The following is a 144,179-nucleotide window of genomic DNA, read 5'->3' as shown; positions in this document are numbered from 1 at the left end:
ATTTTCTGGCAGTGTCTTGTCTTGCTCCCAGGTATGATGAATGGATCCGCAATACCGCCTCTGGTTAGGAGATGGCGCTAGATTCCGGACGAGCCTCCAAGATTTGTTAGGGGTCCCAGGACGGTCAACCGTAGCAAATACTGTGTGCAGATGAAAGAAGACAACACGATATAAACAGGTGTCTTGTATGGAGTCCAAGTAGCGTCTGATGAAACGTGTTCCCAGAGCTCAGTAACACTTCGTGTCCCCCTCGCAACTCCGACCCCAGATAATAGTTCCGCCTCACCGTCTTATATCAGTAATTTAAAAAAACACTCGCAAAACTCCAAGAGAACACTGAATAGCCAAATGATCAACATAAATAACATATTACATTTTTGGCAGATTGTGGTCATCCATTTAGGGATGCCACATTGACGGGAATACATTGTACGACTGAACAATTTATATCCCACTAGTACGCAATATTGTTAATTATGGGGGTATTGTGAGTTGTATTTGTTGGCAATATAGGAATAATGCAGTTGCATAACATTTTGTGAAAAAAGAAATGATCGTGAATACTTTCCAGATCTTTCATTCATCATCATCATAGTTTTTTTGGAATTGCAGTTATGAACGTGTTGGCAGCTGACGTGTGCAGCCACGTCAGCTGTGGTACGAGTAAGGCCTGCCACTGAAAATGAGAAACGAAAAAAACGCCGGAACGTGATCCAGGTCGTCAATAACCACATGCACGTATTTGACCCCAAAGAAGAGTACCAGTCATGCTTTGGCACACAAAGAGTCCGAAACAGGAATATTAACAAGAGGGCTAACAAAGACCTCAAGTTTGTTTTTGACAATGTTTTTGATGAGTACTCGACACAACAAGATCATTTTGAGAATACTGCCAAAGGTGTTCTAGATGGTGTGATGAACGGCTTCAACTGCACAGGTAGTTGAATGACTCTTAGTCAACCGTGGTACTCTGATGGAGTTCGTCTTCCATTGACATATAGCTTTAAGTATATGTTGATACATATTCATTGTGGAAGATTTTTTTAGTAATTTCAAAATAGGTTAAATATCTTCGTTTATCATATGAATCCAGCTGTGCATTAAATGGTTTTTAAACACAAATACACTGTGCTGTTTCCGTGAGAGCTGCTCATCTATACTGAGCCAGATGTGGCTCTTTTGACAACCGCATCCAACTTGTAAATGGGAATAGCACGAGGTGTCATCACTCCAGGGTAGAATATCCTGGAATAAAAGGCCAAGTTGTGTTGTCAAGGAAGGCGGCCCTAGGCAAGGCACTATTTCAGGGTTTCCCGGACATTTAAGTTTTCTAGGCGTGTTTGGGCCGTTTAGGATGAGGAGCGTGACGCCACGTGAAGACATGCTGTTGTCTGGCGTGCTCGGCAGTAAGTCGAGCGGAAGTAACATCACGCCATACCTCTGGGCGACGGAGTGCTGTTGCTACATGACCTTTTCTTTGCTTTGCCATTTGCACCTATGGACAGTGGATTAGCAAAACAAAAACACAACACCAAAATGTCCAAATAAGTGCACAGTCACTGCAGGGCAAATTCTCGTGGTCCATGAGGCGAGAAAAAGATAGGAGCGGTGCCAGATCCATGACACTCCCACCTCCTCCACTGTCATCCAAGTTCCTTGGTCTGTCACATGTCATGTCAGCATCCTGTTCCTCCCACTGGTTGGCGCCAGCCACCTCTGTCATGTGCAGGACCATTTTCTTCAGCTCCTGGTGCTCCAGCTCCTCCACTGCTTTCAGGGACCCGGCATCATGCTCTGATGTGAATCGCTGAGTGTAAGTATGCAGCAAGATGTTGACCATTCTGGTGGGGCAAAGGGCGGTTCGTTGAATCAAAGACACACACACACACACACACACACACACACACACACACACGACCGCACAGCAGAATGTGAAATCCTCAAGGCAACACACTTTTGCTTGCGCTTGTTCTCCTGGTCCTGCAGCGTGGTGGGTCGGATCGTGGATGGGTCGGGAAACTCAAACTCACTGACTGCCCAAAATTAATCCATGGTTCAATTCAAAGGCTCAACATAAAGAATATAAATAGTATCTTATTGTGAGCCAATCAGAGGAAAGTCATGTGTCATTAAAAAGTAGAATTCTGTTCTTTTTGGATAATGGAAAATGTGTTAACTGCCTTTCCAGTATTTTCGTTGGCACACAAATATTGGATGTGCATTCTGTCGTCCTCGCAGTAGCGCTGGCACAGCTCTGTCTCCTTCAGCTGTCTCTCTAGTTGCAGATGCTCTCTCCTGATTTGGGCACGGCATGAGAATATTTCATGCAGAGCCTCTGCAGCGGTAACATCACACGGTTAATATCCAAAAAGGATATGACGGCAAAACTGAGACAAACAAAATGTGTTTAACAACTGACCACTAGAGAACACGAGCCATGTTTCACTTGCTGGTGGTGGTGGTGGTGGGGATGGCGTAGCTTTCAGTCAGATTCTGTGCAACCTGACTCTGTTATAAAATCATTGTTAAATATGCATTCAGAGACAAGACGTTTGCACTTAACATTGCTATTGGTAGCTTGAGAGGACTTGTGATGTCATTTCCTCAAAGCAAATCAAACTGATCCTGCATTTGAGGACTAAAATCAGGACAGCGCAAAGGTGAGCGGAGCCTGAAGCAACACACTTGCGTCATCACAATCCACACCACCACTCATACTGTATTAGGGCTGCAACTGGGGACCATTTGGATAGTTATTTGGCGCAACCGCCAAGATCTAAAAAAAGCAAGCTATTCACACGTCTACTGACTTCTGGTACGTCTCACCGTTTTATCTCTGCTTGTTGCTGAGATGGGAGGGTGTTGGCGGTGCTAGGCACAGTTCCCCTCTCTTCATACTGTTTAAGTTTCTGCTTTAATTGCACAATCTGGAAGACCAAATTCAAAGTTAAAAGAATAGACATGCGAGACATTTGTGACAAATGCATCTGTGAGTTTCACTAGATAAAGAGAGTAATAAAACATTTTTGAACCGTATTAATACGTGAAACTATGAACACTCGTGAAACATTACAGAGAAGTAGCCCAGTAAAAGCTTGGGAAACAACATCAGGAATTAGCACAAGAAATCACTTTCAAAAAATAAAAATAAAATCGAGATTTTGACATCACGCCATTTACCTCTTGCCACTGCTTCTCACATATCACTGCGCACTGGCCGATGTGACTGTCCAGACTCGTAACATTCCTCTTAAGCTGCTGGATGAAAGGGTGACGAGAGAGAGAGAAGAAGGAAACTCCAAAATGTCAAACCTGTATTGATTTATGGCCCCCTGGAGGTAATAAAACCCCCTCCCCTTCCGGAGGTAATAAAACCCCCTTGCGCCCTTTTTTATATCAACAGGAAATTAAAATAATAACCATCCCCCTTGTTTTATGATAGGAAGGGAAATAATTAACCTTATCCTCCCTTGTTTTATAACAGGAAGGAAAATAACGAAGGGAGGGGTTCGGATAGCTGTATAAACATCACCCTGTGTGTATATATATGTACCCTTCAGACTGTTGCAAGGAGCAAGGAACCGTCGAACACAACCAACTTGCAATGTTTGTCCCGACACTGAAGCGTGGATCACCAGTGATCAGCGACACGGCTGTGACTGTTATCAAGGACCCGTGGATGGGTGCTGGGGCTCCCTGTAAATCTATAATGTACCTACGGCGTACGCAGGCACCACCCGGGGAATCATTGCAGAATGAGTGGTCTCTAGAGCCTTACAGACACCGAGGGAGATGGGGGTACACGTTCAAGTATGAAACAGCTGAAGTGTACATTTATCAGTTGGACGATGACGAAACCTTGAATGCCTATACGGAGATGGCTGTTATCGTCTAACGAATGGGGTGTGCTGAGAGAGGTGAAGCCGGAAAATCTTCCAAGGGCTGAAGAAGAACAACAGCAACAACGTCAGAAGGCTGGAGCCGTGATTAACAAACCTGATCGAATGGAGAGCAAGCCGTCCTTCATGGCTATATGGCTGGCTAAAATCTCAGGATCAGGATGATGGTCCTTCAGGGCCATCCATAAAGTATCAACAGGAGTCACGGGTGAGGAAGAAGATTTCGTCCTGGAGTATTGCAATTCTGATTGCGGTGTATTTCGTACTCTGTTAACAATACCGATGGATGCTTGGAGTAATAAAATTCAGGAGATTTCTCCGAAAATTGACGGCCTCTTCGACCATAGCCACTTATGGAATGATGCCCTTGTGCTGAAAAAAGCACTGACCTTTTAGTCCTGCCCCCTTTGGACCGCCTACTCGCTGATGGCTGCTAAAAAGAGGATTTTTTTCCAGAGCGACACCCTGCAGATGTACCCTTTGGAACAAGCACGTCCAAGACAACGGTGAGGACAGAAGGTATTATGAGACGTATCGCCAATATCTTCCTCGGAGCTGCTACAGGCGGCACTGGGTACGGAATGAACAACTCCTCGACGACCCCTCTATTTACTGTGGTAGAACACGTTACGGGTGATGGTCATGAGTACGTCGGTTCTAACAACGACAGGACAGCCAGAGCCTGACCTTTGTTGACCATCAAAGACTACACAGACGACTCTGATGCAACTGAAATGGAAGATGTGGATGATGAGGAGGAACCTGTAGGGAGAGCAACAACCTCCTACCCCAAGAACGAAACTGTCGGCGTGCATCCGCCTGCTTCATCCTCAGTTTCTCAAGACCAAGTACCAGCAGCTCATGATGAAACGGATGGCTGGATAAGCGGTTTCTTCCTGAAAGCTGTAAAGACAGTTGTATCTACTAGGTAAAACCATGCGCAGGTATTGGAGGGAGATCTGCTACGGTTGCCAAGTAGACCATCCCAGCCAACTACAACACAGCTGTCTTGAAGAGGTGGAGGATGATTTCTACAGTCTTAACTTCCACCCGTTGATGAAGAGACTCTGTAACAAGAACTTTCTGCCTGCTATACAACACTACTTGACCCTGAATGACATACAACTGGAGAAAATGAGAACCAAGGCTACGGCTGAGACAGTCTTGCTCGAAATGAGGTCTCCAAAGTCAAGTGTCTGGAATGAATACATCAAACATGAGCCAGAGGATCCTCTAATTGAACGTCTGGAATCAACAAGTAGAATCTGGAATAGAACGCCGGTCCTGGTCCATGTCACAAACACGAGATTCCCTCGTATGTGATAATTTTTTTTTTTTCTCTTTGTATAACATTACGTTTGAATCCTGACATAACCTGTTTAATAAAAAACATTAAGAGGCATATTCGGATCTCACCTCTTTCATTTCTCGTTTAACATGTCGGTGTAACACATCATTAAAGAGTTTCTTACAATCCTCTTCACCCTGGGAGCTATGGAGGTGTGGATCGCCTTCGTGGAGGGGTGCAGGTTGAAATAATAATTTTTCAGCAAGAGTTTCCGGGCTTTGATGGAGAGGATGGGTATTAATCATTTTTCAACAGCGAGTGACGTTACGGCCTCTGTGGTTGAGAGATTTAACCGCACTCTTAAAAATCGGATGTGGAGATATTTTACAGCTAAAAACACCCTACGTTACATCAAGGTTTTACAGGATATAGCAAAGAGTTATAATCACAGCTATCACAGTAGTATAAAAATGACACCGATGGAAGTAACTAAAGAAAATACTCTGTTTGACAATCTTTACAAGCCAAAATTTAAGGAGGGCGATCATGTTAGGATATCAAAACTACGAGGTGTATTTGACAAAAAGTATGAGCAGATTTTTACAGACGAGATATTTACGATAACTGAACATATTCACTGCAACCCGCCTGTGTATAAATTGAAAGATTTCGATGACGAACCATCCAGGGGTCATTTTATGATCAAGAATTACAAAAAGTACAACTCGTAAAGGATAAAGTATTTCACATTGAAAAGATTCTCAAGGAACCCGTCGTTAAGGGAGGGTGACAGAACTGGCCTGAAAAATTCAACAGCTGGGTAAAAGCTTCAGATATAAAAAATATATAAGACGATCCTTCTTTACACCAGGCATCATATCATTATGTACGGCTCAAAGAACGCTGGCTTCTATGTGACTTTACCATCAAACGCCAGTGCAAGAGTTTTTAAAGACAACTCGATTGGTACTTTCCGTGTTGATTTAGCATAACATATCGATTTAAACGGAAAATGGGAGGTTGCTTTGACAGAGATTACATACCCTCACACATGGCATAATATTCCAGAGGATGCGGCGTCATTTTACTGGACACCGAACCCTAGAGGACCTGATTCCAACACAAACACAGTACCCACGAGAGGTTCAGATTTAGATGCTAACACGTCGCGGCGGCATAAAGATGAATTTCATAGAGCCATGGCGAGACTTAGGGCTCCGGATCCTGACGCCAGCGCCTCAGCTCAGAAAAAAAAAGACGAATCGCGAGGGGTTGATTGACATTTCAAAACTGCGGGAACAGATATTTCCAAACTGAAGTTCATGGGTGGATATTACAGCTCGGTCAGAACCTAGTGCTTTTTAACTCTCCTTTGGCTTACATGCTAGGTGTAGAGCCTGGTAACTGGATCCATTTTTGCGAGTTCAGAGCGCCCCATCCAGTTGATTTAAAAGCGGGGTTTTACCATCTCTACTGTTACAGCGACGTTGTAAAGAGACGCCCTCCAGGACGACGTGTAACACAGAGCTCTAATAAACGTACAAACAAAAAAAGAAAGAAGTCAGTTGACAGAAGCAAACGGGCCAAGAGGAAGTCCAGAGGGAGCTCTGATATATTTTAAAAAACCTTATATACAGTAACATGGCGCTCCTACACCAGAAATCTGCTGAATGCACATTGGCAGAACTGGATTTATTCACGCCGCCGGTGACGCAGCTTTCCATCGAGGACAAAGTTTACACTGAAATTGCTCCAGTAGCCGCTATCAGCGAAGGAGGACCGATTTAGTTTTTTTATACTGGGAGACGGCGAAAAGTATCTAGACCTAAACGACACCCTTCTGCACGTGCGTGCAAGAATTACTAACGCCGATGGCACACCGCTGGCTAATGACGCAGCAGTCAGTCTCATCAATTACCCTCTAAACACAATCTTTGAGCAGCGCGATGTGGTTCTGGGGGATCGAATGATTTCGCAGTCCAGTTCCACTCACCCATACAGAGCTATAATCGAAACACTCAACTTTTCAGGCGATACTCTTAAAACACAGTTTAGCGCGGGTCTTTTTTACCAAGACACACTTGGGTCAGTTGACTCGATCATCACTGTAAACGGTCCCAACACTGGCCTTAATAAAGGGCCAGAGTTCACGAGAAGATCCAGAGAAGTACATCTTCTCGGTCCTCTCCACAGCGACATATTTTTCTGTGAGAGACTGTTATTAAACTCGGTCGATTTAAGAATTAAACTCACCAGGGCGAATGATGCCTTCTGCCTGACCGGACCCCGCGATTCCAACTTTCTTCTGAAAATCCTCGGCGCCTCTCTGTTTGTGAAGAAAGTCACTGTTTCGCCAGCTGTGGGAATAGGTCATGCAGCGGGTTTGTTAAAAGGAAATGCTCTCTACCTTCTCTCACGAGTCAATGTAAAAACATACTCCATTCCAGAAAACTCAAGAATATGTACCCAGGAGAATTTATTTCTGGGTTCAATACCTAAATACATGGTTTTAGGGATGGTGCATCATGAGGCATTTAACGGTAGGAAGATCTCTCCCTGTTTTTCATCATTACGATACTGAATATCTAGCACTCTGTCAGGATGGCCGACTGATCCCCGCAAAAGCTTTTCAACCTCAGTTTAATAACGGTATAGCGGTCAGAGAGTTTTATAACATGATTGTAGCTGCAGGAAGAAATTTGAAGGATCTACCCTTAAGCATTGACCGCGAAGGTTTTAACGGTGGTTATTCACTGTTTGCATTTAATCTCAATCCAGCCGACGGCAACGACGCTCTCTCCCCTGTGTCAAATGGGAATTTAATACTGGAGATGAGATTCAGAGTACCCTTACCAAGCACCCTAACACAGAATGTGTACGCTTGTTATGATTCCATCCAAGTGCTGGTGGACTACTATTAAAAAGTTATGGATAGTCTCCAGTTATGGATAGTCTCCAGTTACAGAGGCTGCTGAGAGGTCTCTTGGGCGACACATTTTATGGTGTATGACCGTCGGATAAGTTGCCTCAATTGACACACCCCCTCAGACTGCCTGCATATTTCATTGTCAACACACATCCGGCACATAAACCAGGAGAGCACTGGCTGGCTTTCAGTCTCGAAGAAGACGGTAGAACAACTTTCTTTGACTCATTTGGAATGGGACCCTACTTTGCACATTACCCTGAAAATATTTTAAAGTTTCTCAAGAAACATTCAGGCGACATCAAGTACAACAATGGTCAACTACAGCACCCTCTATCGTTTGTATGTGGTCATCATTGCGTCTTCTACCTCTGTAATCGTGCTTGAGGGCTGTCTATCGAAGAAGTATTATGTCTTTACAGTGACGATACCAAAATGACCTCTTGGTAAACAACTTTGTGAAAGGACATCAACAATGTCTAAAAAGATGTGCACACTGTCCGTGGAAACAACAAAACTGTTCTCTTCTGTATTTTAAAGACTATTGTAACGTGTGACTAATCTTATTTTGTTTGTGCGTGTGTTTAAAAAAAAAATCTGTAATCTCATAGTAATTCAATAAAACATTTTATTGATGAAAAGACAATAACTGTGTACAAGACAATTATTCAGGAAACCCATCGATGTGTTAGAGACAATTTCTTCCCTTTGGTCATTACTCGCATCAAGCGTCGTTGAGGTGTCACATTAGGGTCCTTTGGGTCCGGAGACCAGCTCTCAGCTATACTTTTCTTTCGCGAGATAGACTTCGATTTAAGTCTCTGATATTGAGCCCTCGCTTCAGGATTGGACAGCAGTGTGAGAGGGATGTTTAGCTTTAATAATGAGATGAGAAACTTGGACCATCCCTCAAGTAGTGATGAACTTGTTTTCTTATACGGTAGGGAAAGGTACTTGAATATATCACACGAGAGCCTTTTACAGCATTTCCTTCATACATAAATTGGCCATTCATATTCCAACCATCACCGTTTTTGGATATCCTCTGGATAATGTATTCAGCATTTCTTCGAGCTTTTGCCGGAGGGCTATTTAGAATATCCTTACCCAAGTCATCTGTTACAGACGGTGTTTTTAGAACACTTTCGACACGACTGTCAGAGTCGTGGGGATGATCGCTGACTCCGTCTCGTTTTAAAGTCAGAGTTACTCTCCTTTGGTCTCTCTGATCCTGTTTTGTAAAGGTTAAATATCTCTGCAATAGAGCATCATACTTTTTAATCTTCTCATACGAGTTTAACTGAGAATCATTTAGAATGGTCCTCATCTTCTCATTCAGTTCGTCTTCGGCAGTTTCACGGATGTGGGAGGTTGGACGTGATAACTGGTTAATTTGCTGAGGAGAGACGAGATACATTTTCTGGAGAGTCTTCATCGTGTTTTACTTCTTTACAAGTCCTCCTATTAGATTCCCAATGATTGGAACGGCAGCCGATAGCAACGGCAACAGGGATCCTCCCGATTGCTTTTTAAGAATCCTTCGTTTACGCTTCACGCACGCCTTTTTATTAGCCAAGAGTCTGATGTTTTTCTTCTGTTTTTTTCAGTTTTTTGAACTGAGCCTGCGACAACGGTAAAAAAGAAAAAAAAAAAAAAAAAAAAGTAAAACTCATCACACATCTGTCAAATCTGCTGAGGCCTGCCTCCAATTATCCGCCCACCACGCTGGAATCCCAGGCAGCCTTAGTCCAGCCGAGCATTTGATGTTGCCACTCAACATTTGATGGAGAACAGGGTGGCTTTGAAAACTGAGTGTAAACTTGCCTGCCAAGTTTGACGTGAAGAAGGAGGGGACGGCGCTGGTGGGGAAGAGGAAAAGTGGGGAGACGAGGAAAAAGCCGCTGGATGGAAAGCAGCTGCTGACGTCTGGAAAACATCATTTTAAACGGACCCAAATGTGGCACTGGAAACCGGTGCCAAGTAGTCAGCGTTTCATTTTGCTGATGCATAGTAGAGCTGGAGACGGTGTTTAGAAGAAGGCATAAACCTCCATTATTCTGAGGAAATAACCTGGAGTCTCCCTCAAACGTGACTCAGTTAAGCTTTCTTCATTCACACTGGAGCTGAGGCAGTGGGCAAAATCATGCTATCAGTCCTGTAGCTGTGAGGACCGACAACAGAGAGGATTCTGACAAACATGACTAATGAGTTCCTGCACTCGGCTTCTCCTCGCTCGCGAGAACCATGAAGCAGCCACACTGTACTGCCGCCTTGCATCATTATTCCAAGGCAACATGATGGAATGCGTCAACTTTTTACCCTCATGTTGGCTTCTGACAAGTTCTGACAACTTAAATTAGGGTTTGCTTGTTATTCTACACTTTGAGCCGCTGAAAATCTAAGCAAAAAGCTGAAACATCTGAAGGTACAACAGGAATGTACGCGATTGGTTGTCAGTCTACCTGTGTCCTGCGTGTCATTTTGCAGTAACTAAGGTCAGCTACAGCAAATCCTGCTGCCTTTGATCTTTGGCGTATGTTTCTGTTTAGCCCAGAATTTCATTCAAAAATAAAGAAGTGCAAGAGGGAGCAGCTGAGCTTGAAGCTTGGGAATCTAAACACACTCTGAAGGCATTGTGTCATGTGGAGGAAGATGGAGGTTGAGGCTATGCCATGGGGTGGCACTCCTTTAAGTCTAAATACTCTCATGTCACCAGGACTTTGTGATGTGTTTAAGTCTTGAGGAGATATTTGAGTAAAGAGAGAACCAGGTCTCAAGACTCAATCAAAATAAAGTAATAGATCACTCGTCCATACTCTTCCATTTCAGCATCAGAACCTTGGGATAGTAGTGGGATAAGTCACTCACCACCCCATTATTTAAAACAGCGCAGAAGTTTATGAATCCAAAGTATTTTGAATGAAAGACTGAACAAAGTGAGAAGCCTATTCATCAGCCCCTATTTACCTCTGAGTCATATGCATGAAAAGCGATGACCTCACTCCTTGTTGGCTCAGGCAACAGGTAAGTGAAGAGGCTGAACCGGTCGTGTTCAAACTAATGACTGCTGAGGGCAGACCGATGATGGTAAAGTGAAACTTTTTTTTCAAAACATTCAGGGCGATCTCACCGAGAGCTTGAATAAAGTCTAAAGTTAAGGAGAACTATGCATCAAAATGTCTTTACGTTTCTTTGATGGAGCATGGTATTGTTCCTTAAGTGAACCTGCGTTTCTTTTTATACACGCTGACATAACTTAAGCAGACGTTTTTGGTATGTACACAGTGTGACGTTGATGAGGAAGTATCCCTTAGTCTGTAGCGTTCTGGACATGAGGGTGTTAGATCAACAATTAAGTGCCTGTGAGCGCCAGCTGTAGCGTCTTCAATGCTTTCTAGAAAGAAAGCTCTTTGAGACGGGTAAACCTGTTGAGCAAGAACTTTCATCTGCATTTTATTGCGATTCTTAAACAATACAAAGTAATTGTCATTCAGACTAATAGTACGACTATATTGACCACGATGAAATAAGTTTTGCGTCAGCATTATAACACTCATATTTTTATGTTGTCTGTACTTGGTAAAAATTCGAACAACCTCAGGGTTTTCAGAAGCTTCAAAAAAAACATTGTCAAGAATAATCAAATGTTTTCTATCAGAAGGAAATACATCTTCATTTTCAAAAGATTCATGTAAACCTTCAATGAATTTGACATTTTTATTCATCTTTTGCAATTCACTGTACATAGGTTGAAAATAAGTATAAATCCATACAATATTTACATTGACATCATCCATGACATGTTCACAATTTTCAAGTATACATTTTACAAAATGGGTCTTTCCTGACCCTGATGGTCCCACCCCAACGTGGATCGAAATTAATTTATTCCATAATGACCCCTCATCCACTCAAAACTCAGAACCCAAAAGGTTTGGTTGTGCCGTCCGATAACACACTGAGTTTTTTCGTAACTGATCTGTTTTTTAAAGTGATGTTCTTTTTATCCCTCACAATGTTGTGTTGACGGGTCTCAAGCACGCCATCAGGAGAATACTCTAAAAACAAGTCATCCAGTGTCACCACAAACAACGGGGAACCCTTTACACATGACTGTTAGATTGTGGATGAAAAGTTTGAGGCCATCCTGAAAGAGGGATCATTGTTCAAGTTTTTTGATCCTCAGATTATCAATTAATGTGTTAATATTCTTCTGCGAGACGTACGGTTACTCTCTCCTCACTGGCATCAACAAGAAATATCTGTAAGGTCTCCTGCTGGTCCAGAACTCAATCATTGTTTCTCTGAATGAGCACCTTTCAACACGTGTAACTTGTTGAATCGCCCAGGTTCTAGGTCTAAACTGAGGATACCACATATTGTTGTACTTGTTATTTAGAAACAATACAATACAAGGGACCTGCCATGATGTATGGTTGAGAGACTGCTACACAGGCAGAGAAGCAGAGTCACATGTGTCTGAATTGATGGCCTCGTTTTCATAGGCGGAGTGAGCATCTAAGATCAAGATGGAGGTCGCCGATTTGTGATGGCTACTAGTGAGGAACAGATAAAATGTCATACATTGAAGATTTTGCAAGCTACTCACAAACATTCAACATAAATATTTGCCTGCATTCAACTTTTAATTTTCAATTTTTATCATTTCTATCTTTTGCAGGAGATAACTATTCCATCATTTATGTTTAAACCACATCATAATGAGAATATATTCCAACAGCATTAGATTTAGCTCTTTCAAAATTTCAGATTTTGTTCAAGGATATTGTCGATATCCATTTGCCTTTGGAATTAATTGAGATTCCTTGCAAAAGTATCCTATTGACGCAAATGTTGACAGTAACGTTTGAAAATCGTAACATGGTCCTAGAAATTGCAGCACCTTCAAGAGTTTCTCCACAACCAACAGAAACACTACATCATTACAAAATATAACCCAAAAAGTACTGTAGTAACATGCAAACATGAACGTCAGTCTACACTTTGACTCCAAAGATCCAGTGGAAAAGCCTCATAGAACTTCATATCCAATATGTGTTCCTTCCTTCCGTTTAAAGTTCTCGTATGAGATGTTGATGAGATGTTTATGAGATGTTCATACAAATTCTACCAAGAAGAACACACCCAAACCAATGACAAGCATTGTCTAGGAGTTGTAAGTGATATGTTCATCAATTCCGCATTCACCTACGGATGCGTAGATCCAACAAGTCCAACATTTCCCCGCTGTGGGACAAATAAGGGGCACTCTGTGCTCAAGATTCAAGATTGTATTAATCACCGTGGTCACCCTCGACATTTTGGGTCCTCTCATTTTAAATGATATTTTCTATGTTCATATTCCGTCGTATGCAGTTACACTTTAAAACTTAACTGACTGATGGATGGATAGGTAGATGCAAGTTCATAAAAAGGAATAAAAGCCTTCTGCAGGATTCAGTGCCTCATTGAGAGACTACTAGCGTAAAAAAAAAAAAAAAATGCTTTCACACAATTCGTACACCTTGTGAATGTAAACAGATAGAAGATAAAATACTATCCAGCTTGAAGATATGTAAAGAAAATATAGGTGTAGGACGATTAAAAATGAAAAAACTGAACGTATGTCAGAAACTACAATGTCAACCCTGTGATTTGTTGTTTGTCAGTTAGAATTGGCAGTGATGAGTAAAAAGTTTTACTTGTAAAAAAAAAAAATATATATATATATATATATATATATATATATATATATATATATATATTTCATACTATTTCGTGAAAAAAGCGGGGGTTTGTGACTGGTAGCGAAAATAAAAAGTTCTTGACATCTCAAAAGTTATACATCTTTTATGTTTTTCAAATTTGACAAATGGCTGAACAAATGAAAAAAGTTTGTCAAAATTTTAAAATAAACTATATCTAGTTTCTAATAATATTTCTAATAATATTCATCTATTTATCCTATCGTAGATGGTTGTACAAAAACGTCAGGCTTTAGTTCAGGATTACTAATACAATTTGTGTAAACAGACAGTTTCAGGTAAATGAAAAGATTAAGAAGATTGGGAACATGCCAACACGTTCGTACATACTAAAATGGCTTGTTGTCTTATAGTGAGAATGGAATGTCTTAAATTTGATGTGTGTGTGTGTGTGTGTGTGTGTGTGTGTGTGTGAGTGCTGAAAAAAACTTTATTTGTTGTTTTTTCAAACAATTCAATTTCTGGTACTGACAATTAGAAGTTTTTAACAGTGAAACAGATATTTGAGAATCTAATGGATGGAGAAAAGCTTGAAGTAAAAGGAAAAATGTACTTACAGACTTGAGTGCTGCGATTAGATTTTATAAGATGAACAGCCAGCCTACCAAAACTATTCTTTTATGGTGACTTGCGAACACAGAAAAAACAGACAAGACAAAAACAGTTTCAAAAACCTACAATGTCAACCAGTTTAATTTGCCAGTTGTTTGTTTATAAAACACTGAAAAAAAGTTTTAAAATTTGAGACACGGTTGATAAATAATAACTGAGAATACACCTGTAACTTGTGAAAAAAAAATCAAAATACAATATCTGAATTTGTTCACAAGCTTTACTTCAGCATTAAAATTTTGTGAAAATGAACAACAGAAACACAATTTTTTAAAATGGAAAGATTTAATCTAAACACTCGGGTTACTTTTTTATAATTCTCAATTCATACATTCAAAGTTTCACCTCAGCTCGAAGCAGGTTAGTCTCTGGATCTGATCTAACTATCACATATGATGTTGGAGTAATTGCGTCATTGAGTTTCCTCCGCAGGGTGGCTGAGCGCACCCTTAGAGATAGGGTGACGAGTTCGGTCATCCGGGAGGAGCTCGGGGTGCAGCCGCTGCTCCTCCACATCTAGAGGAACCAGTTGAGGTGGCTCGGGCATCTGATCCGGATGCCCCCTGGACGCCTCCCTGGGGAGGTGTTCCGGACATGTCCTACCTTGAGGAGACCCCGGGGAAGACCCAGGTCTCGCTGGAGAGATTATGTCTCCGGTCTGGCCTGGGAACGCCTGGGATCCCCCGGGAGGAGCTGGAGGAGGTTTGTGCGGACCGGGAAGTTTGGGCTTCCCTGCTCCAAATGCTGCCTCCACGACCCGACCCCGATAAGCGGTAGAAGAAGGTGAAGGTGAAGGTAATTGCGTAATGCATGCATAATTGGTTGATTCATCCTGATAATACAAACTATGATATTTGTTTTTATCCTTTGGTGCAACTTTTAAAGAGTTAAAACATTCAATTATTTCTACACTTGTTCCCTGGTTTTGAATAGTTTTTTTTAATTTTTTTTTTTTTAAATTAGCATTTTTAAAAATGCTAAACACAAAATGCACACTACAAAACTAACATGTCGCACCGTACTGCTCCCGCATTTGGCTATTTTCACCTGAAAATACAGAATAAAGACACATTTAAATCAATGAAAAGCATGGCTTGTAATATACACATTTTAGGCACTTGTAAGGCAAAAAAATAAAATAAAATAAAATTAAGGGTTAACATACTTTGGATATTTCTACACTACTTGTCTGACTAGTGATAGCATCAAGTATAAATGAATGTTCATTCAATGAATGTTCTGTCCCTCCTACATTGTAGATGTGTTACATGACAAGTTATAGGATGTTTGTATAGCTATTGTATCGCATTGCTTCACAATTGTTACATTGCAGGAACACATTCAGTCATTTCATCTTGCATGATATAGGGACTGAAAAGAAGCAGAGTGAAGAACAGTTCTTGTAACTTATTCTCACTTTCCCTCATTTTTGCCACAGTGTTTGCGTGTCGCTGTGTGAGTGTTAAGTTTGTTGTGTGTTACAGTCCATTTTGCGCTCTCGAAGGCTCAAACGTTGTATTGCTCAGTCTTGTCTGATCTAAATGTCACAGCTAATGATGAAGTAATTTTGTACTGCTCGCACGTTTGATCGTTTTACCCCTAAATTACAGGGTACAGTGCAAACTAAAAGTAGTCAATTTTTTTTTTACCTTTAGTGTGACTAGATTTTTTTCGAAAAGCATGACTCAGTCAAGCAACGACTGATGAAAATAGAATGTTTCTATATTTTATCGTCTGACTTGAAACAGCATCATGTAACTTTAAAATAATAAAATCTCTCTTTGTTCCAGCTCCAGAGGTCCTTCCATCGCCACCAGAAGGTTATCGGCTGACTCGAATCTAATATTAGAAGTGATAATGCATCTAGTACATAATATCATGAGATATTAACAGAAGCTTATAAATGATTAAATATATTTACCTGTATCACTCTGCGTTAAATGAACGTCACCCAGATGGGTAATAATTCCTATAAAAGAAGAGATGAATACGATAAACCAACATGACAAAGTTTGTATAATAGTTTTTTATATTCACCTATAAAGCATCTGTGGCTAGACTGGTATCTATTGAAGGGAGTACCGCAGTCGGATCCGCGTGTACGCCACCGTCTTCAAAAGTTGGTCGCATTATTGCTCGAATAATGAAATCTTTTTACCTGTATCACTCTGCGTTAAATGAACGTCACACAGATGGGTGACGACATCTGTGAATGAAAAGAGATTTGATATGTGATAAACATGACATAACGTTTTTATGATACCTATATATGTATATGTAGATACATATACTGTATTCATACAGATAGATCGATATATTCACCTACGGCGTGCAGAGGAAGAGGCATCCATAGCGAGACTGGAGTCCGTTTGAAAAGGAGTCCGATGAAGTTCTGGAAGGCCTGGTCAACAGCAAAGGTTACCCCTGAACTGATGTAAAATGTGGTCAGAATCAGGGTCATCGAAATACTCCATTTGTGTGGGCAGGGCTTTTTTTGGATTTTGGATAAAACAATGTTGGAAGAGCTCAGCGTTTGCTAGATAGCTCAGAGGTGTGAACTTTTTCCCCTGTCAAATGATGCTATTTGGAAAGGAGGGGTGTGTGTGTGTGTGGGTGTGTGTGTGTGTGTGTGTGTGTTGTCTGAAGACAGCGAGGTTTGCCTTCAGACAGACCTCTCTGTCTTCAGATTGTCTCTTTTGAAGATTCAACCGGCCGGGAAAGAACTCACATCTCCTCAGCAAATTAACCGGTGTCATGGACTCTGTTTCAGTGTCTGAGAAAGAGTCAGGCCTAATGACTGTTGTTCCCCCACTGTTTGACCTCATTTTTTAAAGTATTTCCTGAGTAAGTAAAAAATCACTCACACAGGGTATAAAATTATTTAATTTTAATTTAATTTAATCGGTCTATTTAGACCGATTCAACAGAAACTCATATGAGTCGGATAGCTGTGTCATTTGAACTAATGCTGAAAACTAAAAGTATTTCTTTCTTTTGTTTTATCCCTGTTCACTCAACCTTATTTTCTGAAAAACTAAAAATATTTCTTTCTTTTGTTTTATCCTTTCATCGCTTTACCCTAGTTTGTGAAATCTAAAAGTTTTTCTCTCTTTTGTTTTATCCTTGTTCACTCAACCTTATTTTTTTGAAAACAAAAAAGTATTTCTTTCTTTTGTTTTATCCTTTCATTGCTTGACCCTAGTTTCTGAAAACTAAAAGTATTCCTCCCTTTTGTTTTATCCTTGTTCACTGAATGTTATTTTCTGAAAAACTAAAAGTATTTCTCAAACAAGTAGAAATTATCTGTTTTAAACACATTTTGAAAAACTGGTGCATGAGTTGGGTAGCTGTGTCATTTGAACTATTAGTGAAGACTAAAAAAGTGTTTTGTTTCTCCTGTTTTATCTTTAAGAAGTATTTCAAGAATGAAAAACTGTTTCATAAGATGTTAAATAACTTCTAAAATGTTTAAACCAGAAATAATATTGTAGCTACTAACACTGTGAGGATGCAGCTGACCCCTCCCATGCATCACACAGGATGTAGCATCAGCCCTTGACCTTCATTATTTTCCTTCCTGTCATAAAACAAGGGGAATGGTTATTATTTTAATTTCCTGTTGATATAAAAAAAGGGGGAGGGTTATTATTTTAACTTCTTGTTGATAGAAAAAAGGGGGGAGGGGTTTTATTACCTCCGGAAGGGGAAGGGTTTATTACCTCAAGGGGCCATAAATCAATACAGGTTTGACATTTTGTGGTTTCCTTCTTCTCTCTGATGATGGATATACCCCCACAGCTCCACTCCCTATGACTTATCCTGAGAGTTTTCAATCGTTCCTTATTTCCATTTCTCTTTGACTGTAGTCCGAGCGTAGCGGAGATGGGAGAACCTTGGGCTAATGTGGAGATGAACTAGCCGGGGCTCCGCCCTTTACTCCAGGTCTGCCATGCAGGTCAAATTGAGTAGGTGGAGAGAGTATCCTCACCACATAGTCTGACCTGAGATAAACCATGTGGAGTGCAAACAGGACAGAACTTCAACGTCCAGACCTCATGCCTTAAAGATTGCAGCCGAACCTTGCGTGGTGGCCACCACTGCGGATAAGTGCGCAGGAGAAGCGTCGCCAAAGTAGGTGAAGATTGACCGGTGGCCTGTCTCATATCACAGAGGGGTAGCGTGCCAAGAGACCTGCTGCTATCTCCACACGCCAGGTCTCACGCCAGTCCTGCCTACTAGACGTCTTGCGCCAACGACCACACCCCCAAGGTCGCGCAAAATGTTGTTAGTCCGAATGGAGTGAAGTGGCACCAATAACCCTCCATACAGTGGGTCTGGGCCTCCCCCTGAGGCCCTCTCGTTGCCAAATCAGGTGCTTCCCTGCTCTGGCAACTACACAGGGGAACCTAACGCCATCCCATAGCCACTGCACTTGTTTGAGACCAACGTGGATGAACACAATTGGCACAAATAAACGTCCACATTTGAAGGGAAAACTCGCCAGTGGAGGAACGTTTGGCCCATGACGAAGCGCTGCGGAAGAGAATGATTCTTTCATCTATTGACCAGAGCTGCTGGAAGTACCTGTAAACAGGACAACATGAGGCAAAGAAGAAGCTGCTACGTCAGACAAATAGAAATCTGCAAAAGTTGAGGCGGAACCCGAGGAGGCTGCTCGGGCGGTTTCTGCCAAAGAAACTCCTCAGAAGGCAGCTATGGATGTTGCCCCTTTTTACCACCTGCCAGAGCCACCCACATCTTATCTGTTTTCCCGACGGCCTTGACCCCATTCAGACTAGCTCTCGCCCTCACGGGACACACCTTGTGCAATTGCCAGTGGTTCTCATCCGGGTGGGGGGTAGGAGAGAAAGCCTTCACCGAAAAATTGCTGACCTCAGAAGAGGCTCAAAGAAATTTGGGAAAAAAGACTAATCGAGAAGGCACGTAGTTCTCCAAACCCTTCTGATGGAGGGCAGGACAAGTAGGAGAGCTGCTTGTAAGCAACCAGCTCCAAAGGAGCCTGATCAAGTGGCTCAAAGGGAGCTTCAAAGAGAGACTTTAATACCAATTCAAGATCCCAATAGGGGCAGATGTGTCTGGAGGTGGGTCTTAGTCTTCGAGATCCCTGCATTAACTGGACTTACAGTAGATGTTTACCCAACGGACAGCAGTCCACACCCATTGAGCATTATATACTTTGAGTGTTGCAGGTGCTTCAGCATTTCGAATAGTGAACTGCACCTCAGGGGGGCAGAGGACTGCCTGCTAGCCTTGAAGTGGCCACGCTTTGTTGGGGACACCCCTGGATCGGTTGGACTCCTCATAATTTCTGCCCCCTGCTGCAGGACTGTTTGCAGGACTTGAACAGGTTGCAGCACACCCTCGTGTGAGTACTCCAGAACATCTCCCAGGACTCTGGAACACCTATGAGGTCATCTTGACCACAAAGCTTAACCCCCAGCCTTGCAATGTGGCCTGACCTGAGAACCATTGGCAATTACCATGGCCGTCCATAACGGACGTCTGACTGGCACCGCCGGCTGCTTTGTCAGACGGCTGTCAAGGAGATGCACGTTTTGCTGCACTAAACCGCCTGCAATGTCACCGGCTTTTCACTCCTCATGAAACGGCTCACTAGACGATGCTCGCTGACGGGGTGACCGTCCAGACCATTGTGTAGCATGGAAAGGGCTGCTACATATACCCATAATGTAGCACTGCACCGATGTTCATTAACCAGATGTTGGAGAAAAGAGAGGATTAGAGAATAGGTGCCGATTTTGGGGAGGCTGACAGGGTTCCACACCACTGGGGAAACAATGTCCATTTAGCATTGTATGCTCTGAGGGTTGACAGAGCTTTAGCGTTCTGAAGAATCAATGGGACATCCGGCATGTGACTGATTGTTAACCCTGGAGAAGTCAAATCTTGAGGGGTCGTCCTTGTATTGGGGGAGCCCTCGGGGTTCCTGATGCTTGCAGAACCGCTGACCTCGATGGAGGGAACTCCCAGGGGCCTTTGATCTGCATCTGACACATCTCCAGATACCAGCTGGAGCTGTCTGGAGCCACGAGAATCATTCTCACACTCGGCAGCTGAATTCTCCTCATCAGAGAAAGAAGAAGGCAAGGAGGAGGAAGGGCAAGCAGGAGGCCTTCTGAGTCCAGACTGAGTCCAGCATGACCCCCACGAACGTCGTGCTCTGTCTGGGACTGGGACTCTGGCTGGGAGTGCGCTTTTCAGGAGGTTTACTCTGAGTCTCAATAGCACGATGTGCTCCAACACCAAGCTGGTGTGCGGTCATGACTCCTGTTTCAACCTGGCTAGAATCAACCAGTAGTCCAAGTACGTCAGAATTCGCAGACCTTGTCTCCTTAATGGATCGAGCCCCACCTCCATGCACTTTGCGAAGGTGTGAGGCACTAGAGTGTTGTATTATACCTGACCCTCGAGCCCAAACCGGAAAAACTTCCTGTGACTCGGCCAAACCGTGTTGTGGAAGTTGGAGTGTGCAAGATCAAGATCCACTCTCACACTCTGACGCACTCCAGGAGTCTCGTGGTAGTCTGGAACCGCTGTCTGGTCACGAATTGGTTGAGGACACTGAGGTCCAGAACAGTTCTCCACTCTCCTGTCTTCTTGGGTTCCAGAAAGTACCAGGAGTAAAACCCAGTGTAAGAGGATCGCTTTGGCACTAGCTCGATTACTTCCTTTGACAGGAGAGCGCGGACCTCCTCCATCAGAAATGACCGCTGGTTCTCTGAGTTGACCCAGGTCCACGTGGTATCGCGGAACCTGGGATTTGACTGTGAAACTGAAGGGCGTGTCAATGACCGAGTGTCTTCTCGATCCATATGGGCAGGTGAGGAGACATGCGCTTTCAATTCGGAAGATACTCTGTCAAGACAGGCGCCCTGAGCACAGGAACGTACCCGGCCTCCGGGGCAGGTCCAGGTCGAAAAGGCCATCGGTGCTCAGCGCCCAATGTTCTTCAAAAACAGACTCGCTTTTGTCAGCTGGGGAAGTAGGGTCCCAAACTTGCAGTGTACCTTGATCTGACACTGCAATTCTCCTAAGATGGACACCCGAGGGACCGGCCCAATCATCCTCAGAAAGAGATGACTCTCTCAATGACGATGTCCTGCTTGCCTCCGAGAGGTTTGGAGTGCTGCAGAGAAAAGAATCACAGACAGACATCGGATCAGACATCGCACGAGGGAGCTGAGAACAGAACCGGTCTGGCATGCAGCGCCTACTGTGTGATGAAGTGGTGGCTTTCGCGGTCCTGTGGCGACCCCTGCTGGAAACTGGCGAGTCTGAATAATAAGAAGAGTTAATGGCAGAATTGAAACTCTACTGACTTTTGGCAAGAACCGGGATCTGTTGAGAGACAGGAAAGAGTTATTTGACGCCTATGCTTCTTATTGTGGCGAAGCTGAAGAAAAACATAACTTCTTGGCTCCAGAAACTTCCCCGTCTCTTGAGACGATATCAAACAAAAACACATTTTGAAGCAGGAGTTCGCATTGACTGGAACCGGAAGAGAACTTGGCGGGTGATAAACCCTAATTTTGGGCAGAGAAGAAAAAGACCCAATACCAAAGTCATGCATCTTTTTTTTTTTTTTTTTTTTAAGTTAGACTTTGGTTCAGATGCATACTTTTAGATACAAAGTTTTCTTCCGTCGCATTTGGAGGGTGCAGAGGTGAGAGCAGCCGACTGGTCTCTCCAAGAGGAGAAGCGATGATCAGCTAATATATATATTACTGGGTGAAGAACTAATTCAACCTGTCTGAATTGATTTAGGAGAGTTAGCAACATTTTTTTATTTTTGTCGGTCTGTAAACCATCTTTACTTTTCACTAACTACAAGCCACGTGCCCCCCACACTCTGAACAACCTCGCTCTTGCACAGGACCTGAACAACTTCTATTGTCGCTTTGAGCAGCCATTTTGCACCAACACCTCTGTGGTCTCTCCAGCCCCATGTTCCACTTTACAACAAAGGACTATGCTGTCTCTTAGTGACACAACTAAGATGAACGATGTCACTGAGACAGCAAAGTCGATGACAGACACTTTTGATGAGCCACCCCCTCACCTCCCCCCTCTTCCTCTTTCTCTTGACATCATGGAGCAGGACATGCGCACTCAGTTCAGGAGGCTGAACCTTCGGAAGGCGGCAGGTCCGGACAGGCCCGGAGTTTCCCCTGCCATCCTGAAGCATTGTGCTGCTGAGCTGGCTCCAGTGTTCACTGACATCTTCAATGCTTCCTTGGTGTCCTGTCATGTACCTGCCTGCTTTAAGTCCTCCACTACCATCCCTGTTCCCAAGAAGGCCAGGATCACAGGACTGAATGACTACAGATCGGTGGCACTGACGTCTGTGGTCATGAAGTCCTTTGAGCGCCTGGTTCTCTCTCACCTGAAATCTATCACTGCTTCTCACCTGGACTCATTGCAGTTTGCCTACAGAGCCAACAGATCTGTGGACGATGCAGTGAACCAGGCCCTTCATTTTGTTCTGGAGCATCTGGACTGCCCAGGAACCTATGGCAGGATCCTGTTTGTGGACTTAAGCTCTGCCTTTAACAAAATTCTTCCAGCTCTGCTTGAAGACAAGCTTCGCCAGCTCGATGTGCCTGACTCCCTCTGTAGATGGATTACAGACTTCCTGAACAGCCGAAGTCAGCGTGTGCGGCTGGGGACGACTGTCTCCGACACTCGGACCCTCAACATCGGGTCTCCTCAGGGCTGTGTTCTCTCTCCATGGCTCTTCTCTCTGTGCACTAACTGCTGCACCTCCAGCCACGAGTCCGTGAAGCTGATCAAGTTTGCGGATGACACCACCATCATCGGGCTCATCTCAGATGGAGATGAGTCGGCTTACAGGAGGGAGGTGGAGCGGCTAATGTCCTGGAGCAGCCACAACAACCTGGAGCTCAACGCCCAGAAGACAGTGGAGATGGTCATAGACTTCAGGAGAGTAACAGTTTCTCTGTCCCCTCTCATGTTGGCTGGTTTACCTATTCCTATTGTGGACTCCTTCTGCTTCCTGGGAACCACCATCACTGAGGATCTCAAATGGGAGCCAACCATCAGGTCCCTCATCAGGAAGGCCCAGCAGAGAATGTTCTTTCTGAGGCAGCTACGGAAACTACAACTGCCGACAAAGTTGCTGGTGGAGTTCTACACAGCCATCATCCAGTCCATCCTCACCTCCTCTATCACCGTCTGGTACAACAGCGCCACCTCCAGGGACAAGAGCCGACTGCAGCGCATCGTACGTTCTGCTGAGAAGGTGATCGGTTGCAGCCTGCCACCTCTTCAGGACCTGTATGTCTCCAGGACCCAGAGACGTGCAGGTCGGATCAGAGCCGACCCTTCTCACCCTGGACATGGACTGTTTGTTCCTCTTCCCTCTGGCAGGAGGCTACGGTCCATCCAGACCAGAACCTCCCGTCAAAGGAACAGCTTCTTCCCCTCGGAGACTGTTAAATTCGTGAACAGCCTTGTTGTTATGTTATTCTACTTATTTTATTTTCAGTGGGCTCCCCACTGACCATGGCAATAAATCTCATTCTGATTCTGATTCTGATTCTGATTCTACTGCAGCCCTCCTGTCCTGCCATATGGCTTCATCATCAGTTGGTGCTTCAATATCTGTTTTAACATCGGCTGGCTGCTGGTCTGGGACCGAGGGTGATGAGCCGCTCATCTTTTTCTAAAAAGTGATACGTTTCAACACAGTAAAGGCATCACAATAGTTTGTGTTGTTTTCTTCAACGCAACAGAATAATGAATGCTGCCCTGGTGTTTCTCATCCTGGTTATCCTCACAAACTACTCAATGGTCTTCTTCATCTGCCATGGACTTAAAACCTATGGAGCATGGCTCAACAAATACCACAAGGTGGACCTGTGGCTTCTGCGTATCATTGTGAGTATGATGGCTTATGATAAGGATGATACTGATACAACGTTTTAGAAATGTATAGGTTGAGGTGATGATTGCCATGTTTCAACATTGGGAACATAAGCTTAAACAACAAATTCTCGATTTTTCACAGGTTCAGAATGGAATTACGATTTACACAACCTGGACAACGCTTGCAACCCTCATCAACCTGGCTATTGTTATCCAATATGAAGCTGAATTGTCTTCAACCTGTCTGCAACCGTGTCATACTCAATCCTGGCCTATGTGTTACTTGTGTGGTAAGTAATGTCAACTTAAAATGTACATGCTCATTCATGAGCACGAGCTAGCCTACTATAACTGCGTTGTCTCTTCGACCCATTGCCTTTCATCTACAGTATAAGGTGATTTGTCTGCAGGCCGTTATTTCCACTGTTGTGTTCATTGACCATTGACTTTGATTATCTTGGAAGGGTATTATATTTAAAATGCGTTAATTAATTCGTACTATTCTTGTAACTTGACCAGGTTTCTTTTGGAGAACATAGTACTTGAAAAACACATGAGATACGTCCTCATCACATACCCTGCTGTGATCTTTGCACTGGCTGGCAATATGGACAAAAACTATGATAACATATCACCAAAGCGGAATGGCATTTTCATTGGTAAGAGTTGCACAGAATATTTTTTTTTTCCATTTCCATCCCTCCAGTCAGACGTGTTTGTTTATCTGTAACCCTGTGTGTCCTTCGGATTGTTTTGGTGATTTGGAGACAATTGAAGCGGCCTCTGTACGCGCATGCTAAGGTGGGGGACTTGTAGCCAATTGACATCAATGAGAGGCAGAAAAAGATATTTCGCTAAACATTTTGTCATTCACCTGGATATGTGTTGAGTTGATTTCATGTCATCTTTTTGCGTTGTGTTATTTTTACATGGACAGATTTATTTGGTCGGACAATTATCATCTGTATCACTGTACCAGTATATGTGACCCTTATAGTGACCTTTAAAATTATTAACTTCGCTCACCTGTTAATGGGCTCCAATCAAGCCAGTTACTTGTGAAACAAGGTATTAAAGTATAGTAAATGCTTGGAAGTAATTCTGACAGTTTAAGAAATTGTAACTTCTTTGTATATATGCATTATAGTATTATTTATTATGATTGCAGGAATCCACCTGGTTATGGTTGAATAAAACGAAAAACTGACACACAAATATTGATGCTTGGCATGAGGCGAAATAACATTCTGTATACTTCAAATAATATACACATCTAAAACCTATATGGAGCTATTGGTCCATGTATTCGTATTACGGTAAGAGAGACATTGCTGGTCCTATTTAGAGCCAGAAATGGACAGCGACCAGATGATCTCCAAAGACTGCTTCAACTAACTCGTGATGAGGAGGACCAAAGAAGAAGAGGGAACCTCTATCAACTATATGATCGAACCACAATGATGTAAACGAACACTGCAACAGTGGGAGTGAAAATGTGGAACCCAAACAGCAAGGTTTTAAATACAAAGTATCTGACACAGAAACTGCAACACTACTCTCTGGTAGAGAACAGACTTCAAAGACCAATAGCAGCTGCCTGACAGTAACACACAATGCAAAATAGTGGACATAACGCACACACACGAATATCGCACACAGTCACCTATAACCACCGTTCAGGACAGAATCATTCAGCAGCATAGTGTGAGGAGTCCTGATCGCATCATTGGAGCCCCTCTGACCTCAAGCCAGGACTTTTTTTTTTTATTCCTCAAACGACTGAGGGGAGCAAAGCGGCGTATGACGTGTGCAGATGCGTTTTACGCAAGTCTATACACTACCGAGAGAGGGAGCTGTAGGAATTTAGTCATCGCACTTCTTCGATTATCGAATCTTTTTTTGGCCGATAAATAGTCTTCCAGGCAAGTAGACTTGACGAGGAATTAAAACTTTATCCATCCGATTACAATTTTCGAATTGACAGTTTAACATATTGTGAAAGCTAAATAAGAATCGGGACTATTGAAGAGAACAATATGCAAATGCCCAGAGTGTGCGCTGTTCCTTACAAGCAAAACACTGGGAGTAAGAGGCCCGGTCAAAGAGTGCGTTTTTTTTTTTTTTTTTTTACAGCAGTGTTGTTTTGTTTTCTGGTTGATTTTATGCAAGAAAGCGTAAATTCAACAACGCTGACCTCTGCGCCTGGCATGTAATTGAAAGCTTCGTTCCATTCACTCTTTTCTAGAGCAAATAAAACTACTACTGCTTTGTAGTAAGTGTCTTCCTTTCATTTCGAGAGATGTAGCGGGCTAAGCTACTATTAGCTGGCTGCATTTACGTAGTAAAGGAACAGGCGTCACAGACAAACACCAGCTTTGTTTAAAGGATCATAAAATGGCACAGAAATACCCCTCAGTGGTAAGTGACTGTTTCGAGTTGGTGTTATGTGCATAAACGAGTAAATACAGTGACCGTGTTCGACTGCGCGACGATGAAAATGTCAACAAGAAGGAACAAAAGTCATCGTCATCCAGTCCCTTGCTTACAGCTTAAGTACAGTTTGCTTTTGTGTGTTTTGTGGCTTCTACGAGAATGGAAGGCCGTTTTTTACAGTGTGGTCAGTATGTTTATGTACGAGCTGATATGAGATAGATTCTCTTGTACTTCTTACTGTAATATGTAGCATTTATTATTTTTCAATTCTTGATATAGTGGTATATTTTATGCTCCCCTATATGTTTTTGTATTTCCGGTGCCTGCTGTTTTCACATTGTACGCATATTTCACTCATTTAAATTAAAGCGTATTAAATTAAAGAGTATTTGCAGATTACTTTACTGTCTTCATTCCCTTCATTCCGTTTATTTCCTGTGGAAAAGCGTCAGTGTGTGGGTTCTAATTATTTCAAACTCTTTCCAGAAAAGGCCAAGAAGAAAACTGTGGAACGTGGAAAAGTGGTATTTTTCATGATTTAGTGCACACTGTCAAATCCATCAATTGAATTTCAATTATTACAACACCATCACCCAAATGTGGACATCTTGTAGATCTAAACAAATTATTGTACTGTATTGTAAAACACCTGTGAAGACATCGCATCTAGGAAGAGAAACAACTCCCTTTCTACAGAAATTCAAAGAAGTTGAACAGACCAAAATGACAAGGTACGTTTGAGTTAGAGCAACTTAAATTGATTGCTGCTGTGACATTTGAAGGTAGTGTTGTATGAACGTATCAAAGGTGTGTTCTTGAACATATACATCGTAGACTTGCAGGGCTTAAAACATGTGACCTTATTCAGACATTGTCTTTCAGAGTAGGGGTGAGTTGTCCGGATTTGGAGAAGATTATAATCTATATGATGCCATGCAATTTATTTCCTTGTAAATGTTCAAGTCCCAAAATATTTGCGCATGAAATATAAGCATTTGTATTTAATATAGATGCTTTGGGTTTTAAGCATGTATTTTTTTCTCAGGTCGAGGAAGCAGTTGACACCTGTGAAAATACCACCACAGCCCAGACCTGAGCCTGATGATGATTTTTTGATTCTGGATCTAGATGATCCACTTTGGATTACCATCCCAAAGAAAAACACAGCACAGTTGAAAGGAGGAGTTCGCCAGAGACTGCACCAAAGAAAGAGGCCCCTAAGGCGGTCATGCATAGTCTGAAAAGGAAGGGAAAATTGTCAGAGGCAATCTACTCTAGTGGAAAGTGTTGATGATGTTATTGTTAACAATGACAAACCAAATAAGAAGCAAAAACAACCCCTCATGAAGACGTCCTCTAAAGAGACTAAAACAGCGGAAGATCCCGTTGGTGGCAAGCGAGACAAAGTGCACTCCCCAAAGACCAAGAAATTAGCTAAAATGAAAGTGACACACACAACTGAGTCATTGACAAAGACACGGAAAGAAAAACACACATCTGAAGGAGAAAAAAATGTCTCTGACGATGCTGTGGAAAACAATCATGATCCACAGAGTGGCATGCATCGAGAAGACCTGGATTCTGATCAGGTAAGAATGTTATTTTGTGTCATTCTGGTAAAAGACATGCTGAGTTACCTATTGTAACTTCAGTTCTATGAATACAAGCGATGCAACCAATAGCGAATCCCGTTAGAGGGCAGAGCACGTATGACAGAATTGAAATGTTTTACCCGCCATTCAGCATCTGCTTTAAAGTGTTAGTTTAAAGTCATTTTTACAACCACCAAAATGTAATACAAGTAACATCCGACTTATGACCGGGATCGGTTCCGACCAACCGGTTGTAAGTCAGATTGGACGTAAGTCGAATGCCATTCAAAATGGCCAACGCTATGCTGGGATACTGTGCTGCCGTAACTGTCGTACACGATGCTGGGCTGCAACAGGCTGCGGTGCCAGACATTGAATGAAAAAATTAAATAAGCATCTGCTGGCTGTGGTCATGTGTGTGGGTGGACGTAAGTCGAGCAGGTTGTAAGTCGGATCTTACTTGTAAATATATTTGTAAAACACATAAGCACTTTTAACTAGGGCTGAACGATTTTGGAAAATAATATAATTGTGTTTTTTTTCTCTCAATATTGCGATTGCGATTAAATGGTCCTCTTCTCATGTATTTTACAGCAAACACAACTAATAAATCAATCTGTATTGTAATAAACCATATGTGATTCAGTATATATAATTGTTCTTCCTTATAGGCTATTCTTATGTTAAGATAAAGGCAAATGAAGCATGAATTAAAATGAAAGATGGTTTATTTGTCTACTTCAGTTTCAACTGTAGACTTACTAAACTGATAAATCACACAAACTAAAGTGCATATTACAACAATAACGGAAACCAATATGTGGCTTTACCACTCTAACACGTCCAACTCTTCATGTAAACGTAGATTGCACGTTTTAAGCACTGTCTGAACATAAACATAATTAGTAATAAAAAAATAGCCGATTGGACAATAGACGTCACGTGACTACCGGAAATGCGCATGGAGTAACAGGCACGTATTGCCGCCACTTCTACGAGAGCGCATCAGTTTTATTTACAGGTGCGAGAAGAGGTGCAAAAGGGTACACGCTCATACGGATCGTGTTCTACGAGTATGTGGAACTTATGCACCCGTTTTGGCAGTTGTTGAGGTGGAAAACTTGGCAATGTGTCACAATTGCAGTTTCAAGAGCTCGTGTTTAGCTACTTGTATCTGTGCACTTAGAAAATGAAGGCGAAATTACTTTTTGTGTTTGTATGAATGTAACTCTTTTTACACGCACGTGCTACGGGGTTTACGGATGCAAAACGGCAGTTACGCGTATGTGCCTCTGACACATGGATACGAGTCTTTTGTTACGGATATTATGGGAATAATATTAAATTACAAAATAAATATATTAATCAAGCTATATTATTAAATTGCATTTATACTGTTTTGTTAAATAATGAAAGATTGAGTTTAACAGATGCAGAGAATAAGGGTAAGGTGTCCTCAAATTGACCCTGTATCTATGAAAGAATGTGTGGAGTAAAAATGGTGTGTTTTAAATGGCAGGAATGGCATCTGACATGAGGAACCTTTTGGAGGCCAACTGTGGCGTCGTAAACCAATTAACCAGGACAGATGTATAAACATCCTAAAGGGATTTCCAGACGTAGTGGAGGCGACACAAGATTTGGAATTTGACCCAGGACGACCAGGACCATAAGAAGACCAGGACCAATCAGTGGAGACTGCACCCCAAGATTGAAGACTGCAGACTGAAAGCATATAAAAAGGGCCAGATAGTCTTTGTCACTCTACACCACTGGAGCTAAGGCTAAGTCAGGCGTAGTTGTGGACCCAGAGCTCTGTTAGGGTAATTAGACTCCTCTGTCAGGGAATAAATTCTTTTGGATTTCAAGTTGTGGGTTTTTGGTAGTCATTCTCACGAGTAAATGAACACACGGAAGATACATTAAAGGTGTAGATTCCTACAGTATGTGCCACTTTTGCACCCATTTTACCTTCATAGGCTAAAGCTGTAATTTACAGCTCAATGGTTAAAGCTCACCGTTGCGCTGCACCACCAACGTGAAAGTCACGTGACCAGTCAAATTGCAGCCTTACGGTTAGAAAATCACGTTTTATCATATTGCGGAATAATCGCAAATCCAATTAATCGTTCAGCCCTACTTTTAACTTGAATCGTACCACTTAACAACTCAGTCACCAAATCGGTGATAAAAACAATAAAGGAGAAAACATTCTAAAAGGTATAAAGGCAGTGCTTTGTTGTTGATGTAATTCTTTTGTTTACCTTTTTATTTTAAACAGAGGAGGAGCTCATGATATCCCCGACAAACAAAGGTGGAAGACCAACCAAATCATCATCTGCTCCAGATGGAAATCACATTGAGAGTTGTCAAATCCTGGGGAAGAGGAAAGGAAATCCTCCCAAAGAGTTTTGGTTGGCTTCACCTCAGGATACCCCAGAGCCAGAATACAAAGATGAATCGCCGGTTGCAATGTCTAAACAAAACACAGCCAAACCTAGTTGACCTGTGAAAAAATCTCAAGCTGTCTTGAAGAGGGGGAAAAATGGAACCGTTTCAGAGAATCTGAGTTGTGATAAAAAGGATAATAAAAGAAGTAAAAACAAAAGAATCAAGAATTCACTGATTCAGGATCGAGTCCAGGAACAAAAATATCTCGTACTACCAAGCCCCTCACAGCCATCTGACCACAGCACACGCTTGGGTAAGTTAAACGCATTATTATTTTTAGTCGTAGTTGTAGTCGAATAATTTGTTGTATTTGTATTATTATTATCACACACACAGCACATTTTCATTAAAATAATTGCTTATTCATTTTTTTTCTACCTTTTAAGCATATTCATTTTGTTCTTCTTAGAACTGGCTTTGTCCTGCACCTGTTGTTTCATTTAGTTGTGTTTAGTTTGTATTTGTATTTACCATTAGCTCGGCAGAGAGACGGTGATCTGCAGTTAGATTTTGGTTGCTGAGGAAGCAAGTTTTTGATTGTATGTACATGGGAGGAAATGCATGTTCTGCATTAAGCGCTCCTTTAACCTGTGGGCCACAAAGGATGATGGAGGTTTCACACTTTGTGCCTGGGTATTTTTGTATTTTTCAAAACAAGACGGTACCATTTGTTCATTTTCACAGGAGACCAAGAAGCCAACTCTCATCAGCTTTTATCACCAAGAAGAGATAAACGCAGAAGGAAACCTCCGGGTGAATGGTGGAAAGTTGACGCCTTAGAGGAAGCAGACGTTGCCACCTGATCCCGCGTCGTCCACTACAATTAAACCTTCAAAAGAAAGAGAAGCTCATCCCAAAAAAAATGGAGGATCTGGACATCTGACTGTTAAGAGTCGTAGAAGAGCATCAAAGCCTGTTTGGGGAGCTCTTGTGTCTCGCTTGAACCAAAGCAGGAAACCCCTTAAATCAATCCCCAAATCAACCACAAAGACCCCCAGTGGAGCACATCAGAGACAGTAGGAGCAAAACATCCTCTTTTGTTTGTTTCTTCATTTAGCCAATATTTGTCATTGTTTTACAGCAGATACCAAGATGAAGCTGAGTTGCCTGCTTCAGGCTCCAAAGTTACACTCATACAGAAGAATGGCTGGAGTGCATGCAAAGTCATTATGCAGGATGAGAGCTCAGGCCATGAGGGGCTGAACAGCATGTAAGCAAGCGCTCAGTCTTCATTACTAACTCATGCTTTTCATTTTATCTTATTTTTTTAACAATTTTAAAATTGCTTCCAGGTTTAATGTCTGTCTGAGTGGACCATCATCCAGGATTGATCTGGACGTGTGTGAGGACTCGGGTATGTTGTTAAAGCTTGTTTATAAACCTGAGCGTTCTCTCTGGCCCTGCACACTCTTTACACTTGCTAAACACAGTCCATTCTCTCTACCTCACTCTTCCCCTTTCCCACTGAACCAATTGGTCAAACTGGGTTGCAGCCTTGGATGAATTCAATTTATTAACTGTTTCACGGCTAAGCGTTGCCTCGTCTGAAGTGCCTCAATTATAGTTGAGAAGTTCAAATTTCAGGAACTTGTAAATTCTTTTATCCCTTCTCAGGGATTTTAATTTTTACTTCCTGTGCTCTAGATTTGTCATCATCCCAAATGCCTCCCGCTGAGCTGTCGATGTCTGACCTGTGTGCTCCCCCTCTCAAACCTATGACGCTCCAGCCCGTGAACAGAACTAACCTGACCCGCTGCATGATGAGTCTTTGGTCCTCTCCTGCTGTTGGTATGATTCTTTTGTGTCTGTTTTTGTTTGGTTCAGTGCTGTGTGCACAGTGTTGTTTCTTTCACAAGTTTCTAAAAAGTCTCGAAAGGTTATTTTGTATATGGTTCTTTTTAAATAGCAGAAGAAAAGGAAGTGTTAGTATGAGAGGTAATCAAAAAGGCCATTTTCATAATAAGAACATTACTATTATAGTCGTATGATTTAATATTTAATAATTAAGTATTTCAAACAGACACTTCATAAATTTGGGAAGCTGGAGAAAATTCATTGTCAGACATTTATTGCTCTATGCTTTTAAATAATTAACGTTAGGAACAGAAACTAGAAAACACAGCATTAAACATCATCCAGTTCCAGTGTTGGCCGTCGACCCCAGTCCCAGATCCGCTTTAACCAGAGTGAAAGCCTTGACTTCACTGGTGTGACTGGAACCGTCGTCGTCATATTTTGGCAAGACACGCACGCCGTTGTGGCTCCTTCACTGCAATAGTAATCAATCACACAAATGTGTCTTTTGCTAATTGAAATGTAAAATTTGGCTGTTCTGTGAGTGATGAATAGCACCATTTGATCCCTTTGACAAGTGATTTATCTCTTTTCTCCCAGTTTCCATTCAGAAAGGTTCTGAACTTCCCAAAATCAAAGTCCTAGCTCATCCGTCTCAATAGCAATAGACAAATGGCAAACACAATGTTCTTTTCAGTTGCTGGTGTCGAGACACTCAAGTGTGAAGCTGAACTCTGCAGTTGTCTTTATGAATCCACTCCCTCAGAGCGTTGGGCATCATGGAGGACTGCAACAGTGGAACGGTTTCAAGTGGGATGTTCATTCTCGGCTCCTACATGAAGAAACCTGTCTGTGTGGATCACAGCGCCACCACAGTCAGTCACTCTTCTACCTCCTGTTTTTCCAAAATGTTTGATTTTTTGTTTCAAATAACAAAAAAAGTTTCTTTTTATTTCATCACTGTAAAGGTGTTCCACTTGTCAACAAGTACTTTGAAGGTGACCATCAATCTACAAGAGTCCTGCTGCATACCGGGTCACTCCTTCATCGTGCCATGTGGTAAGGACCTCTGCCACAAAATACATTCTGGTGAAACCAAAGTCAAAATGATCTGTATTGACTTCAAGAGTTTTTCCCACTGCTGATAAAATATATTATACTAATATAGAAGAGTTGTGGCAACCATGTGGGAAAGTGGTTCTCTGATGTGGCTGGGACCAGCTGCAGCCCCACTGAGCCCCTCGAAGGAAAGAACTGTAGATAATGAATGAGTCCTGGGATTGCACTGTAAACTCCTTCACTTCTCTGCTAAACGTTTTCCTGAGAGGGATTGACTTTTTTCAACAGCATCAATAAATGAAACTTTTTTTTTATGTCACTTTTCATACAAAATGCAACAAATGCTCTTCTCAAGAGGTTCGGTCCACTCTCATGGAAGATAAAGACTGTGGACCGTACGCATGCCCTCACGCTCACAGACATCTCGATGCATATGTGCAACACGAACAGATGACCCATCATTTTCTCAGCGCTCACTTGTCTTTTTTCCACCAGGCCACACCTACAGCATTCACAACCTCACCACTCTGCCTGCAGCCCTCTTCTTCACCAGGATACAAGTCCAGGCTGATGGAGACGTATGCAGATGTACATTTTGTGTATCTTTGGTGACTACAGTTGTTTAGTTTTGTCATAGTTTTGTAAATAGTTCACTTTTCTGGGAAGCAGTTCTGTCTTTCAGTGTTGTGTTTATACAGAAAGGGACTTTTTACTGCATATCATTTTGGTAAAAGTGAAGGTTTTATTGTTATTAAGTTGTCAAAAACATTTTTTGGGTCGTAACGCCCTCATGACTTTAGTAAAATTCTTTGTTCACTTTGCTTCCAGTGTGATTTGATTAATTTTCAAGTTGTATGTACTTATGTCAGTGAAGCAGGTTTGAAAACCACTTGTTTCCAAACTCTATTTTTGGTCCTTAATTATAACTCACTGGCATGTTGACATCTGATGTATCAGCACAAGAACAAATAACAGACTGTGCCCAAGCACTGGTTGCACATGTCCCTTGACCATGCAAGCTCATATCATATTAACAGTCTTGAGGAAGCGTTGTCACTTCCAGAATGTCCAAATGATAGTCATGTTTGGCCTGGTACAGATGCTGTATTTGACCAGTGACAGAGCTTTATCTGTCCAATGTCAAACCCTTGCTGCATTCTATTGCAGACATCGGGACTCTGGAAGACCTTAGTAGTGTGAGTGCTTCCCATATTTCCAAATGTTGCCTCCACGCTTAACTTGTTACCAAGACAGTTGTAGAGATCCGGGAGCAACTGACCAATGAAGCCAATTCATGACGTCACATGCAAACTCGAATTAGTGACTTGACTTTCTCTATAAACTGCGTTCTAAATTCCCGTCTGTGAGAATCAAGATCATAACTGGCGACAAGACAAAAGGTGAACCCTGAACAAGTTGCACCCAGAATCTTGAATGAATCATCTGTTGTATATACTGGAAGTTCGAAAATATTATAATCAAAACCTGCTAAATAATATTTGGTATTGTTTCTGTTTTTATCATTAATGGACCTGCTAAATAATATTTGATATTGTTTCTGATTTTTTATCATTAATTGTTTAATGTTTCGAACTTTAGTGAACCTGTATGCTTTTGATCGTGCGCGTTTGAACTCACGAACAGCTGTGTGCTTGGATCTGAGAATGACCTTGTAGGCGCGCTCGTTTGAAGTCATGAGAAAGTGGCCATCTTGAACTTAGTTTGAACCTGTGCGCACGTGCTGGCAAAATGGAGTGGATGTACTGACCTAATATGGTAAACCGGGCATCAGTGACGTAAAGAAATGATGCAAGAGCTGACGCAATTGACACTAATATGATCCATCACCAAACATGTATCCTTTTGAGGGAAGGACTTCAAAAGGCCACCTGGAGAAAAACAAGATAAGTTAGCGTGAGAAAACGGACGTCGGTGTGTCTTCAAAGCCGTGTGTGGCTATATAAGCGCTCGGAGATGTGACCCTGGGTTCTTGCTCTTTTTGGATCTTCGCCCGCGTCTGTCCGCCGTAAGTTTTTATCTTATCTTGGGACAGTGCTCTTGCTGTTTGCTCTCGGACCATTTGATTTTAACTCATCTTTTATTTCTCTTTTACTATTTTTGAATTAATCCTTTTTATTGAAGTAATTTTGATTATATGATTTAAGTATTTTTAATTATACGGTTTTTGAAGTGTTTTTGATTATATGGTTTTGAAGTATTCTTAATTATACGGTTTTTGAAGTAATTTTGATTATATGGTTTTGAAGTATTCTTAATTATACGGTTTTTGAAGTGTTTTTGATTATATGGTTTTGAAGTATTCTTAATTATACGGTTTTTGAAGTATTTTTGATTATATGGTTTTTGAAGTATATGTACTAGTACCAACGTCTGGCGGTACTTTTGATATTGTTGGGTATCAGCGTCTGGCAATACCCTTGAGTTTATGGATTTTATTATTTTTGGTTGACTTTGCTGTTTTTACTATTCTTTTATTAATTTTTTGAAGAAACATTTTTGTGACAAAAAACAAAATAAAATTGAGTACGAATTAAGTACTGAAAAGGCACAACGGCGTTGATCCCTGACTACTAAAGAATCAACTGGCTCCTACCTACTACCATCAATTGGGTTATAGGTGAGTTATTGTTTGATTTCCTCCTGTTGCACATTTAATGAGTGTCTCACATGGTAGCATTATTCCATCCTGAATTATTGTGTCAATGATTAGGTGGTAGTTTTAGGCATTTATGGGGAAAATGTTATTTGAAAGGAATGGATTTAGGATCCGATCATGAGTCCCTAAACGAAGTTAAGTAAAGAGACTACGATAAGGTGTAGCATTGTAAGGTCAAGAACCTGTTTCTTAACAGGTCGGGCTAATTAAATAACCCGCTCAGTGAAGCGCCGACACTACTCACTAATATAATAAGGTATAGTTGATATGCTTATTATAGTTTTAGAACCGTGTCCGCAACAAGAGGCTGACTGAGTTGACCAACCGAGGGGCCCTTTACCAGAGAGGCAAAGGGAGGTAGTGTGCTTGGAACTAGGGACGGCTTATGTTATAGCTAATCGCCTTGTACACAAGACCTTGAAAACCTAAACCCGACGACATGGCGCCCGAACAGGGACATGATTGAAAAACGTACAATCTATTTGTGAGTAACTGGACCACAGATTAAAATTCTGGCGGGAAAAGTTCGGTAGTAAATAGATGGATCCTACAATCTCTGAGTTTTGAATCAAAGAAATAGATTCAGGCTCTATCACTCGACAACGTACGATCGTGTTGACTCTACAATTTACCGAAAGACTGTCCCTTGGGACTGATCACCCCGAGCAGGATAGTTAAAGTATTAAGGTAATTGTAGTACAACTATATAATATAGCTGGAATACAGAAGTACAGCAAAAAGTCCCGTGAGGCCTTATAACGGGCACCCCATGGTAAGGAGTCCGCTAAGGACAACTGGGGAACTGCAGCAGGAAGCAGCGGCATAGTTCGGGAAACTGTTCATAGCCGGTAAAGTGAATTCCTTAAAAATAATTTGACTGAGATTGAAAAATGGAAATGAGGAAAGAGGTTGTGCCAAAAAGTGGTGGAGCTCTTACGAGAAGAGCTTCCATGGATAATGCCGCCATGTGTACTTCCAAGCACTTTCGTTCATGGTTGGAGCAGGAAGGGATACGACATGTCTTATCCATCCCGCATCAATCCAACACTAACGGAGTCGCGGAACGTGCAGTATGCGCAGCAAAATCACAAATACTACTGTATAAGCACAGATGGCACTTACCTGAAAACCTCTTTGCCATTAACCAACAACTCAGTCTCCCCAAGTTACGGGGTTCTACCCCTGCCCACTCTCACAAGCCCTCTGTATCGTTACAGATGGGAAGTGAGGTGTGGATACTCGCCACCGGAAAATCTACCACTATAGTTAAAGTCGAAGGGAACGTACTTACGGGTAAAGATGGCCACAGGTACCACCCCAAGCAACTACGACTTAAGTATAAAAATCAGGATGGAAGCTGACCGAGACCATGTGCCAGGTTGGGTTCAGGGGGTTGGGGAGGACTATGTGAAGATGCTCCCCGACCGAGTCTTCCCAAATAATGGCCTTTTGGTCATGGCCTGGGATGGTGTTAATCATTCCTGGAAAAAAGGGATTGTTATGCCCTATACTCACCCCACCACCAGTGTTAGTTGGTCTAACTATGAGCCTGGTGACTGTGTCCTTTGTGCTGCGCCTGTTTTTGCCCTAATTTGGTCTGGAGATGCAAAGTACAAGCATGAGCACCGTCCTAAGCGAGCGGAAGTGGGCGCTGAACACTTGATGTGCGGGATTGAATTAATGGGGTCTGCCCCCTTCACGTTTTGCAAATGCTGCTGGGACTCGTGGGGATGTCGATATCAAATACTACGCAAAGACACCCATTGCGGGCCATGCACCTGTGGCCGACGTAACGGGGTTTGGAATGTGTGCGATACTGGCACCCCCTGGCAGATAAACCCAGCACAGTTCTTGGCGCTGCGGTATCGTTTCCACTCAAACGATCACCTTCCTCAGCCGCCGTTTGCTTTACGGGCCAGTGTCATAGATTCTTGGAACTGCCCCGTTCTGATATACCAGACTGTGATGACTATTGGCTATGACAAATTGTCATCTAAACAGGAAAAGAAACTCTCAGTCATCCCCAGGGATACCACCATGAAGTGGGAAGACTTTCTCCCTTGGAAGTGGGAGGATGGCTTGCGTTTGTCTGGAGATGGAAGCCTATCCTTGCCAGGCTATAGCCAGAGAGATTGGGAATCCACTTCCATGGGAAGGTGGTGGACCGAGCAAATATGGCCGCAAGATAGAGTGGCTAAGGGGAAAATATTCTGCCCAGACGTGTACAACTACCCGCATTTAACCAACAATAAGAGGATTTTTACAACTTCTGGAACCTTGCCCAGGCATGCTAAGGAGGTACAGGAAGCCAGGGTCTCGACTATTGAACGTAACCTTATTCTTGTTACTGAATGTGGCCCACGTGTAGTGTCTGGGACCGCCCATGTCCTTATCTCGTTCACTGGCTTCATATGGTGCCCGTTGGGGGTCTTCATAGAAGTTGACACAAAGGATTTGATGATACTGACTAATGTCTCGATCCCGGTCAGACCTGTAGCAAGGACAAAGGTGACTGGATGGTGGTCAGCCTGGCTGAGAAGGAGAGCTAAGCTCAGCCGTACTGGATTTACTGAAGCTGTCTTGGATCATGAGATGCCAGGCAGCACGTTTTTCCAGCAGCACCTAGAACTTTGCCTGGGGGTTGCGATTGGTCCAGAGGGGGAGAGGAATAATCCCAAGAACAGTTCGGCTATTATGAACCAATCAGGAGAGATCAAAAAGACGGCGTCGCAAGAACTAATGCCACCACCCTCTTCTCACCCACAGGATCTTGATAGTCCTGGGTCAGAAGACGAGGAGGTGCCTAAAGTACGCGATAAAGGCAAGCGACCAGCTAGTGGTAAGCAATCGCGAATAGCCCTCCTTCTCAAAAGAAGAAAGGGAAAGAAGAATAATGAATTTATGGGATAAATTCTGGTATTGGAGAGCTAGGCGCTGGTGGCAGTTTAAGGCGAGACAACAATTGGCATATAAAGATCAGGCCAGGGATATACAGCACCAGACACCAGCTACAATTTCCAGGAAACAAATGAAACGTGATAAAATGATCAAGGAATGGGAGAAAACCACTAGGATGTCTCCCTTGAGTCTTTTTATAATTGGAATGCTACTATTTATATTAATATTAGTAATAGCCTCATGGTCAAATATAGTCTATGAACATATGACCTATACCAGCAGTGTCACCCGACGTTGGAAATCGAAAATAGTACATTGTAGAAACTGCACCGTCTTGACCCCGGATACGAAAGAAATATCTTTGCCAATTGCAACAGATAAAAATGGCACTCAATTTGATCAAGCTCTGTGGATAAAACAAGCAATTGTCTACCTAAATATCCATGGAGCTATAAGTGGCACTTGTGAGTATGAGAAACCAAAACTTGATAGTCAGGAAGTGAAGAGTGAGGTGACCGCCAAGACACTTAAACGGAGACGTCGCCGAAGCGCGGAAAGCCCTGTGGACAAAACTGCCGCACGTCCCACTTGGACAGCTGCTGCTATGTCAATTACCCCCAGTCCGATCAATCAAACGGGAAATATTAATGTGATCGAAAACCATATGGCCAGTAGCATGACTACACCTGAACCTGGAAAAGATACCAGGAATAATGGCACGACAGGAATAGATACTCAGACTACTTCATCTGCCAAAGATAATGAAGGGAATCTCGGTGCAGCAATGACTGAAAAGAAGACAGTCATGGCTGCATCTCCTATAGATTCCATAATCATGTATACCCCAACAATGGCCCCTGATCAAATGGAGACTAACATAATCTCAACATCTGATGGCAAAACAGTTGACGTAAATACGATGGCCCCAATGTTCACATCGGAGCCCGCAGATCCTCACAAGGAAGGCATGGGAGAATGTGATATCCCATTTAAAAGTGTTAACGTGTTAAATTGTGATGAAGGACTCATGGACTGGCTTCTCCAGGCATCTCAGGCAGCGTATGAGAGGCTGTGTGAATATAAGGCCCAGTGTAAACGGAAGAATCAAACCCTATGTGAATACGACACCTGGAAAGATATAGTAACTCATTATGGACCTACCTCCAAGGAATTTGTAACAGTAAAAGTAAAGTTAATCAATCATGAAGAGATGAGACTTTCTGGATGGTCCCTCAATATCAACTCTGTTAAAACCTGTTATTATAAAGTTTTTGCCCAACAAACGAGACGGGGCTGGTCGACGGGAGAAGATAGATATTATATGATGAAAACATGCCAGAAAATCAATACCACCCATGTGTGGAATGCCCCGCTTATTAGAAGGGTTGAACAATCTATCTATAATAATAGAACATCGGAAGAAGAGCTGTGGACAACCACAGAAGCATATGGAAATGAAGAATGGGATAAAAGTAATCAAATAGGACAACTCCTGTTAGATATAGCCCCCCTACCTTTTTCAGCTAACTCTGATCCCGACGTGTTAAACACTGATTCGGCTGACCCTGTTTCTAGAAGAGTTAGAAGAGAGCTGGAGTACACATGTTCTAAAGAAATGTTCCAAAAGGTAGAGACAAAAACCATGCTGGTGTTACTTGAATCCATTCTTAACACTGTAACCGCAGCGAACTCAGCTAAAAGTGAAGGAGAGAAGGAACAACAAGTTAAGTTTTTTCTCTCCATACCAGAAGAGACACAATTCGACAATTGTCTTTATTTGATGACAAATGGTTCTAAACCATGGTCGGACGGCAAGTCTCCCCCGGACACCCATTTCGGGGAAGAGGAGGTTTATCCTAGGTGTCAACCAGGGAAAAATTGCAGAAACAAAGGGCCCAAGAGTGATGAGTATGACACTAGCCCACGAGACACTGGCTTACGTAATGTTTATTGGAGGTGGCATCTGTTGACCACCATGAGTGAACAACATAGGGACAAGATTAATGGATCGGGAAAAGAGTACATTGCAGATCAGCATCCAGATAGTAAATTCTGGAAAATTTGGCTGAAATACCCTGTGGTACAGAGAAGAGTCATGTGGTACAAATTAAGGGCATTGCAAGAAGATGGTATATTATGCCATAATAAACAGTTTAATGGTAAAGGAATGGAAGAAGGAAATGACTGTCACAAAGAACCATGTGAGTGCCGAAGGGACCAAAGAGGCCTCGCGATCCCTATGATGACGCAGCAACCTTGGAAAAACTGGGTCAGAAATAATCAGTCAGTTTGGTGGACTGAAGCTAAGAGATGTTTATCTCAAAAGCTTGGTATAAACATAACTCATGTCAAATACGCATATCAGCTCATTAATGAGAAGCCTAACAATACAGAGAATAGGATATTTTATCCTATGAGAGGAAAAGACTGGGCAGAGGCGATGGAGTATTGTACATCGGACCTACCAGTTAATTTATCCTGCCCAAGCGGCCAACCAACAGGTCAACAACTGAATAGTCATAAACACATTATTCTTCCCACATGTCTGAACGATAAAGCTAAAAATGATCCGACGGTTTTCTTTAGGGCATGGGAATGGTCACAGTTGGCTGGTCTCATTTTGGGACAAGGATTAGGGTGGAATTCGTTTGACACAGAAAGTTTAGAAATGCTGATATGGCCACACCTAGTATCGTACGATGAATTACAAACTCCTAGCGATGGAGGAAAAAATACCACTGTGATACATAGGTTCCTTGTAAACCCAGGATTGCCAGATTCCGTGAATCCACTCAACACATTAAGAGGAAAGGTTAGAAACTATGAAGTAAAAGTACAGACTGAGCAAGGAGAATGGGGATATGATTCAGTATACCAGGAGAATATTACTGAATGGAATAAACCATCTACGGAGGGACTCCAAAATGATGACCAAAGAACGTGGTACGCCGCTCTTAAAGAAGCAACGTTATTGTTTAACCCAAGCCAATTATGGGGCGACATTACTCAAATAAAAGGAGGTAAAAGAACCCCGGGAATGGCCCTTCAGGATCACTTAGCTAATTATCAAAATTTCTTAAAAAGGAAAGAAGTCTCCTGGAATGACTCCAATGGGGAAGTATCTATACGAGCCTGGCCTCATCTCGCAATGGAACCACTTTTCGTAGAGGCCTCGCCAAAAGATAGCGGACAGAAAAAGGGAAAAGTTGAAGATATATCTACAAGGTACACAGCTACGTTTCTGTTGCCCGATCATCTGAAGACAGTCAAACAATATTTTAAACAACACCCGGAATGGCGCCACGTAAGAACAATTCAGTCATCATTCCCGTTTGTCCATACTACTCTAATGACTACGGAAAGATTTCTGATAGCAGGGCTAGACCTCTTTCAGGTCAATAATACAAGACAAACACAGAGTCAGGTGTTTGATAAAACTGAATTTAAGAAGACTTGGTTCCCCATTATAAGTAGTGTTCAATATCCACAACTTAGATGGCAACCCCAAGACCCCGAGCATTTTAGTTTAAACGTTACAGGATACCAAGGGTGTTTCCGAGCACCTAACCTGAAGCCTAAGGCAGTTTATAGTCACGACTCTAATCCATGTGACCCACATCAGTGGGGTTATATCCCGTGTAATAGTTCTGGATGTTTTAATGGGTCCCAAGTAGCCAAGCAACTAAAAAGAGAGCATGAATCCTATTTTACTACTAGGTGGGGAACACACGGTATATTGTTGAAAAATAGGGAAAGAATGTGTGGACGGCTTGGAATACATGTAGCCATACCACACTGGCCGAAAGTGGCTGCTCCGATTGGGCTTTTAGAAAGTATAAATCCAGGGTTCCTCATGTATAATCGATACGAAACATATCGAGATCAACTATGTAACAAAGACAATGTGTATGCAAAGTCACAGACACATGTTTTTGAATTGGATGATATAATCCTATCAAAGATGACATACAGTAATTCATCTCCCTGGTACATTCCAAAAGGAGAGAGAAGCTGCGTATATGAGGAATATAGTGCCCCTGAGATCAATATAACCAAGGACCCATATGCCTGTGTGAAATTAAACGATTATTGGCATGTTGTACGTGACTTTCGGAAGAAAGTACCGACGGCAGGATGGCTAGGATTTTTTGGAATGATGTCGGAAGCTATGATGTATGGAATAGGACAGGGAGTTGTAGATACAGCGGCAGCTGTGTGGGAAATTATCGAATTTATATGGTGGTACCTAAAATGGATACTGCTTGTATTAGCGATCCTCGTAGCTCTCGCCGTAATCTCTAAAGTAGTCACTTTATGTCGGTGCCTTAATAGTATATGCTGCTATCCGTGCCGTGCAGTCCAAAGACGAAAAGAAAGACAAGAGAAAGAGTTCTTGAGGAAGGCTCTTCGAGATGTCAAAGAAGAAATAAAGAAAAAGAAGCAAGAAAAGTGGAAAAAAGTCAATGGACAAAGGGTCTAGCTAAGTTTGGGTTAGGCATCCCACTTATGTATTAAGGTACTGGACACGAAAGTACCTGAGGGGGAAGTAAATAAGGAAAATCTTAGGTGTTAGGCATCATTTTAATAATATTAATATTACTTAACTTCAAAGTTACCCAGTTCTCCTAAAGAGAGGACTGGTGTTGAAGGATGGACAATACACCGTGTATAACGTTACTAATACATCTTAATCAGTACCAAAGTACTAGTTTACGATATCAATTCAGGATTGATTAAAATGAGAACTAAATGACACAAATTCACAGAGCAACGTACTACGCTTCATGGCTTTTACCCACAATTATATTAAAATGCCCATAAAGTGTTTAAACACAGCACGGAACCAGACAATAGTTTGGACTCTCTTCTGGATGACATGGGCGTGTATTGGAGCAGATGCACTGACGCTCCGCCTACATCAACAGGGGACTCAAGGTAACGCCTCCACCCGCAAGCACCTGCAAAGAGCAGCGCAGCAAATATCTCACGTTTAGTCGCGCTGAACATGGCAAGCAACCAGACGAACACCACCGGGTATCACCCCGAGAGTCCTCCCCAGGTAGGGGCAGATTTTATTGATCTTGCAATACTGTCCATTTTACAAGTAATATTTGTTCCTCCATTACATAAGCAAAAAACTTGTCTGGGATGCATCCTCGGATTAATAGTAGGGTGCATTCGCTTTTTCGTTAGAAAAGCATCCCCTTTACATGCCTCGTTCAGCCTCATTGGATGCGCGGGTTTAAATTTAAGCCCTCAGAGACCATGGCTTTGGCCGACCGCGGTCACCATAGTATACGTACTGGACAGTCTGTACACCGAATTGGCCCTTTTGTTTTGCATAGGTTCTCAGTGTACCTATTGCATTATAGCAGGAACGGCGATATATTTCATACTCATAGTTTTATTACTGACATTAATTTGGTCAACCCTGGGGAGGTATAAAAGGGCAGCACTTAATCTTACTGCGCAATGGATAATTCTGATGATATGGATTCTGTTCAAAAAGTTAGCTGGAGGAACTTCTTTGTATGTCTCTGTGTTTTATATAGGTTACCTGATGGGGACTTGTTACCCCATAAAGATATGGAAAACTTCGAACAGCATAAGGCTGTTTGGGATGGCGTCTACTGTTCGTAGACCTTCTCAGAATTGACATTTTGTAATGTTTCTACAGGGCTCAATTGTGATTACGGACGGGAACAACAAAGCAGATCAATGGGATCCATGGCACACGCAAAAAACGAGAGTCCTGTATGCCCTAGATGTGATCATGGAGCCCCTTGATCCCGGGACCAAAGTCCGCCCTGTAGACAGAGGAAGACATAGGATTTTTAGTTGGGGACCCTCCACCAAAATGGTTGAATATTGGAGGGGCGAGCCCTGCATGAGATTTACAGCAAAGGTGTCACGCGGTATACTTACCCAAGATCATAAAAAGAAGGTCCAAAAATTGTGGATACCGCATGAAATCAAAGCGAGGGATCGGGTTGTGTGGTCATTCGAAAAGGAGACCCCGTTCATTCTCCAGGCATGGCCACGCTTTGTGGTAATGTGCCAGGAGAACGAGCCATTGAACCATTGGCTCCCAGTTGTTTGTGCTGAACTCTGGGAGTTTACGTTCCCCGGGGATGATAAGCTGCCCCATTGACCACGCACGCCCTTAGGGCGTACCATTGTAAAATAGGACCTGGGCAGACATCCTGGATTGAACGCGGAGCATTCCATCCCCCGTATATGATGGAGGGAATGGTGCTGAGAACCGACCAGTTGGGAGAAATATACAACGAAGACTTGGGAAATGTTAGCCCAGCCAGACCTTGGGGGCCAGGAAACATTCAGCCAGGCTACCAACCTCCCGAGAATCAGATTTACCTCTATGACCCAAACTTACTGATGGTGACCCAATGGCAGAAAGATGTTGTGAGTGTGTATAAGGACTGGGAGGAGTGCGTCGTCAGGGAGCATGATGAATTGTGGCATGGGGGGTTTGGTACACAACATTACCAAGGAGGATATTGTCCTAGTGGTTACTATGAGTGGATCGAAAGGTTGTTGAAAGACAGATCAGTGGTGCCCACGGCACTTGGTTGGCATATGCAAGGACCAGTCACTTGGGAAAAATTCGCCCGACTGGTGATGAGTGGAGCTAAGGAGGAAGCAATGGCGGTGTTGAAGGGAAATCGCGACTGGAGGCGCCCTGCCATGCTCCAACAGTACAAACGGCAACTCGGGAGGCCCGCCCCCCGGAGACCAAACCCGGCGAGACGTTGGGCAAGGAGAGCCGCGACATCCAGTAGAACAGAGGTGGCCTCTGGAGGGAGAAACAATTTCCCGTCCAACCACGAGACACCTGCTAGCTCGGAGTCGGTAGCTACTCCAGCCCCAAGGGCACCCAAGTGTCGGAGGGCCTCCTTGTCTGTACCGATGTACCCTGAGCCAGCGCGGTCCTCTCCCGAACCACTGCCGAATGCCCCACCACCTTCAGAAAGTAGTGCAGTTGAGGACAGCCAGGAAGAACAGCCAAATCACCAAGGAGATGCCAGCGCAGCAAATTGTGCTTATTGTAAGGGAGAATTAGTAGCCCTTAAAGATCCACTCCTTTGTAAGCACAATGGCCATATCCTGGGAAGTTGCCACCTGTGTGGGTTAAACATGAGGGACATCAGCTTTGTCTTCCCTGATGTAGGACAGTTCGTAGCAGGCCCCGTTAATGGCTCTCACCCGGGGACAGATGGCCCTGTGGGGATGAACCCCGGAAGCATGCTAAACCCTGTACCCCCGGCATCACCAAGACGCCAGACACCTTCTCCTCAAACTGAAGACTCCAGTGATCTGTGCCCCACATCTTCTCAATCTGCAAGCCACTCGACTCCAGCCCCACGAAATGAATATTCACCCAGCACTCCCCAATATGAGGTTCCAGGTCCCACAGCGTCTGAGGATTGTGGTGGAGAACCTAATGACTACACTGCCCCTTTGACGTCCAGCCCTACGTCGCCTGGTGTGCCAAGATCGGCATCGGCACTGATGTGGATCTGCTACTACGTGAACATGATGAGAGAATTGGATGATCTCGAGTCCCTGATGAGACAACGAAATGATGACGACGAAGGAATCGGAACACTGGACTTTGACGAATTGGACAAATGGTGAAGGAAGATATTTTCGGAGGGGGATGTTGTATATACTGGAAGTTCGAAAATATTATAATCAAAACCTGCTAAATAATATTTGGTATTGTTTCTGTTTTTATCATTAATGGACCTGCTAAATAATATTTGATATTGTGTCTGATTTTTTATCATTAATTGTTTAATGTTTCGAACTTTAGTGAACCTGTATGCTTTTGATCGTGCGCGTTTGAACTCACGAACAGCTGTGTGCTTGGATCTGAGAATGACCTTGTAGGCGCGCTCGTTTGAAGTCATGAGAAAGTGGCCATCTTGAACTTAGTTTGAACCTGTGCGCACGTGCTGGCAAAATGGAGTGGATGTACTGACCTAATATGGTAAACCGGGCATCAGTGACGTAAAAAAATGATGCAAGAGCTGACGCAATTGACACTGATATGATCCATCACCAAACATGTATCCTTTTGAGGGAAGGACTTCAAAAGGCCACCTGGAGAAAAACAAGATAAGTTAGCGTGAGAAAACGGACGTCGGTGTGTCTTCAAAGCCGTGTGTGGCTATATAAGCGCTCGGAGATGTGACCCTGGGTTCTTGCTCTTTTTGGATCTTCGCCCGCGTCTGTCCGCCGTAAGTTTTTATCTTATCTTGGGACGGTGCTCTTGCTGTTTGCTCTCGGACCATTTGATTTTAACTCATCTTTTATTTCTCTTTTACTATTTTTGAATTAATCCTTTTTATTGAAGTAATTTTGATTATATGATTCAAGTATTTTTAATTATACGGTTTTTGAAGTGTTTTTGATTATATGGTTTTGAAGTATTCTTAATTATACGGTTTTTGAAGTAATTTTGATTATATGGTTTTGAAGTATTCTTAATTATACGGTTTTTGAAGTGTTTTTGATTATATGGTTTTGAAGTATTCTTAATTATACGGTTTTTGAAGTATTTTTGATTATATGGTTTTTGAAGTATATGTACTAGTACCAGCGTCTGGCGGTACTTTTGATATTGTTGGGTATCAGCGTCTGGCAATACCCTTGAGTTTATGGATTTTATTATTTTTGGTTGACTTTGCTGTTTTTACTATTCTTTTATTAATTTTTTGAAGAAACATTTTTGTGACAAAAAACAAAATAAAATTGAGTACGAATTAAGTACTGAAAAGGCACAACGGCGTTGATCCCTGACTACTAAAGAATCAACTGGCTCCTACCTACTACCATCAATTGGGTTATAGGTGAGTTATTGTTTGATTTCCTCCTGTTGCACATTTAATGAGTGTCTCACATGGTAGCATTATTCCATCCTGAATTATTGTGTCAATGATTAGGTGGTAGTTTTAGGCATTTATGGGGAAAATGTTATTTGAAAGGAATGGATTTAGGATCCGATCATGAGTCCCTAAACGAAGTTAAGTAAAGAGACTACGATAAGGTGTAGCATTTTAAGGTCAAGAACCTGTTTCTTAACAGGTCGGGCTAATTCAATAACCCGCTCAGTGAAGCGCCGACACTACTCACTAATATAATAAGGTATAGTTGATATGCTTATTATAGTTTTAGAACCGTGTCCGCAACAAGAGGCTGACTGAGTTGACCAACCGAGGGGCCCTTTACCAGAGAGGCAAAGGGAGGTAGTGTGCTTGGAACTAGGGACGGCTTATGTTATAGCTAATCGCCTTGTACACAAGACCTTGAAAACCTAAACCCGACGACATCATCTTCTTTCTTCATCTGTACATCACCCTCTGCAGGGCTCCAACCATGCATCAGATGAAGGAGATGCAGTACTGTTAAGTTGAGTGGAGTCAGTGTTTTTTAAAAATAAAGAAACAAGATAGGGAAAAAAGTGCAAAGTCAGCATGTTTATTTCCCCACATTGATAATTCAATAAAGATAAATGAGATGTGATACACACAGGTGTGTCTACACAGTGTACTTGAGATTTACGAGTCACCAGACTCCAGGTGCATTAGATGAGCTGATATGAGCTGCAGAGGCTGTAGCTCCGAGTTTTCTTCTGCAGCGCTTTGTTGTGCAGATCTGCTGATACAGGTGTTCCTCCTCTGACCGTGAGCGTGGGGCATTTGGAAAAGCAAGCTGATTTCAGGTGGACACCTGGGGAGCACCGTGGATGATCATCAATGTGTTGCATCCTGTCTCTCTGTGGAGGTCATTTCTGACCACCTGCAACACTTGATGTGTGAAGCAAGGCAGTAGGCGCTTGGCAATGGAAAAATAGAAAGCATTGTCTTCTCAAGTCAGACTGGGCTTCTTACCTATTGTACTGTTGCTGACCATGTCAAGCCTGGACATCTTCTGATGAGCAGGCGGCGCTTGACTTAAGTTTGAGATCAGAAACCAGATCCTCCTCGCCGGAGCGAGAGTTGAGCCAGACCGCCGGTTGACTGGAGCTGGAGCGCGATGATGAGGAGCTGGAGGAAACTGACCCGGTCTGACACCGGCTATGTTTCCTGATGAGACACCAGCAGTTCAACTCATTCAACTCACACAATGTGTTCTGGTCTCGAGTCGGGTGAGGGTGCAGGCCGCCAAACCACTTCTGAAGACCTTGCATGGTGAGCAGACCCAGCCGGACCAAGGCGTGGGCCGCTGCCACTGCTGTACGTTAGAATCCGCAGACCATGTCCTTAGTGGTTTGAGCCCCGCCTCCAAGCACTTGGAGAAGGTGCGAGCAACTAGAGTGCTGTATGTACACCTGACCCTCTAGCCCAAACCGAAGAAACTTCCTATTACTTGGCCATACCGTATTGTGGAAGTAGTCGTCTACAAGATCTATGGAGGTCATCCACTCTCACACTCTGACGGACTCCAGGAGTCTCCTGGTAGTCCGGATCCGCTGTCTGGTCATGAATTGGTTGAGGAGACTGAGGTCCAGAACAGGTCTCCACTCTCCTGTCTTCTTGGGTTCCAGAAAGTACCTGGAGTAAAACCCATTGTAGGAGGATTGCTATATTATTATTTATTAGTTTTTTGACCCCTGTGGTTCATATTGTGGCGAAGCTGAGGAAAAAGAAAACTCCTTGGGTCCAGAAACGTCCCCAGGTACAGTTCTGGCGTCAGGGATAAGGAGGCAGAGAGACCGTGACTATACTGCTCGGTCCCCTGAGACGACGATCAGTGAGTGAACAGTGCCGAAAACGCGTTTTCAGCCTGAGAGATGTTTTTCAGACCGATAAACATAAAGAAGTCTATAACTCTCTGAAACCACTTCAGACTGGTTGAATTAGTGCTGCACCTACTTGATAGACCCCTTCTGCTTTCGTGGCATATGAAATTTACATGTTCTGAAGCTATTCTGATCAGTGTGTGAAAAGTGCAAAAAACGCATTTTCAGCCCGAGTGAATGTGGGTTTCGGAACGGAAACAATGTTGATAGATGATGTGATGGTGATGGATATACCCCCACAGGTCCACTCCCTATGACCTATCCTGGAAGTTTTCAATCGTTCCTTTTTTCCATCTCTCTTTGACCATAGTTCGAGTGCAGCAGAGATGGGAGGAATATTGTGGTCAGAGGGCAAAGCCCTCGCTTCACCTGCTGGTCTCTCACACGGACCAAGAACTTGACCGAGCAGTAGAAGTAGTAGAAGAGGAGGCCACATGGTGATGGATGCACCTCCGCCAGGCACCTCGCATGACCCAGCTGGAGGGCTCCGTCGCCTGTCCCATCCCTCAATGACCAAAGTTCGGGTGTAGCAGAGATGGGAGAACCTGAGGCGAACGTAGAGATGAGCTAGCCGGGGCTCCGCCCGTAACTCCAGGTTCGCCAGGCAGGTCGACTTGACTAGAGAAGCGTCACGAAAGTAGGTGAAGATTGACCGTAGGTGAAGATTGAGTGGCCTGTCTCTAATCACAGAGTGGTGGCGTGCCAAGAGACCTGCTGCTATCTCCAAACGCCAGGTCTCACGCCAGTCCGGCCTACTCGATGTCTTGCACCAACGACGGAGCCCCCAAGGTCGCGCAAAATGATGTTAGTCCGAATGTAGTGAAGTGGCACCAATAACCCTCCAAACAGTGGGTCTGGGCATCCCCCTGGGGCCCTCTCGTTGCCAAATCAGGTGCTTCCCTGCTCCGGCGACTACACAGGGGAACCTGACGCCATCCCACAGCCACAGCACTAGTTTGAGCCCAACGTGGAAGAACTAGGCACTAATAACCGTCCATATTTGGAGGGAGAAACCGCCAGTGGAGAAACGTTTGGCCCATGACGAACCGCTGCGGAAGAGAATGATTCTTTCATCTATTGGCCAGAGCTGCTGGAAGCACCTGTTAACAGGACAACGTGAGGCAAAGAAGAAGCTGCTACGTCAGACAAATAGAAATCTGCAAAAGTTGAGGAGGAAGTCCCGGAGGCTGCTTGGTAGGTTTCTGCCAAAGAAACTCCTTAGAAGGCTGCTATCGATGTTGCCCCTTTTCACCACCTGTCAGAGTCACCCACAGCTCATTTGTTTTCCTGAAGGCCTTGACTCCATTCAGACTAGCTCTCAGTGCCCTCACGGGCCACACCTTGTACAAGCTCCAGTGGTTCTCATCATTCATTTGTTACCTCAGAAGACGCACAAAGAAATTTGGGAAAAATGACTAATCGAGAAGGCACATAGTTGTCCAAACCATCCTGATGGAGGCCAGGACCAGGAGGAGACCTGCTTTGTCAGCCACCAGCTCCAAAGCTGTCTGATCAAGTGGCTCGAAGGGAGCTTCAGAGAGAGACTTTGATGCCAATTGAAGATCCCAATAGGGCCAGATGCATCTGGAAGTGGGTCTGAGTCTTCGAGATCCCTGCAAGAACTGGACTAGCAGTGGATGTTTACCCAACGGACAGCAGTCCACACCCATTGAGCATTATATGCTTTGAGTGTTGCGTGTGATTTAGCATTTCGAATAGTGAACTGCACCTCGGGGGCAGAGGACTGCCTGCTAGCCTTGAAGTAGCCATGCTTTGAGGGGACGTCCCAGGATCGACGGTCCCCTCATAATTTCTGCCCACTGATGCAGGACTCTTTGCAGGACTTGAACAGGTTGCAGCACACCCTCGTGTGAGTACTCCAGAACACCTCCCGGGACTCTGGAACACCTATGAGGTCATCTTGACCACAAGGCTTAACCGCCAGCCTTGCAATGTGGCCTGACCTGAGAACCATGGGCAATTACCATGGCCGTCCATACCGGATGTCTGACTGGCACCGCCGGCTCCTTTGCCAGACGGCCGTCAAGGAGATCCACATTTTGCTGCACGAAACCGCCTGCAATGTCAAGGGCGATGTTGCTTCGGTATGACGGAAGGTGGTGTGCCCAGAGTATTGTCGATATCTCGGATGGCCAGGGCCTCACACCGGACCTGTCTATGAGAGTTGCTGCGCCACCGCCACGCCTGGGGTCTATCCAGCCTGAATGAATGAATGAATGGGTTGTGAAGATGTAGCATTAACAACCCCTCATACATGGGGTGTAATTTTACACTCTGGGTGGCAGGAGCTGCTGCCTCGCCTTTGCCACCTTAAGCTGAAATAAAAGTGGCATTAACAACCCCTCATATATGGAGTGTAACTTACACTCTGGATCAGCAGGAACTGCGTTGCCCTCTTTTACCCACTATACGGCTGAAATAGATAGTGGCATTAACAATCCTCCATACAGAGAGAAAAAAATATTTACTGAGCAGCTACAGTCAGGGTTCTAGTCTGAGGTGAGCAAGAAAGAGGGAGTTTATTCACAAGTCGCTGGGTTCGGCTGCTCCTGAAGACAGAAAGAAAAGAGGGAAGGAGGATGCAGACACATCAGAAAAATAGTGGTCAGCAAAAGTAGAGATTGATGACCAAGAAGCTGCCTGGCAGATTTCTGACAGAGATACTGCCTTGAAAGCAGCCACAGATGTTGCCTGGCCTCAGGTTGACTGTGCTCTCAGGGATTCCTGTGACTGTTTTCCCGCTGTCTCATAGGCTTTCATCATGGCAATTCTAAGCCAATGTGACAACCTGTGAGGGGACAGTGCCAGCCCCTTATTACCACCTGCGAGAGCCACCCACAGACTGTCCGTCTTTCTGAAGGGTGGGACTCAATCCAGTTTAGCTTTTAGCGCACTAACCGGACACATTTTGTGTAAATGCTCATGCTCCTCGTGCTGCTAACTCATGCTAGCTCCTGGGAGGCCTGACCAAGTGGCTCAAAAGGGGCTTCAGACAGTGAATTGAGTACCAGCTGCAGGTACCAGTAGTGACATAAAGGTCTTGAGGTAGGTCTAAGCCTTTTCACACCTCTCATGAAACGGCTCACTAGACGATGCTCGCCGATGGGGTGGCCGTCCGGACCATTGTCTGGCATGGAAAGGGCTGCTACATGAACCCGTAATGTAGCTCTGCTCCGACCATTGTTAACCAGATGAAGGAGAAAATAGAGGATTAGAGAAACAGGGGCCGATTCTGGGGAGGCTGACTGGGTACCACACCACCGGGAAAAAAATTTGTCGAATTAGTATTGTATGCTCTGAGGGTTGACGGAGCTTTAGCGTTCTGAACAGTCTATTGGACATCAGGGGACATGTGACTGATTGTTAACCCAAACCTTGAGGGGTCGTCCTTGTATTGGGGGAGCCCTCGGGGTTCCTGATGCTTGCAGAAGCGCTGACATCAATGGAGGGAAATCCCAGGGCCCTTTGATCCGGATTTGACACATCTCTGGATACCAGCTGGAGCTGTCTGGAGCTACGACAATCATTCTCACTCTCGGCAGCTGAATTCTCCTCATCAGAGAAAGAAGAAGGCAAGGAGGAGGAAGGGCAAACAGGAGGCCTTCTGAGTCCAGACTGAGTCCAGCATGACCCCCACGAACGTCGTGCTCTGTCTGGGACTGGGACTCTGACTGGGAGTGCGCTTTTCAGGAGGTTTACTCTGAGCCTCAATTGCACGATGTGCTCCAACACCAAGCTGGTGTGTGCTCATGACTCCTGTTTCGACCTGGCTAGAATCAACCAGTAGTCCAAGTACGTCGGAATTCGCAGACCTTGTCTTCTTAATGGATCGAGCCCCGCCTCCACGCACTTTGCGAAGGTGCGAGGCACTAGAGTGTTGTATTATACCTGATCGCTTTGGCACTAGCTCGATTACTTCCTTTGACAGGAGAGCGCGGACCTCCTCCATCAGAAATGACCGCTGGTTCTCTGAGTTCACCCACGTCCACGTGGTCTCGCAGAACCTGGGGTTTGACTGTGAAACTGAAGGACGTGTCAATAACCGAGTATCTTCTCGATCCAAATGGGCAGATGAGGAGACAGGCACGTTCAATTCGGAAGATACTCTGTCAAGACAGGCGCCCTAAGCACAGGAGCGGACCCGGCCTCCTGGGCAGGTCCAGGTCGAAAGGGCCATCGGTGCTCAGCGCCCAATGTTCTTCAAAAACAGACTCGCTTTTGTCAGCTGGGGAAGTAGGGTCCCAAACTTGCAGTGTAACTTGATCTGACACTGCAACTCTCCTAAGATTGAGAGCCGAGGGACCGGCCCAATCATCCTCAGAAAGAGATGACTCTGTAGATGATGATGTCCTGCCTGGCTCTGTGAGGTTTGGAGGGCTGCAGAGAACAGAATCACAGACAGACATCGCATCAGACATCATACGAGGGAGCTGAGAACAGAACATGTCTGGCATGCAGCTCCGACTGTGTGATCCTCTGAAGTGGTGGCTTTCATGGTCCTGTGGCGACCCCTGCTGGAAACTGCCGAGTCTGAGGAATAAAAAGAGTTAATGGCAGAATAGAAGCTCTCCCAACTTTCGGCTGGAACCGGGATCTGTTGAGAGACGGGATAGAGTTATTTAACACCTATGCTTCTTATTGTGGCGAAGCTGAAGAAAAACATAACTTCTTGGCTCCAGAAACTTCCCCAGGGACAGTTCTGTCGTCAGGGATAGAGACCGTTACTATAATGATGTGATGCCTAGTGATGCCGACATCCTCCTATTCACGGGAGCAACGCCGTTTAGCTTCAGTCGAGCACCGAGGCATGTCAGACTTCATCCGGTAAACTGCAGTGTCGCCGTCTGCCTGTAAATTCTTACCGGTCACATGCGCCGCCGGAGTCGGCGAATCTGGCACACCAAGCGAAGAAGCTTGAGACTTGAAGAGGTGCGGAGCGGCTCATCTGGACGACGGAAACTTCAGGTAGGACTGAGGTCTCGTCGCAGTCACAGCAGAGACTTGTCGCATCCGCGCAGGAATGGATTTAATCGCAGGAAACTCAGCGCTTGTCGCGCTCCGTGCGTGGACGTCGGGCAGCAGCTTCTCCCTGGGCAGTCGGCTGACCGGAGGAAATTTCTGTTTGTGTGGAAAATGTGTTTTAAATAAAAGCATTGCTTGAAGCATAGTATTTGCGTTTTTTTTTTTTTTTTTTTTTTTTTTTTTCGGATTGAATTCGCTCCTTCTTCCAACAAATCGGATGATGACACGGCAACATAACAAGAGCGCCCCCAAGTTGTGACCCCAAATAAGCCCATGACACATCATAACATCTCCTAATTATTCACTCTCCCAAAGCCCATGTCCCCAAAACCACCATAAACACTTAGGCGAGTCTAAAACTTAATAAAACAAAAAAATAGTCATAAAACAGAATGGAACTTAAACGACTAACCCTAAACAAAACTAAACAAAAACATGGCTCTTTACGCTAACGAATAAGAAAATAGCAAGCTCCTTGGTCCAAAACTCCTCTTCCACTTTTTGAACATAGTCTTTCAGATACACTGGGGGATTCCTGGTCCTTTTTGGTCGTACTCTTCCTTGAGACGGTGAGCCTACCAGGTCACTGTCTGTTTGCTTTTTTTTTTGTTTTAAACTGACTTCTTCACTGTTCCCTTCACTTGTCTCAGTCTCCAGTGAGATCCCATCCCCAAGTGGATTCTCCACTTCGACATCCTCCACAGTGGGTGCGGGTCTCTGTCCTTTTAAAATGGACCGACTGAAATCCTGGTCTACGTGTCTTCTTACAGTTTTCCAATTTCCCAGCGCCACTGTGTAGGCGACTGGTCCTGTGCATTCCTGTATTAACCCTGGAACCCACTTAGGCCCATAACCATAGTTAATCGTGAACACCCGGTCACCTGTCTGAAAACTTCTGAACTGAGCATGTTGATCATGCTGAACTTTCTGGTTTGCCTGTTTCAGTTCCATTTTCTTCTTCATATTTGGGTGTATCAGATACAACATGCACCTCAATTTCCTCCCCATCAACATTTCTGCAGGAGACGGTCCTGTGGTTGACTGTGTAAGTAATCCAATAACTGAATAAAGCTCTACTCAGTTTGGTTTCCAGAGAATCACCCGATGTTTTTTTCATCAACTGTTTGAACGTTTGTATCGCTCTCTCTGCCATCCCATTAGAAGAAGGATGATGCGGTGCAGATGTGACATGAGTGATCCCATTGCGTGCCAAAAACTCTTTAGTGTGTTCACTCACAAAACACTGGGCATTATCTGACACTATCATTTTTGGGATACCATTAGTGCTGAAAGTGGCCCTCAAGCAGTTCACAGTAGCCACTGCAGATGCTGACGAAACAGGGTAGACCTCCAACCACTTCGAATGTGCATCAATCACCACCAAGAACATCTTTCCCATGGACGCCCCAGCATAATCAACATGAAGTCGTCGTCACGGTTTTCAGGCCACTCCCACGGGTGCAGCGGTGCACAGGCCGAAGCGTTCTGGTGTTCCTGACAAGTGGAACACGATTTGACCAGACTTTCATATGACTGTCTATATTATATCTATATATATCTATTATATTATATCTATATATCTATATTATATCTATATTAGGCCACCACATGTAGCTACGAGCCAAACCCTTCATTTGACTCATTTCAGGGTGCAATTGATGCTGCTTCAACATCAGACCACATCCTTTTTCCGGAATCACCACACGACACGCCCACAGTACACACCCATCTTGTTCACTCAGCTCCTGTTGCTTCATAGTGGGCAAGTACGAGGTCTTTACTGGTTCACTTACGAAGCTCTTCCGAGTTGACCACTGAACTCAGATCCTGCTCTACCATCAATTCCTGGTCTTCTGAGTCTGGATCCCCAGGTTTCTCTGGAAGTGGAAGTCTACTGAGACCATCTGCGTTTGCATTGTCCTGTCCACGTCGGTACACCACGGCATATTTATATGCTCTTAAAATAATAGCCTGTCTCATGATCCTCTGAGAACTAATGTGTGGCACAGCTTTTCCTTCATGAAACAGACTGATTAAGGGCTTATGGTCTGTGTACAAATCACAAATTTACGTTAAGTACTGCACCCCAAAAATGACTTCTAAGCCCTCTTTATCCAACTGCGAATAGTTTTTTTCTGCTGCTGTGGGTGTGCGCGAGGCATAACCCATAGGCCTTTCTGCTCCCCCTTCCAGCCTGTGTGCCAAGACTGCCCCCACCCCATAAGGTGAGGTATCACATGACAGTACCAGTTGTTTTTGTTCATCGTAATGAACCAACACTTGACTGCTTTGTCGTAACTTCTTTGCCTGTTAAAAAGCCTTTTCTTGCTCAATCTCCCACCTCCATTTCTCATCTTTCCTCAGTAACTTGTGTAATGGAGCCAGCACAGTAGACAAGTTCGGCAAGAATTCGTTATAAAAGTTTAGCAGACCTAAAAAAGCTTTCACCCTCGTATTATGCTAAGGGTCAATTTGACCCATATCCGTTTTTGTGTTAAAAAAAGTAGTGGTTATCCTTACTTTTTCTTCATTAAATTTTGTGACTTTTCCTCATCAAGGGTCATGAACAGGTGTGTAAACTCTGGACACTTTGATGTCTAGTGACATGTCTTTACAGAGTTTGTATACAAAGATGATATTGCAGGTCATTTTGACCCGGATTCTTTAATGTGGGTAAGTCGCTGTTCAGATAAAAAATAAACACGTCTTTTTGATATACCTATTTAGACTGCCCAGCTATGTGTATTTTGATTGCCTCTGAATAGCCATTTGGACCCAGCTGTGTGTAGAGGAGAAACTTTCTCTCCCTTCTTCTTGTCAGTGTTCTCATGTATTCTTTTTGACAAACACACCAAAAATGAGCTACAGAGGGTTTACAGTACATGCCCAACAAGCCCGCCAAGTATGGCATCAAAATATGGGTGGCCCTGTGATGCAAAATCTGGCTATGTCTGGAAAATGCAAGTATACACTGTAAAGCTACCTGGAGAAACACCCGAGAAGAATCAGGGGATGCGTGTGGTGCTGGAGATGACATAACATAACATCACATGTGACGTCACATTTACATTTACATCCTATCTCCTTGGAAATTAACTTCAGAGGAGAAAGCTGAACAGTGGGAACAGTCAGAAGAAATAAGCCAGACCTTCCCAAGGAAATTCTGAAGGTGCAGGGCAGACCTCTGCATTCCTCAATATTTGCTTTCAGTGACAAAGCAACAATTGTTTCACACTGCCCAAAGACAAACAAGAATGTTCTTGGAATGAGCAAAATGCACAGAGATGCATCTCTCAGCATAAGAGAAGACATGAAGCCACAAATGATCCTGGACTACAACTCCACCAAAAAAGGAGTTGACAATCTGGACAAAGTCACAGCAACATACAGCTGCCAGTGCAAGACTGCCCATTGGCCCTTGGTGATTTTCTACAACATCGTGGATGTGTCTGCTTACAATGCCTATGTCCCATGTACTGAAATCAACCAGCAGATGAATGCCAGCAAACTGTACCAACGTCGGCTTTTCCTGGAAGAACTTGGCAAAGCACTTGTCACTCCCAAGATGCAGAGTCGAGCCAGGCCACCTCGATGCCCAGCAGCTGCCGCTGTCATCGAAAAGGTCAAGCTCACATCACCCAACCAATCTGCAATGGATGCATTGGATACAGGTGTGAAGAAACGGAAAAGATGCCAGATCTGTCCGTCCCGAGATGAGAGAAAAACAAGTACCTGTTTTGTGAAATGCAAGAATTACATCTTTAAAACGCACACAGTTACATTCTGTCCATCATGTGGAGAGCATTGAACATGTTGAACATTAAAAAATGGGGCAAGTTAAATGAAAATAAAAGTGTTCGTGAGGAGGGAAATACTTAAATTGCTCTTAAATATAGTGTTGAAATTGAAAATGTGTTCCATGTCTCTTTTACAAATGTTTATATAATCTAAAATGAAGATGTTATTGGTTCAATCTTTTTTTTGACTGTTTTGAGTGGATTTACACAGTGTGTGTCAAAATGACCCGCAACAGAATCAATGTAATTTTTTTTCAACATAATACGAGGGTTAAGTTCGCTCACAGAACGTACTACCAGAGCTTCCTGGACTGCTTTGACCTTCGCTGGCATTGGATGCAGGCCTGTCCTGTCCACCTGATGACCCAAGAATGTTAATTTGTTTTCCATGAACTGACATTTGCTCCGTTTCAACCGCAGCCCTTTATCCTCCAACCTCTGCAGCACTTCGTTGAGTGTTTGCAGATGAGAGCTGTCATCTCTTCCTCTCAATATAATGTCGTCTAAATACACTGCCACATTTGCCATACCTTGGAGTACATTCTCCATGGTGCGTTGGAAAATAGCAGGACTGGAGCTTAGTCCAAAAGGCAGACGTTTATATGTAAAAAGACCTCTGTGAGTGTTGACACTCACAAACGTCCTTGATTCCTCTTCAATGACTATTTGCTGATATGCATGGCTCATATCGAGTTTTGTGAACTTCTGCCGCCCTGCCAGGCTTGCCATCATATCCTCCATTGTTGGAATCGGATACTGTTTGGTCGTGGAGACTTTGTTCACTGTTAATTTATAATCTCCACAAATCCTCACGCTACCATCAGGTTTGAACACAGGCACAATAGGTGCTGCCCATTCAGAGAACTTCATAGGTTCCAATATTCTTTCCTCTGCTAGTCTCTGAAGTTCCATTTCCATTTTCTTTTAATGGCAAATGGAACCGACCTGGGTTTGTAAAGGGCGTGGCATTCTGAGCCACATGAATCTTGGCTGTCGTCCCCCTTAATGACCCTAACTCTTCTTTGAATACCTTCTCATGTCGGGAGAGATCGGCAGGGAACTGTCCACCTCATCTGTTTTGTGGACAAACTGCCCGTCTATCTGGAATGCTTTCATCCAGACTCTGGACAGAAGACTTGCTCCTGAACCTTCCACAACAATGACAGGCAGCCATTTGATCTGATCATCGTGTTCAACCTTGACCTTAATTGCCCCCACCACTGGAACCTGATGACCTCCATATGTTTTTAACTTTATCTTGCAATCCACTAGTTTAGTGTTAGTTCTGTTTTTCACTAACATGTCAACCATCTGTTGAGCCTTAATAGTGTAACTGCAGCCTGGTGTCTACCACAAAAACCACCTTCTTTCCATTTACCCTCAACACTTTTTTAATCGGCTCTACTCTAGGAATGTCCACTTCCTCACTGCTGCGTCTTCTTTTATCTGTCACTGTAAACATCTCTTCATTTTCACTGTCATCCTTTTCCTGCATGAAATTTGTTCGATGCGTTGTACCTTTCCCCCTTTTTCTTATTTGTTTTGTCTCCCTCACCTCTGTCATACTTTTACAGACTGTCTTTAAGTGACCCACTTTTCCACAGTTTTGACATTTGACCTCCGCAAACCGGCAACCTTTGGCCAAGTGAGTCTCTCCACCACATATGTAGCACCTTCTCGACTCCATGGACATTGGCCGCGTCTCTTCCACTTTATTGACCGGTGATGATCCACTTCCTTGGAGTGAGTCCTTCACACCTCGTAGGTTCACCAAGTCTCTATCTGCAGCGTCCATCGCCAAGGCCACTGTCAATGCTATGTCAAATGTTAGTCCATCCTCCGACAGCAGCTTCCTCTGTATCCTGTCGTCGTTAATCCCACACACCAAGCTGTCTCTCAGCATCACGGTCAGTGTCTCACCATAGTTACAATCCTGAGCCATTTCCTTAGCTCCGCCACGTAGTCACAAACGGTCTCTTCAGTCCTTCCATTCCGAGAGTTAAACTTCCATCGTTGCATAATCTCACTCGGTTGCGGATGGAAATGATTCCTCAAAAGGATGACCAGATCAGCATACGAACGATCCCCTGTTTTTTCCGGACTCAACAGGTTCCTCATCGCCGCATATGCCGGGGCGCTGTCACTGCTGAGTAACACCGCGCGCTGTTTATCGTCATCTTCAATGCCGTTCGCGATGAATAAATGTTCCAAAATTTCACAATAGTCCTCCAATGAATGCGTACCAGCATCGAAAGGCGTCACTGTACCCACAGTAGCCGCCATGATTGTCGCTATGATGAACAAAATACACAAAAACATTGCCGTAAGTTACCGGTTGTGAGGTGAAAATTTCATGTTCTGAAGCGTGCCAGAAAAGTTATGGCACAATGCAGAAAACGCGTTTTCAGCCTGAGATAAGGTGGGTTTCGGAACGCCAAACATAAAAATGTTGATAATTTTCGAAAAACACTTCAGACAGCTTAGATTCTAATGTGCAACTACTAGTAAGAGCCTTTCTGCTATAGTCGGAGGTGAAAATTTCATGTTCTGAAGCTTCCCTGAGAAGTTATTCCACAATGCACAAAACGCGTTTTCAACCTGAGATAAGGTGGGTTTCGGAACGAAACACATGAAAATGTTGATAACTTTCAAAAAACACTTCAGACAGCTTAGACTTGATGTGCAACTACTAGAAAAACCCTTTCTGCTATAGTGGGAGGTGAAAATTTCATGTTCTGAAGCTTCCCTGAGAAGCTACGGCACAATGCACAACACGCGTTTTTAGCCGGAGACAAGGTGGGTTTCAGAACATCAAACATAAAAATGTTGATAACTTTCGAAAAACACTTCAGACTGCTTAGATTTGATATGCAACTACGAGAAAGAGCCTTTCTGCTATAGTGGGAGGTGAAAATTTCATGTTCTGAAGCTTCCCTGAGAAGTTATGGCACTATGCACAAATGCGTTTCCACCCTCTGATAAGGTGGGTTTCGGAACGCCAAACAAAAAAATGTTGATAACTTTCGAAAAACACTTCAGACAGGTTAGAGTTGATGTGCAACTGCTAGAAAGCCCCTTTCTGCGATAGTGGAAATGGAAAATTTCATGTTCAGAAGCTTCCCTGAGAAGTTATGGCACTATGCACAAAATGCGTTTTCACCCTTTGATAAGGTGGGTTTCGTAACGCCAAACATAAAAATGTTGATAACTTTCGAAAAACACTTCAGACAGCTTAGAATTTACGTGCATCTACTAGAAAGAGCCTTTCTGCTATAGTGGGAGGTGAAAGTTTCATGTTCATAAGCTTCCGTGAGAAGTTATGGCACTATGCACAAAATTTGTTTTCACCCTTTGATAAGGTGGGTATCGGAACACCAAACATAAAAATGTTGATAACTTTCGAAAAACACTTCAGACAGCTTAGAATTTAGGTGCATCTACTAGAAAGACCCTTTCTGCTATAGTGGGAGGTGAAAATGTCATGTTCTGAAGCCTAACTGACAAGTGATGACATAATGCAGAAAACGCGTTCAAGGTGGGTTTCGGAACGCCAAACATAAAAATGTCAATAACTTTCGAAAAACACTTCAGACTGCTTAGATTTGATGTGCAACTACTAGAAAGACCCTTTCTGCTATAGTGGGAGGTGAAAATTTCATGTTCTGAAGCTTCCCTGAGAAGTTATGGCACAATGCGCAAAACAGGTTTTCAGCCTGAGATAAGATGGGTTTCGGAAGGTCAAACTTAAAAATGTTGATAACTTTCGAAAAACACTTCAGACAGCTTAGATTCAAATTGCAACTACAAGAAAGACCCTTTCTGCTGTAGTGGGAGGTGAAAATTTCATGTTCTGAAGCTTCCCTGAGAAGTTATGGCACTATCCACAAATGCGTTTCCACCCTCTGATAAGGTGGGTTTCGGAACGCCAAACAAAAAAATGTTGATAACTTTCGAAAAACACTTCAGACAGGTTAGAGTTGATGTGCAACTGCTAGAAAACCCCTTTCTGCGATAGTGGGAGGTGAAAATTTCATGTTCTGAAGCTTCCCTGAGAAGTTATGGCACTATGCACAAAATGCGTTTTCACCCTTTGATAAGGTGGGTTTCGGAACGCCAAACATAAAAATGTTGATAACTTTCGAAAAACACTTCAGACAGCTTAGAATTTACGTGCATCTACTAGAAAGAGCCTTTCTGCTATAGTGGGAGGTGAAAGTTTCATGTTCTTAAGCTTCTGTGAGAAGTTATGGCACTATGCACAAAATTTGTTTTCACCCTTTGATAAGGTGGGTATCGGAACACCAAACATAAAAATGTTGATAATGTAAGGAGTTATATTTGTTGTTTGTCTCTGTCGCTACGCGTGGGTCCGTTTTATTTTGGAGGGGTAACGGAAATGTGGAATGGTTGATTGGTGTTGACAATAAAGGGAGCGGCAACGTTCGGGGCCGCTGTTCAATGAAACTATCTGGTTCTTGAGTCCTGAATTCCTCTTCTGCAGAACAGCTTGGCTACATTGGTGGCAGCGGTGGGATACTGTGCGGGTGAGAATTCGTCGCTTAAGCTGCAGTGTGGAAGTTAGAGTTAGCACCTGCTAACCGCTGTAGGTAGTGTGAAGTTTTCAGACAGCACGTGGAAGAAAAATACCGCGTGTAGCCAGGTCGTTAGTTGTTCGAGAGCTTGGACCTGAGGAAGATGTGGGAACAAGTGGACGACTCAACAGACACCAAGTTCGATCGCCGTGACCGTAACTACTCAGGCAACGTTCGCATCGAACTACCCCCACCCTTCGCCGGAGACGAGGAGCAGGGCTTCCCATGCTGGGTCCGACAGTATGAGGTGGCCGTGAGTGCGTTGGTTGGGAATAATGACCAGGAATGTGAAGATGAACTGAGTCGCATTTTGCCAACTCGACTGACGAAAGCTGCCTTCCTACTGTGGGACAGCCTACCGAGGGCAGTGCAGAGGGACTATGCGGCCGTGAAGGCGAGATTGATGGAGGCGGTCCAGAAAGTAGGTCATGGCTACTTTCTGGACCGCTTCAGAACGAATCTGTCCGCCCGGATGCGTGCCCCCGGTGAGAGTTTGGACGTTTATGCTGCGGACATTATTCGACTCGTGCATGAAGCATTCCCAAACTATGGACAGGTGGCACAGAGGGAGGAGAAGTACCGCCGGTTCTTAGCTGGACTTGACCCGGCTTTAAGAGCAAAGAGCCATGAACAGGGGGCAACAGATCTGGAAGAAGCTTTGATGATCGCGAGCAGGTGCGAGATGGCCAGGGAAGCTCTAAAGATGGATTACGGGACCCCTTATCAACGCTCCTCCCCTGTTCTGCAAGCAGTTGGTACTGTGAATTCTATTTGTACACAGTCATCATTGGATCGTTTACTGGATGAGATGAGGGAAATGAGAGTGGAGATGAAGAAAATAATGGAGGAAAATGACAGATTGAGAAGGCAGGCAAACAGGAAAGAGTGTGAGTGGTCAAACCGTGGACGAAGGTGTAGATGCACTTGTGGAGAATTGGACTGTCAGTCAACTTTGTCCGACCGGCGCTGGCGGGAAAGGAACCGGGAACCCAGTCAGGAGAGAGTGCATAATGCTGGAGACCGAGGCCGGTCCCCCAGCCGGCGCAGTCCAGAGGCGACAGGTGGAAACACTCCGAGATGGGGAGGTGTGCGTTTTCTTTCTCCCAGGAGAGAGGAAGCGGGCAATCAGTCGGGAAATGCTCAGTAGCTGATGTTGTGGGCCAGACACCAGCTACGGTCACCAGGGGCCCTGAGTTACATGGAGACCTGCATCAACCCTCCAGGGAGCAACACTGCTGCACGTCATATATTAGGGGCAGCGTTGAGGGCACTGAAGTGAACATTTTGATTGACCCTGGCTCCACTGAGTCGTTCATTAGTGCAGATTTTCGCATGTCAGTTCCTTCTGTGCGCAAACGACCCCTACAGACTGCCGTTGTGGTGGCTCATGCTGTGAATGGACAGATGCTGGACACACTAGGCTCAATAACTGTGACTCTGCGCATTGGTGAGCACTCTTGGCAACAAAGGTTTTACGTGCTAAGGGAGTCATCCCAATCTGCAATACTTGGACTGGACTTCCTTATTTTGAATCACGCTCTTTTGGATTATACCCATCAAAGACTACAGTTATGGGATGTGGTCGTCCCCCTTATGCAGGACAAGGACTTGATCCCTTTATGTTGCAATGTCTCAGTATCATCGGACGTGACTTTGCCTCCCCTCAGTGAGACACTCCTGCCAGTAAGTGTTTCTGCTGCTGTGGGTAGAGATAAGAACATGGACTTTGTGGGGTATCTATCTCCTAACTTACCTTCTACATGTGAATGTGTTGTGGCTCATAACGTTACTCACGTAAAAGATGGAGTCACCACTGCAAGAATCTTGAATCCAACAGATCAAGACATGGTGTTGAAGAAAGGCATGCACCTTGGTGAGTTTTTTTCAAGGAACGAGACCGAAGTGCTGTCACTTCCACAACCTCTTTGTGTGGCTGAAGCAGTGATGCCAAATAAAGACCGTATTATGGAGTCATTACGGGAATCTCCAGCTGAGGGGCATCAGAAGATCCAGTTGATGGAATTACTTGAAGAGTTCCAGGACATCTTTAATGTATCGAAAGCTGTGGCAGGTAAATGTTCACTGGTAAAAAACCATATTAGAACTGGTAATCATGCCCCACTTCGGCAACAAGCTTACAGAACTTCACCGGAGAAGAGAAAGGAGATTGACAACCAGGTGGTGACCCTTTTGTCTCAGGGGGTTATTGAGGAGAGCTGCAGTCCGTGGGCCTCACCTGTAGTGTTGGTGAAGAAAAAGAATGGCGACTGGAGGTTTTGCATTGATTATCGTCGCCTGAACAGTATCACCATAAGAGACTCTCATCCTCTTCCCAGGGTGGATGATACACAGGATGCATTGGCTGGCGCTTGCTGGTTCAGCACACTGGACTTTGCAAATGGTTACTGGCAAGTTGAGGTGGCAGAAGAAGACAGAGAAAAGACAGCATTTTCCACCGGCAGGGGCCTCTATCAATGGCGCTCGATGCCTATGGGCTTGACCAACGCTCCTGCTACGTTTCAACGCATGATGGAGTTGGTGTTGAGAGGGTTGCCATGGCAGGTGTGTATGGTTTACCTGGATGATGTGCTGGTGTACAGTCCTACCTTCGAGCATCACCTGTTGACTCTGCGTGAGGTATTGTCCCGGATTCAAAAGGCAGGACTGAAGCTGAATCCTAGCAAGTGTCATTTTGCACAAAACCATGTGGTGTTCCTAGGACATGTGGTATCGAATCAGGGGCTCCAGCCTGATCCCCGTAATGTTGAAAAGGTCTGTTCATGGCCCACACCCCAAAATCCTACAGAAGTCAGGGCTTTTGTCGGATTATGTTCATATTATAGACGTTTTGTGAAAGACTTTGCCTTGCATGCAGCTCCACTTCATAAACTGACTTGCAAAGACACACCCTTCAACTGGACTCCCGAATGTGATGCTGCTTTTCAATATCTCAGAAAAGTGTTGACGTCTCCGCCTGTGGTATTGATGCCTGACTTTACACTTCCTTTCAAGGTGTACACTGATGCGTCTTTGATGGCTGTGGGGGCAGTACTAGCTCAGGATCATGATGGGTTAGAAGGAGTGGTTGCTTATGCTAGTCAAGCACTAACCTCCACTGAGAAACGCTGGTCTACATTTGATAGGGAGTTGTGGGCGATTGTGTGGGCGGTGCGTCAGTTCAGACATTACTTGGGGTCGGCAGAGTTCACAATCTTCACTGACCACAGACCGCTATTGAACCTTCGTACTATGGCCATTGATAAAGATCCGTCTGGAAAGAGGGCTAGGTGGATTCTGGAGCTAGATCCATTTAACTGGGTCCTCAAATACAAAAAAGGAGAGTTGAATATTAACACAGATGCTCTGTCGAGACGCCCTCAAGTCAGGTCGTGTGTGGTTGAGGGTGGTTTCTCACCGCAAGTCTCATCAGGGGTGAATTATATCAGGACTCAACCGGATGAGAAATCTTCTCCTGTTGATGCTGCATTATTGCACTCCTCAGCTGATGCTTCGCTAAATGCAGAGCTGAATGCTGATGAACTAACAGACGTGCCAAGTTCTTTCCAACAAGAACTTTCTATTGACAGAGATATTCTGATTCAGCGCCAACAGTCTGATCCAGATATCCGAGTCGTTGTGAAATGGATTTCTGAGAGTGTGTCCCGGCCTACGAGGTTTCAGATGAGGGGCAGTTCACGATGGTTGCGTAAGTTGTGGACAGAGTTTTCACGCTTGTCACTCCAGGATGGTCTGCTCTGCCGGTCTTTGACATCTTCACTCACTGGTGAGGCTCTCTGCCAAGTAGTGATTCCCTCCTCAATGGTGGAGGAGGTATTAAAGCAACTACATGGTGGTCCGTTAGCAGCACATTTTGGGGCTGATAGAGTTTGGGAGAAAGCGAGAGTCTCCTGCTACTGGCCTTACATGTTTAAGGATATTCGTCAGTGGTGCGAACAATGTGTTCCCTGTCAGACTCGCAAAACTCCTACACCGAAGCATCGTGCGCCCATGGGGGGTATACAAACAGGACGGCCTTTTCAGAGGGTGGCGATGGACATTCTTGAATTACCTGTAACTTCAAAGGCCAATAGATATGTGCTGGTGGTGGAAGATTATTTCACTAAATATGTCAATCTATATGCTCTGGCTAATCAAACGGCTCAGACTGTTGCTGGCTGCTTATTCGAGGATTATGTTCTGGCACATGGGGTTCCAGAAGTTCTGCATAGTGATCAAGGTAGACAGTTTGAATCAGAGGTTGTCCAAAAACTGTGCATGCTTTTTGGTATCAAGAAGACACGCACCTGCCCTTATAATCCGAAATCGGATGGCATGGTTGAACGTTTTAACAGGAGTCTCATCAACCAACTGGCCAGAGCATTGCTTGACTGTGGTGGTGAATGGGATGACTTCGTGAAACATGTGGCGTTTGCGTACAACACTTCAGTCCATGCATCAACACGCTTCACTCCTTTCTACCTGACACACGAAAGGGAGGCTAGAACACCCATGGATATGCTCGTGCCAATTGGTCGACAACATCAGGGGCTGACGCACCCTGACTTTGTCACCTCATTAGCATTGAAACTTGACACTGCGTTCAAGGTGGCCCGGCTAAACAATATGGTCGCCCATGAGGAACAGAAACTGTATTATGACTCAACAGTTAGACATCATTCATATGCTGTTGGGGATTTGGTGTGGTTGAACAATCCGACAGAGGGTCGTTTGAAACTTGCTGCACATTGGAAATGTCCATATTGTGTCATGTCTGTGTGTGAAACGCAGGGAGAAACAGGATTGACCTATCAAATCGGTGATGCATTCAAGCTGGACGGTCGTACTCAAGTTGTTCATTATGATCGTCTAAAACCATATACATTGCCTGTTCCTGTTGAAAACCCCATTGTTTTTTTGCCTTCACAGCAAAACGAGCAGGCTGAGTGCATTGAAAATGTTGGGATGGAGAGTGATAACCCCATTCCGGAGAATGCCACAAGGGGGCCTCCTCAGGCTGTGACTCGTGCAGGGAGACAAGTTAGGGTCCCATCCCACTTTGATAACTTTGTTATATCTTAATGGTGTTCTGTTAATGTTCTGTTAAGGTAGAGTTATGCTTCATGTCAAACCTGTCAGACATATATCATTCCTTGGTGTGTTTTAAATCTGTCATATATCAGCTAATCTGGTATATTGGGACAGGTGGGAGTAGTAGTTCCTAATACCAAGGTTCTAAGTGATACTTGTGTGCATATATGTATATATATATATTCATTGTATTTCTGTGGGCACAGTGGTTGGAATGGTATTGCCTTTTCATGCGGTGAAACAGGGACGTTTCTTTCTCGAAGGGGGGGGAGAACTGTAAGGAGTTATATTTGTTGTTTGTCTCTGTCGCTACGCGTGGGTCCGTTTTATTTTGGAGGGGTAACGGAAATGTGGAACGGTTGATTGGTGTTGACAATAAAGGGAGCGGCAAAGTTCGGGGCCGCTGTTCAATGAAACTATCTGGTTCTTGAGTCCAAAATTCCTCTTCTGCAGAACAGCTCGGCTACAATAACTTTCGAAAAACACTTCAGACAGCTTAGAATTTAGGTGCATCTACTAGAAAGAGCCTTTCTGCTATAGTGGGAGGTGAAAATGTCATGATCTGAAGCCTAACTGACAAGTGATGACATAATGCAGAAAACGCGTTCAAGGTGGGTTTCGGAACGCCAAACATAAAAATGTCGATAACTTTCGAAAAACACTTAAGACTACTTAGATTTGATGTGCAACTACTAGAAAGACCCTTTCTGCTATAGTGGGAGTTGAAAATTTCATGTTCTGAAGCTTCCCTGAAAAGTTATGGCACAATGCACAAAACACGTTTTCAGCCTGGGATAAGATGGGTTTTGGAACGCCAAACATAAAAATGTTGATAACTTTCGATAAACACTTCAGACTGCTTAGATTTAATGTGCAACTACTAGACAGACCGTTTCTGCTATAGTGGGAGGTGAAAATTTCAAGTTCTGAAGCTTCCCTGAGAAGTTATGGCTCAATGCACAAAACGAGTTTTCAGCCTGAGACAAGGTGGGTTTCGGAACACCAAACATAAAAATGTTGATAACTTTCGAAAAACACTTCTGACTGCTTAGATTTGATGTGCAACTACTAGAAAGACCCTTTTTCCTATAGTGGGAGGTGAAAATATCATGTTCTGAAGCTTCCGAGAGAAGTTATGGCACTATGCACAAAATGCGTTTTCACCCTTTGATGAAGTGTGTTTCGGAAGGCCAAACATAGAAATGTTGATAACTTTCAAAAAACACTTCAGACTGCTTAGATTTGATGAGCAACTACTAGAAAGACCCTTTCTGCTATAGTAGGAGGTGAAAATTTCATGTTCTGAAGCTTCCCTGAGAAGTTATGGCAAAATGCAAAAATGCGTTTTCAGCCTGAGATAAGATGGGTTTTGGAACGCCAAACATAAAAATGTTGATAACTTTCGAAAAACACTTCAAACTGCTTAGATTTGATGATCAACTACTAGAAAGACCCTTTCTGCTATAGTCGGAGGTGAAAATTTTATGTTCTGACTTTCCCTGAAAACTTATGGCACGATGCACAAAATGCGTTTACAGCCTGGTTTCAGAACGCCAAACATAAAAATGTTGATAACATTCGAAAAACACTTCAGACAGCTCATATTTGATGTGCAACTACTAGAAAGAGCCTTTCTGCTATAGTGGGAAGTGAAATTTTCATGTTCTGAAGCTTCCAGGAGAAGTTATGGCACTGTGCACAAAACGCGGTTTCAGCCTGAGATAAGATGGGTTTCGGAACGCCAAACATAAATATGTTCAAAACTTTCGAAAAACACTTCAGACAGCTTAGATTTGATGTGCAACTACTAAAAAGACACTTTCTGCTCTAGTGGGAAGTGAAAATTTCATGTTCTGAAGCTTCCTTCAAAAGTTATGGCACAATGCACAAAACGCGTTTTCAGCCTGGGATAAGATGGGTTATGGAACGCCAAACATAAAAATGTTGATAACTTTCGATAAACACTTCAGACTGCTTAGATTTAATGTGCAACGACTAGAAAGACCCTTTCTGCTATAGTGGGATGTGAAAATTTCATGTTCTGAAGGTTCCAAGAGAAGTTATGGCACTATGCACAAAATGCGTTTTCACCCTTTGATGAAGTGCTTCGGAACGCCCAACAAGAAAATGTTGATGACTTTCGAAAAACACTTCAGACAGCTTAGAATTTATGTGCATCTACTAGAAAGAGCCATTGTGCTATAGTGGGAGGTGAAAATTTCATGTTCTGAAGCTTCCAGGAGAAGTTATGGCACAATGCACAAAACGCGTTTTCAGCCTGAGATAAGGTGGGTTTCGGAAAGCCAAACATAAAAATGTTGATAACTTTCGAAAAACACTGCAGACAACTTAGAATGTATGTGCATCTACTAGAAAGAGCCATTCTGCTATGGTGGGAGGTGAAAATTTCATGTTCTGAAGTTTCCCTGAGAAGTTATGGCACAATGCACAAAACGCGTTTTCAGCCTGAGATAAAATGGGTTTCGGAACGTCAAACATAAGAATTTTGATAACTTTCAAAAAACACTTCAGACTGCTTAAATTTGATGTGCAACTACTAGACAGACCCTTTCTGCTATAGTGGGAGGTGAATATTTCATGTTCTGAAGCTTCCCTGAAAAGTTATGGCACAATGCACAAAATGCGTTTTCACCCTTTGATAAGGTGGGTTTCGGAAGGCCAAACATGAAAATGTTGATAACTTTCGAAAAACACATCAGACTGCTTAGATTTGATGAGCAACTACGAGAAAGACCCTTTCTGCTATAGTGGGAGTTGAAAATTTCATATTCTGCAGCTTTCCTGCAAAGTTTTGGCACAATGCAGAAAACCCGTTTTCAGCCTGAGATAAGGTGGGTTCCAGAACGCCAAACATAAAAATTTTGAGAACTTTGGAAAAACACTTCAGACAGCTTAGATTTGATGTGCAATTTATAGAAAGACCCTTTCTGCTACAGTGGGAGGTGAAAATTTCATGTTCTGAAGCTTCCGTGCAAAGTGATGGCACAATGCAGAAAAGGCGTTTTCAGCCTGAGATAAGGTAGATTCCGGAACGCCAAACATGAAAATGTTGATAACTTTCGAAAAACACTTCAGACAGATTAGAATTTATGTGCATCTACTAGAAAGAGCCATTCTGCTATAGTGGGAGGTGAAAATTTCATGTTCTGAAGCTTCCCTGAGTAGTTATGGCAAAATGCACAAAACGTGTTGTCAACCTGAGATAAGATGGGTGTTGGAAGGCCAATCATAAAAATGTTGAAAACTTTTGAAAAACACTTCAGACTGCTTAGATTTGATGTGCAACTACTATAAAGACCCTTTCTGCTATAGTGGGTGGTGAAAATTTCATGTTCTGAAGCTTCCCTGACAAGTTATGCCACAATGCAGAAAACGCGTTAAAGTGAGTTTCGGAACGCCAAACATAAAAATATTGATAACTTTTGAAAAACACTTCACACAGCTTAGATTTGATGTGCAACTACTAGAAAGACCCTTTCAACTATAGTAGGAGGCGAAATTTTCATGTTCTGAAGCTTCCAGGAGAAGTTATGGCACTTTGCACAAAACTCGTTTTCAGCCTGAGATAAGGTGGGTTTCGGAACACCAAACATACAAGTGTTGATAACTTTGGAAAAACAATTCAAACAGCTTCGATTTGATGTGCAACTACTAGAAAGACCCTTTCTGCTATCGTCGGAGCTTAAAATTTCATGTTCTGAAGCTTCCCTGCAAAGTCATGTCACAATGCGTAAAACGCGTTTTCAGCCTGAGATAAGGTTGATTCCGGAACGCCAAACATAAAAATGTGGATAACTTTGGAAAAACACTTCAAACAGTTTAGATTTGATGTGCAACTACTAGAAAGACCCTTTCTGCCATTGTGGGAGGTGAAAATTTCATGTTCTGAAGCTTCACGGCAAAGTTATGGAACAATCCGTGAAACGCGTTTTCAGCGTGAGATAAGGTCGATTCCGGAACGCCAAACATAAAAAGGTTCATAATTCTGGAAATACACTTCAGACAGCTTAGGTTTGATGTGCAACTACTAGAAAGACCATTTCTGCCATTGTGGGAGGTGAAAATTCGATGTTCTGAAGCTTCCCTGCGAAGTTATGCCACCATGCAAGAAACGCGTTTTCAGCCTGAGATAAGGTCGATTCAGGAACACCAAACATAAAAATGTTGAAAACTTTCGAAAAACACTTCAGACAGCTAAGATTTGATGTGCAACGACGAGAAAGACCCTTTCTGCTATAGTGGGAGGTGAAAATTTCATGTTCTTAAGCTTTGCTGCAAAGTTATGGCACAATGCGTGAAACTCGTTTTCAGCCTGAGATGAGATATATTTCAGAACGGCAAACATAAAAATGTTGATAACTTTGGAAAAACACTTCAGACAGCTTAGATTTGATGTGCAACTACTAGAAAGACCCTATCTGCTATAGTGGGAGAATGAAATTTCATTTTCTGAAGCTTCCCTGCAAAGTTGTGGCACAATGCAGAAAAAACATTTTCAGCCTGACAAAAGGTGGGTTCCGGAACGCCAAACATAAAAATGTTGATAACTTTGGAAAAACACTTCAGACAGCTTAGATTTGATGTGCAACTACTAGAAAGACCCTTTCTGCTATAGTGGGAGGTGAAAATTTCGTATTATGCAGCTTTCCTGTAAAGTTATGGCACAATGCAGAAAACGCGTTTTCAGCCTGAGATAAGGTTGATTCCGGAACGCAAAACATAAAAATGTTAATGACTTTGGACAAACACTTCAGACAGCTTCGATTTGATGTGCAACTACTAGAAAGACCCTTTCTGCTATAGTGGGAGGCGAACATTTCATGATCTGAAGCTTCCCTGCAAAGTTATGGCACAATGCAGAAAACGCGTTTTCAGCTTGAGATAAGGTAGGTTCCGGAACGCCAAACAAAAAAATATGATAACTTTGGAAAAACACTTCAGACAGCCTAGATTTGATGTGCAACTACTAGAAAGACCCTTTCTGCTATAGTGAGAGGTGAAAATTTCATATTCTTCAGCTTTCCTGCAAAGTGATGGCACAATGCAGAAAACGTGTTTTCAGCCTGAGATAAGGTTGATTCCGGAACGCCAAACATAAGAATGTTGATAACTTTGGAAAAACACTTCACACAGCTTACATTTGATGTGCAACTACTAGAAAGACCATTTCTGCTATAGTGGGAGGAGTAAATTTCAAGTTCTGAAACTTCCCTGCAAAGTTATGGCACAATGCAGAAAACGCGTTTTCAGCATGAGACAAGGTCAATTCCGGAACGCCAAACATAAAAATATGATAACTTTGAAAAAACACTACAGACAGCTTAGATTTGATGTGCAACTACTAGAAAGACCCTTTCTGCTACAGTGGGAGGTGAAAATTTCATGTTCTGAAGCTTCCCTGCAAAGTTATGGCACAATGCAGAAAAGGCATTTTCATTAAGTTGCGATCCGGAACGCCAAACATAAAAATGTTGATAACTTTCGAAAAACTCTTCAGACAGCTTAGATTTGTTGTGCAACTACTAGTAAGATCCTTTCTGCTATAGTGAGAGGTGAAAATTTCATATTCTTCAGCTTTCCTGCAAAGTGATGGCACAATGCAGAAAACGCGTTTTCAGCCTGAGATAAGGTTGATTCCGGAACGCCAAACATAAGAATGTTGATAACTTCTGAAAAACACTTCACACAGCTTACATTTGATGTGCAACTACTAGAAGGACCATTTCTGCTATAGTGGGAGGAGTAAATTTCAAGTTCTGAAACTTCCCTGCAAAGTTATGGCACAATGCAGAAAACGCGTTTTCAGCATGAGACAAGGTCAATTCCGGAACGCCAAACATAAAAATATGATAACTTTGGAAAAACACTTCAGACAGCTTAGATTTGATGTGCAACTACTAGAAAGACCCTTTCTGCTATAGTGGGAGTTGAAAATTTCATATTCTGCAGCTTTCCTGCAAAGTTTTGGCACAATGCAGAAAACCCGTTTTCAGCCTGAGATAAGGTGGGTTCCAGAACGCCAAACATAAAAATTTTGAGAACTTTGGAAAAACACTTCAGACAGCTTAGATTTGATGTGCAACTACTAGAAAGACCCTTTCTGCTATAGTGGGAGGAGTAAATTTCAAGTTCTGAAACTTACCTGCAAAGTTATGGCACAATGCAGAAAACGCGTTTTCAGCATGAGACAAGGTCAATTCCGGAACGCCAAATATAAAAATATGATAACCTTTGAAAAACACTTCAGACAGCTTAGATTTGATGTGCAACTACTAGAAAGACCCTTTCTGCTACAGTGGGAGGTGAAAATTTCAAGTTCTGAAGCTTCCGTGCAAAGTTATGGCACAATGCAGAAAAGGCGTTTTCAGCCTGAGATAAGGTTGATTCCGGAACGCCAAACATAAAAATGTTGATAACTTTGGAAAAACACTTCAGACAGCTTAGATTTGATGTGCAACTACTAGAAAGACCCTTTCTGCTATAGTGGGAGGTGAAAATTTCATGTTCTGAAGATTCCCTGCAAAGTAATGGGACAATGCAGAAAAAGCGTATTCAGCCTGAGATAAGGTCGATTCCGTAATGCCAAACATAAAAATGTTTATAACTTTGGAAAAACACTTCAGACAGCTTAGATTTGATGTGCAACTACTAGAAAGACCCTTTCTGCTATAGTGGGAGGTGAAAATTTCATGTTCTTCAGCTTCCCTGCAAAGTTATGGCACACTGCAGAAAAGGCGTTTTCAATGAGGTGGGTTTCGGAACGCCAAGCATAAAAATGTTGATAACTTTGGAAAAACACTTCAGACAGCTTAGATTTGATGTGCAACTACTAGAAAGACCCTTTCTGCTATAGTGGGAGGTTAAAATTTCGTGTTCTGAAGCTTCCCTGCAAAGTTATGGAACAGTGCGTTAAACGCGTTTTCAGCCTGAGATAAGGTCGATTCCGGAACGCCAAACGTAAAAATGTTGATAACTTTGGAACAACACTTCAGACAGCTTAGATTTGATGTGCAACTACTAGAAAGACCCTTTCTGCTATAGTGGGAGGTGAAAATTTCATGTTCTAAAGGTTCCCTGCAAAGTTATGGCAAAATGCGTAAAACGCGTTTTCAGCCTGAGATGAGGTGGGTTCAGGAACGCCAAACATAAAAATGTTTAAAACTTTGGAAAAACACTTCAGACAGCTTAGATTTGATGTGCAACTACTAGAAAGACCCTTTCTGCTATAGTGGGAGGTGAAAATTTCGTATTATGCAGCTTTCCTGTAAAGTTATGGCACAATGCAGAAAACGCGTTTTCACCCTGAGATAAGGTTGATTCCGGAACGCAAAACATAAAAATGTTAATAACTTTGGACAAACACTTCAGACAGCTTCGATTTGATGTGCAACTACGAGAAAGACCCTTTCTGCTATAGTGGGAAATGAACATTTCATGATCTGAAGCTTCCCTGCAAAGTTATGGCACAATGCAGAAAACGCGTTTTCAGCATGAGACAAGGTCAATTCCGGAACGCCAAACATAAAAATATGATAACTTTGAAAAAACACTACAGACAGCTTAGATTTGATGTGCAACTACTAGAAAGACCCTTTCTGCTACAGTGGGAGGTGAAAATTTCATGTTCTGAAGCTTCCCTGCAAAGTTATGGCACAATGCAGAAAAGGCATTTTCATTAAGTTGCGATCCGGAACGCCAAACATAAAAATGTTGATAACTTTCGAAAAACTCTTCAGACAGCTTAGATTTGTTGTGCAACTACTAGTAAGACCCTTTCTGCTATAGTGAGAGGTGAAAATTTCATATTCTTCAGCTTTCCTGCAAAGTGATGGCACAATGCAGAAAACGCGTTTTCAGCCTGAGATATGATTGATTCCGGAACGCCAAACATAAGAATGTTGATAACTTCTGAAAAACACTTCACACAGCTTACATTTGATGTGCAACTACTAGAAGGACCATTTCTGCTATAGTGGGAGGAGTAAATTTCAAGTTCTGAAACTTCCCTGCAAAGTTATGGCACAATGCAGAAAACGCGTTTTCAGCATGAGACAAGGTCAATTCCGGAACGCCAAACATAAAAATATGATAACTTTGAAAAAACACTTCAGACAGCTTAGATTTGATGTGCAACTACTAGAAAGACCCTTTCTGCTATAGTGGGAGTTGAAAATTTCATATTCTGCAGCTTTCCTGCAAAGTTTTGGCACAATGCAGAAAACCCGTTTTCAGCCTGAGATAAGGTGGGTTCCAGAACGCCAAACATAAAAATTTTGAGAACTTTGGAAAAACACTTCAGACAGCTTAGATTTGATGTGCAACTACTAGAAAGACCCTTTCTGCTATAGTGGGAGGAGTAAATTTCAAGTTCTGAAACTTACCTGCAAAGTTATGGCACAATGCAGAAAACGCGTTTTCAGCATGAGACAAGGTCAATTCCGGAACGCCAAATATAAAAATATGATAACCTTTGAAAAACACTTCAGACAGCTTAGATTTGATGTGCAACTACTAGAAAGACCCTTTCTGCTACAGTGGGAGGTGAAAATTTCAAGTTCTGAAGCTTCCGTGCAAAGTTATGGCACAATGCAGAAAAGGCGTTTTCAGCCTGAGATAAGGTTGATTCCGGAACGCCAAACATAAAAATGTTGATAACTTTGGAAAAACACTTCAGACAGCTTAGATTTGATGTGCAACTACTAGAAAGACCCTTTCTGCTATAGTGGGAGGTGAAAATTTCATGTTCTGAAGATTCCCTGCAAAGTTATGGCACAATGCAGAAAACGATTTTTCATCCTGAGATCGGGTCGATTCTGGTACGCCAAACATAAAAATGTTGATAACTTTCGGAAACATTTCATACAGCTTAGATTTGATGTACAACTACTAGAAGGAACCTTTCTGCTACAGTGGGAGGTGAACATTTCATGTTCTGAAGCTTCCCTGCAAAGTTATGGCAGAATGCAGAAAACGCGTTTTCAGCTTGAGATAAGGTGGGTTCCGGAACGCCATACATAAAAATGTTGATAACTTTGGAAAAACACATCAGACAGCTTAGATATGATGTGCAACTACTAGAAAGACCATTTCTGCTATAGTGGGAGGTTAAAATTTCATGTTTTGAAGCTTCCCTGCAAAGTTATGGCACAATGCAGAAAACACATTTTCAGCCTGAGATAAGACGGGTTCCGGAACGCCAAACATAAAAATGTTGATAACTTTGGAAAAACACTTCAGACAGCTTAGATTTGATGTGCAACTACTAGAAAGACAATTTCTGCTATAGTGGTAGGTGAAACTTTCGTGTTCTGAAGCTTTCCTTCAAAGTTATGGCACAATGCAGAAAACGCGTTTTCAGCCTGAGATAAGATGTTTTCCGGAACGCCAAAAATAAAAATGTTGATAACTTTGGAAAAACACTTCAGACTGCTTAGATTTGATGTGTAACTACTAGAAAGACCCTTTCTGCTATAGTGGGAGGTGAAACTTTCATGTTCTGAAGCTTTCCTTCAAAGTTATGGCACAATGCAGAAAACACGTTTTCAGCCTGAGACAAGGTGGGTTCTGGAACGCCAAACATAAAAATGTTGATAACTTTGGAAAAACACTTCAGACAGCTTAGATTTGATGTGCAACTACTAGAAAGACCCTTTCTGCTATAGTGGGAGGTGAAAATGTCATGTTCTGAAGCTTCCCTGCAAAGTTATGGCAAAATATGTAAAGCGGGTTTTTAGGCTGAGATAAGGTCGATTCCGAAACGCCAAACATAAAAATGTTGATAACTTTGGAAAAACACTTCAGACAGCTTAGATTTGATGTGCAACTACTAGAAAGACCCTTTCTGCTATAGTGGGATATGAAAATTTCATGTTCTGAAGCTTCCCTGCAAAGTTATGGCACAATGCAGAAAACTCGTGTTCAGCCTCACATAAGGTCAATTCCGGAACGCCAAACATAAAAATGTTAATAACTTCGGAAAAACACTTCAGACAGCTTAGATTTGATGTTCAAGTACTAGAAAGACCCTTTCTGGTATAGTGGGAGGTGAAAATTTCATGTTCTGATGCTTCCCTGCAAAGTTATGGGACAATCTAGAAAACGATTTTTCATCCTGAGATAAGGTCGATTCCGGAACGCCAAACATAATAATGTGGAAAACTCAGGAAAAACTCTACAGACAGCTTAGATTTGATCTGCAACTACTAGAAATACCCTTTCTGCTGAAGTGGGAGGTGAAAATTTTATGTTCTAAAGCTTCCCTGCAAAGTTATGGCACAATGCAGAAAATGCGTTTTAAGCGTGAGATAAGGAGAGTTCCGGAACGCCAAACATAAAAATGTTGATAACTTTGGAACAACACATCAGACCGCTTAGATTTGATATGCAACTACTAGAAAGACCATTTCTGCTATAGTGGGAGGTGAAAATTTCATGTTCTGAAGCTTCCCTGCAAAGTTATGGCACAATGCAGAAAACGTGTTTTCGGCCTGAGATAAGGTCGATTCAGGAACACCAAACAAAAAAATGTTGAAAACTTTCGAAAAACACTTCAGACAGCTTAGATTTGATGTGCAACTACGAGAAAGACCCTTTCTGCTATAGTGGGAGGTGAAAATATCATGTTCTGAAGCTTCCCTGCAAAGTTATGGCACAATGCGTAAAACGCGCTTTCAGCCTGAGATGAGGTTGATTTCAGAACGCAAAACATAAAAATGTTGATAACTCAGGAAAAACTCTACAGACAGCTTAGATTTGATGTGTAACTACTAGAAAGAACCTTTCTGCTATAGTGGGAGGTGAAAATTTCATGTTCTGAGGCTTTCCTGCAAAGTTATGGCAAATTGCGTAAAACGCGTTTTCAGCTTGAGATAAGTTTGATTCCGGAACGCCAAACATAAGAATGTTGATAACTTTGAAAAAACACTTCAGACAACTTAGATTTGATGTGCAACTACTAGAAATACCCTTTCTGATATAGTGGGAGGAGAAAATTTCATGTTCTGAAGTCGCCCTGCAAAGTTATGGCACAATGCAGAAAACGCGTTATCAGCCTGAGATAAGGTGGGTTCCAGGAAGCCAAACATAAAAATGTCGATAACTTTGGAAAAACACTTCAGACAGGTTAGATTTGATGTGCAACTACTAGAAAGACCCTTTCTGCTACAGTGGGAGGTGAAAATTTCATGTTCTGAAGCATCCCTGCAAAGTTATGCCTCAATGCAGGAAACGCGTTTTCAGCCTGAGATAAGGTCGATTCCGGAACGCCAAACATAAAAATATTGATAACTTTGGAAAAACACTTCAGACAGCTTAGATTTTATGTGCAACTACGAGAAATACCCTTTCTGCTATAGTGGGACGTGGAAATTTCATATTCTGAAGCTTCCCTGAAAAGTTTTGGCACAATGCAGAAAACGCGTTTTCAGCTTGAGATTAGGTGGGTTCCAGAACGCCAAACATAAAAATGTTGATAACTTTGGAAAAACACATCAGACAGCTTAGATTTGATGCGCAACTACTAGAAAGCCACCTTCTGCTATAGTGGGAGGTGAAAATTTCATGTTCTGAAGCTTTCCTGCAAAGTTATGGCAAATTGCGTAAAACGCGTTTTCAGCCTGAGATAAGGTTGTTTCTGGAACGCCAATCATAAAAATGGTGTTAACTTTGGAAAAACACTTCAAACAGCTTAGATTTGATGTGCAACTACTAGAAATACCCTTTGTGACTTAGTGGGAGGAGAAAATTTCATGTTCTGAAGTCGCCCTGCAAAGTTATGGCACAATGCAGAAAACGCGTTATCAGCCTGAGATAAGGTGGGTTCCAGAACGCCAAACATAAAATGTCGATAACTTTGGAAAAACACTTCAGACAGGTTAGATTTGATGTGCAACTACTAGAAAGACCCTTTCTGCTACAGTGGGAGGTGAAAATTTCATGTTCTGAAGCATCCCTGCAAAGTTATGCCACAATGCAGGAAACGCGTTTTCAGCCTGAGATAAGGTCGATTCCGGAACGCCAAACATAAAAATGTTGATAACTTTCGAAAAACACTTCAGACAGCTTAGATTTGATGTGCAACTACTAGAAAGACCCTTTCTGCTACAGTGGGAGGTGAAAATTTCATGTTCTGAAGCTTCCCTGCAAAGTTATGGCACAATGCAGAAAACGCGTTTTCAGCCTGAGATATGGTGGGTTCCGGAACGCCAAACATAAAAATGTGGACAACTTTGGAAAAACACTTCAGACAGATTTGATTTGATGTGCAACTACGAGAAAGACCCTTTCTGCTATAGTGGGAGGTGAAAATTTCATGTTCTGAAGCTTCCCTGTGATGTTATGGCACAATACACAAAAACTCTTTTTCAGCCTGAGATAAGGTGGGTTTCGGAACGCCAAACATAAAAGTGTTGAAAACTTTGGTAAAACACTTCAGACAGCTTAGATTTGATGTGCAACTACTAGAAAGACCTTTTCTGCTATAGTGGAAGTTTAAAATGTCATGTTCTGATGCTCCCCTGAAAAGTTATGGCACAATGTAGAAAACGCGTGTTTAGCCTGAGATAAGGTCGATTCCGGAACGCCAAACATAAAAATGTTGATAACTTTGGAAAAACACCTCAGACTGCTTAGATTTGATGTGCAACTACTAGAAAGACCCTTTCTGCTTTAGTGAGAGGTGTAAATTTCATATTCTGCAGCTTTCCTGCAAAGTGATGGCACAATGCAGAAAACGCGTTTTCAGCCTGAGATAAGGTTGATTCCGGAACGCCAAACATAAGAATCTTGATAACTTTGGAAAAACACTTCAGACAGCTTATATTTGATGTGCAACTACTAGAAAGACCCTTTCTGCTATAGTGGGAGTTGAAAAATTCATGTTCTGAAGCTTCCCTGCAAAGTTATGGCACAATGCAGAAAACGCCTTTTCAGCCTGAGATAAGGTGGGTTCCAGAACGCCAAACAAAAAAATATGATAACTTTCGAAAAACACTTCCAACAGCTTAGATTTGATGTGCAACTACTAGAAAGACCCTTTCTGCTATAGTGGGAGGTGAAAATTTCATGTTCTGAAGATTCCCTGCAAAGTTATGGCACAATGCAGGAAACCCGTTTTTAGCCTGAGATAAGGTGGGTTCCGGAACGCCAAACATAAAAATGTTGATAAGTTTGGAAAAACACTTCAGACAACTTAGCTCTGATGAGCCATTACTAGAAAGACCCTTTCTGCTATAGTGGGTGGTGAAAATTCGATGTTCTGAAGCTTCCCTGGAAAGTTATTGCACAATGCGTAAAACGCGTTTTCAGCCTGAGATAAGGTCGATTCCGGAACGCCAAACATAAAAATGTTGATAACTTTGGAAAAACACTGCAGACACCTTAGATTTGATGTGCAACTACTAGGAAGACCCTTTCTACTACAGTGGGAGGTGAACATTTCATGTTCTGAAGCTTCCCTGATAAGTTATGGCACAATGCAGAAAACGCGTTTTCAGCCTGAGATAAGGTGGTTTCCGAAATGCCAAAAGTAAAAATGTTGATAACTTTGGAACAACACTTCAGACAGCTTAGATTTGATGTGCAACTACTAGAAAGACCCTTTCTGCTATAGTGGGAGGTGAAAATTTCATGTTCTAAAGGTTCCCTGCAAAGTTATGGCACAATGCGTAAAACGCGTTTTCAGCCTGAGATAAGGTCGATTCCGGAACGCCAAACATAAAAATGTTATTAACTTTGGAAAAACACATCAGACAGCTTAGATTTGATGTGCAACTACTAGAAAGACCCTTTCTGCTATCGTGGGAGGTTAAAATTTCATGTTCGGAAGCTTCCATGCCAAGTTATGGCACAATGCAGACATCGCATTTTCAGCCTGAGATAAGGTCGATTCTGGAACGCCAAACATAGAAATGTTGATAACTTTCGAAAAACACTTCAGACAGCTTAGATTTGATGTGCAACTACTAGAAAGATCCTTTCTGCTATAATGGGAGGTGAACATTTCATGTTCGGAAGCTTCCCTGCAAAGTTATGGGACAATGCAGAAAACGATTTTTCATCCTTAGATAAGGTCGATTCCGGAACGCCAAACATAAAAATGTTGATAACTTTGGAAAAACACTTCAGACAGCTTAGATTTGATGTGCAACTACTAGAAAGACCCTTTTTGCTATAGTGGGACGTGAAAATTTCATGTTCTGAAGCTTCCCAGCAAAGTTATGGCACAATGCCGAAAACGCGTTTTCAGCCTGAGAAAAGATCGATTCCGGAACGCCAAAGGTAAAAATGTTGATAACTTTCGATAAACACTTCAGACAGCATAGATTTGATGTGCAACTAGTAGAAAGACCCTTTCTGCTATAGTGGAACGTGAAAATTTCATGTTCTGAAGCTTCCCAGCAAAGTTATGGCACAATGCCGAAAACACGTTTTCAGCCTGAGATAAGGTGGGTTCCGGAACGCCAAACAAAAAAATGTTGATAACTTTGGAAAAACACTTCAGACAGCTTAGATTTAATGTGCAACTACTAGAAAGACCCTTTCTGCTATAGTGGGAGGTGAACATTTCATGTTCTGAAGCTTCCCTGCAAAGTTATGGCACTATGCAGAAAACGCGTTCTCAGCTTGAGAAAAGGTGGGTTCCGGAACGCCAAACTTAAAAATGTTGATAACTTTGGAAAAACACTTCAGACAGCTTAGATTTGATGTGCAACTACTAGAAAGACCCTTTCTGCTATAGTGGGAGGTGAACATTTCATGTTCTGAAGCTTCCCTGCAAAGTTATGGCACAATGCAGAAAACGCGTTTTCAGCTTGAGATAAGGTGGTTTCCGAAATGCCAAACGTAAAAATGTTGATAACTTTGGAACAACACTTCAGACAGCTTAGATTTGATGTGCAACTACTAGAAAAACCCTTTCTGCTATAGTGGGATGTTAAAATTTCATGTTCTGAAGCTTCGCTCAAAGATATGGCAAAATAGGTAAAACGCGTTTTCAGGCTGAAATAAGGTGGGTTCCGGAACGCCAAACAGAAAAATGTTGATAACTTTGGAAAAACACTTCAGTCAACTTAGATTTGATGTGCAACTACTAGAAAGACCCTTTCTGCTATAGTGGGAGGTGAAAATTTCATGTTCTGAAGCTTCACTGCAAAGTTATGGCGCAATGCAGAAAACGCCTTTTCAGCCTGAGATAAGGTTGATTCCCGAACGCCAAACATGAAAATGTTCATAACTTTGGAAAAACACTTCAGACAGCTTAGATTTGATGTGCAACTACTAGAAAGACCCTTTCTGCTATAGTGGGAGGTGAACATTTCATGTTCTGAAGCTTCCCTGCAAAGTTATGGCACAATGCAGACAAAGCGTTTCCAGCCTGAGATAAGGTCGATTCTGGAACGCCAAAACGTAAAAATGTTGATATCTTTGGAAAAACATTTCAGACAGCTTAGATTTGATGTGCAACTACTAGAAAGACCCTTTCTGCTGTAGTGGGAGGTGAAAATTTCATGTTCTGAAGATTCCTTGCAAAGTTATGGCACAATGCAGGAAACGCGTTTTCAGCCTGAGATAAGGTCGATTCTGGAACACCAAACATAAAAATGTTGATAATTTTGGAAAAACACTTCAGACAGCTTAGATTTGATGTGCAACTACTCGAAAGACCCTTTCTGCTATAGTGGGAGGTGAACATTTCATGTTCTGAAGCTTCCCTGCAAAGTTATGGCACAATGCAGAAAACGTGTTTTCAGCTTGAGATAAGGTGGGTTCCGGAACGCCAAACAAAAAAATGTTGATAACTTTGGAAAAACACTTCAGACAGCTTAGATTTGACGTGCAACTACTAGAAAGAGCCTTTCTGCTATAGTGGGAGGTTAAAATTTCATGTTCGGAAGCTTCCATGCAAAGTTATGGCACAATGCAGACAACGCGTTTTCAGCCTGAGATAAGGTCGATTCCGGAATGCCAAAAATAAAAATGTTGATAACTTTGGAAAAACACTTCAGACAGGTTAGATTTGATGTGCAACTAATAGAAAGACCCTTTCTGCTATAGTGGGATGCGAACATTTCATGTTCTGAAGCTTCCCTGCAAAGTTATTGCACAATGTGTAAATCGCGTTTTCAGCCTAACATAAGGTCGATTCCGGAACGCCAAACATAAAAATGTTGATAACTTTGGAAAAACACATCAGACAGCTTAGATTTGATCTGCAACTATTAAAAAGACCCTTTCTGCTATAGTGGGAGGTGAACATTTCATGTTCTGAAGCTTCCCTGCAAAGTTATGGCACAATGCAGACAATGCGTTTTCAGCCTGAGATAAGGTCGATTCTGGAACGCCAAACATAAAAATGTTGACAACTTTCGAAAAACACTTCAGACTGCTTAGATTTGATGTGCAACTACTGGAAAGACCCTTACTGCTATAGTGGGAGATGAACATTTCATCTTCTGAAGCTTCCCTGCAAAGTTATGCCACAATGCAGAAAACGCGTTTTCAGCTTGAGATAAGGTCGATTCCGGAACGGCAAACATAAAAATGTTGATAACCTTGGAAAAAAACTTCAGACAGCTTAGATTTGATGTGCAACTACTAGAAAGACCCTTTCTGCTATAGTGGGAGGTTAAAATTTCATGTTCGGAAGCTTCCATGCAAAGTTATGGCACAATGCAGAAACCGCGTTTTCGGCCTGAGATAAGGTCGATTCAGGAACACCAAACATAAAAATGTTGAAAACTTTCGAAAAACACTTCAGACAGCTTAGATTTGATGTGCAACTACAAGAAAGACCCTTTCTGCTATAGTGGAAGGTGAAAATATCATGTTCTGAAGCTTCCCTGCAAAGTTATGGCACAATGCAGAAAACGCGTTTTCAGCTTGAGATAAGGTCGATTCCGGAACGCCAAACATAAAAATGTTGATAACCTTGGAAAAAAACTTCAGACAGCTTAGATTTGATGTGCAACTACTAGAAAGACCCTTTCGGCTATTGTGGGAGGTGAAAATTTCATGTCCTGAAGCTTCCCTGCAAAGTTATGGCACAATGCAGAAAACGCGTGTTCAGCCTGAGATAAGGTGGGTTCTGGAACGCCAAACGTAAAAATGTTGATAACTTTGGAAAAACATTTCAGACAGCTTAGATTTGATGTGCAACTACTAGAAAGACCATTTCTGCTGTAGTGGGAGGTGAAAATTTCATGTTCTGAAGATTCCCTGCAAAGTTATGGCACAATGCAGAAAACGCGTTTTCAGCCTGAGATAAGGTCGATTCAGGAACACCAAACATAAAAATGTCGAAAACTTTCGAAAAACACTTCAGACAGCTTAGATTTGATGTGCAACTACTAGAAAGACCCTTTCTGCTATAGTGGGAGGTGAACATTTCATGTTCTGAAGCTTTCCTGAGAAGTTATGGCACAATGCAGAAAACGCGTTTTCAGCCTGAGATAAGGTGGTTTCCGAAACGCCAAATGTAAAAATGTTGATAACTTTAGAACAACACTTCAGACAGCTTAGATTTAATGTGCAACTCCTAGAGATACCCTTTCTGCTATAGTGGGAGGTGAAAATTTCATTTTCTGAAGCTTCCCTGCAAAGTTATGGCACAATGCGTGAAACGCGTTTTCAGCCTGAGATAAGGTCGATTCCGCAACGCCAAGCCTAAAAATGTTGATAACTTTGGAAAAACACTTCAGACAGCTTACATTTGATGTGCAACTACTAGAAAGACCCTATCTGCTATAGTGGGAGGTGAAAATTTCATGTTCTGAAGCTTCCCTGCAAAGTTATGGCACAATGCGTGAAACGCGTTTTCAGCCTAAGATAAGGTCGATTCCGAAACGCCAAACATAAAAATGTTGATAACTTTGGAAAAACACATCAGACAGCTTAGATTTGATCTGCAACTACTAGAAAGAGCCTTTCTGCTATAGTGGGAGGTTAAAATTTCATGTTCGGAAGCTTCCATGCAAAGTTATGGCACAATGCAGTCAACGCGTTTTCAGCCTGAGAAAAGGTCGATTCTGGAACGCCAAACATAAAAATGTTGATAACTTTCGAAAGACACTTCAGACAGCTGAGATTTGATGTGCAACTACTAGAAAGACCCTTTCTGCTATAGTGGGAGGTGAACATTTCATGTCCTGAAGCTTCCTTGCAAAGTTATGGCACAATGCAGAAAACGCCTTTTCAGCCTGAGATAAGGTTGATTCCCGAACGATAAACATAAAAATGTTCATAACTTTGGAAGAACACTTCAGACAGCTTACATTTGATGTGCAACTTCTAGAAAGACCTTTTCTGCTATAGTGGGAGGTGAACATTTCATGTTCTGAAGCTTCCCTGAAAAGTAATGGCACAATGCGTGAAACGCGTTTTCAGCCTGAGATAAGGTCGATTCCGGAATGCCAAACATAAAAATGTTGATAACTTTGGAAAAACACGTCAGACAGCTTAGATTTGATGTGCAACTACTAGAAAGACCCTTTCTGCTATAGTGGGATGTGAGCATTTCATGTTCTGAAGCTTCCCTGCAAAGTTATTGCACAATGTGTAAATCGCGTTTTCAGCCTAACATAAGGTCGATTCCGGAACGCCAAACATAAAAATGTTGATAACTTTGGAAAAACACATCAGACAGCTTAGATTTGATCTGCAACTACTAAAAACACCCTTTCTGCTATAGTGGGAGGTGAACATTTCATGTTCTGAAGCTTGCCTGCAAAGTTATGTCAGAATGCAGACAATGCGTTTTCAGCCTGAGATAAGGTCGATTCTGGAACGCCAAACATAAAAATGTTGATAACCTTGGAAAAAAACTTCAGACAGCTTAGATTTGATGTGCAACTACTAGAAAGACCCTTTCGGCTATAGTGGGAGGTGAAAATTTCATGTCCTGAAGCTTCCCTGCAAAGTTATGGCACAATGCAGAAAACGCGTTTTCAGCTTGAGATAAGGTCGATTCCGGAACGCCAAACCTAAAAATGTTGATAACCTAGGAAAAAAACTTCAGACAGCTTAGATTTGATGTGCAACTACTAGAAAGACCCTTTCTGCTATAGTGGGAGGTGAAAATTTCATGTTCGGAAGCTTCCATGCAAAGTTATGGCACAATGCAGACAACGCGTTTTCAGCCTGAGATAATGTCGATTCTGGAACGCCAAACATAAAAATGCTGATAACTTTCGAAAAACACTTCAGACAGCTTAGATTTGATCTGCAACTACTAGAAAGACCCTTTCTGCTATAGTTTGAGGTGAAAATTTCATGTTCTGAAGCTTCCCTGCAAAGTTATGGCACAATGCAGAAATCGTGTTTTCAGCCTGAGATAAGGTCGATTCCGGAACGCCATACATAAAAATGTTGAAAACTTTCGAAAAACACTTCAGACAGCTTAGATTTGATGTGCAACTACAAGAAAGACCCTATCTGCAATATTGGGAGGCGAACATTTCATGTTCTGAAGCTTCCCTGCAAAGTTATGGCACAATGCGTAAAAGGCGTTTTCAGCCTGAGATAAGGTTGATTCCGGAACGCCAAACATAAAAATGTTGATAACTTTGGAAAAACACTTCAGACAGCTTAGATTTGATGTGCAACTACTAGAAAGACCCTTTCTGCTATAGTGGGTTGTTAAAATTTCATGTTCTTAAGCTTCCCTGCAAAGTTATGGCAAAATATGTAAAACGCGTTTTCAGGCTGAGATAAGGTGGGTTCCGGAACGCCAAACATAAAAATGTTGATCACTTTAGAAAAACACTTCAAGACAGCTTAGATTTGATGTGCAACTACTAGAAAGACCCTTTCTGCTATAGTGGGATATGAAAATTTCATGTTCTAAAGCTTCCCTGCAAAGTTATGGCACAATGCAGAAAATGCGTTTTCAGCCTGAGATACATTGGGTTCCAGAACGCCAAACATAAATATGTTGATAACTTTGGAAAAACACTTCAGACAGCTTAGATTTGATGTGCAACTACTAGAAATACCCTTTCTGCAATAGTGGGAGGGGAAAATTTCATGTTCTGAAGTCTCCCTGCAAAGTTATGGCACAATGCAGAAAACGCGTTTTCAGCCAGAGATAAGGTCGATTCCGGAACGCCAAACATAAAAATGTTGATAACTTTGGAAATACACTTCAGACAGCTTAGATTTGATGTGCAAATACTAGAAAGACCCTTTCTGCTCTAGTGGGAGGTGAAAATTTCATGTTCTGAAGCTTCCCTACAAAGTTATGCCACAATGCAGGAAACGCGTTTTCAGCCTGAGATAAGGTCGATTCCGGAGCGCCAAACATAAAAATGTTGATAACTTTGGAAAAACACTTCAGACAGCTTAGATTTGATGTGAGACTACAAGAAAGACCCTTTCTGCTATAGTGGGATATGAAAATTTCATGTTCTAAAGCTTCCCTGCAAAGTTATGGCACAATGCAGAAAATGCGTTTTCAGCCTGAGATACATTGGGTTCCAGAACGCCAAACATAAATATGTTGATAACTTTGGAAAAACACTTCAGACAGCTTAGATTTGATGTGCAACTACTAGAAAGACCCTTTCTGCTACAGTGGGATGTTAGAATTTCATGTTCTGAAGCTTCCCTGCAAAGTTATGGCACAATGCGTGAAACGCGTTTTCAGCCTGAGATGAGGTTGATTTCAGAACGCCAAACATAAAAATGTTGATAACTCAGGAAAAACTCTACAGACAGCTTAGACTTGATGTGAGACTACAAGAAAGACCCTTTCTGCAATAGTGGGATATGAAAATTTCATGTTCTGAAGCTTCCCTGCAAAGTTATGGCAGAATGCGTAAATCGTGTTTTCAGCCTGAGATAAGGTCGATTCCGGAACGCCAAACATAAAAATGTTGAAAACTTTCGAAAAACACTTCAGACAGCTTAGATTTGATGTGCAACTACAAGAAAGTCCCTATCTGCTATAGTGGGAGGCGAACATTTCATGTTCTGAAGCTTCCCTGCAAAGTTATGGCACAATATGTAACACGCGTTTTCAGGCTGAGATAAGGTGGGTTCCGGAACGCCAAACATAAAAATGTTGATAACTTTAGAAAAACACTTCAAGACAGCTTAGATTTGATGTGCAACTACTAGAAAGACCCTTTCTGCTATAGTGGGAGGTTAAAATTTCATTTTCTGAAGCTTCCCTGCAAAGTCATGGCACAATACAGAAAACGCGTTTTCAGCCTGAGATAAGGTGGGTACCAGAACGCCAAACATAAAAATGTTGATAACTTTGGAAATACACTTCAGACAGCTTAGATTTGATGTGCAACTACTAGAAAGACCCTTTCTGCTCTAGTGGGAGGTGAAAATTTCATGTTCTAAAGCTTCCCTGCAAAGTAATGGCACAATGCAGAAAACGCGTTTTCAGCCGGAGATAAGGTCGATTCCGAAACGCCAAACATAAAAATGTTGATAACTCTGGAAAAACACTTTCGACAGCTTAGATTTGATGTGCACTTACTCGAAAGACCCTTTCTGCTATAGTGGGAGGTGAAATTATCATGTTCTGAAGCTTCCCTGCAAAGTTATGGCACAATGCAGAAAACCTGTTTTCAGCCTGAGATAAGGTTGATTCCGGAACGCCATACATAAGAATGTTGATAACTTTAGAAAAACACTTCAGACAACTTAGATTTGATGTGCAACTACTAGAAAGACCCTTTCTGCTATAGTGGGATGTTAAAATTTCATGTTCTGAAGCTTCCCTGCAAAGTTATGGCACAATGCGAGAAACGCGTTTTCAGCCTGAGATGAGGTTGATTTCAGAACGCCAAACATAAAAATGTTGATAATTCAGGAAAAACTCTACAGACAGCTTAGATTTGATGTGCAACTACTAGAAATACCCTTTCTGCTCTAGTGGGAGGTGAAAATTTCATGTTCTAAAGCTTCCCTGCAAAGTTATGGCACAATGCAGAAAACGCGCTTTCAGCCTGAGATTAGGTCGATTCCGGAGCGCCAAACATAAAAATGTTGATAACTTTGGAAAAACACTTCAGACAGCTTAGATTTGATGTGAGACTACAAGAAAGTCCCTATCTGCAATATTGGGAGGCGAACATTTCATGTTCTGTGGCTTCCCTGCAAATTTATGGCACAATGCGTAAAACGCGTTTTCAGCCTGAGATAAGGTTGATTCCGGAACGCAAAACATAAAAATGTTGATAACTTTGGAAAAACACTTCAGACAGCTTAGATTTTATGTGCAACTGCTAGAAAGACCCTTTCTGCTATAGTGGGATGTTAAAATTTCATGTTCTTAAGCTTCCCTGCAAAGTTATGGCAAAATATGTAAAACGCGTTTTCAGGCTGAGATAAGGTGGGTTCCGGAACGCCAAACATAAAAATGTTGATAACTTTAGAAAAATACTTCAAGACAGCTTAGATTTGATGTGCAACTACTAGAAAGACCCTTTCTGCTATAGTGGGAGGTAAAAATTTCATGTTCTGAAGCTTCCCTGCAAAGTTATGGCACAATGCAGAAAACGCGTTTTCAGCCTGAGATAAGTTCGATTCCGGAGCGCCAAACATAAAAATGTTGATAACTTTGGAAAAACACTTCAGACAGCTTAGATTTGATGTGAGACTACAAGAAAGACCCTTTCTGCTATAGTGGGATATGAAAATTTCATGTTCTGAAGCTTCCCTGCAAAGTTATGGCAGAATGCGTAAATCGTGTTTTCAGCCTGAGATAAGGTCGATTCCGGAACGCCAAACATAAAAATGTTGAAAACTTTCGAAAAACACTTCAGACAGCTTAGATTTGATGTGCAACTACAAGAAAGTCCCTATCTGCTATAGTGGGAGGCGAACATTTCATGTTCTGAAGCTTCCCTGCAAAGTTATGGCACAATATGTAAAACGCGTTTTCAGGCTGAGATAAGGTGGGTTCCGGAACGCCAAACATAAAAATGTTGATAACTTTAGAAAAACACTTTAAGACAGCTTAGATTTGATGTGCAACTACTAGAAAGACCCTTTCTGCTATAGTGGGAGGTTAAAATTTCATTTTCTGAAGCTTCCCTGCAAAGTTATGGCACAATACAGAAAACGCGTTTTCAGCCTGAGATAAGGTGGGTGCCAGAACGCCAAACATAAAAATGTTGATAACTTTGGAAATACACTTCAGACAGCTTAGATTTGATGTGCAACTACTAGAAAGACCCTTTCTGCTCTAGTGGGAGGTGAAAATTTCATGTTCTAAAGCTTCCCTGCAAAGTAATGGCACAATGCAGAAAACGCGTTTTCAGCCGGAGATAAGGTCGATTCCGAAACGCCAAACATAAAAATGTTGATAACTTTAGAAAAACACTTTCGACAGCTTAGATTTGATGTGCACTTACTCGAAAGACCCTTTCTGCTATAGTGGGAGGTGAAATTATCATGTTCTGAAGCTTCCCTGCAAAGTTATGGCACAATGCAGAAAATCTGTTTTCAGCCTGAGATAAGGTTGATTCCGGAACGCCAAACATAAGAATGTTGATAACTTTAGAAAAACACTTCAGACAACTTAGATTTGATGTGCAACTACGAGAAAGACCCTTTCTGCTATAGTGGGTTGTTAAAATTTCATGTTCTGAAGCTTCCCTGCAAAGTTATGGCACAATGCGAGAAACGCGTTTTCAGCCTGAGATGAGGTTTATTTCAGAACGCCAAACATAAAAATGTTGATAACTTTGGACAAACACTATCGACAGCTTAGATTTGATGTGCAACTACTAGAAAGACCCTTTCTGTTCTAGTGGGAGGTAAAAATTTCATGTTCTGAAGCTTCCCTGCAAAGTTATGGCACAATGCAGAAAACGCGTTTTCAGCCTGAGATAAGGTCGATTCCGGAGCGCCAAACATAAAAATGTTGATAACTTTGGAAAAACACTTCAGACAGCTTCGATTTGATGTGAGACTACTAGAAAGACCCTTTCTGCTATAGTGGGATATGAAAATTTCATGTTCTGAAGCTTCCCTGCAAAGTTATGGCAGAATGCGTAAATCGTGGTTTCAGGCTGAGATAAGGTCGATTCCGGAACGCCAAACATAAAAATGTTGATAACTTTAGAAAAACACTTCAAGACAGCTTAGATTTGATGTGCAACTACTAGAAAGACCCTTTCTGCTATAGTGAGAGGTTAAAATTTCATGTTCTTAAGCTTCCCTGCAAAGTTATGGCACAATGCGTAAAACGCGTTTTCAGCCTGAGATAAGGTTGATTCCGGAACGCCAAACATAAAAATGTTGATAACTTTAGAAAAACACTTCAAGACAGCTTAGATTTAATGTGCAACTACTAGAAAGACCCTTTCTGCTATAGTGGGAGGTAAAAATTTCATGTTCTGAAGCTTCCCTGCAAAGTTATGGCACAATGCAGAAAACGCGTTTTCAGCCTGAGATAAGGTCGATTCCGGAGCACCAAACATAAAAATGTTGATAACTTTGGAAAAACACTTCAGACAGCTTCGATTTGATTTGAGACTACTAGAAAGACCCTTTCTGCTATAGTGGGATATGAAAATATCATGTTCTGAAGCTTCCCTGCAAAGTTATGGCAGAATGCGTAAATCGTGTTTTCAGCCTGAGATAAGGTCGATTCCGGAGCGCCAAACATAAAAATGTTGATAACCTTGGAAAAAAACTTCAGACAGCTTAGATTTGATGTGCAACTACTAGAAAGACCCTTTCGGCTATTGTGGGAGGTGAAAATTTCATGTCCTGAAGCTTCCCTGCAAAGTTATGGCACAATGCAGAAAACGCGTGTTCAGCCTGAGATAAGGTGGGTTCTGGAACGCCAAACGTAAAAATGTTGATAACTTTGGAAAAACATTTCAGACAGCTTAGATTTGATGTGCAACTACTAGAAAGACCATTTCTGCTGTAGTGGGAGGTGAAAATTTCATGTTCTGAAGATTCCCTGCAAAGTTATGGCACAATGCAGAAAACGCGTTTTCAGCCTGAGATAAGGTCGATTCAGGAACACCAAACATAAAAATGTCGAAAACTTTCGAAAAACACTTCAGACAGCTTAGATTTGATGTGCAACTACTAGAAAGACCCTATCTGCTATAGTGGGAGGTGAAAATTTCATGTTCTGAAGCTTCCCTGCAAAGTTATGGCACAATGCGTAAAACGCGTTTTCAGCCTAAGATAAGGTCGATTCCGGAACGCCAAACATAAAAATGTTGATAACTTTGGAAAAACACATCAGACAGCTTAGATTTGATCTGCAACTACTAGAAAGAGCCTTTCTGCTATAGTGGGAGGTTAAAATTTCATGTTCGGAAGCTTCCATGCAAAGTTATGGCACAATGCAGTCAACGCGTTTTCAGCCTGAGAAAAGGTCGATTCTGGAACGCCAAACATAAAAATGTTGATAACTTTCGAAAGACACTTCAGACAGCTGAGATTTGATGTGCAACTACTAGAAAGACCCTTTCTGCTATAGTGGGAGGTGAACATTTCATGTCCTGAAGCTTACTTGCAAAGTTATGGCACAATGCAGAAAACGCCTTTTCAGCCTGAGATAAGGTTGATTCCCGAACGATAAACATAAAAATGTTCATAACTTTGGAAGAACACTTCAGACAGCTTACATTTGATGTGCAACTTCTAGAAAGACCTTTTCTGCTATAGTGGGAGGTGAACATTTCATGTTCTGAAGCTTCCCTGAAAAGTAATGGCACAATGCGTAAAACGCGTTTTCAGCCTGAGATAAGGTCGATTCCGGAATGCCAAACATAAAAATGTTGATAACTTTGGAAAAACACGTCAGACAGCTTAGATTTGATGTGCAACTACTAGAAAGACCCTTTCTGCTATAGTGGGATGTGAGCATTTCATGTTCTGAAGCTTCCCTGCAAAGTTATTGCACAATGTGTAAATCGCGTTTTCAGCCTAACATAAGGTCGATTCCGGAACGCCAAACATAAAAATGTTGATAACTTTGGAAAAACACATCAGACAGCTTAGATTTGATCTGCAACTACTAAAAACACCCTTTCTGCTATAGTGGGAGGTGAAAATTTCATGTCCTGAAGCTTCCCTGCAAAGTTATGGCACAATGCAGAAAACGCGTTTTCAGCTTGAGATAAGGTCGATTCCGGAACGCCAAACCTAAAAATGTTGATAACCTAGGAAAAAAACTTCAGACAGCTTAGATTTGATGTGCAACTACTAGAAAGACCCTTTCTGATATAGTGGGAGGTGAAAATTTCATGTTCGGAAGCTTCCATGCAAAGTTATGGCACAATGCAGACAACGCGTTTTCAGCCTGAGATAATGTCGATTCTGGAAAGCCAAACATAAAAATGTTGATAACTTTGGAAAAACACTTCAGACAGCTTAGATTTGATCTGCAACTACTAGAAAGACCCTTTCTGCTATAGTTTGAGGTGAAAATTTCATGTTCTGAAGCTTCCCTGCAAAGTTATGGCAGAATGCAGAAATCGTGTTTTCAGCCTGAGATAAGGTCGATTCCGGAACGCCATACATAAAAATGTTGAAAACTTTCGAAAAACACTTCAGACAGCTTAGATTTGATGTGCAACTACAAGAAAGACCCTATCTGCAATATTGGGAGGCGAACATTTCATGTTCTGAAGCTTCCCTGCAAAGTTATGGCACAATGCGTAAAAGGCGTTTTCAGCCTGAGATAAGGTTGATTCCGGAACGCCAAACATAAAAATGTTGATAACTTTGGAAAAACACTTCAGACAGCTTAGATTTGATGTGCAACTACTAGAAAGACCCTTTCTGCTATAGTGGGTTGTTAAAATTTCATGTTCTTAAGCTTCCCTGCAAAGTTATGGCAAAATATGTAAAACGCGTTTTCAGGCTGAGATAAGGTGGGTTCCGGAACGCCAAACATAAAAATGTTGATAACTTTAGAAAAACACTTCAAGACAGCTTAGATTTGATGTGCAATTACTAGAAAGACCCTTTCTGCTATAGTGGGAGGTTAAAATTTCATGTTCTGAAGCTTCCCTGCAAAGTTATGGCACAATGCAGAAAACGCGTTTTCAGCCTGAGATAAGGTCGATTCCGGAGCGGCAAACATAAAAATGTTGATAACTTTGGAAAAACACTTCAGACAGCTTAGATTTGATGTGAGACTACAAGAAAGACCCTTTCTGCTATAGTGGGATATGAAAATTTCATGTTCTGAAGCTTCCCTGCAAAGTTATGGCAGAATGCGTTAATCGTGTTTTCAGCCTGAGATAAGGTCGATTCCGGAACGCCAAACATAAAAATGTTGAAAACTTTCGAAAAACCCTTCAGACAGCTTAGATTTGATGTGCAACTACAAGAAAGACCCTTTCTGCTATAGTGGGATATGAAAATTTCATGTTCTAAAGCTTCCCTGCAAAGTTATGGCACAATGCAGAAAATGCGTTTTCAGCCTGAGATACATTGGGTTCCAGAACGCCAAACATAAATATGTTGATAACTTTGGAAAAACACTTCAGACAGCTTAGATTTGATGTGCAACTACTAGAAAGACCCATTCTGCTACAGTGGGATGTTAGAATTTCATGTTCTGAAGCTTCCCTGCAAAGTTATGGCACAATGCGTGAAACGCGTTTTCAGCCTGAGATGAGGTTGATTTCAGAACGCCAAACATAAAAATGTTGATAACTCAGGAAAAACTCTACAGACAGCTTAGATTTGATGTGAGACTACAAGAAAGACCCTTTCTGCAATAGTGGGATATGAAAATTTCATGTTCTGAAGCTTCCCTGCAAAGTTATGGCAGAATGCGTAAATCGTGTTTTCAGCCTGAGATAAGGTCGATTCCGGAACGCCAAACATAAAAATGTTGAAAACTTTCGAAAAACACTTCAGACAGCTTAGATTTGATGTGCAACTACAAGAAAGTCCCTATCTGCTATAGTGGGAGGCGAACATTTCATGTTCTGAAGCTTCCCTGCAAAGTTATGGCACAATATGTAACACGCGTTTTCAGGCTGAGATAAGGTGGGTTCCGGAACGCCAAACACAAAAATGTTGATAACTTTAGAAAAACACTTCAAGACAGCTTAGATATGATGTGCAACTACTAGAAAGACCCTTTCTGCTATAGTGGGAGGTTAAAATTTCATTTTCTGAAGCTTCCCTGCAAAGTTATGGCACAATACAGAAAACGCGTTTTCAGCCTGAGATAAGGTGGGTACCAGAACGCCAAACATAAAAATGTTGATAAATTTGGAAAAACACTTTCGACAGCTTAGATTTGATGTGCACTTACTCGAAAGACCCTTTCTGCTATAGTGGGATATGAAAATTTCATGTTCTGAAGCTTCCCTGCAAAGTTATGGCAGAATGCGTAAATCGTGTTTTCAGCCTGAGATAAGGTCGATTCCGGAACGCCAAACATAAAAATGTTGAAAACTTTCGAAAAACACTTCAGACAGCTTAGATTTGATGTGCAACTACAAGAAAGTCCCTATCTGCCATAGTGGGAGGCGAACATTTCATGTTCTGAAGCTTCCCTGCAAAGTTATGGCACAATGCGTAAAACGCGTTTTCAGCCTGAGATAAGGTTGATTCCGGAACGCAAAACATAAAAATGTTGATAACTTTGGAAAAACACTTCAGACAGCTTAGATTTGATGTGCAACTACTAGAAAGACCCTTTCTGCTATAGTGGGAGGTTAAAATTTCATTTTCTGAAGCTTCCCTGCAAAGTTATGGCACAATACAGAAAACGCGTTTTCAGCCTGAGATAAGGTGGGTACCAGAACGCCAAACATAAAAATGTTGATAAATTTGGAAAAACACTTTCGACAGCTTAGATTTGATGTGCACTTACTCGAAAGACCCTTTCTGCTATAGTGGGAGGTGAAATTATCATGTTCTGAAGCTTCCCTGCAAAGTTATGGCACAATGCAGAAAATCTGTTTTCAGCCTGAGATAAGGTTGATTCCGGAACGCCAAACATAAGAATGTTGATAACTTTAGAAAAACACTTCAGACAACTTATATTTGATGTGCAACTACTAGAAAGACCCTTTCTGCTATAGTGGGATGTTAAAATTTCATGTTCTGAAGCTTCCCTGCAAAGTTATGGCACAATGCGAGAAACGCGTTTTCAGCCTGAGATGAGGTTTATTTCAGAACGCCAAACATAAAAATGTTGATAACTTTGGACAAACACTATCGACAGCTTAGATTTGATGTGCAACTACTAGAAAGACCCTTTCTGCTATAGTGGGAGGTAAAAATTTCATGTTCTGAAGCTTCCCTGCAAAGTTATGGCACAATGCAGAAAACGCGTTTTGAGCCTGAGATAAGGTCGATTCCGGAGCGCCAAACATAAAAATGTTGATAACTTTGGAAAAACAATTCAGACAGCTTAGATTTGATGTGAGACTACTAGAAAGAACCTTTCTGCTATAGTGGGAGGTGAAAATTTCATGTTCTGAAGCTTCCCTGCAAAGTTATGGCACAATGCAGAAAATGCGTTTTCAGCCTGAGATAAGGTGGGTTCCAGAACGCCAAACATAAAAATGTTGATAACTTTGGAAAAATACTTCAGACAGCTTAGATTTGATGTGCAACTACTAGAAAGACCCTTTCTTCTATAGTGGGAGGTGAAAATTTCATGTTCTGAAGCTTCCCTACAAAGTTATGCCACAATGCAGGAAACGCGTTTTCAGCCTGAGATAAGGTCGATTCCGGAACTCCAAACATAAAAATGTTGATAACTTTGGAAATACACTTCAGACAGCTTAGATTTGATGTGCAACTACTAGAAAGACCCTTTCTGCTCTAGTGGGAGGTAAAAATTTCATGTTCTGAAGCTTCCCTGCAAAGTTATGGCACAATGCAGAAAACGCGTTTTCAGCCTGAGATAAGGTCGATTCCGGAGCGCCAAACATAAAAATGTTGATAACTTTGGAAAAACACTTCAGACAGCTTAGATTTGATGTGAGACTACAAGAAAGACCCTTTCTGCTATAGTGGGATATGAAAATTTCATATTCTGAAGCTTCCCTGCAAAGTTATGGCAGAATGCGTAAATCGTGTTTTCAGCCTGAGATAAGGTCGATTCCGGAACGCCAAACCTAAAAATGTTGATAACTTTGGAAAAACACATCAGACAGCTGAGATTTGATCTGTAACTACTAGAAAGACCCTTTCTGCTATAGTGGGAGGTGAAAATTTCATGTTCTGAAGCTTTCCTGCAAAGTTATGGCAAATTGCGTAAAACGCGTTTTCAGCCTGAGATAAGGTTGTTTCTGGAACGCCAAACATAAAAATGGGGTTAACTTTGGAAAAACACTTCAAACAGCTTAGTATTGATGTGCAACTACTAGAAAGACCCTTTCTGCTATAGTTGGAGGTGAAAATTTCATGTTCTGTAGTTTCCAAGCAAAGTTATGGCACAATGCAGAAAACGCGTTTTCAGCCTGAGATAAGGTTTATTCCAGAACGCCAAACATAAAAATGTTGATAACTTTGGAAAAACACTTCAAACAGCTTAGATTTGATGTGCAACTTCTAGAAAGACCTTTTCTGCTATAGTGGGAGGTGAAAATTTCATGTTCTGAAGCTTTCCTGCAAAGTTATGGCAAATTGCGTAAAACGCGTTTTCAGCCTGAGATAAGGTTGTTTCTGGAACGCCAAACATAAAAATGGGGTTATCTTTGGAAAAACACTTCAAACAGCTTAGATTTGATGTGCAACTACTAGAAAGGCCCTTTCTGCTATAGTTGGAGGTGAAAATTTCATGTTCTAAAGCTTCATTGCAAAGTTATGGCACAATGCAGAAAACGCGTTTTCAGCCTGAGATAAGGTGGCTACCAGAACGCCAAACATAAAAATGTTGATAACTTTGGAAATACACTTCAGGCAGCTTAGATTTGATGTGCAACTACTAGAAAGACCCTTTCTGCTATAGTGGGAGGTGAAAATTTCATGTTCTGAGGCTTTCCTGCAAAGTTATGGCAAATTGCGTAAAACACGTTTTCAGCCTGAGACAAGGTTGTTTCTGGAACGCCAAACATAAAAATGGTGATAACTTTGGAAAAACACTTCAAAAAGATTAGATTTGACGTGCAACTACTAGAAAGACCCTTTCTGCTATCGTGGGATGTTTAAATGTCATGTTCTGAAGCTTCCCTGCAAAGTTATGGCACAATGCAGAAAACGCGTTTTCAGCATGAGACAAGGTCAATTCCGGAACGCCAAACATAAAAATATGATAACATTGAAAAAACACTTCAGACATCTTAGATTTGATGTGCAACTACTAGAAAGACCCTTTCTGCTATAGTGAGAGGTGGAAATTTCATGTTCTGAAGCATCCCTGCAAAGTTATAGCACAATGCAGAAAACGGGTGTTCAGCCTGAGATAAGGTTGATTCCGGAACTCCAAACATAAAAATGTTGATTACTTTGGAAAGCCACTTCAGACATCTTAGATTTGATGTGCAACTACTAGAAAGACCCTTTCTGCTATAGTGAGAGGTGGAAATTTCATGTTCTGAAGCTTCCCTGCAAAGTTATGGCACAATTCCGAAAACGCGTTTTCAGCCTGAGATAAGGTGGGTTCCGGAACGCCAAACAAAAAAATATGATAACTTTGGAACAACACTTCAGACACCTTAGATTTGATGTGCAACTACTAGAAAGACCCTTTCTGCTATAGTGGGAGGTGAAAATTTCATGTTCTGAATCTTCTCTGCAAAGTTATGGCACAATGCAGAAAACGCGTTTTCAGCCTGAGATAAGGTGGGTTTCGGAACGCCAAGCATAAAAATGTTGATAACTTTGGAAAAAGACTTCAAACAGCTTAGATTTGATGTGCAACTACTAAAAAGACCCTTTCTGCTATTATGGGAGGTGAAAATTTCATGTTCTGAAGATTCCCTGCAAAGTTACGGCACAATGCAGAAAACGCGTATTCAGCCTGAGATAAGGTCGATTCCGTAACGCCAAAGATAAAAATGTTTATAACTTTGGAAAAACACTTCAGACAGCTTAGATTTGATGTGCAACTACTAGAAAGACCCTTTCTGCTATAGTGGCATGTGAATATTTCATGTTCTGAAGCTTGCCTGCAAAGTTGTGGCACAATGCAGAAAATGCGTTTTCAGCCTGAGATAAGGTCGATTCAGGAATGCCAAACATAAAAATGTTGATAACTTTGGAAAAACACTTCAGACAGCTTAGATTTGATGTGCAACTACTAGAAAGTCCCTTTCTGCTATCGTGGGTGGTGAAAATTCGATGTTCTGAAGCTTCCCTGGAAAGTTATTGCACAATGCGTAAAACGCGTTTTCAGCCTGAGATAAGGTCGATTCCGGAACGCCAAACATAAAAATGTTCATAACTTTGGAAAAACACTTCAGACAGCTTAGATTTGATGTGCAACTACTAGAAAGACCCTTTCCACTATAGTGGGAGGTGAAAATTTCATGTTCTGAGGCTTCCCTGCAAAGTTATGGCACAATCCAGAAAAGACGTTTTCAGACTGAGATAAGGTGGGTTCCGGAACGCCAAACATAAAAATGTTGACAACTTTGGAAAAAAACTTCAGACAGCTTAGATTTCACGTGAAACTACTATAAAGACCCTTTCTGCTATAGTGTAAGTTTAAAATTTCATGTTCTGAAGCTTCCTTGCAAAGTTATGGCACATTGCGGAAAACACGTTTTCAGTCTGAGATAAAGTCGATTCCGGAACGCCAAACATAAAAATGTTGATAACTTTGGAAAAACACTTCAGACAGTTTAGATTTCACGTGAAACTACTAGAAAGACCCTTTCTGCTTTAGTGGGAGGTGAAAATTTCATGTTCTGAAGCTTCCCTGCAAAGTTGTGGCACAATGCGTAAAACGCGTTTTCAGCCTGAGATAAGGTCGATTCCGGAACTCCAGACATAAAAATGTTGATGACATTGGAAAAACACTTCAGACAGCTTAGATTTGATGTGCAAGCATGAGAAAGACCCTTTCTGCTATAATGGGAATTGAAAATTTCATGTTCTGAAGCTTTCCTCCAAAGTTATGCCACAATGCAGAAAACGCGCTGACAGCCTGAGATAAGGTGGGTTCCAGAACGCCAAACATAAAAATGTTGATAACTTTGGAAGAACACTTCAGACAGCTTACATTTGATGTGCAACTGCTGGAAAGACCCTTTCTGCTATAGTGGGAGGTGAAAATTTCATGTACTGATGCATCCCTGCAAAGTTATGGCACAATGCGTAAAACGCGTTTTCAGTCTGAGATAAGGTCGATTCCGGAACGCCAAACAGATAAAAGTAGATAACTTTAGAAAAACATATCAGACAGCTTAGATTTGATGTGCAACTACTAGAAAGACCCTTTCTGCTATTGTGGAACTTTAAAATGGAATTTTCTGATGCATCCCTGCAAAGTTATGGCACAATGCAGAAAACGGGTGTTCAGCCTGAGATAAGGTTGATTCCGGAACGTCAAACATAAAAATGTTGATAACTTTGGAAAGCCACTTCAGACAGCTTAGATTTGATGTGCAACTACTAGAAAGACCCTTTCTACTATAGCGGCAGGTGAAAATTTCATGTCCTGTGGCATCCCTGCAAAGTTATGGCACAATGCAAAAAACACGTTTTCAGACTGAGATAAGGTGGGTTCCAGAACGCCAAACATAAAAAAGTTGAAAACTTTGGAAAAACATTTCAGACAGCTTAGATTTAATCTGCGACTACTAGAAAGACCCTTTCTGCTATAGTGGGAGGTGAAAATTTCATGTTCTAAAGCTTTATGCAAAGTTATGGCACAATGATGAAAACGCGTTTTCAGCCTGAGATAAGGTGGGTTCCGGAACGCCAAACATAAAAATGTTGATAACTTTGGAAAAACACTTCAGACAGCTTAGATTTGATGTGCAACTACTAGAAAGACCCTTTCTGCTATAGTGGGAGGTTAAAATTTCATTTTCTGAAGCTTCCCTGCAAAGTTATGGCACAATACAGAAAACGCGTTTTCAGCCTGAGATAAGGTGGGTACCAGAACGCCAAACATAAAAATGTTGATAAATTTGGAAAAACACTTTCGACAGCTTAGATTTGATGTGCACTTACTCGAAAGACCCTTTCTGCTATAGTGGGAGGTGAAATTATCATGTTCTGAAGCTTCCCTGCAAAGTTATGGCACAATGCAGAAAATCTGTTTTCAGCCTGAGATAAGGTTGATTCCGGAACGCCAAACATAAAAATGTTGATAACATTGGAAAAACACTTCAGAAAGCTTATATTTGATGTGCAACTACTAGAAAGACCCTTTCTGCTACAGTGGGAGGTGAAAATTTCATGTTCTGAAGCTTCCCTACAAAGTTATGCCACAATGCAGGAAACGCGTTTTCAGCCTGAGATAAGGTCGATTCCGGAACGCCAAACATAAAAATGTTGATAACTTTGGAAATACACTTCAGACAGCTTAGATTTGATGTGCAACTACTAGAAAGACCCTTTCTGTTCTAGTGGGAGGTAAAAATTTCATGTTCTGAAGCTTCCCTGCAAAGTTATGGCACAATGCAGAAAACGCGTTTTCAGCCTGAGATAAGGTCAATTCCGGAGCGCCAAACATAAAAATGTTGATAACTTTGGAAAAACACTTCAGACAGCTTCGATTTGATGTGAGACTACTAGAAAGACCCTTTCTGCTATAGTGGGATATGAAAATTTCATGTTCTGAAGCTTCCCTGCAAAGTTATGGCAGAATGCGTAAATCGTGTTTTCAGCCTGAGATAAGGTCGATTCCGGAACGCCAAACATAAAAATGTTGAAAACTTTGTAAAAACACTTCAGACAGCTTAGATTTGATGTGCAACTACAAGAAAGTCCCTACCTGCTATAGTGGGAGGCGAACATTTCATGTTCTGAAGCTTCCCTGCCAAGTTATGGCACAATATGTAAAATGCGTTTTCAGGCTGAGATAAGGTGGGTTCCGGAACGCCAAACATAAAAATGTTGATAACTTTAGAAAAACACTTCAAGACAGCTTAGATTTGATGTGCAACTACTAGAAAGACCCATTCTGCTATAGTGGGAGGTTAAAATTTCATGTTCTTAAGCTTCCCTGCAAAGTTATGGCACAATGCGTAAAACGCGTTTTCAGCCTGAGATAAGGTTGATTCCGGAACGCCAAACATAAAAATGTTGATAACTTTAGAAAAACACTTCAAGACAGCTTAGATTTAATGTGCAACTACTAGAAAGACCCTTTCTGCTATAGTGGGAGGTAAAAATTTCATGTTCTGAAGCTTCCCTGCAAAGTTATGGCACAATGCAGAAAACGCGTTTTCAGCCTGAGATAAGGTCGATTCCGGAGCGCCAAACATAAAAATGTTGATAACTTTGGAAAAACACTTCAGACAGCTTCGATTTGATCTGAGACTACTAGAAAGACCCTTTCTGCTATAGTGGGATATGAAAATTTCATGTTCTGAAGCTTCCCTGCAAAGTTATGGCAGAATGCGTAAATCGTGTTTTCAGCCTGAGATAAGGTCGATTCCGGAACGCCAAACATAAAAATGTTGAAAACTTTGGAAAAACACTTCAGACAGCTTAGATTTGATGTGCAACTACAAGAAAGTCCCTATCTGCTATAGTGGGAGGCGAACATTTCATGTTCTGAAGCTTCCCTGCAAAGTTATGGCACAATATGTAAAACGCGTTTTCAGGCTGAGATAAGGTGGGTTCCGGAACGCCAAACATAAAAATGTTGATAACTTTAGAAAAACACTTCAAGACAGCTTAGATTTGATGTGCAACTACTAGAAAGACCCTTTCTGCTATAGTGGGAGGTTAAAATTTCATGTTCTTAAGCTTCCCTGCAAAGTTATGGCACAATGCGTAAAACGCGTTTTCAGCCTGAGATAAGGTTGATTCCGGAACGCCAAACATAAAAATGTTGATAACTTTAGAAAAACACTTCAAGACAGCTTAGATTTGATGTGCAACTACTAGAAAGACCCTTTCTGCTCTAGTGGGAGGTAAAAATTTCATGTTCTGAAGCTTCCCTGCAAAGTTATGGCACAATGCAGAAAACGCGTTTTCAGCCTGAGATAAGGTCGATTCCGGAGCGCCAAACATAAAAATGTTGATAACTTTGGAAAAACACTACAGACAGCTTAGATTTGATGTGAGACTACAAGAAAGACTCTTTCTGCTGTAGTGGGATATGAAAATTTCATGTTCTGAAGCTTCACTGCAAAGTTATGGCAGAATGCGTAAATCGTGTTTTCAGCCTGAGATAAGGTCGATTCCGGAACGCCAAACATAAAAATGTTGAAAACTTTCGAAAAACACTTCAGACAGCTTAGATTTGATGTGCAACTACAAGAAAGTCCCTATCTGCTATAGTGGGAGGCGAACATTTCATGTTCTGAAGCTTCCCTGCAAAGTTATGGCACAATATGTAAAACGCGTTTTCAGGCTGAGATGAGGTGGGTTCCGGAACGCCAAACATAAAAATGTTGATAACTTTAGAAAAACACTTCAAGACAGCTTAGATTTGATGTGCAACTACTAGAAAGACCCTTTCTGCTATAGTGGGAGGTTAAAATTTCATTTTCTGAAGCTTCCCTGCAAAGTTATGGCACAATACAGAAAACGCGTTTTCAGCCTGAGATAAGGTGGGTACCAGAACGCCAAACATAAAAATGCTGATAACTTTGGAAATACACTTCAGACAGCTTAGATTTGATGTGCAACTACTAGAAAGACCCTTTCTGCTCTAGTGGGAGGTGAAAATTTCATGTTCTAAAGCTTCCCTGCAAAGTAATGGCACAATGCAGAAAACGCGTTTTCAGCCGGAGATAAGGTCGATTCCGAAACGCCAAACATAAAAATGTTGATAACTTTGGAAAAACACTTTCGACAGCTTAGATTTGATGTGCACTTACTCGAAAGACCCTTTCTGCTATAGTGGGAGGTGAAATTATCATGTTCTGAAGCTTCCCTGCAAAGTTATGGCACAATGCAGAAAACCTGTTTTCAGCCTGAGATAAGGTTGATTCCGGAACGCCAAACATAAGAATGTTGATAACTTTAGAAAAACACTTCAGACAACTTAGATTTGATGTGCAACTACTAGAAAGACCCTTTCTGCTATTGTGGGATGTTACAATTTCATGTTCTGAAGCTTCCCTGCAAAGTTATGGCACAATGCGAGAAACGCGTTTTCAGCCTGAGATGATGTTGATTTCAGAACGCCAAACATAAAAATGTTGATAACTTTGGAAAAACACTATCGACAGCTTAGATTTGATGTGCAACTACAAGAAAGACCCTATCTGCAATATTGGGAGGCGAACATTTCATGTTCTGAAGCTTCCCTGCAAAGTTATGGCACAATGCGTAAAACGCGTTTTCAGCCTGAGATAAGGTTGATTCCGGAACGCCAAACATAAAAATGTTGATAACTTTGGAAAAACACTTCAGACAGCTTAGATTTGATGTGCAACTACTAGAAAGACCCTTTCTGCTATAGTGGGATGTTAAAATTTCATGTTCTTAAGCTTCCCTGCAAAGTTATGGCAAAATATGTAAAACACGTTTTCAGGCTGAGATAAGGTGGGTTCCGGAACGCCAAACATAAAAATGTTGATAACTTTAGAGAAACACTTCAAGACAGCTTAGATTTGATGTGCAACTACTAGAAAGACCCTTTCTGCTATAGTGGGAGGTAAAAATTTCATGTTCTGAAGCTTCCCTGCAAAGTTATGGCACAATGCAGAAAACGCGTTTTCAGCCTGAGATAAGGTCGATTCTCGATCGCCAAACATAAAAATGTTGATAACTTTGGAAAAACACTTCTGACAGCTTAGATTTGATGTGCAACTACTAGAAAGACCCTTTCTAGTATAGTGGTAGGTTAAAATTTCATGTTCGGAAGCTTCCATGCAAAGTTATGGCACAATGCAGACAACGCGTTTTCAGCCTGAGATAAGGTCCATTCTGGAACGCCAAACATAAAAATGTTGATAACTTTCGAAAAACACTTCAGACAGCTTAGATTTGATGTGCAACTACAAGAAAGTCCCTATCTGCTATAGTGGGAGGCGAACATTTCATGTTCTGAAGCTTCCCTACAAAGTTATGCCACAATGCAGGAAACGCGTTTTCAGCCTGAGATAAGGTCGATTCCGGAACGCCAAACATAAAAATGTTGATAACTTTGGAAATACACTTCAGACAGCTTAGATTTGATGTGCAACTACTAGAAAGACCCTTTCTGCTCTAGTGGGAGGTAAAAATTTCATGTTCTGAAGCTTCCCTGCAAAGTTATGGCACAATGCAGAAAACGCGTTTTCAGCCTGAGATAAGGTCGATTCCGGAGCGCCAAACATAAAAATGTTGATAACTTTGGAAAAACACTTCAGACAGCTTAGATTTGATGTGAGACTACAAGAAAGACCCTTTCTGCTATAGTGGGATATGAAAATTTCATGTTCTAAAGCTTCCCTCCAAAGTTATGGCACAATGCAGAAAATGCGTTTTCAGCCTGAGATACATTGGGTTCCAGAACGCCAAACATAAATATGTTGATAACTTTGGAAAACACTTCAGACAGCTTAGATTTGATGTGCAACTACTAGAAATACCCTTTCTGCAATAGTGGGAGGGGAAAATTTCATGTTCTGAAGTCTCCCTGCAAAGTTATGGCACAATGCAGAAAACGCGTTTTCAGCCAGAGATAAGGTGGGTTCCAGAACGCCAAACATAAAAATGTTGATATCTTTGTAAAAACACTCCAGACAGCTTAGATATGATGTGCAACTACTAGAAAGACCCTTTCTGCTACAGTGGGAGGTGAAAATTTCATGTTCTGAAGCTTCCCTACAAAGTTATGCCACAATGCAGGAAACGCGTTTTCAGCCTGAGATAAGGTCGATTCCGGAACGCCAAACATAAAAATGTTGATAACTTTGGAAATACACTTCAGACAACTTACATTTGATGTGCAAATACTAGAAAGACCCTTTCTGCTCTAGTGGGAGGTAAAAATTTCATGTTCTGAAGCTTCCCTGCAAAGTTATGGCACAATGCAGAAAACGCGTTTTCAGCCAGAGATAAGGTCGATTCCGGAGCGCCAAACATAAAAATGTTGATAACTTTGGAAAAACACTTCAGACAGCTTAGATTTGATGTGAGACTACAAGAAAGACCTTTTATGCTATAGTGAAATATGAAAATTTCATGTTCTAAAGCTTCCCTGCAAAGTTATGGCACAATGCAGAAAATGCGTTTTCAGCCTGAGATACATTGGGTTCCAGAACGCCAAACATAAATATGTTGATAACTTTGGAAAAACACTTCAGACAGCTTAGATTTGATGTGCAACTACTAGAAAGACCCTTTCTGCTACAGTGGGAGGTGAAAATTACATGTTCTGAAGCTCCCCTACAAAGTTATGCCACAATGCAGGAAACGCGTTTTCAGCCTGAGATAAGGTCGATTCCGGAACGCCAAACATAACAATATTGATAACTTTTGAAAAACACTTCAGACAGCTTAGATTTGATGTGCAACTACTAGAAAGACCCTTTCTGCTATAGTGGGATGTTAGAATTTCATGTTCTGAAGCTTCCCTGCAAAGTTATGGCACAATGCGTGAAACGTGTTTTCAGCCTGAGATGAGGTTGATTTAAGAACGCCAAACATAAAAATGTTGATAACTTTGGAAATACACTTCAGACAGCTTAGATTTGATGTGCAACTACTAGAAAGACCCTTTCTGCTCTAGTGGGAGGTGAAAATTTCATGTTCTAAAGCTTCCCTGCAAAGTAATGGCACAATGCAGAAAACGCGTTTTCAGCCGGAGATAAGGTCGATTCCGAAACGCCAAACATAAAAATGTTGATAACTTTGGAAAAACACTTTCGACAGCTTAGATTTGATGTGCACGTACTCGAAAGACCCTTTCTGCTATAGTGGGAGGTGAAATTATCATGTTCTGAAGCTTCCCTGCAAAGTTATGGCACAATGCGTGAAACGCGTTTTCAGCCTGAGATGAGGTTGATTTAAGAACGCCAAACATAAAAATGTTGATAACTTTGGAAATACACTTCAGACAGCTTAGATTTGATGTGCAACTACTAAAAAGACCCTTTCTGCTATAGTGGGAGGTAAAAATTTCATGTTCTGAAGCTTCCCTGCAAAGTTATGGCACAATGCAGAAAACGCGTTTTCAGCCTGAGATAAGGTGGGTTCCAGAACGCCAAACATAAAAATGTTGATAACTTTGGAAAAACACTTCAGACAGCTTAGATATGATGTGCAACTACTAGAAAGACCCTTTCTGCTACAGTGGGAGGTGAAAATTTCATGTTCTGAAGCTTCCCTACAAAGTTATGCCACAATGCAGGAAACGCGTTTTCAGCCTGAGATAAGGTCGATTCCGGAACGCCAAACATAAAAATGTTGATAACTTTGGAAATACACTTCAGACAGCTTACATTTGATGTGCAACTACTAGAAAGACCCTTTCTGCTCTAGTGGGAGGTAAAAATTTCATGTTCTGAAGCTTCCCTGCAAAGTTATGGCACAATGCAGAAAACACGTTTTCAGCCTGAGATAAGGTCGATTCCGTAGCGCCAAACATAAAAATGTTGATAACTTTGGAAAAACACTTCAGACAGCTTAGATTTGATGTGAGACTACAAGAAAGACCCTTTCTGCTATAGTGGGATATGAAAATTTCATGTTCTAAAGCTTCCCTGCAAAGTAATGGCACAATGCAGAAAACGCGTTTCCAGCCGGAGATAAGGTCGATTCCGAAACGCCAAACATAAAAATGTTGATAACTTTGGATAAAACACTTTTGACAGCTTAGATTTGATGTGCACGTACTCGAAAGACCCTTTCTGCTATAGTGGGAGGTGAAATTATCATGTTCTGAAGCTTCCCTGCAAAGTTATGGCACAATGCAGAAAACCTGTTTTCAGCCTGAGATAAGGTTGATTCCGGAACGCCAAACATAAGAATGTTGATAACTTTAGAAAAACACTTCAGACAACTTAGATTTGATGTGCAACTACTAGAAAGACCCTTTCTGCTATAGTGGGATGTTAAAATTTCATGTTCTGAAGCTTCTCTGCAAAGTTATGGCACAATGCGAGAAACGCGTTTTCAGCCTGAGATGAGGTTGATTTCAGAGCGCCAAACATAAAAATGTTGATAACTTTGGAAAAACACTATCGACAGCTTAGATTTGTTGTGAGACTACAAGAAAGACCCTTTCTGCTATAGTGGGAGGTGAAAATTTCATGTTCTGAAGCTTCCCTGCAAAGTTATGGCACAATGCAGAAAACGCGTTTTGAGCCTGAGATAAGGTCGATTCCGGAGCGCCAAACATAAAAATGTTGATAACTTTGGAAAAACAATTCAGACAGCTTAGATTTGATGTGAGACTACTAGAAAGAACCTTTCTGCTATAGTGGGAGGTGAAAATTTCATGTTCTGAAGCTTCCCTGCAAAGTTATGGCACAATGCAGAAAACGCGTTTTCAGCCTGAGATAAGGTGGGTTCCAGAACGCCAAACATAAAAATGTTGATAACTTTGGAAAAATACTTCAGACAGCTTAGATTTGATGTGCAACTACTAGAAAGACCCTTTCTTCCATAGTGAGAGGTGAAAATTTCATGTTCTGAAGCTTCCCTGCAAAGTTATGGCACAATGCAGAAAACCTGTTTTCAGCCTGAGATAAGGTGGTTTCCAGAACGCCAAACATAAAAATGTTGATAACTTTGGAAATACACTTCAGACAGCTTACATTTGATGTGCAACTACTAGAAAGACCCTTTCTGCTCTAGTGGGAGGTAAAAATTTCATGTTCTGAAGCTTCCCTGCAAAGTTATGGCACAATGCAGAAAACGCGTTTTCAGCCTGAGATAAGGTCGATTCCGGAGCGCCAAACATAAAAATGTTGATAACTTTGGAAAAACACTTCAGACAGCTTAGATTTGATGTGAGACTACAAGAAAGACCCTTTCTGCTATAGTGGGATATGAAAATTTCATGTTCTAAAGCTTCCCTGCAAAGTAATGGCACAATGCAGAAAACGCGTTTTGAGCCGGAGATAAGGTCGATTCCGAAACGCCAAACATAAAAATGTTGATAACTTTGGAAAAACACTTTCGACAGCTTAGATTTGATGTGCACGTACTCGAAAGACCCTTTCTGCTATTGTGGGAGGTGAAATTATCATGTTCTGAAGCTTCCCTGCAAAGTTATGGCACAATGCAGAAAACCTGTTTTCAGCCTGAGATAAGGTGGTTTCCAGAACGCCAAACATAAAAATGTTGATAACTTTGGAAAAACACTTCAGACAGCTTAGATATGATGTGCAACTACTAGAAAGACCCTTTCTGCTACAGTGGGAGGTGAAAATTTCATGTTCTGAAGCTTCCCTACAAAGTTATGCCACAATGCAGGAAACGCGTTTTCAGCCTGAGATAAGGTCGATTCCGGAACGCCAAACATAAAAATGTTGATAACTTTGGAAATACACTTCAGACAGCTTACATTTGATGTGCAACTACTAGAAAGACCCTTTCTGCTCTAGTGGGAGGTAAAAATTTCATGTTCTGAAGCTTCCCTGCAAAGTTATGGCACAATGCAGAAAACACGTTTTCAGCCTGAGATAAGGTCGATTCCGTAGCGCCAAACATAAAAATGTTGATAACTTTGGAAAAACACTTCAGACAGCTTAGATTTGATGTGAGACTACAAGAAAGACCCTTTCTGCTATAGTGGGATATGAAAATTTCATGTTCTAAAGCTTCCCTGCAAAGTAATGGCACAATGCAGAAAACGCGTTTCCAGCCGGAGATAAGGTCGATTCCGAAACGCCAAACATAAAAATGTTGATAACTTTGGATAAAACACTTTTGACAGCTTAGATTTGATGTGCACGTACTCGAAAGACCCTTTCTGCTATAGTGGGAGGTGAAATTATCATGTTCTGAAGCTTCCCTGCAAAGTTATGGCACAATGCAGAAAACCTGTTTTCAGCCTGAGATAAGGTTGATTCCGGAACGCCAAACATAAGAATGTTGATAACTTTAGAAAAACACTTCAGACAACTTAGATTTGATGTGCAACTACTAGAAAGACCCTTTCTGCTATAGTGGGATGTTAAAATTTCATGTTCTGAAGCTTCCCTGCAAAGTTATGGCACAATGCGAGAAACGCGTTTTCAGCCTGAGATGAGGTTGATTTCAGAGCGCCAATCATAAAAATGTTGATAACTTTGGAAAAACACTATCGACAGCTTAGATTTGTTGTGAGACTACAAGAAAGACCCTTTCTGCTATAGTGGGAGGTGAAAATTTCATGTTCTGAAGCTTCCCTGCAAAGTTATGGCACAATGCAGAAAACGCGTTTTGAGCCTGAGATAAGGTCGATTCCGGAGCGCCAAACATAAAAATGTTGATAACTTTGGAAAAACAATTCAGACAGCTTAGATTTGATGTGAGACTACTAGAAAGAACCTTTCTGCTATAGTGGGAGGTGAAAATTTCATGTTCTGAAGCTTCCCTGCAAAGTTATGGCACAATGCAGAAAACGCGTTTTCAGCCTGAGATAAGGTGGGTTCCAGAACGCCAAACATAAAAATGTTGATAACTTTGGAAAAATACTTCAGACAGCTTAGATTTGATGTGCAACTACTAGAAAGACCCTTTCTTCCATAGTGAGAGGTGAAAATTTCATGTTCTGAAGCTTCCCTGCAAAGTTATGGCACAATGCAGAAAACCTGTTTTCAGCCTGAGATAAGGTGGTTTCCAGAACGCCAAACATAAAAATGTTGATAACTTTGGAAATACACTTCAGACAGCTTACATTTGATGTGCAACTACTAGAAAGACCCTTTCTGCTCTAGTGGGAGGTAAAAATTTCATGTTCTGAAGCTTCCCTGCAAAGTTATGGCACAATGCAGAAAACGCGTTTTCAGCCTGAGATAAGGTCGATTCCGGAGCGCCAAACATAAAAATGTTGATAACTTTGGAAAAACACTTCAGACAGCTTAGATTTGATGTGAGACTACAAGAAAGACCCTTTCTGCTATAGTGGGATATGAAAATTTCATGTTCTAAAGCTTCCCTGCAAAGTAATGGCACAATGCAGAAAACGCGTTTTCAGCCGGAGATAAGGTCGATTCCGAAACGCCAAACATAAAAATGTTGATAACTTTGGAAAAACACTTTCGACAGCTTAGATTTGATGTGCACGTACTCGAAAGACCCTTTCTGCTATTGTGGGAGGTGAAATTATCATGTTCTGAAGCTTCCCTGCAAAGTTATGGCACAATGCAGAAAACCTGTTTTCAGCCTGAGATAAGGTTGATTCCGGAACGCTAAACATAAGAATGTTGATAACTTTAGAAAAACACTTCAGACAACTTAGATTTGATGTGCAACTACTAGAAAGACCCTTTCTGCTATAGTGGGATGTTAAAATTTCATGTTCTGAAGCTTCCCTGCAAAGTTATGGCACAATGCGAGAAACGCGTTTTCAGCCTGAGATGAGGTTGATTTCAGAACGCCAAACATAAAAATGTTGATAACTTTGGAAAAACACTATCGACAGCTTAGATTTGTTGTGAGACTACAAGAAAGACCGTTTCTGCTATAGTGGGAGGTGAAAATTTCATGTTCTGAAGCTTCCCTGCACAGTTATGCCACAATGCAGGAAACGCGTTTTCAGCCTGAGATAAGGTCGATTCCGGAACGCCAAACATAAAAATGTTGATAACTTTGGAAATAAACTTCAGACAGCTTAGATTTGATGTGCAACTACTAGAAAAACCCTTTCTGCTCTAGTGGGAGGTAAAAATTTCATGTTCTGAAGCTTCCCAGCAAAGTTATGGCACAATGCAGAAAACGCGTTTTCAGCCTGAGATAAGGTCGATTCCGGAGCGCCAAACATAAAAATGTTGATAACTTTGGAAAAACACTTCAGACAGCTTAGATTTGATGTGAGACTACAAGAAAGACCCTTTCTGCTATAGTGGGATATGAAAATTTCATGTTCTAAAGCTTCCCTGCAAAGTTATGGCACAATGCAGAAAATGCGTTTTCAGCCTGAGATACATTGGGTTCCAGAACGCCAAACATAAAAATGTTGATATATTTGGAAAAACACTTCAGACAGCTTAGATTTGATGTGCAACTACGAGAAAGACCCTTTCTGCTACAGTGGGAGGTGAAAATTACATGTTCTGAAGCTTCCCTACAAAGTTATGCCACAATGCAGGAAACGCGTTTTCAGCCTGAGATAAGGTCGATTCCGGAACGCCAAACATAACAATATTGATAACTTTCGAAAAACACTTCAGACAGCTTAGATTTGATGTGCAACTACTAGAAAGACCCTTTCTGCTATAGTGGGATGTTAGAATTTCATGTTCTGAAGCTTCCCTGCAAAGTTATGGCACAATGCGTGAAACGCGTTTTCAGCCTGAGATGAGGTTGATTTCAGAACGCCAAACATAAAAATGTTGATAACTCAGGAAAAACTCTACAGACAGCTTAGATTTGATGTGCAACTACTAGAAATACCCTTTCTGCTTAGTGGGAGGTGAAAATTTCATGTTCTAAAGCTTCCCTGCAAAGTTATGGCTCAATGCAGAAAACGCGTTTTCAGCTGGAGATAAGGTCGATTCCGAAACGCCAAACATAAAAATGTTGATAACTTTGGAAAAACACTTTCGACAGCTTAGATTTGATGTGCAACTACTAGAAAGACCCTTTCTGCTATAGTGGGAGGTGAAAATTTCATGTTCTGAAGCTTCCCTGCAAAGTTATGGCACAATGCAGAAAACGCGCTTTCAGCCTGAGATTAGGTCGATTCCGGAGCGCCAAACATAAAAATGTTGAAAACTTTCGAAAAACACTTCAGACAGCTTAGATTTGATGTGCAACTACTAGAAAGACCCTTTCTGCTATAGTGGGAGGTAAAAATTTCATGTTCTTAAGCTTCCCTGCAAAGTTATGGCAAAATATGTAAAACGCGTTTTCAGGCTGAGATAAGGTGGGTTCCGGAACGCCAAACATAAAAATGTTGATGACTTTAGAAAAACACTTCAAGACAGCTTAGATTTGATGTGCAACTACTAGAAAGACCCTTTCTGCTATAGTGGGAGGTAAAAATTTCATGTTCTGAAGCTTCCCTGCAAAGTTATGGCACAATGCAGAAAACGCGTTTTCAGCCTGAGATAAGTTCGATTCCGGAGCGCCAAACATAAAAATGTTGATAACTTTGGAAAAACACTTCAGACAGCTTAGATTTGATGTGAGACTACAAGAAAGACCCTTTCTGCTATAGTGGGATATGAAAATTTCATGTTCTGAAGCTTCCCTGCAAAGTTATGGCAGAATGCGTAAATCGTGTTTTCAGCCTGAGATAAGGTCGATTCCGGAACGCCAAACATAAAAATGTTGAAAACTTTCGAAAAACACTTCAGACAGCTTAGATTTGATGTGCAACTACAAGAAAGTCCCTATCTGCCATAGTGGGAGGCGAACATTTCATGTTCTGAAGCTTCCCTGCAAAGTTATGGCACAATGCGTAAAACGCGTTTTCAGCCTGAGATAAGGTTGATTCCGGAACGCAAAACATAAAAATGTTGATAACTTTGGAAAAACACTTCAGACAGCTTAGATTTGATGTGCAACTACTAGAAAGACCCTTTCTGCTATAGTGGGAGGTTAAAATTTCATTTTCTGAAGCTTCCCTGCAAAGTTATGGCACAATACAGAAAACGCGTTTTCAGCCTGAGATAAGGTGGGTACCAGAACGCCAAACATAAAAATGTTGATAAATTTGGAAAAACACTTTCGACAGCTTAGATTTGATGTGCACTTACTCGAAAGACCCTTTCTGCTATAGTGGGAGGTGAAATTATCATGTTCTGAAGCTTCCCTGCAAAGTTATGGCACAATGCAGAAAATCTGTTTTCAGCCTGAGATAAGGTTGATTCCGGAACGCCAAACATAAGAATGTTGATAACTTTAGAAAAACACTTCAGACAACTTATATTTGATGTGCAACTACTAGAAAGACCCTTTCTGCTATAGTGGGATGTTAAAATTTCATGTTCTGAAGCTTCCCTGCAAAGTTATGGCACAATGCGAGAAACGCGTTTTCAGCCTGAGATGAGGTTTATTTCAGAACGCCAAACATAAAAATGTTGATAACTTTGGACAAACACTATCGACAGCTTAGATTTGATGTGCAACTACTAGAAAGACCCTTTCTGCTATAGTGGGAGGTAAAAATTTCATGTTCTGAAGCTTCCCTGCAAAGTTATGGCACAATGCAGAAAATGCGTTTTCAGCCTGAGATAAGGTGGGTTCCAGAACGCCAAACATAAAAATGTTGATAACTTTGGAAAAATACTTCAGACAGCTTAGATTTGATGTGCAACTACTAGAAAGACCCTTTCTTCTATAGTGGGAGGTGAAAATTTCATGTTCTGAAGCTTCCCTACAAAGTTATGCCACAATGCAGGAAACGCGTTTTCAGCCTGAGATAAGGTCGATTCCGGAACTCCAAACATAAAAATGTTGATAACTTTGGAAATACACTTCAGACAGCTTAGATTTGATGTGCAACTACTAGAAAGACCCTTTCTGCTCTAGTGGGAGGTAAAAATTTCATGTTCTGAAGCTTCCCTGCAAAGTTATGGCACAATGCAGAAAACGCGTTTTCAGCCTGAGATAAGGTCGATTCCGGAGCGCCAAACATAAAAATGTTGATAACTTTGGAAAAACACTTCAGACAGCTTCGATTTGATGTGAGACTACTAGAAAGACCCTTTCTGCTATAGTGGGATATGAAAATTTCATGTTCTGAAGCTTCCCTGCAAAGTTATGGCAGAATGCGTAAATCGTGTTTTCAGCCTGAGATAAGGTGGGTTCCGGAACGCCAAACATAAAAATGTTGATAACTTTAGAAAAACACTTCAAGACAGCTTAGATTTGATGTGCAACTACTAGAAAGACCCTTTCTGCTCTAGTGGGAGGTAAAAATTTCATGTTCTGAAGCTTCCCTGCAAAGTTATGGCACAATGCAGAAAACGCGTTTTCAGCCTGAGATAAGGTCGATTCCGGAGCGCCAAACATAAAAATGTTGATAACTTTGGAAAAACACTTCAGACAGCTTAGATTTGATGTGAGACTACAAGAAAGACCCTTTCTGCTATAGTGGGATATGAAAATTTCATATTCTGAAGCTTCCCTGCAAAGTTATGGCAGAATGCGTAAATCGTGTTTTCAGCCTGAGATAAGGTCGATTCCGGAACGCCAAACCTAAAAATGTTGATAACTTTGGAAAAACACATCAGACAGCTGAGATTTGATCTGTAACTACTAGAAGGACCCTTTCTGCTGTAGTGGGAGGTGAAAATTTCATGTTCTGAAGATTCCCTGCCAAGTTATGGCACAATACAGGAAACGCGTTTTCAGCCTAAGATAAGGTCGATTCAGGAACACCAAACATAAAAATGTTGAAAACTTTCGAAAAACACTTCAGACAGCTTAGATTTGATTTGCAACTACTCGAAAGAACCTTTCTGCTATAGTGGGACGTGAACATTTCATGTTCTGAAGCTTCCCTGAGAAGTTATGGCACAATACAGAAATCGCGTTTTCAGTCTGAGATAAGATGGGTTCCGGAACGCCAAGCGTAAAAATGTTGATAACTTTGGAAAAACATTTCAGACAGCTTAGATTTGATATGCAACTACTAGAAGGACCCTTTCTGCTGTAGAGGGAGGTGAAAATTTCATGTTCTGAAGCTTCCCTCCAAAGTTATTGCACAATGTGTAAAACGCGTTTTCAGCCTAAGATAAGGTCGATTCCGGAACGCCAAACATAAAAATGTTGATAACTTTGGAAAAACACATCAGACAGCTTAGATTTAATCTGCAACTACTAGAAAGAGCCTTTCTGCTATAGTGGGAGGTTAAAATTTCATGTTCGGAAGCTTCCATGCAAAGATATGGTGCAATGCAGACAACGTGTTTTCAGCCTGAGATAAGGTCGATTCTGGAACGCCAAACATAAAAATGTTGATAACTTTCGAAAGACACTTCAGACAGCTTAGATTTGATGTGCAACTACTAGGAAGACCCTTTCTGCTATAGTGGGAGGTGAACATTTCATGTTCTGAAGCTTCCGTGCAAATTTATGGCACAATGCAGAAAACGCGTTTTCAGCTTGAGATAAGGTCGATTCCGGAACGCCAAACATAAAAATGTTGATAACCTTGGAAAAAAACTTCAGACAGCTTAAATTTGATGTGCAACTACTAGAAAGACCCTTTCGGCTATTGTGGGAGGTGAAAATTTCATGTCCTGAAGCTTCCTTGCAAAGTTATGGCACAATACAGAAAACGCCTTTTCAGCCTGAGATAAGGTTGATTCCCGAACGATAAACATAAAAATGTTCATAACTTTGGAAAAACACTTCAGACAGCTTAGATTTGATGTGCAACTACTAGAAAGACCCTTTCTGCTATAGTGGGATGTGAACATTTCATGTTCTGAAGCTTCCCTGCAAAGTTATTGCACAATGTGTAAAACGCGTTTTCAGCCTAAGATAAGGTCGATTCTGGAACGCCAAACATAAAAATGTTGATAACTTTCGAAAAACACTTCAGACAGCTTAGATTTGATGTGCAGCTACTATAAAGACCCGTTCTGCTATAGTGGGAGGTGAACATTTCATGTTCTGAAGCTTCCCTGCAAAGTTATGGCACAATGCAGAAAACGCGTTTTCAGCTTGAGATAAGGTCGATTCCGGAACGCCAAACGTAAAAATGTTGATAACTTTGGAAAAACATTTCAGACAGCTTAGATTTGATGTGCAACTACTAGAAAGACCCTTTCGGCTATTGTGGGAGGTGAAAATGTCATGTTCTGAAGCTTCCCTGCAAAGTTATGGCACAACGCAGAAAACGCGTTTTCAGCCTGAGATAAGGGGGGTTCCGGAATGCCAAACATAAAAATGTTGATAACTTTGGAAGAACATTTCAGACAGCTTAGATATGATGTGCAACTACTAGAAAGACCCTTTCGGCTATTGTGGGAGGTGAAAATGTCATGTTCTGAAGCTTCCCTGCAAAGTTATGGCACAACGCAGAAAACGCGTTTTCAGCCTGAGATAAGGGGGGTTCCGGAATGCCAAACATAAAAATGTTGATAACTTTCGAAAAACACTTCAGACAGCTTAGATTTGATGTGCAACTACTAGAAAGACCCTTTCTGCTATAGTGGGAGGAGAACATTTCATGTTCTGAAGCTTCCCTGCAAAGTTATGGCACAATTCAGAAAACGCGTTTTCAGCTTGAGATGAGCTGGGTTCCGGAACGCTAAACATAAAAATGTTGATAACTTTGGAAAAACACTTCAGACAGCTTAGATTTGATGTGCAACTACGAGAAAGACCCTTTCTGCTTTAGTGGGAGGTGAAAATTTCATGTTCTGAAGCTTCCCTGCAAAGTCATTGCACAATGCTTAAAACGCGTTTTCAGCTTGAGATAAGTTCGCTTCCAGAACGCCAAACATAAAAATGTTCATAACCTTGGAAAAAAACTTCAGACAGCTTAGATTTGATGTGCAACTACTAGAAACACCCTTTCGGCTTTTGTGAGAGGTGAAAATTTCATGTCCTGAAGCTTCCTTGCAAAGTTATGGCACAACGCAGAAAACGCCTTTTCAGCCTGAGATAAGGCTGATTCCCGAACGATAAACATAAAAATGTTCATAACTTTGGAAAAACACTTCAGACAGCTTACATTTGATGTGCAACTTCTAGAAAGACCTTTTCTGCTATAGTGGGAGGTGAACATTTCATGTTCTGAAGATTCCCTGAAAAGTTATGGCACAATGCGTAAAACGCGTTTTCAGCCTGAGATAAGGTCGATTCCGGAACGCCAAACATAAAAATGTTGATAACTTTGGAAAAACTCAGACTGCTTAGATTTGATGTGCAACTACTAGAAAGATCCTTTCTGCTATAGTGGGATGTGAACATTTCATGTTCTGAAGCTTCCCTGCAAAGTTATGGCACAATGCAGACAATGCGTTTTCAGCCTGAGATAAGGTCGATTCTGGAACGCCAAACATAAAAATGTTGATAACTTTCGAAAAACACTTCAGACAGCTTAGATTTGATGTGCAACTACTAGAAAGACCCTTTCGGCTATTGTGGGAGGTGAAAATTTCATGTCCTGAAGCTTCCCTGCAAAGTTATGGCACAATGCAGAAAACACGTGTTCAGCCTGAGATAAGGTCGATTCAGGAACACCAAACATAAAAATGTTGAAAACTTTCGAAAAACACTTCAGACAGCTTAGATTTGATGTGCAACTACTAGAAAGACCCTTTCTGCTATAGTGGGAGGTGAACATTTCATGTTCTGAAGCTTCCCTGCAAAGTTATTGCACAATGCGTAAAACGCGTTTTCAGCCTAAGATAAGGTCGATTCCGGAACGCCAAACAAAAAAATTTTGATAACTTTGGAAAAACACATCAGACAGCTTAGATTTGTTGTGCAACTACTAGAAAGACCCTTTCTGCTATAGTGGGAGGTTAAAATTTCATGTTCGGAAGCTTCCATGCAAAGTTATGGCACAATACAGACATCGCGTTTTCAGCCTGAGATAATGTCGATTCTGGAACGCCAAACATAAAAATGTTGATAACTTTGGAAAAACACTTCGGACAGCTTAGATTTGATGTGCAACTACTAGAAAGACCCTTTCTGCTATGGTGGGATGTGAAAATTTCATGTTCTGAAGCTTCCCTACAAAGTTATGGCACAATGCAGAAAACCTGTTTTCAGCCTGAGATAAGGTGGGTTCCGGAACGCCAAACATAAAAATGTTGATAACTTTGGAAGAACACTTCAGACAGCTTAGATATGATGTGCAACTACTAGAAAGACCCTTTCGGCTATTGTGGGAGGTGAAAATGTCATGTTCTGAAGCTTCCCTGCAAAGTTATGGCACAATGCGTAAAACGCGTTTTCAGCCTGAGATAAGGTCGATTCCGGAACGCCAAACAAAAAAATGTTGATAACTTTGGAAAAACACTTCAGACAGCTTAGATTTGATGTGAAACTACTAGAAAGACCCTTTCTGCTATAGTGGGAGGTGACAATTTCATGTCCTGAAGCTTCCCTGCAAAGTTATGGCACAATGCAGAAAACGCGTTTTCAGCCTGAGATAAGGTCGATTCAGGAACACCAAACATAAAAATGTTGAAAACTTTGGAAATACACTTCAGACAGCTTGGATTTGATGTGCAACTACTAGAAATACCCTTTCTGCTATAGTGGGAGGAGAAAATTTCATGTCTGAAGTCTCCCTGCAAAGTTATGGCACAATGCAGAAAACGCGTTTTCAGCCTGAGATAAGGTGGGTTCCAGAACGCCAAACATAAAAATGTTGATAACTTTGGAAAAACACTTCAGACAGCTTAGATTTGATGTGCAACTACTAGAAAGACCCTTTCTGCAAAAGCGGGAGGTGAAAATTTCATGTTCTGAAGCTTTCCTGCGAAGTTATGGCACAATGCGTAAAACGCATTTTCAGCCTGAGATAAGGTTGATTCCGGAACGCCAAACATAAGAATGTTGATAACTTTAGAAAAACACTTCAGACAGCTTAGATTTGATGTGCAACTACTAGAAAGACCCTTTCTGCTATAGTGGGATGTTAAAATTTCATGTTCTGAAGCTTCCCTGCAAAGTTATGGCACAATGCGTGAAACGCGTTTTCAGCCTGAGATGGGGTTGATTTCAGAACGCCAAACGTAAAAATGTTGTTAACTCAGGAAAAACTCTACAGACAGCTTAGATTTGATGTGCAACTACTAGAAAGACCCTTTCTGCTATAGTGGGAGCTAAAAACTTCATGTTCCGAAGCTTCCCTGCAAAGTTATGGCACAATGCGTAAAACGCGTTTTCAGCCTGAGATGAGGTTGATTTCAGAACGCCGAACATAAAAATGTTGATAACTTTGGAAAAACACTTCAGACAGCTAAGATTTGATGTGCAACTACTAGAAAGACCCTTTCTGCCATAGTGGGAGGAAAAAATTTCATGTTCTGAAGTCTCCCTGCAAAGTTATGGCTCAATGCAGAAAACGCGTTTTCAGCCTGAGATAAGGTGGGTTCCAGAACGCCAAAAACAAAAAAAATGTTGATAACTTTGGAAAAACACTTCAGACAGCTTGGATTTGATGTGCAACTACTAGAAAGACCCTTTCTGCTATAGTGGGAGGTGAAAATTTCATGTTCTGAAGCTTCCCTGCAAAGTTATGGCACAATGCAGAAAACGCGTTTTCAGCCTGAGATACATTGGGTTCCAGAACGCCAAACATAAAAATGTTGATAACTTTGGAAAAACACTTCAGACAGCTTAGATTTGATGTGCAACTACTAGAAAGACCCTTTCTGCAACAGCGGGAGGTGAAAATTTCATGTTCTGAAGCTTCCCTACAAAGTTATGCCACAATGCAGGAAACGCATTTTCAGCGTGAGATAAGGTCGATTCCGGAACGCCAAACATAAAAATATTGACAACTTTGGAAAAACACTTCAGACAGCTTAGATTTGATGTGCAACTACTAGAAAGACCCTTTCTGCTATATTGGGAGTTGAAAATTTCATGTTCTGAAGCTTTCCTGCAAAGTTATGGCACAATGCGTAAAACGCGTTTTCAGCCTGAGATAAGGTTGATTCCAGAACGCCAAACATAAGAATGTTGATAACTTTAGAAAAACACTTCAGACAGCTTAGATTTGATGTGCAACAACTAGAAAGACCCATTCTGCTATAGTGGGATGTTAAAATTTCATGTTCTGAAGCTTCCCTGCATAGTTATGGCACAATGCGTGAAACGCGTTTTCAGCCTGAGATGAGGTTGATTTCAGAACGCCAAACATGAAAATGTTGATAACTCAGGAAAAACTCTACATACAGCTTAGATTTGATGTGCAACTACTAGAAAGACCCTTTCTGCTATAGTGGGATGTTAAAATTTCATGTTCTTAAGCTTCCCTGCAAAGTTATGGCAAAATATGTAAAACGCGTTTTCAGGCTGAGATAAGGTGGGTTCCGGAAAGCCAAACATAAAAATGTTGATAACTTTAGAAAAACACTTCAAGACAGCTTAGATTTGATGTGCAACTACTAGAAAGACCCTTTCTGCTATAGTGGGATATGAAAATTTCATGTTCTGAAGCTTCCCTGCAAAGTCATGGCACAATGCACAAAACGTGTTTTCAGCCTAAGACAAGGTCGATTCCGGAACGCCAAACATAAAAATGTTGATAACTTTGGAAAAACACATCAGACAGCTTAGATTTGATCTGCAACTACTAGAAAGACTCTTTCTGGGAGGTTAAATTTTCATGTTCGGAAGCTTCCATGCAAAGTTATGGCACAATGCAGACAAAGCGTTTTCAACCTGAGATAAGGTCGATTCTGGAACGCCAAACGTAAAAATGTTGATAACTTTGGAAAAACATTTCAGACAGCTTAGATTTGATGTGCAACTACTAGAAAGACCCTTTCTGGTATTGTGGGAAGTGAAAATTTCATGTTCTGAAGCTTCCCTGCAAAGTTATGGCACAATGCAGAAAACGCGTTTTCAGCTTGTGATAACGTGGGTTCCGGAACGCCAAACATAAAAATGTTGATAACTTTCGAAAAACACTTCAGACAGCTTAGATTTGATGTGCAAATACTAGAAAGACCCTTTCTGCTATAGTGTGACGTGAAAATTTCATGTTCTGAAGCTTCCCTGCAAAGTTATGGGACAACGCAGAAAACGATTTTTCATCCTGAGATAAGGTTGATTCCCGACCGCCAAACATGAAAATGTTCATAACTTTGTAAAAACACTTCAGACAGCTTACATTTGATGTGCAACTACTAGAAAGACCCTTTCTGCTATAGTGGGAGGTGAACATTTCATGTTCTGAAGCTTCCCTGCAAAGTTATGGCACAATGCGTAAAACGCGTTTTCAGCCTAAGATAAGGTCGATTCCAGAACGCCAAACATAAAAATGTTGATAACTTTGGAAAAACACTTCAGACAGCTTAGATTTGATCTGCAACTACTAGAAAGACCCTTCTGCTGTAGTGGGAGGTGAAAATTTCATGTTCTGAAGATTCCTTGCAAAGTTATGGCACAATGCAGGAAACGCATTTTCAGCCTGAGATAAGGGGGGTTCCGGAACGCCAAACATAAAAATGTTGATAACTTTCGAAAAACACTTCTGACAGCTTAGATTTCATGTGCAACTACTAGAAAGACCCTTTCTGCTATAGTGGGACCTGAAAATTTCATGTTCTGAAGCTTCCCTGCAAAGTTATGGCACAATGCCGAAAACGCGTTTTCAGCGTGATATAAGGTGGGTTCCGGAACGCCAAACATAAAAATGTTGATAATTTTGGAAAAACACTTCAGACAGCTTAGATTTGATGTGCAACTACTAGAAAGACCATTTCTGCTATAGTGGGAGGTGAACATTTCATGTTCTGAAGCTTCCCTGCAAAGTTATGGCACAATGCAGAAAACGCGTTTTCAACTTGAGATAAGGTGGGTTCCGGAACGCCAAACATAAAAATGTTGATAATTTTGGAAAAACACTTCAGACAGCTTAGATTTGATGTGCAACTACTCGAAAGACCCTTTCTGCTATAGTGGGAGGTGAACATTTCATGTTCTGAAGCTTCCCTGCAAAGTTATGGCACAATGCGTAAAATGCGTTTTCAGCCAGAGATAAGGTCGATTCCGGAACGCCAAACATAAAAATGTTGATAACTTTCGAAAAACACTTCAGACAGCTTAGATTTGATGTGCAACTACTAGAAAGACCCTTTCTGCTACAGTGGGAGGTCAAAATTTCATGTTCTGAAGCTTCCCATGGAAAGTTATGGGACAATGCAGAAAACGATTTTTCATCCTGAGATAAAGTCGATTACGGAACGCCAAACGTAAAAATGTTGATAACTTTCGAAAAACACTTCAGATAGCTTAGATGTGATGTGCAACTACTAGAAAGACCCTTTCTGCTATAGTGGGAGGTGAAAATTTCATGTTCTGAAGCTTCCCGGCAAAGTTATGGCACAATGCGTGAAACGCGTTTTCAGCCAGAGATGAGGTTGATTTCAGAACGCCAAACATAAAAATGTTGATAACTCAGGAAAAACTCTACAGACAGCTTAGATTTGATGTGTAACTACTAGAAATACCCTTTCTGCTCTAGTGGGAGGTGAAAATTTCATGTTCTAAAGCTTCCCCGCAAAGTTATGGCACAATGCAGAAAAAGCGTTTTCAGCCGGAGATAAGGTCGATTCCGAAACGCCAAACATAAAAATGTTGATAACTTTGGGAAAACACTTTCGACAGCTTAGATTTGATGTGCAACTACTAGAAAGACCCTTTCTGCTATAGTGGGAGGTAAAAATTTCATGTTCTGAAGCTTCCCTGCAAAATTATGGCACAATGCAGAAAACACGCTTTCAGCCTGAGATAAGGTCGAATCCGGGGCGGCAAACATAAAAATGTTGATAACTTTGGAAAAACACTTCAGACAGCTTAGATTTGATGTGAGACTACAAGAAAGACCCTTTCTGCTATAGTGGGATATGAAAATTTCATGTTCTGAAGCTTCCCTTCAAAGTTATGGCAGAATGCGTGAATCGTGTTTTCAGCCTGAGATAAGATCGATTCCGGAACGCCAAACATAAAAATGTTGAAAACTTTCGGTAAACACTTCAGACAGCTTAGATTTGATGTGCAACTACTAGAAAGACCCTTACTGCTATAGTGGGATATGAAAATTTCATGTTCTGAAGCTTCCCTGCAAAGTTATGGCAGAATGCGTAAATCGTGTTTTCAGCCTGAGATAAGGTCGATTCCGGAACGCCAAACATAAAAATGTTGAAAACTTTGGAAAAACACTTCAGACAGCTTAGATTTGATGTGCAACTACAAGAAAGTCCCTATCTGCTATAGTGGGAGGCGAACATTTCATGTTCTGAAGCTTCCCTGCAAAGTTATGGCACAATATGTAAAACGCGTTTTCAGGCTGAGATAAGGTGGGTTCCGGAACGCCAAACATAAAAATGTTGATAACTTTAGAAAAACACTTCAAGACAGCTTAGATTTGATGTGCAACTACTAGAAAGACCCTTTCTGCTATAATGGGAGGTTAAAATTTCATGTTCTTTAGCTTCCCTGCAAAGTTATGGCAAAATATGTAAAACGCGTTTTCAGCCTGAGATAAGGTGGGTTCCGGAACGCCAAACATAAAAATGTTGATAACTTTAGAAAAACACTTCAAGACAGCTTAGATTTGATGTGCAACTACTAGAAAGACCCTTTCTGCTCTAGTGGGATATGAAAATTTCATGTTCTAAAGCGTCCCTGCAAAGTTATGGCACAATGCAGAAAACGCGTTTTCAGCCTGAGATAAGGTGGGTTCCGGAACGCCAAACATAAAAATGTTGATAACTTTGGAAAAACACTTCAGACAGCTTAGATATTATGTGCAACTACTAGAAAGACCCTTTCTGGTATAGTGGGATATGAAAATTTCATGTTCTGAAGCTTCCCTGCAAAGTTATGGCAGAATGCGTAAATCGTGTTTTCAGCCTGAGATAAGGTCGATTCCGGAACGCCAAACATAAAAATGTTGAAAACTTTGGAAAAACACTTCAGACAGCTTAGATTTGATGTGCAACTACTAGAAAGACCCTTTCTGCTATAGTGGGATATGAAAATTTCATGTTCTGAAGCTTCCCTGCAAAGTTATGGCAGAATGCGTAAATCGTGTTTTCAGCCTGAGATAAGGTCGATTCCGGAACGCCAAACATAAAAATGTTGAAAACTTTGGAAAAACACTTCAGACAGCTTAGATTTGATGTGCAACTACTAGAAAGACCGTTTCTGCTATAGTGGAATATGAAAATTTCATGTTCTGAAGCTTCCCTGCAAAGTTATGGCAGAATGCGTAAATCGTGTTTTCAGCCTGAGATAAGGTCGATTCCGGAACGCCAAACATAAAAATGTTGAAAACTTTGGAAAAACACTTCAGACAGCTTAGATTTGATGTGCAACTACTAGAAAGACCCTTTCTGCTGTAGTGGGAGGAGAAAATTTCATGTTCTGAAGTCTCCCTGCAAAGTTGTGGCACAATGCAGAAAACGCGTTTTCAGCCTGATATAAGGTGGGTTCCGGAACGCCAAACATAAAAATGTTGATAATTTTGGAAAAACACTTCAGACAGCTTAGATTTGATGTGCAACTACTCGAAAGACCCTTTCTGCTATAGTGGGAGGTGAACATTTCATGTTCTGAAGCTTCCCTGCAAAGTTATGGCAGAATGCGTAAATCGTGTTTTCAGCCTGAGATAAGGTCGATTCCGGAACGCCAAACATAAAAATGTTGATAACTTTCGAAAAACACTTCTGACAGCTTAGATTTCATGTGCAACTACTAGAAAGACCCTTTCTGCTATAGTGGGACCTGAAAATTTCATGTTCTGAAGCTTCCCTGCAAAGTTATGGCACAATGCCGAAAACGCGTTTTCAGCCTGATATAAGGTGGGTTCCGGAACGCCAAACATAAAAATGTTGATAATTTTGGAAAAACACTTCAGACAGCTTAGATTTGATGTGCAACTACTCGAAAGACCCTTTCTGCTATAGTGGGAGGTGAACATTTCATGTTCTGAAGCTTCCCTGCAAAGTTATGGCACAATGCAGAAAACGTGTTTTCAGCTTGAGATAAGGTGGGTTCCGGAACGCCATACATAAAAATGTTGATAACTTTGGAACAACACTTCAGACAGCTTAGATTTAATGTGCAACTACTAGAAAGACCCTTTCTGCTATAGTGGGAGGTGAAAATTTCATTTTCTGAAGCTTCCCTGCAAAGTTATGGCACAATGCGTAAAACGCGTTTTCAGCCAGAGATAAGGTCGATTCCGGAACGCCAAACATAAAAATGTTGATAACTTTTGAAAAACACTTCAGACAGCTTAGATTTGATGTGCAACTACTAGAAAGACCCTTTCTGCTACAGTGGGAGGTCAACATTTCATGTTCTGAAGCTTCCCATGGAAAGTTATGGGACAATGCAGAAAACGATTTTTCATCCTGAGATAAAGTCGATTACGGAACGCCAAACGTAAAAATGTTGATAACTTTCGAAAAACACTTCAGACAGCTTAGATTTGATGTGCAACTACTAGAAAGACCCTTTCTGCTATAGTGGGAGGTGAACATTTCATGGTCTGATGCTTCCCTGCAAAGTCATGGCACAATGCACAAAACGTGTTTTCAGCCTAAGACTAGGTCGATTCCGGAACGCCAAACATAAAAATATTGATAACTTTCGAAAAACACTTCAGACAGCTTAGATTTGATGTGCAACTACTAGAAAGACCCTTTCTGCTATAGTGGGATGTTAGAATTTCATGTTCTGAAGCTTCCCGGCAAAGTTATGGCACAATGCGTGAAACGCGTTTTCAGCCAGAGATGAGGTTGATTTCAGAACGCCAAACATAAAAATGTTGATAACTCAGGAAAAACTCTACAGACAGCTTAGATTTGATGTGTAACTACTAGAAATACCCTTTCTGCTCTAGTGGGAGGTGAAAATTTCATGTTCTAAAGCTTCCCTGCAAAGTTATGGCACAATGCAGAAAACGCGTTTTCAGCCGGAGATAAGGTCGATTCCGCAACGCCAAACATAAAAATGTTGATAACTTTGGAAAAACACTTTCGACAGCTTAGATTTGATGTGCAACTACTAGAAAGACCCTTTCTGCTATAGTGGGAGGTAAAAATTTCATGTTCTGAAGCTTCCCTGCAAAATTATGGCACAATGCAGAAAACGCGCTTTCAGCCTGAGATAAGGTCGAATCCGGGGCGGCAAACATAAAAATGTTGATAACTTTGGAAAAACACTTCAGACAGCTTAGATTTGATGTGAGACTACAAGAAAGACCCTTTCTGCTATAGTGGGATATGAAAATTTCATGTTCTGAAGCTTCCCTGCAAAGTTATGGCAGAATGCGTGAATCGTGTTTTCAGCCTGAGATAAGATCGATTCCGGAACGCCAAACATAAAAATGTTGAAAACTTTCGGAAAACACTTCAGACAGCTTAGATTTGATGTGCAACTACAAGAAAGACCCTATCTGCAATATTGGGAGGCGAACATTTCATGTTCTGAAGCTTCCCTGCAAAGTTATGGCACAATGCGTAAAACGCGTTTTCAGCCTGAGATAAGGTTGATTCCGGGACGCCAAACATAAGAATGTTGATAACTTTGGAAAAACACTTCAGACAGCTTAGATTTGATGTGCAACTACTAGAAAGACCCTTTCTGCTATAGTGGGATGTTAAAATTTCATGTTCTTAAGCTTCCCTGCAAAGTTATGGCAAAATATGTAAAACGCGTTTTCAGGCTGAGATAAGGTGGGTTCCGGAACGCCAAACATAAAAATGTTGATATCTTTAGAAAAACACTTCAAGACAGCTTAGATTTGATGTGCAACTACTAGAAAGACCCTTTCTGCTATAGTGGGATATGAAAATTTCATGTTCTGAAGCTTCCCTGCAAAGTTATGGCAGAATGCGTAAATCGTGTTTTCAGCCAGAGATAAGGTCGATTCTTGAACGCCAAACATAAAAATGTTGATAACTTTAGAAAAACACTTCAAGACAGCTTAGATTTGATGTGCAACTACTAGAAAGACCCTTTCTGCTATAATGGGAGGTTAAAATTTCATGTTCTTTAGCTTCCCTGCAAAGTTATGGCAAAAATGTAAAACGCGTTTTCACGCCGAGATAAGGTGGGTTCCGGAACGCCAAACATAAAAATGTTGATAACTTTAGAAAAACACTTCAAGACAGCTTAGATTTGATGTGCAACTACTAGAAAGACCCTTTCTGCTCTAGTGGGAGGTGAAAATTTCATGTTCTTAAGCGTCCCTGCAAAGTTATGGCACAATGCAGAAAACGCGTTTTCAGCCTGAGATAAGGTGGGTTCCGGAACGCCAAACATAAAAATGTTGATAACTTTGGAAAAACACTTCAGACAGCTTAGATATGATGTGCAACTACTAGAAAGACCCTTTCTGCTACAGTGGGAGGTGAAAATTCCATGTTCTGAAGCTTCCCTACAAAGTTATGCCACAATGCAGGAAACGCGTTTTCAGCCTGAGATAAGGTCGATTCCGGAACGCCAAACATAAAAATGTTGAAAACTTTGGAAAAACACTTCAGACAGCTTAGATTTGATGTGCAACTACTAGAAACACCCTTTCTGCTATAGTGGGATATGAAAATTTCATGTTCTGAAGCTTCCCTGCAAAGTTATGGCAGAATGCGTAAATCGTGTTTTCAGCCTGAGATAAGGTCGATTCCGGAACGCCAAACATAAAAATGTTGAAAACTTTGGAAAAACACTTCAGACAGCTTAGATTTGATGTGCAACTACTAGAAATACCCTTTCTGCAATAGTGGGAGGAGAAAATTTCATGTTCTGAAGTCTCCCTGCAAAGTTATGGCACAATGCAGAAAACGCGTTTTCAGCCAGAGATAAGGTGATTTCCAGAACGCCAAACATAAAAATGTTGATAACTTTGGAAAAACACTTTCGACAGCTTAGATTTGATGTGCAACTACTAGAACGACCCTTTCTGCTATAGTGGGAGGTAAAAATTTCATTTTCTGAAGCTTCCCTGCAAAGTTATGGCACAATGCAGAAAACGCGCTTTCAGCCTGAGATAAGGTCGAATCCGGGGCGGCAAACATAAAAATGTTGATAACTTTGGAAAAACACTTCAGACAGCTTAGATTTGATGTGCAACTACAAGAAAGACCCTATCTGCAATATTGGGAGGCGAACATTTCATGTTCTGAAGCTTCCCTGCAAAGTTATGGCACAATGCGTAAAACGCGTTTTCAGCCTGAGATAAGGTTGATTCCGGGACGCCAAACATAAGAATGTTGATAACTTTGGAAAAACACTTCAGACAGCTTAGATTTGATGTGCAACTACTAGAAAGACCCTTTCTGCTATAGTGGGATGTTAAAATTTCATGTTCTTAAGCTTCCCTGCAAAGTTATGGCAAAATATGTAAAACGCGTTTTCAGGCTGAGATAAGGTGGGTTCCGGAACGCCAAACATAAAAATGTTGATAACTTTAGAAAAACACTTCAAGACAGCTTAGATTTGATGTGCAACTACTAGAAAGACCCTTTCTGCTATAGTGGGAGGTTAAAATTTCATTTTCTGAAGCTTCCCTGCAAAGTTATCGCACAATGAGTAAAACGCGTTTTTTGCCTGAGATGAGGTTGATTTCAGAACGCCAAACATAAAAATGTTGAGAACTTTGGAAAAACACTTCAGACAGCTAAGATTTGATGTGCAACTACTAGAAAGACCCTTTCTGCTCCAGTGGGAGGTGAAAATTTCATGTTCTAAAGCGTCCCTGCAAAGTTATGGCACAATGCAGAAAACGCGTTTTCAGCCTGAGATAAGGTGGGTACCAGAACGCCAAACATAAAAATGTTGATAACTTTGGAAAAACACTTCAGACAGCTTAGATTTGATGTGAGACTACAAGAAAGACCCTTTCTGCTATAGTGGGATATGAAAATTTCATGATCTGAAGCTTCCCTGCAAAGTTATGGCAGAATGCGTGAATCGTGTTTTCAGCCTGAGATAAGATCGATTCCGGAACGCCAAACATAAAAATGTTGAAAACTTTTGGAAAACACTTCAGACAGCTTAGATTTGATGTGCAACTACAAGAAAGACCCTATCTGCAATATTGGGAGGCGAACATTTCATGTTCTGAAGCTTCCCTGCAAAGTTATGGCACAATGCGTAAAACGCGTTTTCAGCCTGAGATAAGGTTGATTCCGGGACGCCAAACATAAGAATGTTGATAACTTTGGAAAAACACTTCAGACAGCTTAGATTTGATGTGCAACTACTAGAAAGACCCTTTCTGCTATAGTGGGATGTTAAAATTTCATGTTCTTAAGCTTCCCTGCAAAGTTATGGCAAAATATGTAAAACGCGTTTTCAGGCTGAGATAAGGTGGGTTCCGGAACGCCAAACATAAAAATGTTGAAAACTTTGGAAAAACACTTAAGACAGCTTAGATTTCATGTGCAACTACAAGAAAGACCCTTTCTGCTATAGTGGGAGGTTAAAATTTCATTTTCTGAAGCTTCCCTGCAAAGTTATGGCACAATAAGTAAAACGCGTTTTTTGCCTGAGATGAGGTTGATATCAGAACGCCAAACATAACAATGTTGAGAACTTTGTAAAAACACTTCAGACAGCTAAGATTTGATGTGCAACTACTAGAAAGACCCTTTCTGCTATAGTGGGAGGTTAAAATTTCATGTTCTTAAGCTTCCCTGCAAAGTTATGGCACAATGCGTAAAACGCGTTTTCAGCCTGAGATAAGGTTGATTCCGGAATGCCAAACATAAAAATGTTGATAACTTTAGAAAAACACTTCAAGACAGCTTAGATTTGATGTGCAACTACTAGAAAGACCCTTTCTGCGATAGTGGGAGGTAAAAATTTCATGTTCTGAAGCTTCCCTGCAAAGTTATGGCACAATGCAGAAAACGCGTTTTCAGCCTCAGATAAGGTCGATTCCGGAGCGCCAAACATAAAAATGTTGATTACTTTGGAAAAACACTTCAGACAGGTTAGATTTGATGTGAGACTACAAGAAAGACCCTTTCTGCTATAGTGGGAGGCGAACATTTCATGTTCTGAAGCTTCCCTGCAAAGTTATGGCACAATATGTAAAACGCGTTTTCTGGCAGAGATAAGGTGGGTTCCGGAACGACAAACATAAAAATGTTGATTACTTTAGAAAAACACTTCAAGACAGCTTAGATTTGATGTGCAACTACTAGAAAGACCCTTTCTGCTATAGTGGGAGGTTAAAATTTCATTTTCTGAAGCTTCCCTGCAAAGTTATGGCACAATACAGAAAACGCGTTTTCAGCCTGAGATGAGGTGGGTACCACAAAGCCAAACATAAAAATGTTGATAACTTTGGAAATACACTTCAGACAGCTTAGATTTGATGTGCAACTACTAGAAAGACCCTTTCTGCTCTAGTGGGAGGTGAAAATTTCATGTTCTAAAGCTTCCCTGCAAAGTTATGGCACAATGCAGAAAACGCGTTTTCAGCCGGAGATAAGGTCGATTCCGAAACGCCAAACATAAAAATGTTGATAACTTTGGAAAAACACTTTCGACAGCTTAGATTTGATGTGCACTTACTCGAAAGACCCTTTCTGCTATAGTGGGAGGTGAAATTATCATGTTCTGAAGCTTCCCTGCAAAGTTATGGCACAATGCAGAAAACCTGTTTTCAGCCTGAGATAAGGTTGATTCCGGAACGCCAAACATAAGAATGTTGATAACTTTAGAAAAACACTTCAGACAACTTAGATTTGATGTGCAACTACTAGAAAGACCCTTTCTGCTATAGTGGGATATTAAAATTTCATGTTCTGAAGCTTCACTGCAAAGTTATGGCACAATGCGAGAAACGCGTTTTCAGCCTGAGATGAGGTTGATTTCAGAACGCCAAACATAAAAATGTTGATAACCTTGGAAAAACACTATCGACAGCTTAGATTTGATGTGCAACTACTAGAAATACCCTTTCTGCTATAGTGGGAGGTAAAAATTTCATGTTCTGAAGCTTGCCTGCAAAGTTATGGCACAATGCAGAAAACGCGTTTTCGGCCTGAGATAAGGTCGATTCAGGAACACCAAACATAAAAATGTTGAAAACTTTCGAAAAACACTTCAGACAGCTTAGATTTGATGTGCAACTACGAGAAAGACCCTTTCTGCTATAGTGGGAGGTGAAATTATCATGTTCTGAAGCTTCCCTGCAAAGTTATGGCACAATGCAGAAAACCTGTTTTCAGCCTGAGATAAGGTTGATTCCGGAACGCCAAACATAAGAATGTTGATAACTTTAGAAAAACACTTCAGACAACTTAGATTTGATGTGCAACTACTAGAAAGACCCTTTCTGCTATAGTGGGATGTTAAAATTTCATGTTCTGAAGCTTCACTGCAAAGTTATGGCACAATGCGTAAAACGCGTTTTCAGCCTGAGATGAGGTTGATTTCAGAACGCCAAACATAAAAATGTTGATAACTCCGGAAAAACTCTACAGACAGCTTAGATTTGATGTGCAACTACTAGAAATACCCTTTCTGCTCTAGTGGGAGGTGAAAATTTCATGTTCTAAAGCTTCCCTGCAAAGTTATGGCACAATGCAGAAAACGCGTTTTCAGCCAGAGATAAGGTGGTTTCCAGAACGCCAAACATAAAAATGTTGATAACTTTGGAAAAACACTTCAGACAGCTAAGATTTGATGTGCAACTAGTAGAAAGACCCATTCTGCTATAGTGGGAGGTTAAAATTTCATGTTCTGAAGCATCCCTCCAAAGTTAAGGCACAATGCAGAAAACGCGATTTCAGCCTGAGATAAGGTCGATTCCGGAGCGCCAAACATAAAAATGTTGATAACTTTGGAAAAATACTTCAAACAGCTTTGATTTGATGTGCACCAACTCGAAAGACCCTTTCTGGTATAGTGGGAGGTGAAATTTTCGTGTTCTGAAGCTTCCCTGCAAAATTATGGCACAATGCAGAAAACGCGTTTTCGGCCAGAGATAAGGTCGATTCAGGAACGCCAAACATAAAAATGTTGAAAACTTTCGAAAAACACTTCAGACAGCTTAGATTTGATGTGCAACTACTAGAAAGACCCTTTCTGCTCTAGTGGGAGGTAAAAATTTCATGTTCTGAAGCTTCCCTGCAAAGTTATGGCACAATGCGTAAAACGCGTTTTCAGCCTGAGATAAGGTTGATTCCGGAACGCCAAACATAAAAACGTTGATAACTCAGGAAGAACTCTACACACAGCTTAGATTTGATGTGCAACTACTAGAAATACCCTTTCTGCTATAGTGGGAGGTGAAAATTTCATGTTCTGAAGCTTCCCTGCAAAGTTATGGCACAATGCTGAAAACCTGTTTTCAGCCTGAGATAAGGTGGTTTCCAGAACGCCAAACATATAAATGTTGATAACTTTTGGAAAAACACTTCAGACAGCTTAGATTTGATGTGCAACTACGAGAAAGACCCTTTCTGCTATAGTGGGAGGTGAAAATATCATGTTCTGAAGCTTCCCTGCAAAGCTATGGCACAATGCGTAAAACGCGTTTTCAGCCTGAGATGAGGTTGATTTCAGAACGCCAAACATAAAAATGTTGATAACTCCGGAAAAACTCTACAGACAGCTTAGATTTGATGTGCAACTACTAGAAATACCCTTTCTGCTCTAGTGGGAGGTGAAAATTTCATGTTCTAAAGCTTCCCTGCAAAGTTATGGCACAATGCAGAAAACGCGTTTTCAGCCAGAGATAAGGTGGGTACCAGAACGCCAAACATAAAAATGTTGATAACTTTGGAAATACACTTCAGACAGCTTAGATTTGATGTGCAACTACTAGAAATACCCTTTCTGCTATAGTGGGAGGAGAAAATTTCATGTTCTGAAGTCTCCCTGCAAAGTTATGGCACAATGCGTAAAACGCGTTTTCAGCCTGAGATAAGGTGGTTTCCAGAACGCCAAACATAAAAATGTTGATAACTTTGGAAAAACACTTCAGACAGCTAAGATTTGATGTGCAACTAGTAGAAAGACCCATTCTGCTATAGTGGGAGGTTAAAATTTCATGTTCTGAAGCATCCCTCCAAAGTTAAGGCACAATGCAGAAAACGCGATTTCAGCCTGAGATAAGGTCGATTCCGGAGCGCCAAACATAAAAATGTTGATAACTTTGGAAAAACTCTTCAGACAGCTTAGATTTGATGTGAGACTACTAGAAAGACCCTTTCTGCTATAGTGGGATATGAAAATTTCATGTTCTGAAGCTTCCCTGCAAAGTTATGGCAGAATGCGTAAATCGTGCTTTCAGCCTGAAATAAGGTAGATTCCGGAACGCCAAACATACAAGTGTTGATAACTTTGGAAAAACACTTCAAACAGCTTTGATTTGATGTGCACCTACTCGAAAGACCCTTTCTGGTATAGTGGGAGGTGAAATTTTCGTGTTCTGAAGCTTCCCTGCAAAATTATGGCACAATGCAGAAAACGCGTTTTCGGCCAGAGATAAGGTCGATTCAGGAACGCCAAACATAAAAATGTTGAAAACTTTCGAAAAACACTTCAGACAGCTTAGATTTGATGTGCAACTATGAGAAAGACCCTTTCTGCTATATTGGGAGTTGAAAATTTGATGTTGTGAAGCTTTCCTGCAAAGTTATGGCACAATGCAGAAAACGCGTTTTCAGCCTGAGATAAGGTTGATTCCGGAACGCCAAACATAAAAATGTTGATAACTTTAGAAAAACACTTCAAGACAGCTTAGATTTGATGTGCAACTACTAGAAAGACCCTTTCTGCTCTAGTGGGAGGTAAAAATTTCATGTTCTGAAGCTTCCCTGCAAAGTTATGGCACAATGCGTAAAACGCGTTTTCAGCCTGAGATAAGGTTGATTCCGGAACGCCAAACATAAAAACGTTGATAACTCAGGAAGAACTCTACACACAGCTTAGATTTGATGTGCAACTACTAGAAATACCCTTTCTGCTATAGTGGGAGGTGAAAATTTCATGTTCTGAAGCTTCCCTGCAAAGTTATGGCACAATGCTGAAAACCTGTTTTCAGCCTGAGATAAGGTGGTTTCCAGAACGCCAAACATAAAAATGTTGATAACTTTGGAAAAACACTTCAGACAGCTTAGATTTGATGTGCAACTACTGGAAAAAGCCTTTCTGCTATAGTGGGAGTTGAAAATTTCATGTTCTGAAGCTTCCCTGCAAAGTTATGCCTCTATGCAGAAAACGCGTTTTCAGCCTGAGATAAGGTCGATTCCGGAACGCCAAACACGAAAATATGATAACTTTGAAAAAACATTTCAGACAGCTTAGATTTGATGTGCAACTACTAGAAAGACCCTTTCTGCTATAGTGGGAGGTGAAAATTTCATGTTCTGAAGTTTCCCTGCAAAGTTATGGCACAATGCAGAAAACGCGTTTTCAGCCAGAGATAAGGTCGATTCTGGAATGCCAAACATAAAAATGTTGATAACTTTGGAAAAACACTTCAGACAGCTTAGGTTTGACGTGCAACTACTAGAAAGACCCTTTCTGCTATAGTGGGAGTTGAAAATTTCATGTTCTGAATCTTCCCTGCAAAGTTATGGCACAATGCAGAAAACGTGTTTTCAGCCTGAGATAAGGTCGATTCAGGAACGCCAAATATAAAAATGTTGAAAACTATCGAAAAACACTTCAGACAGCTTAGATTTGATGTGCAAGTAGGAGAAAGACCCTTTCTGCTATAGTGGGAGGTGAAAATTTCATGTTCTGAAGCTTTCCTGCAAAGTTATGGCACAATGCGTCAAACGCGTTTTCAGCCTGAGATAAGATGGGTTTCGGAACGCCAAGCATAAAAATGTTGATAAGTTTGGAAAAACACTTCAGACAACTTAGCTTTAATGTGCAACTACTAGAAAGACCCTTTCTGCTATAGTGGGATGTGAAAATTTCATGTTCTGAAGCTTCCCTGCAAAGTTATGGCACAATGCAGAAAACACGTTTTCAGCCTGAGATAAGTTCGATTCCGAAACGCCAAACATAAAAATGTAGATAACTTTGGAAAAACACTTCAGACAGCTTAGATTTGAAGTGCAACTACTAAAAAGACCGTTTCTGCTATTTTGGGAGGTGAAAATTTGATGTTCTGAAGCTTCCCAGCAAAGTTATGGCACAATGCGTAAAACGCGTTTACAGCCTGAGATAAGGTCGATTCCGGAATGCCAAGCATAAAACTGTTGATAACTTTGGAAAAACATTTCAGACAGCTTAGTTTTGATCTGTAACTACTAGAAAGACCCTTTCTGCTATCGTGGGAGGTGAAAATTTCATGTTCTGAAGCTTGATGCAAAGTTATGGGACAATGCGTAAAACGCGTTTTAAGCCTGAGATAAGGTCGATTCCGGAACGCCAAACATTAAAATGTGGATAAATTTGGAAAAACACTTCAGACAGCTTAGATTTGATGTACAACTACTAGAAAGACCTTTTCTGCTATAGCGCAAGTTTAAAATTTCATGTTCTGAAGCTTCCTTGCAAAGTTATGGCACAATGCAGAAAACGCGTTTACAGCCTGAGATAAGGTCGATTCCAGTACACCAAACATAAAAATGTTGATAACTTTGGAAAAACACTTCAGACAGCTTAGATTTGATGTGCAACTACTAGAAAGTCCCTTTCTGCTATAGTGGGAGTTGAAAATTCGATGTTCTGAAGCTTCCCTGCAAATTTATGGAACAATGATTTAAAAGCGTTTTCAGCCTGAGATAAGGTTGATTCAGGAACGCCAAACATAAAAAAGTTGATAACTTTTGAAATACACTTCAGACAGCTTAGATTTGATGTGCAATTACTAGAAAGACCCTTTCTGCTATAGTGGGAGTTGAAAATTCGATGTTCTGAAGCTTCCATGCAAAGTTATGGCAAAGTTATGGCAAAACGCGTTTTCAGCCTGTGATAAGGTCGATTCCGGAACGCCAAAGATGAAAATGTTGATAACTTTGGAAAAACACTTCAGACAGCTTGGATTTGATGTGCAACTACAAGACAGACCCTTTCTGCAATAGCGGGAGGTTAAAATATCATATTCTGAAGCTTCCCTGCAAAGTTATGGCACAATGCAGAAAACGCGTTTTCAGCCTGAGATAAGGTGGGTTCCAGAAGGCCAAACATAAAAATGTTGATAACTTTGGAAAAACATTTCAGACAGCTTAGATTTGATGTGCAACTACTAGAAAGACCCTTTCTGCCATTGTGGGAGGTGAAAATTTGATGTTCTGAAGCTTCCCTGCAAAGTTATGGCACCATGCGTAAAACGCGTTTTCAGGCTGAGATAAGGTCGATTCCGAAACGCCAAACATAAAAATGTAGATAACTTTGGAAAAACACTTCCGACAGCTTAGATTTGAAGTGCAACTACTAGAAAGACCGTTTCTGCTATTGTGGGAGGTGAAAATTTGATGTTCTGAAACTTCCCTGCAAAGTTATATCACAATGCAGAAAACGCGTTTTCAGCCAGAGATAAGGTCGATTCTGGAATGCCAAACATAAAAAATGTTGATAACTTTGGAAAAACACATCAGACAGCTTAGATTGGACGTGCAACTACTCGAAAAACCCTTTCTGCTATAGTCGGAGTTGAAAATGTCATGTTCTGAAGCTTCCCTGCAAAGTTATGGCACAATGCAAAAAAGGCGTTTTCAGCCTGATATAAGGTCGATTCCGGAACGCCAAACATAAAAATGTTGATAACTTCGGAAAAACACATCTGTCAGCTTAGATTTGGCGTGCAACTACGAGAAAGACCCTTTCTGCTATAGTGGGATGTGAAAATGTAATGTTCTGAAGCTTTATGCAAAGTTATGGCACAATGCGTAAAACGCGTTTTCAGCCTGAGATAAAGTCGATTCCGGAACGCCAAACATAAAAATGTTGATAACTTTGGAAAAACACTTCAGACAGCTTAGATTTGATTTGCAATTTCTAGAAAGACCCTTTCTGCCATTGTGGGAGGTGAAAATTTCATGTTCTGAAGCTTCACAGCAAAGTTATGGCACAATGCGTAAAACGCGTTTTCAGCCTGTGATAAGGTCGATTCAGGAACGTCAAACATAAAAAAGTTGATAACTTTTGAAATACACTTCAGACCGCTTACATTTGATGTGCAACTACTAGAAAGACCCTTTCTGCTATAGTGAGAGGTGAAAATTTCATGTTCTGAAGCTTCCCTGCAAAGGTATCGCACAATGCAGAAAATGCGTTTTCAGCCTGAGATAAGATGGGTTCCGGAACGCCAAACATAAAAATGTTGATAAGTTTGGAAAAACACTTCAGACCTCTTAGCTTTAATGTGCAACTACTAGAAAGACCCTTTCTGCTATAGTGGGATGTGGAAATTTCATGTTCTGAAGCTTCCCTGCAAAGCTATGGCACAATGCAGAAAACACGTTTTCAGCCTGAGATAAGTTCGATTCCGGAACGCCAAACATAAAAATGTTGATAACTTTGGAAAAACACTTCAGACAGCTTAGATTTGATGTGCAACTACTAGAAAAACCCTGTCGGCTAAAGTGGGAGGTGAAAATTTCATATTCTGCAGCTTTCCTGCAAAGATATGGCACAATGCGGAAAACGCGTTTTCAGCCTGAGATAAGGTTGATTCCGGAACGCCAAACATAAGACTGTTAATAACTTTGGAAAAACACTTCAGACAGGTTAGATTTGATGTGCAACTACTAGAAGGACCCTTTCTGCTATGGTGGCAGGTTAAATTTTCATCTTCTGAAGCTTCCCTCCAAATTTATGGCACAATGCAGATAACGCGTTTACAGCCTGAGATAAGGTGGGTCCCGGAACGCCAAACATAAAAATGTTGATAACTTTGGAAAAACACTTCAAACAGCTTAGATTTGATGTGCAACTATTAGAAAAACCTTTTCTGCTATCATGGGAGGTGAAATTTTCATGTTCTGAAGCTTTCATCCAAAGGTATGGCACAATGCAGAAAACGTGCTTACAGAGTGCGATAAGGTGGGTTTCGGAACGCCAAACATAAAAATGTTGATAACTTTGGAAAAACACTTCAGACAGCTTATATTTGACCTGCAACTACTAGAAAGACCCTTTCTGCTATAGTGGGAGTTGAAAATTTCATGTTCTGAAGCTTTCCTGCAAAGTTATTGCACAATGCAGAAAACGCGTTTTCAGCTTGAGATAAGGTGGGTTCCGGAACGCCAAACAAAAAAATATGATAACTTTGGAAAAACACTTCAGACAGCTTAGATTTGATGTGCAACTACTAGAAAGACCCTTTCTGCTATAGTGGGATTTGAAAATTTCATGTTCTGCAGCTTTCCTGCAAAGTGATGGCACAATGCAGAAAACGCGTTTTCAGCCTGAGATAAGGTTGATTCCAGAACGCCAAACATAAGAATGTTGAAAACTTTGGAAAAACACTTCAGACAGGTTAGATTTGATGTGCAACTACTAGAAGGACCTTTTCTGCTATAGTGGCAGGTTAAAATTTCATTTTCTGAAGCTTCCCTGCAAAGTTATATCACAATGCAGAAAACGCGTTTTCAGCCTGAGATAAGGTGGGTTCCGCAACGCCAAACAAAAAAAATATGTTAACTTTGGGAAAACACTTCAGACAGCTTAGATTTGATGTGCAATTACTAGAAATACCATTTCTGCTATAGTGGGATGTGAAAATTTCATGTTCTGAACCTTCCCTGCAAAGTTATGGCACAATGCAGAAAAGGCGTTTTCAATAAGGTGGGTTCCGGAACGCCAAACATAAAAATGTTGATAACTTTGGAAAAACACTTCAGACTGCTTAGATTTGATGTGCAATTACTAGAAAGACCCTTTCTGCTATAGTGGGATGTGAAAATTTCATGTTCTGAACCTTCCCTGCAAAGTTATATCACAATGCAGAAAACGCGTTTTGAGCCTGAGATAAGGTCGATTCCGAAACGCGAAACATAAAAATGTTGATAACTTTGGAAAAAGACTGGAGACAGCTTAGATTTGATGTGCAACTACTAGAAAGACCATTTCTGCTATAGTGGCAGGTGAAAATTTCATGTTCTGAAGCTTCCCCGCAAAGTTTTGGCACAATGCGTAAAACGCGTTTTCAGCCTGAGATAAGGTCGATTCCGGAACGCCAAACATAAAAATGTTGATAACTTTGGAAAGACACTTCAGACAGCTTAGAGTTGATGAGCAAATACTAGAAAGACCCTTTCTGCGATTCTTGGTACTGAAAATTCCACGTTCTGAAGCTTCCCTGCAAATTTATGCAAAAGGTGTAAAACGCGTTTTCAGCCTGAGATAAGGTCGATTCTGGAACGCCAAACTTAAAAATGTTGAAAACTTTCGAAAAACACTTCAGTCAGCTCAGATTTGATGTGCAACTACGAGAAAGACCCTTTCTGCTATAGTGGGAGGTGAAAATATCATGTTCTGAAGCTTCCCTGCAAAGTTATGGCACAATGCGTAAAACGCGTTTTCATCCTGAGATGAGGTTGATTTCAGAACGCCAAACATAAAAATGTTGATAACTTTCGAAAAACACTTCAGACAGCTTAGATTTGATGTGCAACTATTAGAAAGACCCTTTCTGCTATAGTGGGAGGAGAAAATTTCATGTTCTGAAATCTCCCTGCAAAGTTATGGCACAAGGCAGAAAACGCGTTTTCAGCCTGAGATAAGGTCGATTCCGGAGCGCCAAACATAAAAATGTTGATAACTTTGAAAAAACACTTCAGACAGCTTAGATTTGATGTGAGACTACTAGAAAGACCCTTTCTGCTATAGTGGGATATGAAAAATTCATGTTCTGAAGCTTCCCTGCAAAGTTATGGCACAATGCCGAAAACCTGTTTTCAGCCTGAGATAAGGTGGTTTCCAGAACGCCAAACATAAAAATGTTGATAACTTTGGAAAAACACTTCAGACAGCTTAGATTTGTTGTGCAACTACTAGAAAGACCCTTTCTGGTATAGTGGGAGGTAAAAATTTCATGTTCTGAAGCTATCCTGAAAAGTTATGGCAAATTGTGTAAAACGCGTTTTCAGCTTGAGATAAGGTTATTTCTGGAACTCCAAACATAAGAATGGTGTTAACTTTGGAAAAACACTGCAAACAGCTTAGATTTTATGTGCAACTACTAGAAAGACCCTTTCTGCTATAGTTGGAGGTTCAAATTTCATGTTCTGAAGTTTCCCTGCAAAGTTATGGCACAATGCAGAAAACACGTTTTCAGTCTGAGATAAGGTTGATTCCGGAACGCCAAACATAAGAATGTTGATAACTTTGGAAAAACACTTCAGAGAGCTTAGATTTGATGTGCAACTCCTCGAAAGACCCTATCTGCTATAGTGGGAGGCGAACATTTCATGTTCTGATGCATCCCTGCAAAGTTATGCAACAATGCAGGAAACGCGTTTCCAGCCTGGAATTAGGTGGGTTCCAGAACGCCAAACATAAAAATATTGATAACTTTGGAAAAACACTTCAGACAGCTTAGATTTGATGTGCAACTACTAGAAAGACCCTTTCTGCTATAGTGGGATGTAAAAATTTCATGTTCTGAAGCTTCCCTGCAAAGTTATGGCAAAATATGTAAAACACGTTTTCAGGCTGAGATAAGGTGGGTTCCGGAACGCCAAAACTAAAAATGTTGATAACTTTGGAACAACACTTCAGACAGCTTCGATTTGATGTGCAACTACTAGAAAGACCCTTTCTGCTATAGTGGGAGGTGAAAATGTCATGTTCTAAAGGTTCCCTGCAAAGTTATGGCACAATGCGTGAAACGAGTTTTCAGCCTGAGATAAGGTCGATTCCGGAACGCCACACATAAAAATGTTGATAACTTTGGAAAAACACATTAGACAGCTTTGATTTGATGAGCAACTACTAGAAAGACCCTTTCTGCTATAGTGGGAGGTGAAAATTTCATATTCTAAAGGATCCCTGCAAAGTTATGGCACAATGCGTGAAACGCGTTTTCAGCCTGAGAAAAGGTCGATTTCAGAATGCCAAACATAAAAATGTTGATAACTTTGGAACAACACATCAGACAGCTTAGATTTGATGTGCAACTACTGGAAAGACCCTTTCTGCTATAGTGGGAGGTGAAAATTTCATGTTCTGAAGCTTCCCTGCAAAGTTATGGCAGAATGCAGAAAACGCGTTTTCGGCCTGAGATAAGGTCGATTCAGGAACACGAAAACATGAAAATGTTGAAAACTTTCGAAAAACACTTCAGACAGCTTAGATTTGATGTGCAACTACAAGAAAGACCCTTTCTGCTATAGTGGGAGGTGAAAATATCATGTTCAGAAGCTTCCCTGCAAAGTTATGGCACAATGCGGAAAACGCGTTTTCAGCCTGAGATAAGGTGGGTTCCAGAACGCCAAAATAAAAATGTTGATAACTTTGGAAAAACACTTCAGACAGCTGAGATTTGATGTGCAACTACTAGAAAGACCCTTTCTGCTATAGTTGGAGGTGAAAATTTCATGTTCTGAAGTTTCCCTGCAAAGTTATGGCACAATGCAGAAAACACGTTTTCAGTCTGAGATAAGGTTGATTCCGGAACGCCAAACATAAGAATGTTGATAACTTTGGAAAAACACTTCAGACAACTTAGATTTTATGTGCAACTACTAGAAAGACCCTTTCTGCCATATTGGGAGGTCAGAATTTCATGTTCTG

Source organism: Synchiropus splendidus, chromosome 9, assembly GCF_027744825.2.
Source record: "Synchiropus splendidus isolate RoL2022-P1 chromosome 9, RoL_Sspl_1.0, whole genome shotgun sequence".
Taxonomy (NCBI): Eukaryota; Metazoa; Chordata; class Actinopteri; order Syngnathiformes; family Callionymidae; genus Synchiropus; species Synchiropus splendidus.
This window is presented reverse-complemented; position numbering follows the sequence as displayed.